At 40.0% G+C, this 120,672-nt stretch overlaps 9 protein-coding genes across 12 annotated transcripts; 3 read left to right on the top strand and 6 right to left on the bottom strand.

Moving 5' to 3' along the window:
- Window positions 1–6,272: 6,272 nt before the first annotated feature.
- On the bottom strand, window positions 6,273–65,055 carry tyw1 (tRNA-yW synthesizing protein 1 homolog (S. cerevisiae)). Its single transcript, XM_042414294.1, has 16 exons — window positions 64,890–65,055; window positions 64,461–64,588; window positions 64,120–64,251; window positions 63,700–63,801; window positions 62,527–62,721; window positions 62,078–62,356; window positions 59,544–59,663; window positions 52,295–52,427; window positions 48,774–48,826; window positions 48,563–48,681; window positions 46,786–46,895; window positions 40,941–41,118; window positions 37,619–37,754; window positions 31,696–31,806; window positions 15,892–16,059; window positions 6,273–8,647 (listed from the first exon to the last, which is right to left on the bottom strand). The coding sequence occupies exons 1-16, from the start codon at window positions 64,978–64,980 to the stop codon at window positions 8,426–8,428; spliced, it is 2,277 nt and encodes a 758-aa protein (XP_042270228.1). The 5' UTR covers window positions 64,981–65,055; the 3' UTR covers window positions 6,273–8,425.
- An 8,319-nt stretch (window positions 65,056–73,374) lies between these two features.
- On the bottom strand, window positions 73,375–76,339 carry LOC121898657 (tubulin alpha chain-like). The gene is made up of 4 exons (XM_042413949.1): window positions 76,227–76,339; window positions 74,891–75,113; window positions 74,648–74,796; window positions 73,375–74,551 (listed from the first exon to the last, which is right to left on the bottom strand). The coding sequence occupies exons 1-4, from the start codon at window positions 76,227–76,229 to the stop codon at window positions 73,571–73,573; spliced, it is 1,356 nt and encodes a 451-aa protein (XP_042269883.1). The 5' UTR covers window positions 76,230–76,339; the 3' UTR covers window positions 73,375–73,570.
- Window positions 76,340–78,930: 2,591 nt separating this feature from the next.
- On the top strand, window positions 78,931–81,448 carry sbds (SBDS ribosome maturation factor). Its single transcript, XM_042413950.1, has 5 exons — window positions 78,931–79,166; window positions 79,378–79,507; window positions 79,643–79,843; window positions 80,506–80,670; window positions 80,859–81,448. Exons 1-5 carry the CDS (start codon window positions 79,039–79,041, stop codon window positions 80,982–80,984), a joined length of 750 nt encoding a protein of 249 aa, XP_042269884.1. The 5' UTR covers window positions 78,931–79,038; the 3' UTR covers window positions 80,985–81,448.
- A 92-nt stretch (window positions 81,449–81,540) lies between these two features.
- On the bottom strand, window positions 81,541–85,624 carry LOC121899017. Its single transcript, XM_042414561.1, has 2 exons — window positions 84,625–85,624; window positions 81,541–83,245 (listed from the first exon to the last, which is right to left on the bottom strand). Exons 1-2 carry the CDS (start codon window positions 85,318–85,320, stop codon window positions 82,526–82,528), a joined length of 1,416 nt encoding a protein of 471 aa, XP_042270495.1. The 5' UTR covers window positions 85,321–85,624; the 3' UTR covers window positions 81,541–82,525.
- A 1,389-nt stretch (window positions 85,625–87,013) lies between these two features.
- Window positions 87,014–91,377, bottom strand: LOC121899373 (claudin-4-like). The gene is made up of 2 exons (XM_042415143.1): window positions 90,840–91,377; window positions 87,014–87,685 (listed from the first exon to the last, which is right to left on the bottom strand). The coding sequence occupies exons 1-2, from the start codon at window positions 91,320–91,322 to the stop codon at window positions 87,014–87,016; spliced, it is 1,155 nt and encodes a 384-aa protein (XP_042271077.1). The 5' UTR covers window positions 91,323–91,377.
- Window positions 91,378–92,831: 1,454 nt separating this feature from the next.
- Window positions 92,832–93,593, bottom strand: cldnf (claudin f). The gene has a single exon (XM_042414515.1). The coding sequence runs from the start codon at window positions 93,582–93,584 to the stop codon at window positions 92,832–92,834; it is 753 nt and encodes a 250-aa protein (XP_042270449.1). The 5' UTR covers window positions 93,585–93,593.
- A 2,497-nt stretch (window positions 93,594–96,090) lies between these two features.
- On the bottom strand, window positions 96,091–99,130 carry LOC121899397 (claudin-4-like). The gene is made up of 2 exons (XM_042415178.1): window positions 98,517–99,130; window positions 96,091–96,732 (listed from the first exon to the last, which is right to left on the bottom strand). The coding sequence occupies exons 1-2, from the start codon at window positions 99,000–99,002 to the stop codon at window positions 96,091–96,093; spliced, it is 1,128 nt and encodes a 375-aa protein (XP_042271112.1). The 5' UTR covers window positions 99,003–99,130.
- Window positions 99,131–101,112: 1,982 nt separating this feature from the next.
- LOC121898231 (claudin-4-like) lies at window positions 101,113–107,353 on the top strand. 4 transcript variants are annotated; one of them, XM_042413162.1, is made up of 5 exons: window positions 101,154–101,249; window positions 102,071–102,167; window positions 105,673–105,744; window positions 106,125–106,182; window positions 106,285–107,353. In XM_042413162.1, the coding sequence occupies exon 5, from the start codon at window positions 106,428–106,430 to the stop codon at window positions 107,094–107,096; it is 669 nt and encodes a 222-aa protein (XP_042269096.1). In that variant the 5' UTR covers window positions 101,154–101,249; window positions 102,071–102,167; window positions 105,673–105,744; window positions 106,125–106,182; window positions 106,285–106,427; the 3' UTR covers window positions 107,097–107,353. The 4 variants fall into 4 exon arrangements, with proteins under 4 accessions (XP_042269095.1, XP_042269096.1, XP_042269094.1 ...); XM_042413161.1 differs by lacking the exon at window positions 106,125–106,182 and having other exon boundaries at window positions 101,113–101,183; XM_042413160.1 differs by lacking the exon at window positions 106,125–106,182.
- A 3,351-nt stretch (window positions 107,354–110,704) lies between these two features.
- On the top strand, window positions 110,705–115,125 carry LOC121898960 (claudin-3-like). The gene is made up of 3 exons (XM_042414504.1): window positions 110,705–111,234; window positions 111,843–111,855; window positions 113,719–115,125. Exons 1-3 carry the CDS (start codon window positions 110,784–110,786, stop codon window positions 114,386–114,388), a joined length of 1,134 nt encoding a protein of 377 aa, XP_042270438.1. The 5' UTR covers window positions 110,705–110,783; the 3' UTR covers window positions 114,389–115,125.
- The last annotated feature ends 5,547 nt before the right edge of the window (window positions 115,126–120,672 follow it).

Below are 120,672 nucleotides of genomic sequence, written 5' to 3'. Positions count from 1 at the left end.
CGTTACGCTAGTGCTGCTGCAAAAAGATAACAGGCTCCACCGTAACATCAGATAAATGTTTCTAACTGCTATTAGCGTATATAGCGCTGAGGTGATCAATGCATTGAAAAGCACCACTGAACCTATTTATCATTTCTATATTTCAACCGTTTAGCTGAAGCGCTCGGTGATTTACACTGAATGCATCAGTTAAATGAGCCTAAACCGCGATAGCACTGGAACATTACAAACAGTGCAGACATCAGTCACTGGACTACAATCATTTTGAATCATATGCACTTATATTCATTATTCTGCTGTGAACAGAACAACAAACAACACAGCAGACTGAATATTAAATGTAAGACTGATCTAAACCCAGTAGATCTAAGAAGGAGTTAAAAGTTAACTGATGTACTCCGGCCCTGATCGTATAAATCCTTCTACATAATGAGTAGGATTTTAAAATGATTCTAAAATAAGTCAGTAATGAGTATAAGGAGGCTAAAACTGGGGGTGTTGAGAGAAATATCCTCGGTCTCAGTTATGAGCCTGGCAGCAGAGTTCTGCACAGTCTGAATCTGAGCTGCAGCTCAAGCATTTAACGGACGCTGTGTGTAGCTACATCTCTTTTCCTAGAGACAATGTTGTCATGATTTTCCATAACAACAAGCCACGGGACTTATCAGCCCTTAAGGGTATGATTTTTAAAAGGAAAAACGTTTTTAATGAGGGTTATAAGACTTATAATGTTATTAAAGTTAAGGAAACAAAGACGGAGATCAGGTCATAAATCAAAAAGCCTAAACTCAGGTACAGAGATTAAACTGGGCAGCCTGGAGCGATATGAAATCTATGACTGGGTCAGGCGATAGGAAGATTACCTTGACTGGTTTTAATTCAGATAACAGTCGGCTGATGAGTTAAACGCTCTTTACTTTAGATTTGATAATCGTGACTTCACTGATACACTGAATGCATTAAAGGACAACACTAGAGCTCCTCAAGCTTTGGCTGTTCATATCAGAAGTGTGGAAAAACACTTCAGACTCCACCGAGTCTAGTAGGAGTCCTGGGCCTGATAATATCTGCAGCCAGGTCCTTAAAACCTGGGCTAAACAGCGCATCTTTTATTTTTACACTATCTCTTCAGCAACAGAGGGTCCCTAAATTATGGAAACATTCCACAATTGTCCCAGTTGCTGAGACTAAAACCCCTGCGACATTAAATGACTTCAGGCCAGGAGAGCTGACATCTTTAATTATGAAGACACGAGAGAAGCTCATTAAAATGTAGAGAAATCCCTTCATCTCCTGCAATCTGTATACAGGTCTGGCAGAGGTGAGGAGGACGCTATTATCACACTACTACATTTTCTATATCGCCACCTTGAGGGGACTAAAGCTCACGCCAGGCTGTTGTTTATAGATTCTTCTCTTCGGCTTTTAACACTATCCAGCCGCATCTGTCAGCAGAAAAGCTAATTCATCTTTTTAAACTGGATTTTAATCTAGTTGGCTGGGTACTGGACTTCTTGACTGATAGGTCCCAGTGTGTGAGGGTAAATGGCTTTTTCCAATCACTCTGCACTCTTCCACTGGTTCTTTCCAAGGCTGCTGTTTCTCTATACTGCTCTATATCTCGTACACCAATGACACCACACACGATGATTCTGTAAGTCTTCTTGAAAGGGAGGAGCAACATCACGGACCAGTGATTAATGATATTGTATCTTGGTGTGATGAGTCCTTTCTCCAACTAAATGTGTCTAAAACAAAAGACATGATAATCAGCTTTGGATAGACTCCTCCTAATCAAAGATGCTGATATTGAGCTGGTGGACAGTTATTTATATCTGGGCATTGTTCTTGACAAACTGTGTTTCGAATCTCATGTTGCTTCCACGACAAAAAAGGTCCAACAACGACTTTTCCTCTTGAGGAAAATGTTCTTTTAATGTCTCCTCTGAGATGATGACTCTCTTTTTTTATTGAATCAGTTTTAATGTTCTGAATTGTTGCTTGCTAGGCTGTAGGCAGGTGTTCAGAAAGGCTACTTCCTCCCTGTTATGTTAAGACAGGAGAAGGCTGATTTGAGTTGTTTGTCTAAAAGACTTCCTAGCATGATATTAGGGTGCCCACTATGAGGACCAAGAGATAGAAGGTTTCCTTTGTACCTGCTGCCATTCAATTCTTAAATGGTAGATAGTATTTTACTGTTGTCTGGAGATTGCTTATATGCACAGACTGCTTACTTGACTTCTTCACTCTGCCCACTACGTCCTGTTGTTTGTTGTTGTCCATCAGTGTTTTGTGTGTTTGTGTGCATTTTGTATATTCTGACTGCAAACCAATTTTCCTGTAAAGGACAATAAAGATATTTTGAACTTTGTGTATTCGTCTCTAAATCTATTTTTAACATCCCATGTTTTGTCAGTCGCTTATGAAGCACTGAGTTGTTTGAAAAGTGCTATATAAATGAAGTTTGATTGATTGATTGATATACAGAACTGGTCCAAGAGTTGATCCTTGAAGGTGTTAAACATGTTGCAGTTAAAGATGTGAATGAATCAGTTGAAACATGAATTTTTCTGTTTGACAGAAAGGATTAAGACCAGTCCAGGGCTGTTCCAGTAATCCCCACCCACTTCTTTAGTTTATTGAGCAATATCCAGAATGTGCAGCCATCAATGGGTCTTTTGAAGCAACGGTTTCAGTGTAGCCTCTGGAATCCAGATTGATTTTTTTCTTTATAGAAAAACGCACACCTCCACAAGTTATTCCAAAAGCAGATCCTGTTATTTTTGTCGGACAAGTGGACCCGAGCGCAGAGAACAGCAGGCACAGGAACTGAAGTATATCTTTTATTCCACAAGTGTGCAAACAAAGCAAAACTGGCAGCTCAGCACTAACAGGATAGAATAACACAGAACAAACTGAAAAATCGATCCAACAAAACCGAACTGAGAACCAGGACTTCAATACAAACTAATCTGACGAGGGGATGAGGTGCAGGTGGAACAGGAGAGCAGGCAGGGAGCCGATCGGCTGGGGGGGAACACAGGGAGCAGGGCAGGACTAACGAGGCTGATAAGAGGGCAGGTGTGAAGGGAAGGGCAGGCTGGGGAAGAAAAAACACTGAGAGCAGGGCAGGACTAACGAGCTCGATGCAGGGCAAGTGTGGAGGGAAAACCGGCAGGGGAGGAGTGCAGGAACAGAGAAGGGAAACACAGAGCAAACAAAAACCTCTTAATAACTAAGACTGTGAGTAAGCTGTGTGAGTACAGACTGAAATAAAACACAAAGACAGACTGACAAATAAAGGCAACTTAATATCATGCCAGAAAGTCTTTTAGACAAATAACATAACAGGGAGAAAAGGCTGAGGTCTCTGGTGGAACGGAGGAGAAATAGCAACCAAGAGACATTCTGTGACATAAAACTTAACAAGCTCAATAACCATAAAGAAGAACTGGAGTTAAACAGACACACAGACTGAACACAGGAACCCAAAAAGAACAAAAAACACAAAGAGTCCAAAAACCATGAGTCCATGACAGAAGCATTTCTGCAGTGGCTGAATACAGGCTGGTTTCATATAATCTGGGACACATTCAGGGCAAAGAGAAGAAGCATCACTTCTCTGAACAATTTAACTGGAATATCAATACGTCAGGTTGAGGGTTTAATATGGGACACGATGTCAGCGAGGGTTTCCAAATCTACTGAAGTTATCTAACAAATGTGGAGACGACTAAAACATATTTTAAATCCCAAAGTCCCATATTAACATTTAAGAAAACACATGTCCATGTACATGTAAAACCAAGATGATTTCCTGAAACTGTGTCGCAACTGTATATCTTAAAAGGTAGTTTCACATTTTCAAGTGTAACTTAATACAATACTATTCAATATATCGATGGCCAAAGTGCAAAACCTCCTATCTGCAGAATTTTCTGATTGGCGGATTTCACTTTGGATGATGAGAACAAGGAAGGCTGCTCATATTCAGTCTGTCTGCAAGATAATCCCACCCTTCGTTGGGATAGAAAAGTCACATATAACATTCACTACACTGGCCCATCTTTTTACCTGAAAACAAACTTAATTTTATTTTTAATTTAATTTGAATTATTAACTTAATTTAGAGCATCGTTTTGTTGAACCTCTTCCAACTTGCACCAAGTGCAAAAGCTCCTGTCTGCAAAATGATCCAGGTAAAGTGGGGAAAAACCTCCTATCTGCACTTTGCTAGGTACTAATATCTAGTCTGTATTGTTAACACATAATATATTAAGAGTATCCTTAACAAATAGCATTCTGGGAGAAAACAACAAAAGAAGTGCATTTTTCAGAGAGGAGGTTTTGCTCTTCGGCCATCGATATATACTTTGCTGACAACAAAATACATAGTTATCGTCAGGTGAAAGGATTAAATCTATAACTTTTCATTTTGATACTTTAAGATTTTAGTCCTTTCTGGGAATTCTCCAAATTCTTAAGCTCATGAGTACCCTCTAAACCCATTTTGGATAATACATCCATTGTGGTTTAGCTAAAATAAACCTTTTCATGTTTAGTCTCTGAAAAGCTCACATCTTAGAGAAAGAAGGATTTCCAATTTGTGGTCATTGTGATGCAATCCAAAACCAATATTTGGAATAAATACTCCACAAAATAAACATGTTCAAATCACCTAATTTTCTTTTTCCTTTTGGTGGCTAGACATAGTCCAGGAAAATTAGCTGAACGTGAAACGTGTCCAGGGCCTCGCTCTTCCAATCTCAGTGGTTCCTAAAAACCTGCTGCAGAGACTCCTCGATGTGCTGGAAGGAGCTCCAGATGAGAAAGTTCAGTGAACAGAAGAAACCTAAATGAAATCAATACTCGCTGTGAGCACGCTTTGCCTTTAAAACAGCAGCAGTTCCTCCTCGGTACACCTGCTCGCAGTTTTTCGAGGAACTTTCAGTTGTTCCTGAATCTTGCAGAAGTTGTCACAGTCCTTCTGTGGATTTTAAGCGTCTCAGCTGCTTCTGTCTCTTCATGTAATCCCAGACTTACTCGAAGTTGAGATCAGGACTCTTTTGGGGGACATACCATCTGTTGCAGGACTCATTTTTCCTTCTTGCCGCTCAATATAGTTCATTATGACTCCAGCTGTATGTTTGGGCTGGTTGTCATGCTGCAGAATGAATTTGGGACCAATCAGAGGCCTCCCTGATGGTACTGCATTATGGATAACAACATCTAAAGTGCCTAAACCCACAGTACTGTGTATTTGTATATATATTATATAGAAGAGTGACTATCCATTGAATTAACAACCATAGTTTTAGGTGACTACTGAAACATCATGTTTTTTAAATGTGACCTTAAAGTCTAAGGAGGCAGAAGACCAAACAAACTGTTTTCATATTCATAACTAGAAATACCACCTCACAGTTGTATGAGTCTGTCAACCAGTCAAGTTGCAGTTTACATCCAGACTCATATAATATTTGTAGTGAAGACTTTGAAGGAATTTAATAAAAGGTATTAAGTGTATTTTCCTTGTATGTGTTTGGTCAATAAAGCTGATTCTGATAGAACACAAAGTTGTATTCATGACAGTAGACGAAGCTTCAGATATGGATGTTGCTGCAAAGAAGCTACAAATTCTAAAACGTGGACGCTTCACACACATCTTCAACCCGGCAGCACGGAGGATCTAAACAATCACCAAAGTTTCAAGGTGGGAAACCAAGATTAGTGTCACCAGTTCAATATCCAACCAAATCCTCTTCTGTTCCTGAGTTATGGTGTTGAATAACAGCCAGAAAAGTGTTTTTGCAGAACATTATGATGTCACAGTGAAGCTGACCTTTGACCTTTCGGATATAAAATGTCATCACTTCACCATTTTATCCTGTTAGACATTTGTGTGAAACTTTGTCATAATTAGCGTATGAATTCTTGAGTTATGGCTAAAAATGTGTTTTGTGAGGTCACAGTCACCTTTGACCTTTGACCACCAAATTCTAAACAGTTCATTCAGTCCAACTGGACATTTATGCCAAATTTGAAGAAATTCCCTCAAAGGGTTTCTGAGATATTGCGTCCAGAAGAATGGGATGGACGTAAAAAGAGATGTAAAAATGTAATAGTATGCACACCTCTGCACCCCCCCTCCCTCCCCGTGACCTTTCACCATCTCCAGGTAGGTTTTCTCTCCTTAGACGTGCGATCTGCTCGTGTCATTTATCTCATGACACAAGCTGGGACGTGTATAGTGAAACAAACACAGCTGGAAATGTAATGAAATAACCTTTATTTATTCAAGGACGGTTTTCATGCTAATTTTTTTTGGCAATTTCTTGCTTCACAGTCATTGTTACACATTGTTGCTCCTGGGAGCCACACAGCACAGCTCAGCAGTCGGAGGATGAGTTTTATCCATTTTTTCCCCCCTCATCCTTGTTTACTCATAATACAAACAGTGCATCGCCTGATACATATTCATAGTTACACGACTTCACACACGGCAGCCTCAATCATCTGTGGGGTCGCCCAATAAAGAGCGAGTTCTCTATCATGCTTTGTGTAAGCTCACATCACTAAAATCTAAAGTATCATAATTTAAGAAAACTCAATGAGTCACAATCTGTATCTGTAGATATGCTCAGGTGTTACTGTATAATTGTATACATCTTACATTACATTAAAGGCAATGTAAGTCTTCAGTACAATGTGTCAAATAGTACTATTACTTATTTTTTTGCCGTTTCATTTTTGTTTAAATTACAACAGCAGCAACAAATTCAATCTTAGCTTCAAACTGTCGGCTGTTGTACCACTTGTGAACTTCACCTCTGGCTCCATCCTTGTTCAATTAAAGCTCTTCTTTTGGCCTCTAAGTGCAGCCCAGCAAGCTTTGACCAGACCTATTGTAGTCTGAAAATGTCAACCTCCCATTTGCCAGTATAAAGGGAGAAAAAATGAATAATAACAGTAATAACAATAGAGCGCCTGCCAGAAATACAGTTTACCACATGTGCCTTAATGCACCTGTGTGTCTCTGTGTGTGTGTGTGTGTGTGTGTGTGTGTGTGTGTGTGTGTGTGTGAGCTGTACATGTAATCCACAAATAACAAAGCAGATTATTCCAAAAACATTTATTACAGTGATAAATTCACACACCTGCTGCTCTGGACGTTCCTCCCAACAGGGAGACACTGCAACAACAAAAAAAACCTTACAAAACAAATCAAAATTGACTTAATAATTGTTTACATCTGGATTTACATACGAATAAAAAAAAAACTAATTAAAATGGACTTGATTTATACATCTGGATTCAATCACACATCAGTAAAGGCTTTGTTCTGGCACGTTGGACTTGGGGAGGGGGGAGGTGTACATGAGTTAGACCCATATGGAAGCCACATCACCACCCATGATGACTCGCACCTGGTCCTGAATGGTGGCTAAATTAAACATTTTAAAGTGCTGTACATTAACGGTTTATCTTTGTATCTAGGTATGTGTCAATTTAGCTGTAAGATTTAGTGTTATAATGATTGATATTGTCTAGATTATGTTAAATGCACTACAGAAATCTAGATTTTATATCTTGCATGTCATACTCATCTCTCTCTCTCCCCATGTTTCCTGTTTGCCTCTTCGCTGCCCACTAAGGATTAATGCTAAAAAAAAATAGTCTTAAAAAAAGAAAGTAAAAGAAACCAAGACCTCACACTGCTGGGAATGTGCAGCAATTCAACCGTTACACTCAAAAAAAAACCAAAAGGGAGCAAATAAAAAGCCTGTGCTGTAAAGCAAGTTTCACCCAGTAGAGATGCAGCCTTGATGCTCTCATCTCGCTGCTCGAGTCTCTCAGTGCAAAAGTACATACGACCGCTGTCCTAATGAGTAGGTGGAAGAGTAAAGGTGTCTGGGGAAGATGTGCGGCTCCCGCAGATGACATGAGGAGAGGTAAAAGGAGCTTTTCCCATCAGCTAATCACGTCCTGTGCAGTACAGCCGCCTCTCAAAAAAAAAACACGTCAGAAACGAGGCCGGTGATGAAGACGCTGCCAGGTCCGACTTAAACGATGTAAACCTTCCCAAGCGCTGCCAATGATGGTTATAAAGATCAAAGCCATTAACATTTACAGTATAATAATGACTCCTTCAACAAAAGAGGGAATATCTATGTATAGAAACAAAGCAAAAGAAGCACTTACAGTCGACGTAAAGAGGAATTTCTAGGAAATAAGTGAATGAATTGATTCTGGCAGTCTGGGTTGATCTTAGAGGTCAAACCAATACATTTAAAAATTCAATGAAGAGAAAAGAGGGAGTAAGCTTACAGGAAAATTAGGGCATCCAACCCCTCTTTCCTTCTAACTAGAAAGATCAGCACGGATCAGATTGTTCTACTCGTCCTACCTCTCCCTCTCTCATTCATCAGCATCCTGAGATGTCTTTGGTTTTGTTGCGCCGTTGGTAGCGCGTGTCGGCGGGGTCGAAACCTTGCTCGTTGGCTCCGAACAGAGCCCAGCTGGGAGTCTTGGCTATGTAGTCCAAGGCTGAGAAGCTCTGCTTTCCCCCGCTGTCCTCGTGAGCCTGGACCAGCTCCTGGAAACGATCGTAGTCGATCCATGTCCACCACTCGCCGTCCACCTTGAACTGAAAGCACACATGACAACATAGAGGGGAGAGTGAGAGAGGCAGTGTTTTCTGAAATCTATCTAAAACAGTTGTTATGATATCAATTTAACAACCTAAATAAAGAAACCAAGGAAAATTGTGTTATCAATAACTAGGGATGCACGATATTATCGGCACGTCATCGGTATCGGCTGATAAAAGCTCTAAAATGAAATATCGCCATCGGCCATTTCTGCCGATTATGAGGCGGCCTTCTCCTCCGCCGCCTGCCTGCGCTTCCCTCCACGGACTGTTCCACCTCGACGGTCCCGATGCTTCCTCTGCAGGCTCCACTTCACTCAAGCTGTCCGTCAGACCTGCTGCTTCTTCCCACTTTAACTTGAATAACAAACCGGGGCTCGGTGCTCTGGTTGGATCCACATGAATAACCGGGGGCTAACGTTAGCTGGGAGGCTAGCAGAGGCTAGCTGGCTGCGGCTAACGCTCCGCTAGCCTCTCAGCTAACGTTAGCCCCGGCCCTCCATGTAGATCCAACCAGAGCACCTTGATCTTCTTGATCATACTTAGTACAATCTATGCTTGCGTGCATAATAGTCTCCTCAGCCATCTGGAAAAAATATGTGCATATATCGGTATCGGCCACAATGTGTTGGAAATATCTGCATATCGGATATCGGCAAAAAATCCAATATTGTGCATCCCTATCAATAACCATAAGTAATCCAACTGGAGGTGCCAGTAATGAAACACAAGATAGAAGATGCCATTGCTACTCCTATTCACCGGTTCACCTTACTTTCCAAAATCTGCATCAGCTGGAGGTCCGCAGGTAGAGGGCTGCAACTAACTAACAATTGTTTTCAGTGCTGATTAATCAAATGACTTGCTTTTGATACATTTTTGATCAATGAAATGTCACAAACAGTGAAACATGGCCCTAAACGTTAGCATCTGTGAAGCTAGTAGCGCTGTTATTGCCATCAAATGTCATGCAACAAGTAAAGCTGTTCTGAAATCATGAGAAAATTAGTTAAGACTGTATTTTGAAACATCATGATCATTTTAAAGCCTGATATCTGAATAATTTACATGTAAGCTGACAAATTTTTGAAGGATCTGCACATAAAATATCTACTGAAATAATCTTCAACTTGATGATTACTGCACATTTAATATAAATGGGTATAATGTGCTCGGATACAGAGAGACAGATAAATGGAGAGAGTGTTGCAAATTGTCGATTTAAACAACTCAGAATTTACAGATGTGACCAAAAAGACCATCAATGATTAAAGAGTTTCTTGCTCCCTATGAGCCACTTGCTTGTTTGTTTAGCCTTTCTTTAAATGGCTTTGGACTCAAAACCTCCACCTCCTCCCTTCTCCCCCCATCTCTCCTTTTATCAATCACTGCTTCTTACTCCCTCACCCAAGTCGCCATCCATCACACTAAAGAGAAAAAAAAAAAAAAAAAAAAAAAAGAGGGAGATAAATGGACAGAAGGAGAGTGAGGAGCCAAAAAGTGTGTACGTGTGTGTTTATATGTGGGAGAGCAGCTTTTGTGTTTGAAAGTCCGACATCATTGCGCCTCTCTGATCCTGCTTGTTTTCCCAAACCGGCGCCGAGGGTGAGGAGCGCATGACCTTTGCTTTCCCAGCATGCAAAAAGTGCTCTCCAGCTGATATGATACCATGTTTCCCTTGTTGTTCTGTTAAAGGTGACTGAGAGGAAACAAGCAAAGCAGGTATTACAAACAATACAATCTTTCCTCTGAAGTAGTAGCAAAGTTTGATCTTTAAAATAGTCCTAGATGACGTAAACTCACTTCTAGGTATTTTTGGAAGGTTTTTGATAAGCTATAACTACATGCTAGTAGGTTGTCACCGGGGACGACTGTTGCGCTTTTAGCCTCAGCGTTTAAAATCTATTTCAGGTTCATGGCTGCTTTGTCCAGACACCCGTGAGCACACTGGGACTTTTTTTTTTAAATTCCTTCCACCACTATAATTCACACAACAGGAGGGAGCTACCATTACGTCACTGACTCACTTAAAAAAGCAACTCAAAATGACATAAAATGCACTCAAGAAGAACCGACACTTATTTTCCAAGTGTGAGACCTTCCTGCTGGAGAATCACTGAAGGAGTAACGGCATTAAGTGTTTCGAGAGCTAGCCTTCAGATGCTTAGCGCCTGCCTCAGTCATTAGAGAAAAGCTACCTGCTGCATTGCTAATGAGGCCTGAGAAAGGAGGGGGTGGGGGTGGGGTGGGGGGAATGCTACGCCTATTGGGAGTTAATGTTTCTGGTAATGAGAAGAGCTGATATTTGTTCAGCCGGCATCTCGGCAAACAATTTCAGTCTCTAAGCAACAAAGCAAAGCTGTGCTATCTGGGAAGAGAACAAGACAGTCTGTTGTTTTTACTAACAGTGTCTTTGCTTGAGGATCACTGAGGATATTGAGGACAGGCTTCGGCTTCATGTGTGAGCGCCATGCCGTTGAACTGTACGGTACTTCCATACATACATTCACAGAAAACAAGCATCACATACCACCTGAAATTGTATGTTTATTCTAGTAAATTAGATGTCCTATCCTCTTTTTAAAAGCAACAAGATGAAGAGTCTACATACGTGCTAGGGGGGAATCTGTGAGCTAAATGCTAACATTGATAAAACAATGTTGTACAATTTGTTCAACATTGTGTCTCTCAGCCGGCGAGGTTGTCAGTCAAAGGTACACCGGTCCAGCTGGATGCTAAAGGAGCATTTCAAGTATCTGATGTTAAGACATTTTGTTCCTTGTAGTAATAAATATAATATAAGGGATGACTTCAGTTTGAAAACACACAAACAGATCTAATAGCATTGATCTGTCAGCGACCGGGATGGTCTTTCTCTGAGAGGTTTGTGTCTTAAGGGTGCCATTTTCATTTACACCGTCCTCAGAGAAATGGGGCTAGAGGAGGATAGAAGAGGATGGGGTATAAGAGGGGGGGAAAAAGGAGTGGGGGGAGGGAAGGAGAGATGAAAGAGGGGGAGATGAAAGAGAGAAAAGGTTGGGGGAGGCAAAGATGCAGAGAGAGAAAGAGGAATGCCTATCAATGGGAAAATCCCTGGGGTTGAAAAGGAACTAATGATGATGATGTGTCAGTGCAGGGAGGATCTATCACTACTCACTGCTAAAGAGTGATCATGTACATGTACGCACACACACACACACACATACACACACACATGCACACACACAGAGCTCTGATGTCTTTTAAAGGACTACATCAAATAGTGGTATCGTCCAACTGGAACTGGAAGTTCTGAGGACTGTGAAGTAAGCAGGAAGACACACACACACACACACACACACACACACACACACACACACACACACACACACACACACACACACACACACACACGAAATGAGCCTGATGTGCTTTCCTGTGATACGTTTTAAACTCTCTCGTTATGTAAGTTAACATTAAAACCTGGTAGACGTCACTTTCTACATCCTCTTCTTGCACACAAACACATTCAGGATACAGAAGTCGTTGTTCCCAGGAGAAGCCTTAAAATGTCTCCAGGTCCCAAATGATTATTGATTATTGATGACAGCCAAAAGACAGCAGTGTACCTGCATGCATATGTTAACATTTACAATGAAAGCACAGGGAGACTCTCACACTCAAGGTTCTAGCTTTGATTTTCATTTTATTCTCAATTAAACTTTCTACATGAGTGTGTCTGTTTTCTATTTTAGCAGCTATGCATCTGCCCCAAGTTCAACTTAACATATATATTGTCATATACATGTTAGTGATGTTTGTTCACGCTTTACAGCTGTGTTTTTCCCTCCCAATGTTCTCAACAATCAAGTATTTTGACTTGTAAGTCAAATCTGTAGACTTGAATTAACCATAAACTCACACATACTCAGCAGTTGTACTGAGCGAACCTGAGGAAGCTACAGGCTCTTAATAAAGTCACAGTAAAGTCATTACAGTGTGCGGTGGTTAATTTTAACCTCAAACTCTGTCTGCATGCTCTTCCCAGACAAGATTATAACTATTCTTGATAGAATAAAACAGCTTTCGAGTGGACAGTTGTCAATTATAATGTATATGTACATTTATAATATAAATGTCATGTTAAAAGTAATCAATATCTTGGTTGGCCAAAATAATCAGGACAAGCAACATCTAAAGATAATAATCTATGGTCAATTTTAATTATTTTCTGCATTAGTGTCATTTTTTAATAATAGGTTTTTATTCATTATAATTTTTGCTTCAGTTTCACTTTACAATAATAACCTTGATACTTTCTGCCTGTACTAAACACTAAACACACACATGCATTCAGCTGATAAGACAAACACCCACCAACTTGTTCGACTGCATGTGATTCACACTTGGATATGAAACAAACACTCAGTGGGGGAACGAGTATAACTGGATGTACAGTACGTGTGTTTGAAAGCTCAGCTGCTGCTCTGATTCTTCCTGAAAAAGCATCTAAAAGACGCAGCGAGTGCAACGAGTGCTCGTTCTGGTCACACAGATCCTGCTTCAGAGCATCGAGCACTAATGCTGCAATCTGCTTGACTGATAGCGGGAAGTGGCGAGAGATGGAGAAGAGTGTGTGCGCGAGAGTATATTAAGAAATACTGACGGTTGTAGGCGAGGAGGTGCAAATTAATTAAGGTGTCTGGAGCGGTCGCGCACAAATGGCCGCCGTTATAGACCGAGGGATTAGTGTTGGTGAGACGGGAGACAGAAACAGAGGAAGTAGAGGAACAAGAGGAGAGAGAGAGAGAAGGGCGATGAAGAGAGGAAGGTGGAAATCAATTCGGTGAAATATTGATTGGGTCCTTGCTGGTGTGTTAAAATGGAGAGGAATTAAGTGAACGACTTTTTAACACCTCTTTTAGTCTCAGGCGAGCGTGTGTGTGTGTGTGTGTGTGTGTGTGTGTGTGTGTGGAGTCTGTTTTTACATCCAAGTTTGCAACCTGGAGGACCTCCTCCTCATCATCATCATCATCATCATCATCATCGTCATCGTGCAGTAGGCATCAATAAAATTAATATGACTTCAACTTTCCTCTCACGTCTTAATCCAAAAAGCCTCGGTTAAGGTCACAAAGTCAAATTTTCAACATGCAACATACATCTATTTAATAAATAATAATAATAAAATATATACTGTAGCTAAAGCAAAAAGCAAAATGAAAATTCTCATCAGATTTTTTATACACCTGCAATTTCCTACAATTTCAGAGACAAAAGAAGCAACGTGACATGTGACGGTGCATTTCTGTGAGGTCACACATGGAAATAAAACTGTTTAAAAAATGTTGAAACAATTTGAATAAACATTTTTTAGCACTCCCTCCCTGTGATACGTGCTGCAAACATCTTGTTTGAACTGGAAAAACCCAATAAATTACAGAAGCAGGACACAACTGAACTGTTTCCTGAGACATTTTTGTTTCTTAGAAAGTTGCATTGTGAAGTTGAGCATCGTCCTGGTTCTGACAGAAAGACACTACTGATCGCAGCCTTTGTTTCTCTGTTTCTCGTATTTATGTTTCTCTCTTCCTCGAGGCATCGAGGGCCCACAAAGGGGTTTACAGACACCACAGAGCTAAATAATACTGTAGGCAGTCCCATGAAAACAAAGCTCCAGTAAATAACTGGAAATATCACCTTGCGGTTGTATTCCTCCAACAACCAGTAAAGTTGCAGTTTATATCCATCTGGACTCATGTAATATCTGTAGCAAAGACTCTGAAGGAATTCAATAAAATGTATTAAGTGTATTTTCCTTGTATGTGTTCACGTTCGGCCAATAAAGCTGATTCTGAAGTTGTTTCCATGACGATAGACGATGCTTCAGATATGGATGTTGCAGCAAAGAAGCATCACACACATCTTCAACCCGGCAGCACAGTTTCAAGATGGGAACCCAAGATAAGTGTCACCAGTTCAATATCTGACCAAATGTGAAATATGGTCACGATCTCCCCTTCCGTTCCTGAGTTATGGTGTTGAATAATGGCCAGAAAGGGGTTTTTTGCAGTCAGACAGTGAAGTTGACCTTTGACCTTTTGGATATAAAATGCCATCATTTTATCCTATTAGACATTTGTGAATGAATTCTTGAGTTATGGCCCAAAAAAAAGTATTGTGTGAGGTCACAGTGACCTTTGACCAGCAAATTCTAATCTGTTCATTCTTGAGTCCAAGTGGACGTTTGTACCAAATTTGAAGAAATTCCCTCCAGGCGTTCCTGAGATATCGCGTTCACGAGAGAACGGGACGGACCGGAAAACATAACGCCTCCGACCACGGCTGTCGCCGGCGCGGAGGCATAAAAACAAATGAGGATTTAGAGTTTGGGGCACATAAATAAAGTGAGATAACACATCAAGAGTGCACTGTGTTTATGTTTTATGCATATGTGTGTTTCCTGTGTGTGTGTGTGATAGGGAGGTGTGGGTGCCCGGCTGGCTGGAGTGAATTTCTGCTCTGTCAGAAAGAGCCAAGACCACAATTAATCATCCATTAATTATTGACGGACATTTGCCTGGCGTTCTAGGGGCGGGTAAGCCTCTGCCAGAATAAACCACTCTGATGGTTGCATATTTCTAAAAGGAAGGCAGACAGGAGAGTACATTATATAAATAATAAAACAAGACAAAATCCAAAACAACAATTTAAATAACTAGGAAGCTGCTTTAAGTTGCTGTCTGGGAAAGGTACTTAAAAAGAAAACGGATATGAAGAATCTGCGTGTTTGTGTCTGAGGAGAACTGATAAAGAATCACAATAAGTGCAGTGATGACCAGGTGCACATTCATCATTACTATGTGTGAAGGGGTGTTTATGCACTATCCGCTGTCTGCGTCTTCTGATAACTTAGAAATTCTATTATGCAGAACACAGCAGGAGAAGTTAAGTTGCACCTATGTGTCAGAAAACTGTATAGTGTGTATAGTTTACAATTAATTATACATTGAAACAAGTTTGACACTTAAACTCTTTGTTGATTGAGTTCTGTTGTAAGATTTCTGACACACATTAACAAGCTAAAGAGACAACTAACATACATATGAGCCCTGAAAGTATGAAATAACTCAAAAGTTTGTCTCCTGAACGTAACACAATCACTACATGTGTGTCACTTTCAAGCAAAATCGGTTCTTCGTTGGCTCGGCGTTCGACATTTAACGCTGCTGATGTAAGATGTGCTGCAGGTGAGTTCTTACCTTGGTGTGTGCGATGAGCAGGCAGTTAGAGTGCTCGTGCTCGCAAGCGATCTCATACTGAGGCAACATGTCAGTCAGCTGCTGGACGAAGGCGACCACTTCCTGGTGCCAAGGGACGTTGGCCATCGTCAGGCTGCTGGCAGAACTTTCCCCGCAGTACGTCACTCCCTGGAAACACATGAGTACGCGATCAGAAATAAAAGACAGGAGCACTTTACAGTGTAGGCCCGTCGCAAACTAGCTCAGGCTAGAAATGCTGTGTTATGTGGCAGCGGTTCATGCTAAATACTATTTCTACCCTGTAGAAATAAACATTAAATAAATAAACAGTACCAAAAGAGCAAGTACAAGGTGAAAATCGCGTCTTAGTCTCCACACACACACAAGTGAGGACACACTGACCTGTACTTGATTTTTGAGTGTTTTTTTTTTTCCTAGCACAGAAAAATAACCACAATTTTTGACATAAAACACTTTTTCAAGAAACCTCTAGATCTGGCTGTTCAATAATTGTGACATATTTCTGCTGAAGCAGGATAATTTACACTTTTTAGCCTGATTTTGTCAATTAACTTTTAGTATCAATGGTGACAGTCAGTAATAAACAGCACTTGTTTTTTTTTATTAAAATTTAAAATAACAAAAATGCATCACTGATGTAGCAGTCTTGATTCAAGAAACATAATAATCAAACATTCATGATTCAATGCAATAATTATGAACAGCAATTTCTTTGGATATCTGCCAACATATACCCGGATACCAATAAACATGTGATGTTTTTAAGTATTCAAATAAATGTACAACATCTAGAATTCAATCTAAAATATTAGATTACTATTTGATATCATCATGACTCGTACTAGTGTAGATGCACTGTGTGTCACGGGTGTATTTAATCATGGGGGTTTGTATGTTCATGCATACAGTTTTGGCAGCTGGATGCATTCGATCTTAAAAGTTTACAAGGTGCCTGAAATAAAAAAGTTCCATTGTCCTGTTGTTCCGGCGGTAAAGTGAAGAAGTGCAGCGGAAAAACTGAATCGCGTGAATCATTTCACTCATTCCAGTGAGACTATGTGCAGGTTCACGCCAACATACGGACAAATATCTGAGTCATCGGACATTTTGGGGACGTTTGGGGGACATTTGTGGGGTCATCTGACATCACAACGTTTAGTCTGGTGATTGACAGCAAGTCATTTTGTACTTTAACGCACTTAAAGCCTCTCAAGTGGTCAGAAATGGTGATTATTTTATTTTATATATATATATATATATGTTAGTCTGGAGAGTGTGACTGACAAAAGGCTCCATACATAGCTGCTGATTATCATGGATAAACTTGGGAGCTTACATATAATTTTCCTGTCAACGGGTGAGAAAAATGGAATAACGTAAGAAAAACCATCTGGTTTTATCCACAAAAATCAATCAAAACAGCAGGCTGGACACTGATTGTTTCCAGATCAATAGCGGCAGACCTGTGCTGTGGTTATAAGTGATGAAGAGGAGGGAGGGAGGGAGGGAGGGAGGGGGAACGAGAGGAGAACAACAGCTTCCTGTAGCAGAGAATCTATTGAAGAGTTGGGCTGAGGTGTTAGGGGGGGCTGAGAGGGGAGGGCGACTGAAACTGAGGGAATCTGCAGCAGCCTCATAGACTCTAATACAAGACCTGCATCAGGAATCAGATTATTGATTACTTTTTAAACAGGGACTAGATTCAATAATCATATGGGTCAATTTTTTGTGCATATCAGCAGTTAAACCTGGACTGTCCTTTCTGTTAATGAATCGCTCTCACTGGTGGAGCCTGACGGTACAGGTATAACTGATCTAGAATCTGCAGAAGATGTATTCCTTTATTTTTTTATTTTTCTTGTATATTACAGTGGGTGTCAACTCTCAATCAGCCTCTCAGTCCTAAGACCCGGGCGCAAAGGAGAGGACGAGAGCAGAGCAGCTCAGAGGGAGAGGAGATCAGGGGAGTAATTAAGATTTCAGGAGTGTTTAGAGTAATAATTAATCAAATGTAGGCTGCAGGCACACCTTTTTGTAATAATAGCTCTATATAATAGCTGAAAAGGGTTCCTGCAGCTGCTTCACAGCAGTAGCTCTTTTCCAAGATTTTATTTATATCTTCAGACAGTTCAGTAATGAGAGAGACTGTAAAGTTGGATTGGATTCAAACTCTGAATTACACCTTTTCAAGTAAAAATGTTCCTATATGGAATGTACTGTGCACTGGCAATTTGCAACAACAAATTGTTGAATGGGCATATCACCGGTAATGTTGCTACAAAGAACTCTTAAATTCAACAAAATGTACAAGAATGAACCACAAGTAGGTAAACACGTTTGTAAGAATCAAACTGAAGTGTCCCTGTGGGTGAGAGTTTATTCATTCATGTGTAATGCTGTTTGCGTTTTGCATTATGTACTGCTTGGGAGAAATCTAGTGTTTGTTATTTAGGCTGAGCAAATGATTGATGAAGGACCTCTGTGTATTTCCAACAAAAAGGTTTAATCTTCATGCACTGTGTGGGTGGAAAGGATCACAGATGACAAGAAGCATGTACATACGCTCGTGTGATTACATACGCTCGTGTGATACTCTAAACACGAGCTATGTACATGCGTCTTGTCCTCCATGACCCTTTCCACCTCCCATAACACACACACATACACACGCACCCATGCACGTGCACACACACACCCGGTGTGCCAGCATGCTGTAGTGGTGGAGCCGAGGCAGCAGCTGTGCTACCGTAATTCTCTGATCTGTTGGCCAGGGACGCTGTCTGATCCTCACCCAGGTAACTCATGGAGGAATAACAAGAGTAACCATCTGTGTGTGTGTTTATGTGAGTCTGTGTGTGTGTATGTGTGTGTGTGTGTGTGTGTGTGTGTGTTTACGTGTGTCTACATTTGTGGGGACGGAAATGACAGCGAGCATGTTGCTTGTATGTAAAGCATCAAGCCATTTTCACATTCTGTCTTTCTGGTAACTGTACACTTGCTAAAAAACAGCAGTTAACAAAAAGTTTTGTACTGTAAATGTAAAGATACATGCATGAGCCAATTGTTCCTGCCAGCAACTGATCATCACCACCTGCTGTACAGCTTTAAGTCTCACATATTGTATCATATTCCTGTGATGACTAGATACTAGGGGTGTGCCAGAATACAAATACGTTATACGGCAAAGCACAAATAGTGGGTTTTTTACGAATATTTGTTTCATAGAAATATTTTTAAAATTATTTGCTTCAAATACCAGCATGCAGGTCAGTTACATCGCACATATCTCAGTCTCTGTCTTTTACTCCACTGTTACGTCTATCAGCAGGTCTTAACGAGGGGAGTCACATCCACCTGCTGCATGACGCACATTTCCTTATTTGGACATCACTCCCGGAGATAAAGCTGAGCTACTGACATGCGAGAAGTGCTCCCAAGGGAACACTTCAGGAACAACACTTATTGTTCCAGCGTTCCAATGCAAATACAGATAATTTTGCTGCCTCAACAAATACAAATACTGGGCCCTCTGCACATCCCTACTAGATACTTTCAAAAACTTTGTGTTTGCTTAAAAAAGAATCTATTCATGATGTTAAGAAAGTCCTTTTTACTGTTGATACATGAAACAATAAGCTTTGGTGATAACCTGTGAGACTAGTGATAGATCCCGCCTGAGGAATAAGTATCTTTAGTCACAATGATTTGTTTAAACTTGGCTCAAATATTCTGGTAATTGGACAGTATGTCTACTGCACAGAGAAACCCACTCCATCATTACTGGGAGAGGATTGTGCCAGTCGGTAAGAAGACACACTGAGCAGATTTACAGCGCAGTTTCCTGTCTTTAAATATTTGAATATGCATTACAAATTTAAAATGATTTTTCATTAACATTTAGTGGTGCTAAATTATAGAAATCTAGATCAGTTAAAACCAAAGATGTTTAATGATGTTTTATGATTTAGTTGTCATTGCATATCTTTTATTTACCGTATTTTTTGATAGTTAAAATAGTTTCATATTATTCATGTATAAATATTCATGTAAAAGCCCACATGGCCTTCCTGTCTCTGCTTGACCACTATTCTGACTTGAGCAAATAATCTCTATGATTCTGAACTCTGGGAACTTAACCAGTAATGACCAGTGAAAAAAAAATGACATTCCCAGGAAAGATGAAATACCAGATGTTTCATCATTTCATAGCAGTCAAGACATCAAAATTCCACCAATGTGATGACTGAGGCCAATCTCCTAAAACTAATAAGGAGGATTTATACCCATGAAATAAGTGGTTTGTCCAAGGAAACAGAAAACTTACTCTTCCTCTGGGGTATTTACTCGCTTACCTCTGTGGCAGACTACACAAGAAACATTCTTGAAACTGATCTCTCTCTCTCTCTCCGGCTGGCCCGGCTGTTTAAAGAGCGCCATTCACATCAATTTGATCCTGTCCACTCAACAGCCGTAGGGGATCTTTGACTCCGGTTGTAAACTGCAGCCATTCCCTCAGTAATTTAACCACATATGTCTTTCTTTCTAGGGGCTGCTTGAGAATTTACTCCACAAAAGAAAACTAATGCAAACAGAACTGTATCTATAGGGATTGAGTTTGGAGAGAGGGAGAAAGGGTGCGGCTGTGGGCGAAGCAGGGCTGGGACGCTGGACAGAATTGATGGGGGGGACCTTGGTGTTATCAGCCTTGCCTGGAGGGCCCGCTGAATAAAGATCAGCTACCCAGGACTCAGTATAAATCACAAGGAATGGGCCACGCCGGAGGAGAGAGCGATAGGAGGAGATGGAAAAGATGTCTGAGGTATATGGAGGGAATGAATGTACTGTATCATTGAGGAAGTTATGAGAGTGTGTGTGGCGGGGTGGTGGGGGGGGGGAAGAGTGAGAGCCCTTCACAAATAATTTATGTCTCTCGTCTTTAATGGAAATCATAAATGCTGATCCTCAAGCTCCCCCCTCACTGTCCGCAACACACAGCTGTGTGCGTTTGATCAAATTTATCTTGCTACATTTACGCCCTTGCTCTCTCTCTCTCTCTCTCTCTCTCTCTCTCTCTCTCTCTCTCTCTCTCTGTAATCCATTTCCCTCCTGGGTGAGTGAAGACCAGTGGCAGGTAAGTGGTATTGATGCAACAGTCGGACGATAAATCACACGTCGGACAACAATCGGACAACGGCGGTAAATTGCGCGGGCAGAATGTGTTGTGCCACGTAAGATGATGGACTAATAATTAATGGGTCAGTAACAAAGGTCTTGCTGCTGGCGACGGTGGACACCACACATACACACACACCAATGCAATACATCATTCTTACAGATCCACACTTAATCTTGATCCACTGCATGTGCAACACTCATATGTCTATATACAGTGGGGTCTGAGAGTGGTCTCAGACTTTTGGACCCTATTGTATATACTGATGGGTGACAAATTAAAGGAAAAACCTGAATAAATGAGTGGAAAAACATAAGTACAGAAGCTTTCATATAGGTGGGAGACATTTTCCTGGTGTAGTTGGGGTCCTGGTTGGGAATCCTGATAGGAAAGGTCTCTTCCACAGGGCGAGAGTACACACTGAATGGCTTGAGTACAAATTTGAGTATGAAAATAATGTGAATCATAGGCTAAATGTCTCTCTCGGTCACCAGATGTCGACCTAATTGGGAGTGTTTTGGGTCGTTAGATAGCGTCGTCCACCACATCATTAAAACACCAAATAAGAGAATTTAAATGGTGTTCAAGCCTTTCAGCAGAGCTACAGAGACGTATTGAATCTATAATAAGTAGCACTGAAGCGGCTCTGGTGGCCTAACACCTCACTAAGACACTTTATGTTGTTTGTCAGCCGTGCAAATGTAGAGTTAGTAGGAAAAAAAAAACACACAACATGGTGAAAATAAGCTTCCCATGCCCAAAAAAAACCCCTCCTGAGGATCTTAAATCTTTTTGATATTGTTGTATTTTCAAATGTTTTAATTTTCCCAACAAATGATTATTGTAATTCCACAGTTATAAAGCTCACTTTCATCTGCAGCAGCAGGACTTTTAACTACAATAACTCCATGTCAGCGTTTCTGCACCAGCTCCCAGGAGATATTAGAAAAAAAAAAAAATCTTACTAATTATTTTAGAAGCATCTAATTGCCCCTTCTCCTACTTAGTTTACTCAGCTTCTATGTACATAATTTCCAATGTGTCATCTTTCACAAAAACAAAAAAATCTCTCTCTTTTGTTCCCAGAGTTAGACTTAAGACTAACGGTGTCGCTGAATTTGCAGTTTTGCCTCAAATTTGAGCTTAAACTCCTACCAGATGAGATTCATATTTATACGAGTGACTTTCCTAATTGTTAAGTGTATTGTTTATTAAAGAAAATAAGATACAACGCACTCAACTTGCAATAATACCATGAAAACTGGGGGCTACAATAAAATGTCCTCGTCTTTTTTTCATTATTGTGTTGTTTGCCTGATTATGTTAATCATTCTCTTGTGCCTTTGAAGATCTTGGTTACTTCCTGATATATAGTATACTGTAAATATAAAACATTATTACTTCTACTAAACCCTTCCACAGACCTGATGCCATCAGTCAGCAGTGAGGACTAATCTGAGAGCTGGTGATATGACAGAACAGCTCGCTCTATCATACTGTCACCAGGCTATCCCGGGAAGCACTAATTACTGGGCTCATGATGCCGAGGTCGATAGCTTGCCCGAAGCTCGGCAGCCTGAGGGGTTCATCTGTTCGGTAAATGACCGTATACTGCTGGTAGGCAGCAGGGCGGAGAGATAAGAGAGAGAGAGAGACAGAGGAGATGATTTAGGAACGAGAGACGAGAAAGAGATAAGAGTCACCTTGATGATGACCTTTTACTTGTGTCGGTGACTCTACTTAAATAATTGATTGTCAGGATAAAGGTGGAAGATTTTACTGAGATTTTCACAGGAGGAAATGAATAATTAATACAGTTTATTAAGATTAGTGGTGGGAATCAGGGATGAAATCACGATAAGATGCTATAACAATATTCGTCCCATAGTAACGATGTATCGCGACAATTCGGCGATAAACGATATATCAGGAAATCTGTAACTGACGAAGAGAGAAAACATTATTTCAAAGAGCAGGAAAGTCTGATCATGTACAAAGTTTACTGACTGTACCTTAGTTTCACAGAAAAGAAATGTTGCCAAGTATAAATATCACAACACTGATAACTGTAGCTTCAGTTTGTGCTGCTGGCAAGGTTAGTAAACCTGATAAGAGACGGCAGAGAGGCGACGTGGTGCCTCATAAACCAAAGATTTATTCCTTTTCTGTGGCAGTAAACACAACACACGACTAACTGTGCTGAGCTTTACAAGATATTAAAAGTTGACGAGTGACGACGGTAACAGTAGGGCTACGTACTGACACTGGAGAGCCTCTTGTAGTAGAGCCGCTAGCTCGGCTACGACACAGAAACTTTCATAAAGGTCATGAATGTGCTTCTAGTGACTGTCAAAGCTCTGGTGGACTCTGTTTCCAGTGTAGACACGGAGTCCGACAGCAGCTGCTTATTTTGCTTGCATTTCTTCTTTGTTGTCACCTACAATTGTCGTCTATCTGACCGTCACTAGTCTGTTCAGCGGAGGGTAGTGGTGCTCAGGTAGCGCTAATCTATTCTTAGCGGTCCTATGTTTAAAAAAGATGTATACGATACTACGGCAAGTGGAAATATCGCGATATGTTGCAATATCAATTTTTTGTCTAATAAAGACTGGGATATTAATCATTACCTGGTGTAGATCTGGATATTGAACAAATATAAAAATAGTGACTTAGTGATTTTCTTCTCTTCAAAATTGTTTTGTCTAATAAACTCCAGAGATTCACTTCACAATGACGTAAAACAAAAGAGGAGCAGCAGATCTTTACACTGGAGAGAAACTGTCTGATATTGATAAATGACTTGCAATCAGATGATTCTAAGTGTTGTTGGTTGTGTTAATCAACTGCAGAGGTGCTTATGTGACATTCATAGCAAGTTTTGTGTGTGTGTGTGTGTGCTTATCGCTCTTCATCTTCGTCCCCTCGAGAGTAAAAGAAAAACACTGAGAATTGATGATTGCTCTGCTTTTGTTCTTTTGCTTCTCTCATTGTGTGATAAAAGGAAGCAGCACATGAACAAACTGGAAATTGTGAGTCAAGCTTAATTATATTAACATCTCACTTCCTGTGTAAAGTCTGTGTCTGATCACCACATATTCGCTATTTGATGAGTATCTCTGATTGCCCGTCCAGCCCGACGCTCCCTGCTGTCTTGTTAGTGTTGTGCTCTCTTGATATAATGAAATGCCATGTAGCGGAGGATCAATACACACTCTTGCGAGAAATCTTTAACAGAAAAGCCAGCCAAGTCTAAAGGAAGAAACTTCAAGAGATTGTGTTTTTCACCCATTTACACCACATAATAAACTCCATCATAAAGCCCAGACTTGAAGCAAGTTGTTGATTTTTTAATAAGCAGTAAAACACATCATTTAAGTTTGAAAGAGCTTAATGTATATGAAAGATAAAGAGGACATAGAAATCAGGATCCTATAATTGTTCATTTTTTGCACAGATGGTTAAATATTGCTTTGATGTTTACAACACATGACAAACTTCAGTGGAACAGCAGATTTGAAGAGAGATGGACAGAATCAAAAGAGAGACCGAGACAAGACACAGAGAAGAAAAAGGAGGGCGCGTCTCTACACAACAGTGTCAGCAGACGGATGTAACGGTAAATTAAAGAATAAAGGACAGGTGTGTGTGTGAGTGAACTGGCGTTTAAGTGTGCATTACAACTAGGGCCTGACCGATACTGGACTTTTGGAAGCCGATGCCGATATTAGTGACTAAAACAATTCTGATATCGATATATCAGCCGATAATCTTATTTATACAGAATATATACATAAACACATTTTTTTTGTAATGATCCCTCAAATGTGGTTATCAAACATTTGTGACAAAGATATGTAATGGAGGCATGATATTTAACAGATTAACAATAAACTTTATTGTATAAAATGACATCAGTGCACAAACAACTTTACTGGGAATTTAATAATTATAAATAACTATAAATGAAAAAAAACAAAAAACAAACACATACAGAGAAACCATATGTACATATATATTAAACGTGCATTAAGAAAAAGGATCAAATATGCATAAAATGCTGCCTATGTAACGTTAAGAAATATATTGTTGCATATCGGACAACATATATGCTGATACCCATATATCTGTGATATGCCAATGTCAGCCGATATCAGCTGAGCGATATATCAGTCGGGCTTTAATTACAACACTACAGTCTTTCTATGTTATGGTAATTAATTTTAGGTTACCCCTTCGTGCTCTCAACAGGCTCTTAACCAACCTGTGTCACTCAACCAGTTCCTAAATATTAACTAACAGTTAATCAGTTTCTGTTAACCCATCCCAACTGCAAAATCACACACAAAAAAAAACCAAACAAACCAAAAACACATCAGGACATGCTTTTAAATCTTATTTCAATTGCCTCTCACTTGCCAAAACTCATTGCAACATCATCCAGCAACAGACTGCATTAGGCAGTCAAACAGAATCAGGATATTTATATATATACGTCTTGAATCATCTGTGTTTGCCAGAACCTCATCTGACAGTTGATTTTCGTCTGAGCCCCCAAATCTCACCGGAAAAGAAAACTTCACCCCTCAACTGTTACATACTGCCTTCTATTTTGTGTCTCACAGCTGATAAATGATATTTAACTGGATGGACACTGGAAGGAAAACACACTCTGTATGTACACAGCCTGTGCACCAGGAGGATGACTGATGGGAGGAGTGGGAGCTTGTTAGTTTTAATATGGGAGCAAACTGCCAGGCCGACAAGACTCCCCCAAAACACTTCATTATGGGGGAGAAATGAAAACACCTTCTCACACAACCCAAACACACACACACACATACACACACACATACACACGCATAATTTCGCTGCCTGTTGGCCCTTCAGAAAGGTTTCATTTGGTTTCCCCCCCGACCACATGCTTTGACCCTCTGACTGCAGGAATTTCTCATTATAGCACTGGCTCCCTCATCTCATTATTTAGAGTGGAAAACTTGAATACTGCTGCATTTTTTCTGACAGCGCTGAAAGTTTAATAGTGTTTTATAAGTATAACTTTAATGGATGTTAGTATGAATGTGGTTGTCAGTCTGTGTTTGACCTCTGATGTGTCTGGTGGCCAAACTTTTGTATTGAAATCAGCCAAATAAAGGATGAAGGATTTTTTTTTTATTGCTTTAATAATAGAAACTATTTGGAAATTTGTAAACTGCATGTGAAGCTGGGATAAATGTGAGATTTGTTATTCAAGAAATTGCAAAGGTTTATGATGAAATTGTGAAAATGTTAAAACAGATTTATTATGCAACGTTAAGCAATCCTTAAAACATTCCTGGCTCTGCACAAAAACCTTTCTCGGCCCATGAAGGTCTAAATTTTCATCAGATTTTTATTAAAATATGTGATTTGCAGGTTTTGTTTTTGGTTGTTCATACAGCTAGCGTCCAAACAAAATCACATCTCTTCTCACTCTGATGAAAAGTAAACAATAATGTGTTTAAACGCATGTTTCTAATCTTCATCAGTGTGAACTGTGAGCTTGAGGTGAGTGTGCTTTATCTTTACTGCTTTGCCTTTCTGTTTCCGGCGCTGCGACGTTGGCTAAACCCTGCAGACACAGATACATCTACGGGGTCTGGTGTGAACAGCTTAAAATCAATAAGCTGCTCCAGCCTACGACATTGTTACTTCCTGTCACAGCCGGTCTTTGTATGTGCCTGCACATTTTCAACAAAATAAGGATCATAACTAAGTCTGGTGTGTGCGGTTGGTTTGCTGTTATTTCTGCACTGTCAGCACCACCATGTAACACCAGAGGAACTGAACATAAAAAGGGAGAGGACATAAAGTGCTGCTTAACAGAAAAAAAACTTGTCTCCTCTGATTAAATTCATATTTTCAATGAAACATGAATGAATCATTTTTTCTCTCTCAAAGATGATGGCACTTCACTCGATACAGATGTCGAGAATGCAAATGGAGACAATAATACAGACACGTTTTACTGTAAGATAAGCAACAGTCCTGCCTGAGCTCCTGCTTAATATGCAGTACGTACCTAGCCATGTGGGAAGAGGGTTTAACAAGGTGTAGTCGGGTGGTTTACTAAGAAAGACTTAAAGAGTAGCACTGCTCACCACATTCAAACCATTACTGGATTTGTTAAACTTATATCTATGTTTAAGAGTTTAAAAAATCCTGATAATGATATGTTTAAGTTAAACAAACGTAAAATTTGGTTATTTAAGATTTGTGACCAGGACGTTTACTGAGAGGGACATTTTAAAAGTTGAGTGTTAGAGCGCTCTCCACCACTATCACCAGTATCCAAATAAGAAAATATCTTTTGTAACTCTAAGTAGAGTTTTAAGAGACTTGGAGAATCAATGTTTTGCAGTCTCATAGTGATCAAACACCTAAAATCGTGTTGCTGTATCATGTAAATTGTGCTCTGCTGCATTACGATGCCCTTGATTAAAGGTATCTAACCGCTCCTATCTGCTGCTGACCGCCAGATGAGACTGTACCGGCTGGTTCCCAGGTGTGATTCTGTGTAGCTGTGAACACTCAGCTTAATAAACCAAGCGTGGATAAATGAAGGTTAAAGAAAGTAATAGCTCGGAGCGGCGGGATCCCAGCGGAGGCTGTCCAGAGGTGGAACTGTGTTCCCAGGTAGAGCAGGAATGAGAAGTGCTCTGGATTATGAATGAGAGTATAGGGGGGGAAGGTATTCCCTCGAGGGGGGCTCGGTGTGGGAAGAGGTGCTTCATGAATACTAACTGTGACTGTGGGAAGCCTTTCACTTGTACTTTCGCCTTTGCAACACGATGCTTAGGATGAGGGAAGCATGTAATGGGAGACACGCGAGGGGATGTATGATGTGTCTGCGTGTGTCATCATGTGTGTGTGTGTGTGGGGGGGGGAGCAGGATGAAGCCTGACAAACGAGCAGATTATTGTTCAGACCAATTAGCTCGCACCCCTGCAGCTGAATGAGAACAGAATACAACTGAATCTCAACTTTACTTGACTTCAAAGGTCACGGCTCGCTCTCATCTCTGCTATCTGAAGGGGCGACAGTTAATTGCGTTGGCCTTATTTTTTTTACAGAGCCTCGGCACTGTTTAAAAGGAAGTGAGGATAAACTGCACCGGACAGCAAATTTGAGTCCAGTTTTTACTGTCAGGAGGCAGAATACATTATCAAAACAAAAGCTGATTATTTCCCTACAGTAGAGTAGAAAGATTTATGATCATCATAAACTCAAAGAGGGACTTTATAAGTCTGCTATATGCATTAACAAAGGACAGCACCCTAAACAAAGAGCTTTTAAAAGAATTACTGCTAATAAGCTCATTTAGACAAGCTCACTATAATAGACAAAACATGTTGGACTCATCACAACTAAATTAATAATTATACCACAACATGAACACAGGACAGACAGAAACAATGAAATCAATTCAACTGCTATAATTAGATGTTTTTTTTTGTTTTTTGGACAATCTGGTTCATGCAACATATCCAGAAACACATGTGAAGTAAGTGAAGCGAGGGCAGCTACAGCGGGGTGACGGGTCTGATGCAATTCAATATAAAAATCGTATTTTAAAATCACTTTGCTGTTACAACAACCAGTTAAAAAGCTTGCAGCATGGCTATAAAAGACCTGCCGACCTTGAAGAAAGTCTTGGACTATCGTTTTATGCCAAAAAAATAAATAAAAACTCAGCTCATGTACGTTTGAGACCAAAAACCAGACATAACACGGTATATTTTTGATAGCCGACTCATTTATTAATGTCAGAAATCTAAATTCAAACCGAGTACGTACCTGAAAACAAAAACTGAATCATTCACAGTAGATCAATATAACCTCTAGCGAGAAAAAGTTCAATGAATTAAAGTCTGACTGTAAGCATGACCTTGAGAGGAAAAAAATAAAAAAAAGTTCTGACTGAGCATGCAGCTGAAAATAAAGTGACCCATTTCTAGTAGCTTAATATAAAGTCTGGTAGTAAAAGGTCACCTGTGTCTGTGCTACCATCAGTTGTAATACTGTTTGGGGAACGGCTCATGAGATCACAGCTGCTCTGTTCACCGTTCAGGGAAAGTCTTCTTACTGTTGGCTATTAGGGGACTTTTTTGAAATAATGGTCCAACATGGTCGGCTACAGATAACGATGAAGTTTGTGAACAGTGTCTCTGTTTTCTTATGTTTAGTCCCTTCAACCGAAGGAGGTGGTGGGGGTATTTATTATATTTTTACTTCTTACTATCCATTACTATCATATTCCTATTGTCAAATAACATGAATTAACACATCCCTCCCTCATAACATCTTATGCCAACATGAGCACTTATCACTCTGGGGATTTACCTGAATATATAGCTGGTGCTGCCATTCTTTGTTGTAATTTTATCCCTTTTAATTCACAACACTTCTTGCCATAAACATAAACATTGCTCTGAAAATGCATATCATTCGATGTTCAATTACCACCTGCTGATCCTTGATGACTGATTTCAGTATCAGTATTACAGACTGTGCAGAATGCATGATGGGAAGTCCGGAGATGCGGAGGCATGGCCATCTCTCCTGGTAACTTTCTAGGAATTTCTGCGGCATGTGCACAGTTCGTCATGATCTGCTCCTCTCATTACGATTACAGGTTTGGCTGCAACAATTATTATGATCAATATTATGAAAAGTCACATTTAACCATCTGTGACACACAGACAATATAACTTACTTTACCAACTTAAATGGCTGGAGAACAAGAAAGCTAGCTTGCAAATACATATGTAACATTGGGCTAATGTCGATTCACTGGGCAGACCAGACACCTGTTGGTGTATTTCTGCTGCTGCCCCTTGATGTTAGACTTCAGTACAGCACAACTGGTCAAACTTACAAAGCGTCACCAGCTCTTTGCATACTTTTATGTCAAATTGCGTATCTGCTATGCAAAATGCGTACAGGTTGGCGGGTCTGCTAGAATGTCACTCTATACTACTTTGGACAGTTAAGTCAGGTCTAGTCAGCGTCAATTAAAGAGCTTTTTAAACACAAAACAGATCTGTTAGTATGTGTTAAAACATACAAAAGTACATTAAAAACTACACGTTTAGACAGACATGAAAGAAACGTTTAAACTAAGAATAGACAGTGTTATTGCCAAACCTCTCCCTGTCATTAAACTAAGTAAATTTAATTTGAAAATGGCCTTAAACTGCCACTGATGTTTTCTATCCATTTTGAACTTGTTTCCCTTTTAATTCCTTGTCATGTCAGGCGTGCCGTTGGCTTGCATTACAATCAAGTAATCCCCCAAAACCTTTCATACCTCTTAAAAGAGAAAACGGCAGGTTCTGAACCCTCTGGTTCTGGTATAACTATTAAGACTGAACCAAGACAAAGTTGGGAGAGGTGCAGCCCATAAAATTATATGATCAAATTCTGGTGAAGATGGTTCCTCACGGGCAGGAAGAGAAAGGGCTGAATCTAGTTTTAATGACATGTTTTGACTACTGCTGCGAGTGATACTTCTGCTATTATTACTTGGATCGTACCTTTATCTGATGCAATGAATTACGAACACAGATACAGGCGAGTTTGTCACTATGACAACCATAGCTCACAATGTATCCAGGTGTATCTTCCCATACTATTAATACCGTGTCCGCTAAATGACCGCAATAAGGTTGACGTGCCCACCGTTCCAGTCAATTATTCCACTTATCGAGTGACATATTTACAGACAAAGGTGTACAAAAACAAGTCATGAAGTTCTCTCAGGTGTTCACAGTCCAAACTGCTCAGTGGCAAACTCACAATGTCTCCCCAACAACGAAGGCACCCAGACACAGTCACTGACAAAAGCCAATAAATCATAAACATATATTTGATTGCACTCAAGGGACCCTGAAGTTCTTAAAATAATAAATGCTTTAAAAAGTTTATTTGGCTTTTGGCGAGAGGGATCATGATATTTTGTTTTGACTTTTATATTTTAAATATATAGTATGAATATCAGGTTGTTTGTTCAGCCTGTTCCCTTGATGTATAAGTTGGTGCGGCGCCGGCAGGATGCTGATTATTAGCTTTCATTTGAAATATTTAGGTATGTCTGGGGCCTATAAACTAATTAAATACAAATATTTTCCTTTGAATCGTTATTTAATTCTGCATGTTTCCTTTCAGTTGGGAATACAGGACACGTGTATTCCCGTTGCCGCCTTTATATAATGTCATAATTTGTTAGACCTTTAGGGAATTGCAGATGATGTGTATGTGAAAGGAGATATCATGTGCCAAGTGTTCCTCTTAAATGAATTACTGCTGTATAACCAGCCTGGTGGCCGGTACTCTTGGCTCATTTGCATTAAAAAAAAAAATCCATTAATGAGGAGCAAATGAGACGGGCTTTGCTATTAGGAAGCTTCTCTCCAGACACACATCAAAGCTCAGTGCAGGAAAATATTGGTAAAAAACGGTGACTCGGATAGAAATAAAGAAAGAGAAAGCTGGTGTAACTAGAAAACAGTGATAATTACTGATATATATGACAATAACTACAAACATATAAAGCACATACTGCTGTATCCTACCTTGACCTCAATGAAGTCCGGTTGGCCCATAGCTATGAGCTCCGAGTACGCCTGCATCTCCTCCACGTTCCAGGCCTTCACCAGCGTCAGTCTGTACACCGTCCTCTGCCTCTGGATGGACAGACAGAGGTCGAGTAATGATGCACAGTGTCAAGTAATGATGCACAGATGCACAAACAACAGAGCTGAATGTGCTATTAATTCAAATCAGGGTAGACAAGCATAAGTTCTGGCATTATATATGTATAAAACGTTGCCTCAAAGAATGTTATTGTGCTATTCTGATCGTTTATATAAAGTTCAAACTCAAATTTCTGCATTAGTTTTTTATTCAAGAGCCATGGCACGTTGTCGTCGCCGACATCTGTCCTCTAGAGGCAACACAGTGGCTCCCAGATGTCCTGTCAACCGGCTACCTTTTGTCTGAACCGTAACAGAGCTGTTAAGAGAAGGCTCGCATGTTGCCAGATGCTCTAACAACTGCTGCGTTGCGACACATGTGCATACTTAAAGGATTTCCCAAGCTGATCTGAAGGATCGAGATCAGGGCTCATCCAGGTATTTTTCAGAAATGGTATCTGCTTTACAACAACCTTTCTAAATTTATTGTCAATATTTTGTTTACTCCAGATACATAGCTGTCAAAAATGTCCCTTTGTGCATCAGTAAAACACTGAAACTCCACAGCATTATAAGCCAGTGAGCAGAGAGGGAACAATGGAGTAAATACTGAATAAGTAGAGAGCGGCCAGCGTATTTAAGTTACACCAAAGGATTTAAATCGAGGACCAAAAGCATCTCTCTCATACTTAAATACAAGTACTGAAAACAGCACTGATCAATAGTGTAGGCTATTGTTGTAGCTGTATATCAGGAGAGAGGATTATCTAGAATTTAATGGAGGAAGACAGGACAGGAAAGGAAAGACAAGCAGGGAGAGGGTGACGCCAGAGGACATGAGGAACTGATAATAAAAAATAAAAAAAAGCAAGATGACAATGGGAGAGGAGAGTGCGCTCTTTCCCTCATTTACTCACTCTCTCCCTCTCTCTCACTGGAAGGTTATCTATAATACTAGGTCCTTTCTGTTCAGTGGGGAAGGGGATAATTGGCCAGTAGAAGCAGGGAGGTATTTTCGAGCTGCGTCTTTTCCAAATCCCCGACACTGAGGCACAACTCTATCAGTCCCCAAGCGCACCGGCAGGGAGGCCAGGTGGAGGAGAGGAGGAGGAGAAGCTGTCAAACGGATAACAGAGAGGGATAAGCGCTCAGGAAGGATGGAGATAGAGCCCACCGTGAAACAGAGACTTAGGGATCGGGAGTTGAGACACAGAGAGGAGGAGGAGGGGTGGTGGTGGTGGTGGTGATGATGGGAAGCAGAGAAAGAAAGAGTTTATTTTAGGAAACTGGGAAGTCGCACAAAGAAAAGCCATATTGTCACAGCGAGGTGTATGCACAGACACACACGAGTACATGTGCAACCCTCTGGGGTAATCATGCTAATCTATAACGCTAAATCACCATGTATGTGAGTTTACATAATGTCTCTGGTGTTGTGTGGATCATAAAACGTAATTGATTAAAGGGTTTACTATGCATTCAGTTGATCAATAGCTAAATATGACAAGGGCCAAACCCGACTGCATGACTGCTTTTGATTTATCTCAATCATATCACACAAATCATCACCGCTGTGAATTTAAGTGTGATATTAGAAAGTAAAAATACAGAAAAGTAAAAACGCACATTTTGTTGACTTCTGCACTAAGCTACTGCCCCACTGAAGGATTGTAACTGATTTTCAAGTTCATTTTCTTTCACTTTTACAAAAAACAAATTTTTCATGCTAGTAATTTGGAAGAAAAGAAGCCACATAAATACATCCATATAGTATCTGACTGTCCTGTTATCACATCACTTTGCAAAGAATTGTGCATATTATTGTTGTTGCTAAAATTTGCACAACACTCAGTGTGAACCTGCATAGAATAGATTTGGTGTGTCTGATGCTGTTTTTCCATTACATGGTACCTGCTCGACTCGACTCTACTCGCTTTCGTTTTCCATTACAGATAATACTCCCTCAGAGGAGGGTTCGCATGGATGACCGTCACCGATTGGTCAAACACACACAGCACGGATACTTTGTGTGTCTGTGCTGCTTCATTTATAAAACAAGGAAGTACTCTTGTATCGATTTAGGGACCAGTTAAGGACAGAGGGAGGACATTTCTCTTTGTTTGTTAATGTTAAAAGTTAGGCTTGATTGTTTTAAAGAAGATGAGAGAGAAAAAGAGAGACAGTGAGTCAGCTAAGAGAGAAAGAGACAGCCTGGTGGTGATCCAGCAAGGAGAAGCAGCGACGTTAAAGAGAATAAAACCCATGAATGAGAGGAATAAAACATTATTTTCTGACTGTTTCATGGCAGTTACGTTCTAAAGCAGAAATAAATAACCATCAAACATTCAACAGATGATTTACTGTGGAAACAGACCTCTTAGTTTCAGTTTAATTTTCCTCCTCTGCATTTCTGCTTTTCATTCATTCATTACATCCAACTAACGCTGTGATAAATACAAAGAACAAGACAAATCAGTACTGTTTTTTCCTCGTGTGAATAATACATTTCATACATTTCTGTCATTTTTTAGTTGAGCAAGAGAGAGAGAGAGAAGGACTGACCAATCAGTGGTCTGCAGTGTTTTCACGTCATCTTCTAGTATCAGCTCAGCCCGCTTGGATACCAAAAAGAAGTAGGTACCGGATACCAGATACTATACGCAACTTTTGCCAGATGGAAAACCAAAAAGGGCGAGAAGAGTAGAGTAGAGTAGAGTAGAGTAGAGTTGAGCCGGTACTGTGTAGTGGAAAAGTGGCTTAACATGTGGTATGCTGGGCCAGAAAAAACCCTGATATCATTAGACATTTGTTGGACACTGAGTTTAAAAGGTAATTCTTTAGATTGATGGCTCCACTGACTGTCAAACTACAGAGCAGTATTCAAAATAATGAGATTCCAGCGAGTGTGCCAGCAGGCAAAAGTGTCAGTCTCTCTGGTCCAGCAGCACTCTGCCCTGAACTGAACCCTGGATAAAACTTTACTCACTTAAAGGGTAGAAAACCAGTGACGCTAACATCCCCATAAAGTCAATATTCTGCATATATGTAATATGTTTGATGTCTAAAGCTTGTTTGAATGTAGATTTTACAAAAAAATGGTCATTTAGAGAACTTCTCCAAGTTAAAAGAACGCTTAGCACTACAAGATGTTTGCTTTGCATTAATTTAAATGTTAAAAAATGTCACTGCGTATCACATACAGTAATCATAGTCCAGATTGAAGACACACAATGCTGTCATCTTAACTTCACATAAGTAGTATTTATTGCGAGGCTGTGTGATGCACTTAATTTTGATGATGTTGTTAATGATGATGTTCCTCTTTTATATGGCTCAAACCCCTGCAGTTACTGATATTTGCTTGTTGGTGTGTGTGTGGTGAAAATGGTGAGATGCAATTAGAGTGCAATGATCCATCACTGGTGATTTGCTTCGAGCTGCGCAGTTACCAACACCTCAAGCTGAGCGGTAATGAATTTGTCCAGTGTTTGCTAAAGCATTAAGCGAGAGGAAGCCGGGTTATCACGGGGAGAGAGAGGTGTAAAGACTTCACGGCCCACATCTTTTTCAAGGTCGTTTTGCCGGCTCACCTTAGCGACTCTTTTTTTTTTTTTTCTCTCTGACTTTGGCTTTTTTGGAAAAGCACTAAAAGAATCGATTTACACAAGCGTCTAAGCGGCTAGATGCAGGTTGTGATAATGGACTTTCCTTATGCTCAGGAATGATGAAAAGGCCTGCAAGGTTATTGGATGCAGGGGTAGTTGTGGACACAGATCACATACATGGTTTCATTCTTGCGGTGGCGGCGATGACATTATCAACTGATGGAGCCAAAATGTGAAAAGGTTTGTTTCGAAGGAATCGATAAAAAGCCGCTCTTACTCACTTGATTGAAGTGTTAAAGGCTTAAAGTGCTTTCTATCAATTGTTGTTATCTTGCTGTCATCGCATAGGAATTTGGTAAATACAGAGGACATTGCAATCTGCGGTTGCCAAGAGGACTCGATCAGGGCTGCAGCAGCTTTCCTCGGCTGCTCTGATTCACTCGAAACATTAAAAAAAAACGGTTGTTGTGGAGATTCAGTGCATTTTCAGGGCAAGGGAGAGACAGAACAATTCAAAAGTTTAACCACATCAAGAACATTACTTGTAACAAATCCCTCAAATCTAAGGATGCAGAGAAAAATGAAACAATGAAATTTGAATGTCTCACCTTAGTCTGAATATTTCATTTTTATCAGAGCTAAAAGATATTTCCTCACAAATAAGATACTCTGGCGGTGAGCAGCATCCCTCATCTGTTTGTCAACAACCGTATCAGATGCGATCTCTCAAACAAATCCAGTGCCTAGAATAAGCTCGATCGTTTCTGTGTGGAGCGAGAGAGCGAGGAAACCCTGACGAATACAGAACATCAGTGAGAAGAAAAGATACAAAAAGATCAAGATGATGCTTTCCTGTTACGGCTGATAAGAGGAACTTATTGCCTTATAAAAAGGAGTGTACCAGAAACTGTCTTGTTTTCTCACTCTGTGCCACTGAGAGGTCACCACCATTACAACCCAAACCCTCCATCACATCATATCATTTGGGTGTCAAGATAATAATCATGACAAAAATTGCAGGCTTTTGCTCTCTACTCATGATATGGCTAGATAAATGCAGTGCAGGTGAATATGAATTAGGGTTGCAGCGTTTGCATTCCTCTCAGTTAGAAGTAAAGCAAACGACACATGAAAGAAAATGGTTTGGATTAAGAACTGGCAGTCCAGCGCCACTTTTGATTGGCTGGGAAACTTCCAGGATGCCATATGGCTAACAATTTCCAAGGGAGAATTAGTTCTACACTTAATCACCGACTCAAAAAAAATCATTGCAAGTAGGGCTCTGTGATATGACGATATATCATCTATCATTTATTTCATTGTGACACAAATCACACTCTTTACGGCAATGTTTTTTCGTCTCTCCTCCGCTGCGTTGCGCACACACACACACACACGGAGGGCTCAGCCTCGTCCCTGCTGAGAGAGACAAGAGAAGCAGCGAGACGGCGACTATAAATGACAACGAAACGCAGCGGAGACCGTCTTTATTTATGTTATTTACCAAATTTATGTGCTCTCGTTTAATTTCAGCTCAGTGTGTGAGAGAGTCTCTGCTGCGTTTTGCTGTCATTTATGGTCGCGCTACTCTCCTCTGCTGGTTCACCGCGGCGCGGCTGAGCCCTCCGTGTGCGTGCTGCACACACACAGGAGAGACAGTGAAGCAGGTGTGGTACTCGAGCTGATGACAGTTGTTACATTACTACAAGTGCAATCAAAGCTTTGGGGGTCATATATTTATCCATTGAATCAAAATGTGCTATATCAGGTTAGGTATTGTTATCAGGATATGAGATGTTGGTCATATCTCCCAGCCCTAATTGCAAGTATCATCATCTACTGTAATTTATGTACTTGTGATAATTAATAATTCAATAGACTTGATCAAGCTTGAGGTAATAACAAGTTATCGTGACCTGTAGGAGTGCTTTACGTGCACAAAAACAGTTCTTGTTTACAGTGACATTGATCCTACTTTGATTGTACCGTCTATAAAAGTGTCATAACTTTTAACATAGTTAGCTGACACAGTGTACTGCCAACTGCCAATTATGATCACAGGTGAGCTTGACATTGAAATACAGCAATTGTTTCACCTCATCTATCTATCTTACCTTACTTCACAGTAGCATACAGGATTTAACCATCACCCTCTCTGATCTCTTGGCTGAAAAACCCGTACTTAGTGGGCAGCTTACCTTCTCTCCCAGGGCTTTAAGGCTGTCTAGGAATCGTGGCCAGAAGTCCTTAAAAAGCGGCCGGTCAATCTTCTTTAGACTATCTTTGGTGCTCGCGTCCACGCTGACGTACAACTGGGTAACTGGCACCAGACTCCTGGAAATGACAGAAAATATGGAGGAGGAGGATAAGAATGATCCAGTTTGAGAGAGAAAGAGTCTGAGAAGAAAAGCGGCACAAAACTTAAGGAACCTTTGAAAAAAACTGAGAACAAAAAGGAAAACAAAAAGAGTAAATCCCTCTTAAATTCTCCTTCAATATCATCATCAATACTTTACACTCTTCTAAGCAAACATCAGTGTATTTCTGTCAGATCTCTGAAGCAGGAAGTCGTGTTTCTTCGATCTAAGACAAAGACAACACAGTGGAAACTGCTTATAGTGATCATGATTATTATAACCAATTTTTTTCTTTTTCTTTATTTCTCATGCAGATCACCATCTAATTGAAATTTGTATATTCATTACATGAAAATAAAGTAATGAAACGGAAAGCTTTGCTATTTACTGAATTTTATCGACTCTTTCAAAATACAGTACAGCTGTTTCAAACGCTCGGCAGTTTGTCATAAGCTTCAGGGAGAAAATTACTTTTTTCCCCATCATGATTTCAATGTGCACGCAGCAGCAGCTTCTGGTAACCAGCTGGAAGCAGACGGGTTACCATGAGGCAGTAATGGCGCCACAGCCGCTAAGTACATGTCAAACGTTTTTCACGGCAGTAAAGTATAAAAAACAGAATAAGTTTTTTTTTTCATATGTTGTCATGTATGAAAAGACCCGAAACGCACACTGTAAGCAGACTACTTGATTACTAGAAGCAAACTGCATTTGTATAGGAACAGCAACAGACTCATTGCAGAGGCAGGTGAAGGAAAAACGAGGGGGCAGTGAAGGAGGAAGCTGTGAAAAACTCGAGAGTGGTTCTCATCAATATTAAATAAGGAAAGACATTAACTTATGTGTGTAGCTGCGCTCTGGGACGATCTGTAAGAGCAGAGAGAGACACACACCGGAGAAGTAAACAGAACCAGAAATGTATAAAAGATTCACACGACTGAAACAAGAGGAGCACTACCCTTTTATGTGCCTGAGATACAAATATTTGCAAGAGAGGCGATTGTGTAAAGATGCAAAAAAATAACCAATTAGCCGAGTTAGGAATGAGACAGAACGTCAGGGAGTTCAGCTCTTTGTACTTCTGGTGAATCATCTTTCAAAAGAAGAAAACGTTCCCCCCCCTTTATCAAAGCAAACTGCGACGGCTCATCTCGAACCAGGTGGCTCTGACAGACAGGAAAATAAGGGCTGATGGCTGCTGTTCTTGCCTTCAACACGCTCGATGAGTATATGATAAGTCAGCCTGTGACGGGCAAGTTAGCCGACATACCGGGTGTGTCAGTGGATGTCTTGATGACGGCTTGAAAGGCATCTGGATGGACAGACATGGCGTGTAGGGTCTGGACATTAAAACTCAGGGTGAGATTCACTGAGGCTTTGGTGCCTGTTTTTCAGACGTAGATGCAGTATTGATCAAACTGAATAATGCACAGGGAGTTTTGGTTCGTGTTCATCAAACTTGACTATCATTGAACTGTAAAATCACTACAAGCTACGACAAAACAATTTCTTTCTTTTTGTCAAGACATTTAAGTGAGCGTTTGGCTGCAATTATCTCAGTATTTTTTTGCCCATTTTTTTTGTTTTTTCTTCTTTTTGTCATTTAATCTCCTTTTCCTTCCCCTTGAACGTGTTTAATGCTTCCTCATGTAATAATAATAAGAAATAGTCATGTGCTAAATATTTTAATATAATCTTATTAGTTATATGGAGTTGGCCAAAGCAAATATTTTGAGGTCAAGATCATACGTTGTCAGTTCTTTTCTGACCTTAGCGATCTCATAGAAATCCCACCTTTGAACTGCACCTGTGAGCTTCCCTTCACTCATAAAATTCACCTGGAAGGCAGAACGAGGCGCAGATCAGGTGCTGAATACGTGATGAGCTGCTGTCATGGTAAAGAAAATCAGATGCTAACGATGTGAGCAGATTGTGGCTCCAAACTGAATAAAAATGAAGCTATCATAGTAGATGTCTGCTTTAACATGCTGTCTGTCTAACTGCTCTTCTTGTACTTCACTATATACTGTATATGTGATGCAAGAAAGACTTTGATTTATTTTTGTACATAAAGGGATGTCAGGAGAGTATATAGCCGCAGTGACTGACTGCTCATCAGAAGCTAATAATGACATTGTGAGGTCACCTCAGTGTTTTTCAGCACCTCATTAAACGTTTTTATAGTGATGCTCACAAACCCTCCTGCATCTAAAGTGTCTTTAATTCATTTTTCAAACAGTTGCTGTAGGTGCATAAAGTACATGCCTCCAGGAACATGTACCTGTGGTGAAAACTACTGTCAAGGAAACATGGATGCAGAAAGAGGAGACCTGAACTCTTGTAGCGTTCCAGAGAAGTCATGTTTAACCCAAAGACTACGGAAAAAAACACTGGTGTTGCATCTGTGGCATGACCTAAAAGTTAACTATCGATGCCCTTTTCATCACTACAGGAAATTAGTTTTCCAAATCACTTCACTACAATGAGTTTTTTTTGAGGAGCCAGCGGCTAGTGGCCTTTTTAGAGATTGCATGTTTAGCACTGTCTGCGAAGATCCTCAGTACTCCAGGTCATGGTTATCCAAGTAGGGTTGAATCAGGGGCAACTGGACTTTCAAGTATCTATAACCAGGTCAAATTGCCCTCGATTCAACCGTCCTTGGACATGATTAGCGCTCAAGCACAGGACTCAGCATATACAGCCGTGGTGGATGCCATTTGTTTTGAAAGGTCAGTTCACCCGAATTACATGAAAACATATTTTCTGACTTGTCCTTATTGGTATCTGGTCAGACAGACGTGCTGAGGTTATGACATATCCACCTCTGAAAAAACATTTTGAGCACCATTTAACTCCGTTGTATTGGATCCTTCTTGTTAAAGGACACACAGTGCTGGTAATTGTGGAGAATAAACCTTTGATCCTTCCTGCAAGGGAACAATCTAACTGCTAGGGCACACTGATGCTCCCTACTTTCTAATAGACCTGCCCAAGCTTTAAAGGAAAGAGCTGGTGAAAGGAAGGGAATAAAAAAACACTATAGAAATATACTAAGACACAACAGATTGGCTGGAGTGGAGATTTTGAGAGTAAGAGAGAAATATACTGACAGACACATCCACACACACAAAAAAAAACATGTTTGTGTCAGTTTAGCCCCTACCTGATTTCTTTGGGGAACTGTGCATTGGTAACCAGGAAACTGGAGATGTGGTGGGAGTGGAGGAGGCGGACGAAGGCGTTGATTTCAGGATACATGATTGGCTCACCCACAAGAGAGAGGGCGCAGTGCTTGACAGCCAAGCCTTCCTCGTACCGGTCAGGCTTCACTCCGGGAACACCTGGAGGGAGAGAGGTCAGCGGCTGAATAAAGGTAGTTTAGAAGTCAATTCCACCTTTGACTTAGTGTCTCCTAACAGTAAAACGAATGGACTCACATGTGGAAGCATGCTTTAAAAGCACCGCCGATGCAGATTGAAGAAAACGAGGGAGGTCAAGCTTTGAGAGGGTAGGAGAGGAGAAGAGAAGAGAAGAGAAGAGAAGAGAAGAGAAGAGAAGAGAGGAGAGGAGAGGAGAGGAGAGGAGAGGAGAGGAGAGGAGAGGAGATAGGAGAGGAGAAGAGAGGAGAGGAAAGGAGAGGAGAGGAGAGAAGAAGAGAAGAGAAGAGAAGAGAAGAGAAGAGAAGAGAAGAGAAGAGAAGAGAAGAGAAGAGAAGAGAAGAGAAGAGAAGAGAAGAGAAGAGAAGAGAAGAGAAGATAGGAGAGGAGAGGAGAAGAGAGGAGAGGAAAGGAGAGTAGAGGACAAGAGAGGAGAGGAGAGGAGAGGAGAGGAGAGGAGAGGAGAGGAGAGAAGAGAAGAGAGGAGAGGAGAGGAGAGGGGAGGGGAGGGGAGGGGAGGGGAGGGGAGGGGAGAGGAGAGGAGAGGAGAGGAGAGGAGAGGAGAGGAGAGAAGAGAAGAGAAGAGAAGAGAAGAGAAGAGAAGAGAAGAGAAGAGAAGAGAAGAGAAGAGAGGAGAGGAGAGGAGAGGAGAGGAGAGGAGAGAAGAGAAGAGAAGAGAAGAGAAGAGAAGAGAAGAGAAGAGAAGAGAAGAGAAGAGAAGAGAAGAGAAGAGTAGAGTAGAGAAGAGAAGAGAAGAGAAGAGAGGAGAGGAGAGGAGAGGAGACAGATTGGACTTTCTCACTGTTCGGTGGATCCACAAGATTAATTGACTATTAAATTTTTGATCACTGAATAAGAGATACGTTTGATTGATTTTCTGACCCAATAAAAACTCTATTAGACTGAGGAATCGAGTTTGGGTTTTCATTAGTTTATGGCAAACAATATTATGATTGTCTAATCATTGAAAGCCCATATTTGGATCAGGACCACAGGCCACCAAATTCACATAGACTTTTATTGGTTACCAAGGACGAGCAAAAATTACAGTAATGAACGAAACCGGCTGGAACATCAAACAGAAGAAGAGCAGCCAGAGATATCTGTGATTTTATGAAGTCTGCTTTTGGGATTTCGGGAGGGGGGTGGCAAGTAAAGGGACATAAATACAAGCCTTAATGAAGATCGCCAGGCTTTGAAGCCAATTTAACATAGTGGCCAAAAACTTGGAATTACAGCTTTCGGGTCCAACAGCGGCCCAAACACACAATCATAAAAAAAGAAGCTGCTGTAAAACAGTGGATACATATATTTAAGCATCACAGCCCCCATGAAATGACTCGTTTCATTTACAGAATATGATCCATTCGGTCCGATAACATTTGGAAAGTTTAAAAAAGCTGCACAATTAAATTATTCTAACCACCTTCAAGTTAGCCGGAGGGCTAAACCGGAAGTCTCTGGTGTGCAGTATGCAATTATCCAGGTAATTTCTTTACAGCAGCGCTTTGGCTTCATGCACCACTGAGCAACTTTCAAGGGAATGAACGGGACCCCGCCTCCAACGCTGTATCCATTTCTCTTTATACATCCATGCATAAATGCAGCAGCATCATTTAAGCCGGACAGTATTATGTATTAAATGCTGTTTGACGTGGTGGTAAGAATTTAATGGATACAGGTAATAAACAAACTGTGAGAGGTTAAGAAAAAAGTTTCATAGACTGTCATTTAATGTTATATTACTGTAGCTACAGCAGATGCCATGCAGTAATTCTAAACTTTGGACCGTTGCCTTTACAGTATATGCTTCATAAGTTTGTAACATTTTCTATAGTTGAATCACAGAAAGTAACTTACTGTGCTACCTCAAGGACAAATTGCATCTCACAACAGCTGCAGAGACATCAAAACAGCAAAGTGTCCCCCCGCGAGAAAACTCACTTAACTCTGTTCATAACAGCCGGCTGAGGAAGATAGCGCAAGAGTGTGTAAGACAAGTGTGTGAAACCTCATTAAATGTATATATATTCTAGTATTAGCGATGTGAAATTCCATTATATTCTCACATAGTTAGTCCCCTTGAGGTTCTTTAGAAGGACTCTATTTTTTTGAAGTGGATCACTCAGATAAAACTCAAATCTATAAGCGAGAGAGTCCGGCTCTATTATGAGCACAGCGTAACTATGGTGACTGAATTAGAAGCCGCAGAACTGATTGAAGGGAAGAAAACTATTATCAAAAGACCTTTAATGTCCTCTGGACTTAACCTGCGTTATATTTGCTTCAGCACCAAGACTCAAAGATAGTAAAGAAGTAATTATTGTCGAGTTTTATCGTCTCCCTGGTTTCATTGGATGATGTGTGATTAAAGAAACACACTGAGCTCTTCAGGTGGTAGTATTTGGTGTGTACTCGTGCGGTGTGAAAGTACAGTATGCATGACTGGAGTGTTGTTGTTAAGAGAATCACAGAACAAAATATTTAATTCTTGATATGTGAATGTAATGCACAGCAACATAAACCAGGCTCATGTTCATGTGAATTCTCCATAATGTCCAGAGCTCACACTCATGCAGGACAGTTAGAGCTAAGTGCTAACAAAAGAGCACTTACTGTATTTATCCTGTGTACCGATAACTGCAAAATGCATGATCTAACAAACAAAACACTGGCCAAGAACTCAAGAGCTTCTACAAAAGGTGCATCCAAGCACCAAAACCATATTTGGCCTGTTTCACCTGCTCGTCATGACCCAATGAAATAAACAGTTTCACTTCCTGGAAAACAGTCAAACTCTTAACCAGTGTTTATAGTTTAAAATGATCCCTCACTGCGTTATTATGTCCCACCACAAACATCCTGTTTCAACAGTTTTCAATTCACTAGAGTAATATACTATCACAGAATATCATTTCACAGAGTCTTTCACATTAATAATCAACAGACGAGAGTATCACACACTCACACAACACTCCTCTATGCAGCCCAAAACTCACTAGTGGCCTCTGAGCCTCAGGTAGCAGGAAGCAGATGTTTATTCCTATTTTGGTCGTCAATATCACACTATAGTCTTTACGAGGAGAGGAGCGTGGCTTTAAACTGCATTTCCCCCCCTGTTTAATGACAGTCTCATATAATACGCTCTCTACAGTATGGTGAAGTGACTAATAATGTCTCCTTATAAACTGTTGCATGACATTTAAAACTGCTATTTGATGAGTCATTTTAGCGAGAAGATCATCGCACTAGACACTGTAAAATGTGTCACTGTCAACGGTAAATGGAGTTGAAGGCTGTCTGATGTGATTTTACAACTGGGAAGAAAATTACAGATGATAATGACAATAAAGACTTTGGCTAAGACTATGTTCAAGTATATTTCTAATAAGAATATGCTTAGTGAAAGCATCTGAAAATGTGCTTTCTCTTATTTTCTACACAAAACCTCATAACTGTAATCTCATTTTGTAACAAATGTTTTGTTTTTTTATTACTGTAAATGATAGAAGAAGCAGCTTATTGTCAACATAATATTACGTGCGCCGTTATTCCACTACGATCGCATCATAAAATTACATTTTCTTTAATGACATGCGTTGTAATATATCACCAATGACTGCTCTGAGAATGATATTATCCATTAAGTAGCCCTTTGAAGAAGATATGTCTCTGAAGCTTTTAGCATTTGGCATCTATATCATTTCCTGAGTACAATGGCTTCACTGTTTCATAATGGGATCAGCAGCAGGTTTGAGGTTAGAGAGGAAGACTTCTGACTTCAAGGTCACAGGATCGAGCCGGTTCTTCAGATTACTTTGGCCGGAGGAGCAGTCATGCATATCGACTAAGCAAGCTTTGATGTCAACGTACATTTTGTTTGTTAAATTGAACAGTTGGTACCGTGGATGAAACTTTCAAAGTAGGCCAACGGTGCCAGTGGCGATGGATCTCAAAGAAAAGTGTTGGTACTGAACACAAACAGAAAATAAATCAACAATGAGATGAAGAGGAAAGAAGGAAGTTTGGCAAACTGAGTTTGGGCTTGATGGGAATGGGTTTTGGGTGTATGTGTGTGTGTGTGTGTGTGTGTGTGTGTGTGTGTGTGTGTGTGAGTGTGTGTGTGTGTGTGTGTGTGAGTGTGTGTGAGTGTGTGTGAGTGTGTGTGAGTGTATCTGGACTGACAGGAGTCTGCAGGCCAAATTAGTTTTAAGTCTCAATGGCTGCTCAGTCACAGTCTTGTCACAAATCCAAGAGTTATCTTTGCAGCAAACCAGGATGCAGTTTGGACCGGGGGAAATGAAAGAGCTGATTTGCTGCAACATAGAAGACTTTCAAGTGAAAGCAGTTGAAAAATAAAGCATTGTTGAGAAGGAGAGATCTATTTATGCTGTGTGTGTGTGTGTGTTATGTGGTTGTTAATTCTGTCTCTGAAAATATGGTGATAAAACATCAGTGACCATTTGTGCAGGTCAAAACAAAACAACAACATAATGCAACGCTAACGAGAAAAGCAAACCATTCAACACTGAAATAATTAGTAAATTAGTTGATCAGCAAAGTATTTTGATAATCAATCGTTCAATCATTTAAGTTATTCATCAGGGAATAATGAAACCTTTGATGATTCTTTGTTTTCTCTGCTTTATATCATTATCAAGTTCAATATTTTTGTATTTTGGACTTAAAGTCAGACAAAACAAGTGATTTGAAGACATTACCTCAGACTCCAGGAAGTTTTTGAGATTTCATAGAGTAGATTACTTACTGATAGAGTAAACGACTTACTGGTAATTACTGCTTACTGATTTTTCTTTAAGAAGAATGAAAACGATTACCATAACAAGTACTACACTGCACAAGTACTGATTTCAAACCAGTGTTTAAAACCTTTAAAACCAAGTGGAATCAAACCAATTTTCCGTAATCAGCACTTGTTTTGCTTTAATGAAATTCTGATAAAAATGTGTCACCACCGTGTTTTGACAACATTTCTCAAAACCTCTTATAGACAAATCTGCTTTGGGGAATACTCATCTAGTGATCGCTAAAATTTTGTTTTGGCTGAGCTTTGGGCACCCAATCAGCCGTCCTCAGCCAATGATGGTAGCAGCCAGAGAAAATAAGTCCCCAATGCCAGCAGTTTTAGTACAAAGCAGTACAAACGGAGCCCGAAAAAATGTGATTAAAGGGCTAATTCTCCCATTAGAAACCATTACAACACTGTGATTCCGATACAATTAGTATTCTGTGGAACTTTATGTGTAAAAAAAAAAAAAGCTTGAAAATAAAGAGCGTGAAGTTTTGACAAAGAAGACACAGTGGAGGTGCCAGACACTGGAATTAAACGATGTGTGTTTTGAGAAGTGATTGAAGTAGCACAGAAGGGGTGTGATGAAAGCAGACGAAACATCAGCATTTTGATCTTCAGTGTGCGTCATTACACAAAGAGTTACAAGAGGTCACAAGGAGTGAATTGAGGAAAGCAGGGAGAAATATATTGCTGCATTGTGTGTGCTATTGTGTCAGTGATTATTATCTATAAGGACTAAACTTTATGATGTGCAGATAGCCAGACAGACCGCTAGAGAAACAGATATGTAACGAGACATGTTCGCATATGTCACTGACCTCTAAACTGTCGAATCATGTTCTGATGCTTCTCCAGGGCGTCCTGCAGGATTTTCTCAGCGGGGTCCATCTTCCAGCGCCACTCTGTGCCCACGGGGTTGGTGTGATGTCTTGTAGTGGGGGCACACACATACACAGAGAAGGGGAACAGAAGACATACTGTAACCATTCAGTTCATTTCATTCATTCGTTTGTTGTTGAAGCACTAAACCTGAAGTATGAACTTGACACCCAGCATCACATTTAGGCAATTAGACTGAGGTCATTTAACACATATAAAAACATATTTCACTAGATTTAGAGGAGCATCTTTCTAACAAGGTGACAAATACTAAGACTGAAGAAGTTTACCTCACTGTTATAAAAAAAAAAAAGTAAACAATGCATCCTATTTTAAAGGATTTCACCTCCTTCTGGTTGTCTCTGTGTGACGTCTAGGTGCAACAACAAAATCCAGAGGCATCACAGATTTCAGGCTGGTCTTTTCTCATGCATATGCACACGCTCACGCTCCACATACTGTCCTTGCCCATCAAATCTAATTCCACCTGTTGCATATAGAGAGGTGGACGGTGAGGGCAGCTGCAACAATAAATCTGAAGCCCTGAAAATTGCTTACTTCCTGTCATCCCGTATCGCCGCCTTAAGAGAGACTAGCATATCTGCGGTGACAGTGAAGCAGTTCGCCGCAGCGGATTCTGACAGCGACCTTTCAGCGCTCAACACAGTCGCCTTTTCAAATGGAAAATTGAGGGAGAGCGAAAGACCTCGTCTCTCGCCGGTCGTCACGATGAATCAGTGTCCACCTCTGGGCCTCGCCGGCCATTAGTCTTCCACATGAAAATTATTAGTTTGTTTGCCACGGCTGGAGATCATTGCTCAATTACATGGAGTGGTCTTGACTAACGAGGTAAACAATTTGGGTTTAGACAAGCGTGCGGGCAATAATCCCTAAATGCTATGAAAAGAGGTTCCCTGCCTACTTGTGGTAGATTCTACTATGGTTTAATTAGCCATAAGACTGTTGAAATATCATTTTAAACAACTAATTAAAGCTCCAACTAATTAATGTGACAGCTGTACACTTTGCATTATTTAAAAAGTTAATTAAATCAGTACAGGAAAGTAGCAGAAGTAAATAAATACCAAAATATTGGAGGGGGAAGAGCCAGATTTCAGGTTTTGATTTATAGATCAACATCAGATTTCACCTGTTCACCGCAGAGCAAGATGCATGTATATTGTGCATAATCAGGCCTTTTCATGCTTTAATTATATTTCCCCTGCAATAACTGTGTTTACATTCAGGGTGACAGGGGGTCTACCCACAAACTAACAGAGCCGGCGTCACATCCAGGTAATTATAATGTTATTTCCCCTTGTTCCATTACTGAAAATAAGACACGATGCCATGCAATCACCATGTTTAATTTATTTATAGAGAACTGGCAATTTCAGGGGAGAGCGGGTTTGCAGTAAAAGTGGCTTTGCCTCATGTTGTCCTCTCTATCAACTGTCTCTACAAGCGAAGGAATCTTGTAGAACACAAATGCAGCCCGAGCTTGTTTTAAAATGTTTTAACGCAGGGCTGTTTTCTGTCTGAATCCCAGCAGGTGATCATTTGCAGACAATGGACAACTGGCCATTGTTTGCAAAATAGCTCGGTCTCCTGAGGGCCTTGACAGCTAGCCTCTGTGACAGAGCAGGACCAAAAAAACAACAAACAAGTCTTCTAGGAAGTTACTTAAGATGTGGACTTTATTCTACAGTTACATACCTCCAGCAGAAGACACACTTGTTAGCACAGGCGAGGCTGGGGGTTGTCTCCATGCACCGGTGGGACTCAATACCATAGAAGGTGTGCTTGTAACAGCCTCCTCTCCCTCGTAACATAGACTAACCAACACAAACGAACACCTTTAATGTGGTGCATGCATTCAGTTTCTCCAAAAAAAACAAAAAATGCTCTGTTGAGTTCATTTCAGTACCTTGGTCCATCGACAAAGCTTTACTCCTGAGTGACTTCCAATTAGTTTGTAGCCTGCGCAGAAACAGAAAAGAACAAAATGTGAGGGGGGAGAAAAACAAGGCTCTCAATCAGCGAACACAAGGGGCCAAACTCAGCAGATACTTAATACACAGTGGTACATTTTATTTGAGTGGTACGTCAATAAAGTCATGCTCAACATTCATAAAGTCATATTCGTTCACGGTCTTTTGCTAAAGGCTACCGAACAGCCCCGATAAAGAGACGAGTGGCTGCTCAAGGACGGCTGGAACAGTAGAGTGAAGGCGGGGATAGTGAGTCAAATTTACTTTCTGCACAAAAGGAGGATAAAGTGCTCCAAATTCACTTTTCTTCACAAGTCTGCCTCTCTGTCCTCTTATATTACCACTGACCACATCTGGTTGAGTCCCCACAGGCTTCTCTGTTTTTTTTACACATGCTCCTCTGTGATGTCTGCCTATCAAAGAGAATATTTTAATCTTCATCACTTAATCTGCTTAAGAAATACCAGAACATGACATCTGGATTGCTTCTAGGGTAATCAAGAAGACCTCACTTTTAAAGTCCCGACATTTAAAGAGACTTTTTAGTTCAGCCATACACTAGATTACAGTAGATTTTTGATGGTAAAATTGAATTTCGGGACCCTATTTGTGTTTTATCTGCTATTAAACCCTTGTAGCTAACATATCTAATTAAAATACAGCAGGACTGTGTCTGGGTGTGTGTCGGTTCTCATTGCATCCACATCTCAGGTTTGATGCTACATGAGTCAAACACGAATGTTATTCATCAAGGTTGTTTATGAGTATATTTATAGGAAAGGCTGAACGGTGAAACTACTCATTATTGATTTGCCATCTAAATGAAACAGCTCGCCATCGATCAAGGATGTTCTTCTGATGTAGAAAAATCACTCTACCTACAAATGCACAAAAACAAAAGCACACATAGAGAATTCATTCCTTTTTTTTTTTTCTCTTGAGGCCTTTGACCTCGACTGCTCCAGTGAAGCAGTTGCTAAAGGGCACCTCAGTGGTGGTAATAAGGGGAGGGGGTGGGGCGAGTGCTTCTTCTTCTTCACTTTCCCCCACCCAGATTTATCCTGCCGGTCACAAACTCGCTACTCTAACCTTTAGGCCACCACGTTCTCACGGATGCCATTATCTGTGAGAAATGGCACCTGCCAAAAAAGGACAATATGTGCTAAGAATAACGGTACTTTGAAAATGACAACAACAACAATGAAACCTGAACGCCGAGTTTATGAGCGCATGCAGAGGTATTAATCAAAATGCATGTATAGAAACAAGTCCTTACCCATAAGGCTTTTAGTCAGTATAGCACAAAATCTGTGGTGCTCTCTCTAGTGGGCCAATTATGGACTTAAGTTTTTTTTTTTTTTTACTTTGAGTTGTGATACTCTGTCCTACACTCTGAGTAGTCTCAGGGAAATTAAACACGCAGGTAGAGGATGTATTTAAAGAAAGACTTCAGCTTAATCTGTTTGATGAGGTCTGCAGATCCTTCTCTCAGGGTCTCATAGGTACTAGCTTTCCAAGACGGATGTGCTTCATTAAAAGACACTGGACGACACCTTTTTAACTGCACCTCTACCTAAATAACATCTGTCAAATGTTTACTACACTAGTCTCTTGTGACAGCTTGTGACGCCACTGAAAACTCAGCAACTATGCTAAAGATATGAGTTGTCTTGTAGCAGTATTACACAAAGTCTGAGAGCTGTACAGTCAACAAAGTACTGTTGTAGACATCGTGTCTCTTGTTGCAGACTACAATGCAACAACAAATATGTGATGTTAATACAGCAGATGTGCCAGTTCTTATGTAAAACATCTCTTTTACTATTTTCAACAGGTCATATTTCAAAGTTCTAGTCTCTTGAGCCTTGTTGACGACTAATTTTCTCAAATGTGCAGCATTAAAACTTTAAATGTTAAAACTTTCTTACATTACATTACACAAGAGTTTCAAATAGACGTGTGACTTTTGCATCCATGTTACGCCAGAAAAAAAAAAAAGGTCTCTAAAGGAAACACAGGCCTTCCAAGACTAAATATCATTAAAACGATGCCAAATCTTTCATCCTTCCTTCTTTTATTCCAAACTAAACAAACTGTCCACCGGGACTGACTGTTGCCAACATAAACACTATGAAATAGGTCAACATTTGGTCAAACCAAGTGAAGTCTTGCTTGCAGAGTAACTATTTATAGAGTATTGTGTAAGCTAACAGTGGGGGGGTTATTGGCTGCAAATGACTGGCTGGTGCAGTAGTAGTGAATGAACTTAACAGAAAAGAAATAGTAAACTGTCAACAATACCTACACGTAGAATATATTAATATACTACAAGCTGCTTCATTTACCAAAACACAAGGTGCAATATCATTAATAGTGAGCTAAACCTTCAGATTTGACTTTAAGCAAGAGTGAATGCTAAATATATGATGTTCTTGCATACAAACGGAGCAATTTAGGGGCACTGAACAAGTTGTATTAATCAGGCTAAAACGAGCGATTTTCGAAGTTTGTGCAGTTAAGAGAGTTTAGTGAATTCGACTTGGAACGCTCGTACAAGCAAACCTCACAAGAAGTAGCTCAACGTCTTACATTTGGAGTAGAAGAATAAAATGAACATGAAGGATAATTTCAATTCATTTCAATGTAGTTATTAAGTTGAACCACATGGTCTGGATGCTGAATTAATTACTGCCATGTTGACACCAGCTAGGAGTAGTTTTGTGGGAGGAGAGAGGAGTAACACTCCCTGAGGACAGGAGGAGTAACCGGACTTCACTGCATCATTAAGTGCCATTCCCCGTCTCCACACTTGTTTTTCTGTAGCGTCTCTGACCAGCTTTAACTAGACAATTTCTCTGTCAGTGTGTCAGAAAAAAAAAAAAGGCTGGAACACAGGATGCGATTTCAGCGGCTGATTAAAGATGACAAATTACAAAAAAACCTTTTTCGGTGAAGTAAATTGAGTTTGAGAACATGGACACCTCCTGTCAGCGACTTTGATCATGGGTTAATACTTTTCTGCAAAAAAAAAGTCTAAATTGATTTCTCCACTGGCAACTTGTGTATGTTTGGTAGATTTACTGCTGCATGATTCATGATTCATGTTTTTAAAGTGAAATACAACTTTGCTGCCCTTGTGGAAACGGCAAGGTTAAGGATATGCTGATAAGCAGCTGGTGGTTAGGTCTATAATGTGATTTTTTTATTGCAAATCAATGCAGCTAGATAATATGAATATATTATACAGAGTCACCAGTGACACCAAGCAGATGTTCTATTGGAAATAGCTGTATAGTTTTATACAAGTGAGCCAAATATTCATAAAATTCTACCACTGCCTGAAGCAGAGTCATCACAGGTCAAACTGAGGTTTGTTTCTATATTGTTGAAGTTTGTGTTAACTCTCTAATCTGTAAGTTTCTTTTTTCACCGAAATCCAATCCCCTTTTCCCCTCACCTTGCTTAGTCAGCGCTTCTCTAAGGGAAGGAGTGATCATCTCTCTTCGTTCCCCTTCATCTTCAGTCTTCTTCACGCCGTTCAGCTTGGATAGCTTCACCATCTGGCCGTCTGCTTGGCCCTCTTCTTTGCTCTGTAGCAGACACAAAAAGTCAGTTATTGCTTATAACTGTGACGGTTTCTGTGAGGAATCAGGGTCTGCTGTTGTGTCGTGGCTGGAAACTGTAACATCTATAAAATAATAGACTATAATGTTATACATTTTATGCTGAGGGGGGAAAAAATAACTGAAAAATGTACTAAAATACAGCATTTCAGCTGAAAATAAAGACTATTTTTTCAACACAATCAGAAGCAAACTAGATGCCGATATTTTAAAAAGACAAAAAACTGATATCACTTCATGAGGACGCCACCTAAAGACTTTTAAAGTACATTTAACGAGAGCAGAATACAAATAGACAGAGTAAAGCTTGCAGGGCTTGAAACTGAAGATGAGAAATTACACCAGTTCTGAACATTACTTCACTGACACGCATCGATAGTTACTGTCTTTCTCCTACGTCGTCAAGCGTAAGAAACACATTTAAGAGTCAAATTGTGAGTCAGCGTTCTCTCACCGCATACAAACACGAAGACGGTACGAGTATGAAGTTCCACACTGCAATAATACACTGAGGTAACTATCAAGAGAACCATCAAGGTTTGTAACAATGATTCAAGAGTCTTCATGTTACGTAATAGAGAAACGTGTTAGGATGCTGCACTGAAACCTGCCTGTTAATCACACCAGACTCTGCAATACACTTAAAAGTCCTGAAATGCTGATATCAGGTAAACTGCAGCAGGATGCAGGATCAAAGCTGTTGAAATGTTATAACAACAAGCAACAGAGAAGGTGAGAGGAACATAAAAATAGTCCAATGCAAGAGGAGGAGGAGGAGGAGGGGGGGGGGTGTGGAGGCAAAGTATTCAGACAGAAACTGAACTGTATGTTGTGTTTTTTTTTATTTCCCACCAGTCTTCAACAGTAGGAAACCTTAACAAGACTGTTTGAATGTTCAGAACCTGCTTGCAACATGATTTTGATGTTCACCGTTTTAAAGTTAAAAAGCGAGAAATTCCAAAGAGCTCCTCTAAAAAGTGTTTGATGTTCGACGGGACGGAAGATCAAGGGTTGTGATTCTGTCATCCTCGAATGACTTTGTGTGTGACATAACCATTAACCACTACATGACACGATGGTTTTGAGTAAGGGGGGCATCGACCTGTCTGGACAGTAAAGGCCCTGCAGGGAGGGCGGGGGGGCAGTAATACGCAACAGAGGGTTTATGGCACAACAGGACTGTTGGACTTTTTACCACAACAGCTGTCTTTTATGATAGCAAAGCTACTGCAGCCTTCAGGCCAGGATTAGTGCTGCAGTGTTTGTATGTAAATCTACATATTTTAGAGATATGCTGTTTACAGATATAAAGATTGATTCCTGCAATCACAAGGCATGATGGACAAGTCGCCTTTGAGATTAACCATGTTTAGTAACACCTTCATCCAATTACTGTACTGCTGCCACCTCTTCGGCTTGTCTATAGGGATCTTTATGTCAACTTCTCAGCACAGCAGCAGATATTCTGTCAGCATAAGTTGTATGCATGTGTGCATTCCTGAGGGACTGAGATGCTCCTGGTTCCTGTGCAGCTTGCTGTAAGGCACTGTCCTCGTTCACTGGTCAAACAGCTCTAAATGCTTGTGACATTTGCTGCTGAGTCTTTATAAAGGCTTTGACAACAATGAGGTCTTCAGCTTCAGTTTGATCGCCACCTGACTTAGGGTCTTATTTTTGTGGTGGTGAGCAAACAGGCCCTCTGACTGTTTTGGCATTTCTTGACTTTGAAATTTGCTTTGTCTGTCTGTCTGTGTGGTATTTTGTCGTCCAAACGCAGAGCACATGGTGCACAGGCGGGAGGGAGAGGTGCCAACACGTGGGAGGTTCATTCAAACTATTGGTGCCATTTTGGTAGAAAACTGGGTCCAAGACATTGTGCTGAGAATAGACGTCTCAGAACCGCATCTGTTTCTAGTGAAATATCACAAAAACAACTAAGTACTTGGAGCAAATGCACAGCAAAAATGAAATAACGCTCAACTTAGACATACTACTGGTCCATTTTATCAAAAAAGATGATGTAATAAACTGAAAAACACACAATGAGGACACTAAACTGTAACCTACTTTTGACATCCCACAAACTTTGTAAAAAAGGAGACAGCACATCACCTTGAAGAGACCGGACTATGACATCATAATAATCACATGGAGCCCGCCATGTTGCACCACCATGTTTCTACAGCAGCCCAGAATGGCCAAACCAAACACCTGCTCTGAAGAGGGCCTTTCGTGTTTTTCATGACTGCTATTGTAGCTTCTCCTGCACGCCTGGAAGGGGAGGGGTATTCAGTTGGTTGCAATCTGCCACCCTATAAGTTCACCAGATTAAACTGGCAGCAAAAACTTTGTACCTCAGGTAAAAAACCAAGCAATTTAAACCTCAGAACGGCTGAGGACAACACTGGTGTTCAACTCTCAGCCAGTATAAAACGTCCAGTCTCACTTACTGCATCCGTAAGGTACAAAATTCTGACAAGCATACATAACATGTAGCCAACAGTGCAACAATCTGTCCCTGCGGTGTTTTGCGTGCAGCCCTGGCAATTCATCTGGCCCCCGGTCTCTTGTCCCCACCGCTCAGCTTTCACTCTCGCTTGAGAGCTCTCAGACGTTCCGGTCATGCCCGGGCCTGTCTGGACTAACGTAACTGGGACATCTCACAGCAACATGTTGTGCTCTGGAACCGATGGCGCAACATGGTGCTGATGCAGGCAGACAGACAGACAGTGCAGCGAAAAAAAACACACAGAGCAAGCAGGTGATTCGAGGGATAAACACAAAAGGCATATGTGGGAGAGAGAAGCACCGATGAGAGGAATCATGTAGAAAGAAAGAAAGAAAACTGCAATTATAAACAAGCACACACACACACGTTACTGCATCAAAACATCAAAGTTTATAGCTGTTTATAGCCATTTTATGCTACATACTAATTGCATACGGTAGTCTTAATAGTGGGACAGGAAGTGATGCAATATGTGTGTGTAAAGGCAAACAAACTACAACTTTAAATGCCACTGCCAATTAAATTTAACAGAATAATTTCACCATCATCCACAATTGTGAGAAGATCAACAGCATACTCAAAAATCATGCATAGTGAATATACTTTTCATATTATTTGAGTGTAGTTTTTTACTATGAAGTCAATTTTTCGAGCGTGAACACATCACAGACTCCAAAAAAACAGTATGCAACAGCCTTTTTAGTCCTCGTAGCATCTTCCTCCCTCCAGACACTGAGCTGAAAACATCAAAGAAAGCCGTGTGACCACTCAGGTTAATTATCCGCTCCACATTAAATCTTATCTGGCTATAGTCCATAACGTTTAGATACCAACACAATGAACATCTGAGGATACAATCAGGAATACTAGCCAAAGACTGATATAGACTGAGGTTGGACAATATGAGCTCTACAGTCTGGCAGCCGATCACAGCCTGCCTGCCAGTCTACCATCGGGTACATTTGAAAAAAAAAAAAACTGTTGTGGGAAATGTGTACTCACATCATTTAGTTCAGCAGTAATCCAATCATCTTCACTCTGGCCGGGCTACAAGCATCACTGACATCAATATGGACAAAATCCATCTGTGCCATATTTAGCTCAACAGTCCTCTACATTTTTATGTGTTGTTGGCCTCCGTCGACCGACAGGCGTGACGGCCAAAAAGCATTTCGGATCAGATGGGGTAACTTTCTTATCCAAGTGAGAGATGATTTGAGCAGAAAGTAGACGGCTACCGACGCTATATTTCAGTCAACGTGAGATAAAAATCCACTACAGATAGATGTTTGTTTTAGTGTAATGGGTTGAAAGCATGAAATGTCACAACCAATGAAACTCATTAGTGAGTGTAAACAGCCCCGAATCTCTGCACAGCCCAGTTAAAAATGGATTGACTGCCATATAAATCTCCTGAAATCATTCCTTTTTAGGCTGAATTTTGCAAGAATATGTTTTAAGATCTGTTCAGCCATGATCAAAGACTGGATAAACCAGTAACCAGTAAGGAAAGAGAGCCTCAAGATATGATACAAATTATTACAAGTGGATGGAAAGATAATGTTTTGAGTAAAGACATGTGATCTATCATTAACATCATCAGTAGGAAACTATGAAAACATGTAAATTTACTGTATCTCATCTTACCAACAGTACAAGTACAGTGAAAGCTGGTAATCTACACCATGATGATGAATATAATTAGTTTATTAAGGTTAGTTAATTTAAGGTTAGTGGATTTGTTTGATGTTATATGGAGTATACAACTAAAAGAATCCCAGAGAGGATATCCTGAATACAGACTAAGGCAGTCAATTAGGATTGGCCTAAATATGGTTGTAAACAGGCTGCAGAGTGTGAAAGAATCTGTGAAGTGTCCGTCCGTCTGATCTGTCCAAATAGCTTTAGTGAAGTGAAATGACAGTCTGGTGTTAAATGTCACTGCCAGAGACTGAATACTGGTTCAACGGTGGTGGTGGTGCATTCAGCTGCCTGCAACTGAGAGTCTTTGCCATCACCTAGTGGTCAAACACAGCCGAACTGAGTTTCCACCTGCAGTTATGATGAGAGATTAAAAAAAAACAATCTGGGAACATGATTTATCTCCAGCTCTCTTTTCTGAGACTGCGACACTGAGAGTACTTTTTTTTTTTTGACGTGAGATAAATGTTGAAAAATCCTACAATTCCACAACACAGAGCGGTCGTTAAACTTTCGGCACCTCAGCTGACTCTACACTGTAAATTAGCTAACAAACATATTGCAGTCAGGGGAATTTCCTTGTTAACACTTAGTTTGCAGCTCGGCTAAATACAAGTTGTCTCTTGGCGATACCGAGTGTTTTATGTACAAACTAATTACATCTCACACTGCCTGCTCTGTGTGATCAAATTATGCCAAAACAACACAAATTTGACACCACAGACACACAGCAACATTGTCATACTGACATCCAAGTGAGATGATTATATTATATTATACTTAACTGTTACAAGTTAAATTATATATTTGCAGCGAGTGAAATAGAAGTTAATGTCCATGTTTGTGTTTCACAAGCAAATACTGTATTTATTCATATATATATGGGAATATCCTGAGGGAAAAGAATAATAAAAATGTAATAATACAAAAATTAAAGTCTGGCTCCTTCCACTGTGGCGCACCAGGCTCCTCAATCATCAGCTGATGTCTTTTCAACGCTCCCCAACATGATATATAAACACATTCGAGTAGAGATTACAAAAGGGGCCAAACGTCACAGAGCTTAGACGCATTACAATGTAATATTAACGTCACAAGAGAAAAGACAAATCTAGAACAATCTGTCATTAAGAGTCGTGTTCTCCGTCTGTTTAACATGTCGCCCCTTCTCCTGCAAATCCAGCACTGTTGTCGGCGCCAAACATTAACTTTATCATGAAGCATTATACATTCATGAGAACAAAGGCTCCCATCAGCTGCGGTTAAATGAAATGTTCCGTCTTCCCTTGAGCTACTGAAAAACACATAAAAACTATTTCACAGAACCGAATACATTCACTCACTTGTTTCTTTGTGGGCAAAAAAAAAAAAAAAAAGGCCCTTTGAGGCAGAACATCCTCCTGAAAAGTTTAATGTGGGGTCAAAAGCTGCAGTGTAAAGTCTACCTTAGATTGAAGTCAAGTTTTAGGTGCAGTCACATGAAATATGATTGTATGAGCGTTGTTTCTGTTATATTCATCAGTGATAAATAAATAGACTTAATAAATACTATTTGAACCATTTTGTTATTGTGTTTTCCCCAATGTAAGGTTTGGTCCCCTCCTCTTCATCAACCAGTATAGACCTATCATTGAGATTGACAGACTTGAGATGCAGTGACAGACATTTACATTTACAAGCAAATAATTATTCCTTTTCAAATTAGTGAGCTCTGTTATAGCTGTGTGATAAAAGCCTTGTGAACACCCATTTACATCGAATGTAATGTTATCTAATAAAACCTGGTGGAGATAATTTTTAGTTATTGTAACTGTGGTTTTGAGTTCACCCAGTTATACAAATAAAGCAAAAGACCATAGAAATGCCTAAGGACTCATTTTTGACCATAGAAAATAACAGGGAGGGTCTATATACAGTATATACATAAATATAGATATATACCTCAAATATAAAATAGACGGAAAAATCTCTTTAGACATCTAAAATAAAAAATTGGGCATCTTTTATGACGACTGGGTGGATCTGAGGCTCTGACTGAGCTACTTGATGTCAATCAAATCAATCAACACTGTTCTGTGAAGGCTGGGAGCCTTTTTCTCACCTGTGGATGTTTTCTTTGATTTGTTTGTGCTCACTTTCTACCTTTCCCGATGCAAAATACAACTAGTAGACAGCTTTTCACTCTACAAGATGACCTTTCTCCAATAAACTGCCACTCAAAAGCGCAGCTACATCACCGGGTTGGATACCTACATTTCTTTTCCTGCCATTTCCTCTCACAGCTCACTTCTTTGCCCAGAACCTTACACAACGGCCTATAAAAAGGGGGGGGGGGGGACTGATAATGTCTCTTCCTTCCCTCATATTTTTCTGCTGCTTTTCTTGAGTCACTCGTTCCTCACAAGTCTGTGAAGTGGGCGTCCTCCGCTATTACGCAAGCCTCTGCTTCTCGCCTGCCGGGGTCTGGTGTCTATCAACCCATCTGCCACTTCTCCTTCAGTGACACCACTTTTCTCTTTATTCTGAGCGGTTAGATTGGACCACGGGGATGGTGGAAGCTTAACGCCATGACGATGCCCGCTTATAGACCATAACAAGGAAACGCTGAGAATAGATCTGCTTGATATGAGACTCCTATTTAAAATGATTCAACAACTGTTTAACTGTAATGTTGTAAAGCAGCCTGTTAGATACTGTATATCTAACCCATATTGATACATGTTGAATAGTTATTTTAATTCTTTCTGTGGGATTGTGGTAGGAAAAGGTGGAATGAAGTACCTAAGTACCTACCTGTGACTCAGCTAGTGTTTGAAAAAGATGCAGATACATCGCTAAAGGTCGTGTCATTGCACTAGTGGACAGAGTCTGACCTTTGCTTTTTTGACGCTGTTCATGATGTTGCCCAGATCCTCCATGTCAACCACTGCACCGGATTTTTTTTCATCTTTTTCATCTTCCTCATCATCACTGCTGGACTCCATCAGATCCTCCTGAAACAAGAAGAAGAGAAGTGAGACTCTGACTGCAGAGAGAGGAGTGGGGACAGATGACTGAGTGGGAAAACGATCCTCTCAAGTAAAGAGATTCACATATGTTCCAACCTATAACCAATTAACAACTTGTCTATGATTAAGAGGGGGAGCCCACATGGAACGCATTTATTCTACATCTCTCGGGCCGCCTGATTAAATACGAACAACACGCATGTTAATGGTGTTTCTGAGGATTTATCACAATGACTGCCCCGTGCTGAAGCATCTAACACACATGTGCGGCAGCAGGATAAAATACACGAGCGGTACGACAGGTAGATAAATCACCACGACGACGACAGTCCCCTCCCCGCCGCCACAGTTCTCAGCTACTCTCAGTTCCGGTTGAATGTCACCTCTGCTGAGTGCACCGAGTGTTGCGGATAGAGGGGAAGAAGTCTCAGCTAGAGTTGGCTCTGAGGTGCCCGCTACCATGACAACTGGTCATCTGTGTGCCGTGACGAGTATGAAAGCTGTTAATGCGTGCGTGTGTACATACATTAATGCTAATAATAGCCTTATTTATATAGCGCTTTTCAAAACAAGTCACAAAGCAAATAGTTGATAAAATATTATGATAAAATACATTAAAAGATTTTGAATCAGTTGAAGTTTATTGAGGTTTTTGTTGTGTGAGACATGAGAAGAGGATGAAGTGAAAGCATGAGTTACTGTTTCTAAGTTTCAGTGCTGCTAAATGAGGACATGATAAAGTGAGAGCAACACTCCTCTTTCTGAGACATTCAGAGTCTCCGTCTGCTTTTAATCACGTTGTCGGATGGCGACGTGAAGGCCGTTAGCCCAGCTAGTCAACCTCAGACAGCTGAGACGAGAGCTGCTTTGTTATTTAAAGTGCCCCTGTAACGTTGAAAGACATCATCATAAGCCAGAGGACAGTCTCCTAATTAGACATCAGCTGCACTCTTGCTCCGTCTTTCTTGTACTCGCTAATTGTCTTTAGCTGCTTACTTGTTTTCTGGGTCAGGACGTCAAGCCTGGTGTCTGTCTAACGGCGCACACACACAGCTATATGTGCTGTATCCTTCAGAAGAGCTGATGAGAAACCACTCAAACTGAGTTTCTATTATTATCTTTATAATATAATGGAAACATTCTGAGGGGCTTCTTATTGAATAGAAAATACTGTCTTATTAAAATGTCACAGATCCCACATCACTCCTGTTTTAGCCTCACTGCATTGGCTGCCAGTGAAGTTCAGGATTGATTTCAAGATTCTCTTAATCACTTATAAGGCCTTACACGGTTTAGCTCCTGCATATATATCCCAGCTACTAAGCCCGTATACTACCACGCCGTCACTTAGGTCTTCCAACCAAAACCTGTTGGCCGTACCACGTGCCAAACTAAAAACCGAGGGCGACTTTGGAACAATCTCCCCTCTTCCATCAGATCAGCTGAATCTGTTGACTGTTTCAAAAAACATCTAAAAAACTACTTTTTTTTTTAGAGTGGCTTTCTCATAACATTTCATAAATTCAAGTGTGTGTTCTGGTGATGACTGTGTGCTTGCTGTGTTCGTATGTGTGAGATGTCTGTGTGTGTTCTTGAATGTGATGTCACTGTAAAGCACTTTGTAATCGGTGTTAAAAAAGGTGCTATATGAATAAAGTTTTACTTACTTACTTACAAATAATAACAGCTGTAACAATAGGTCAATAAACTGATCAGTTGATCACTAGAAAATTAATCTGCAACTATTCTTATAATCGAATAATTATTTTAGTCATTTTTTAAATAAGAATGCCAAACATTTGCTGGTTTCATCTTCTTAAATGTGAGGATTTGATGCTTTTTTTGGTTGCACATGATAGTAAATATATTTTTGGGGTTTTGAACTGTTGGTCGGACAAAACTCTTTCGACTGTGGGAAATTATCATTGTCATTTTTCTGGCATTTTTTAGACAAAATGATTAGTCAAGAAAATAATGGGCAGATTCATCGATAATGATAATAATCGTTAGTTGTGGCCCTAATTACAATCTTAAGAAGAAACCAAGAGAAGACTTTTACAGTTCTTTGTCCATCACCAAAGTAACACGGACAGAAAACACACCATCATCCTCGTATTCACGTGTGTGTCCTCATCAGGTTGGTCAGAACACTGTGTCTAAGCTGAATTAGGTCAGCAATGCCTAATCCATCACTGAGACATGATGTGTGATAGGAAAACACCAGATCAATAGTCCTCCATCATGAAATAATCATCATCGGCTAAAACACTGATCCAGAAGCGGGTAGAGATTCAGTTTTTTGCTCGAAGCAGGACGAATGCTTGTAAACAACTTAACAAAATTAAGAGTGTTCACAGTGTTTCATACAATACATCATAGTGAGATCGACTCTGCTTTACCTCAGAGCTGTTATTCTGCAGAGCTGCCTTCTCTTCCTCCTCCTGTCCGTCTTTCTTCTTGTTCTTACAGGAGCCTCCAGTCTTACAGTTCCCACTGCAGCTCTTCTTCTCGCCTTTGGACAGGGCCTGTAAGCGGTTCAAGAACTTGACCTTCCAGGCCAGGAAGTCTGCCTGGACGCTGCCGTTACGGCTCTTCACCACGTTGCAGTCGCCTTCTCCCCTGGTCATGATACGCATGCCACTCAGCATCCACAGCCACTTGTCCACGTTTTTACCAACCTGGAGAGAGGGGAAAGGAAAGTGGTTTGAATAAGGTAAGCATGGAAAGTAGAGTTTGGATCTGGATTATGTTTCCCACTCCTGTTGTCAAACTTGTAGCTTTGACTGTTCTTTGATTAAATGATAGTTGAGCATATGACAAAGCAGTATTAACAGTCTACTAGTCTCACCGTGTTGTAGTGGCCGACGTAGACAGAGTCTCCGAGACCGAACACCGCATATCTGAGGCCTTTTAGGTAGGTCTTCCCGTATCTGAAGTCAGTGGACGCCTCCTCCAGCCACTTGCAGAACCACTCAGCGTTCTCTGTTGGCTGTCCGTCAGTGTAGGAGGCCACAAGAAACACACAGACTGACTTGTTGGTGCACTGCATGGAAAGATGAACACAAAAAAATAAGACACTCAAACACAACGGTAGTGCTTTTCAACAAACATACAACACTAAAATTCCACGCAAAGGACATCAGAGAAAAATTGATCTAGATAAAATGTAAAAGTGGGACACATGTCTCCTCGGCCCTGTAACAGGAAACTGCCAGAGTGAGGCGGCCACCTTGTCACATAGTCAGCCATCACTCAAGATGACTGATGGCTGGTCAGTGAGACTCAATGTACTGAGGATCAGCTGCTTCTGTGGAGCAACTGGTGCCTGCTCTCATTTCTCTTGAGGACATTTTCCATCACTGAAAAACTGTATCGCTATCCTATTGAATAAATTGCTCCTGCTGTGTACCAGCCAAGCAATCTCCTATTCATCTCTCAATGCACTACAGGGTGTCCACAAAATGAAAAGGCAACACTGATAAAAATAATCCATCTTTCTTCAGCTGAGCAGGATTTGTGTAACACATTTTTTTCCTCCGCGCCAGCCGTCTGAAGAATCATATCTGTGAGAAATGAAGGAAAGGCTGAGCTGGAACATAACAGAACTCGGGGCTTATTGTATTGTTTGTTGTCAAGCTTATAATTAAAAAAAAAAAAAAAAAAAAACAGTTCCGATTCATTTTACTTTGATTAATTTTGTTCTAATTACACCTCGCCTGAAAGTGCCTCGTAGCTAAATATTATGTGCTTGAAGTTTCATTTCAGACATTTAATTAACACCCCTGAGCAACTACCTGGAAAATACAGCGTTATTATCCTCTTAACAGAGCTGCATCAGTTAATTGATACAAAATTTATTCACTTACTTTATATAATGTCAAAAAGAAGGGTCAAGTACAAAGCAGCAGCCCTGAAGTTGGCAGCGGTTTAGGTTCTTATGTGAGGACTCAACTGATTATCCTCGATATGAGATGCACATGTCTGAAAGCATGAAAGCATCCTCTTATTTAGACTTTGTTACCTCATCAGCAAGCTGATCATCTGGATCGTAGTCTTTCATGTCAATCACCTCAGCTGGTATGCCCAAAGTCTTCACCTCCTCTGATAGCTCTTTTGCAAAACTCTGCACAACAAAAAGAGTCCCGGTTAGCTTATCAGACATCTCTAAATGTTACATTAATTACAAAGAATAATCACAATAGTTTGCACATGCTTATAGTTGACTAGGTCCTCAAAAACACCTCAGTTTGTGAGGCCTGTAGTGAGTTTGTTGACATTTTATAAACAGTGTATTAATTCAACTATATGTTCATGCAGTGGTGACATTACACTGAATAATGTTTCATACTGAAAGATGTTTGTGTCCTTAGATTTCACACCATTGTGTCTATATTTTAACATCATGGGTTAATGAGGAGCTTTCGGTGAACAATATCTGTACTTTTGCTGTTCCCGTCTGTGAGCCGTAGAAGATTTTAACCCTTGACACGTGAACCACAGGGTCTCTGCCAGAGCAGTCGTTCTTCTTCACAGCTTTGTAGACCCAGGAGCCGACGTCCCTGGAGAGGCTTTGCTAAAAGCATACAGAGGAAGACAATAACATGACAAGTGGTGCTGCAAATTAAGCTTTCTATTCATAAATAGGACAAAGAGCTTAAATGTTTTGGAAATATGAAACACAAACCAACAGCATTTTTACAAAAGTAAGGATTTTTAGAAAGGCCTATAGGGCAATAGATAAGTCTCAGATAACACATAGCTGATAAGCAAGTGAAAATTCACCTTCTTCAGTGCCATCTTCAGGGAGAACCAGACCCCAAACACTAGCGCAGCAGCTGAATACAAGTACAGCCTGTTGTGCCATATCGACATGAAATAGCTCTGACTGGGACTGTGGGGAGTCTGTGAGACTGCAGGGAGAAAAGATCAAACTGGGACGTCAAACAAGATATGTGAATAATACAGTTTAGCTTTAACATGGCTACGTTTCAGTTATAAATGCAACGCGGCAATGCACTTTGACAGACAATGGTTAACCTTAAAGCAACAAGTCAACAGGTTAAAATCCCCCTTTTAAGGTCACCTGCCGTAAATAAATAAAAGGCGGGTGTCTGGCTAACAATAACTTACAAGCTAGTTATGTTTCCAACGTTCGCTGAAACATAGCTTTAAGTTCGTCTCCGGTTCGGTTAAATTGTTAAATAAACTCACCTTTAGTATCCGCTGCAGACGCATGACTCACGAAAATAAAGATAATTACGACGAAACTGTGCATCATTGCGAAATAAATGTTGGAATACATGTTTGTAAGTCTTCAGTGTCTGTGTGGAACCATGTTGTTTAGCCGAGAAGCATGCTGGGAAGTGTAGTTAGTAGTGATGTGAACAAATGAGACCACTTTACTTTCAAAGCGGTAGTATTGCGATGAAATATATAGATTGTTCGGCTTGTTTCGTCTGCCTCATTCAATAAAGAAATATTTACACAGTCGCTGATGTAATTCGTGATTTTGGGAAACATAAACATAACTGACTTGACACCGGAAGTATGACTATGACATTTGTGTCTTCCCTGACGTTCACAGAGTGTGAATTTATTTGTCATGAATAAGGCCTCGTCATCAGATCTGTGAGTGCTGTCAACAATATATTAAAATACGAACCATATCCTGTGTTTGCCTTATCACCCCTTAAAGATTTAAAGATTCTGAATGAGAAATACCCTTGCAATGAATTACTACGTAAATGTTTCAAATTTAGATTGTAATTTATGGGTGTGTTGCAAAAATTATATTGAATCAGCCCTACTTGAGTGATTTATTGGATGTTAAATTGTAATAGATTGTTAAAATCGGCATTACAAAGGGATGTTTTCGTCCTCTAGTTAAGAAAAAGTCATAACAAAGATTGATTTTAAGATGGATAATGACATAACTTTGGTTTTGGAGAATAAGATTTAATTTGGATTTAATTTGAAATGGGTATCTCTGGTTTAATATATAAAAATGCATAGTATTTTAAAAGCTTAGCTTATACTGTATGTTGTTGTATGTAAAGTCTGAACATGAAAAGTAACTAATTATAGCTGTCAGATAAATGTAGTTGAGTAAAAAGAACAATTTCCTACTGAAATATAGTGGAGCTCAAATAATTAGTTTATTACATTACTTGAGGCCATGCTACATAAATATCATCTGTCTGTGTCTCCAGTCTGTGATAAATGTAAATCAAATGATGCATCGTTGAATTTATTTTGGTACTGTCTGTAGTTTGAACTACTTTACATACTTGGCCAATAAAGCTGATTCTGATTCAGATGTCCATGAGTTGTTAACAGCTCCACCAAATAATGATTTTTCCCTCTAAACTTCTCACATGGTTTCATTTCAATAAATGTTCAAATGATCCAATATTTCACCAAACATCAATTAGAGAAAAAGTCCAAAAACTGAAAACAGATTTGTGTATCTGAACTTTGTTTTTTCTTCTTTCCTCTCCCATTAATCATCTCATGACCCCTCAGATTTATCTGGTGACCTTTTGGAGGGGCCCGACCCCTAGGTTGGGAACCACTGGACTAAACTAGCTAACTGTATATAAAGTAGTTGAAACTAGCTCCACCTCCAGCAGCTACAACAGTAACATGCTGCTCTAACACTGATGCTTCACTATTAATAATCTAATGATGTCATATATAATAATATATCAGTCAGAGGGACCAAACCACTACTTTTACTGCAATACTTTAACTACATCAAGCTCATAATAATTATGTACTTTTACTGTAGTAGAATTTTTCATGCAGGACTTTTACTTGTAATGGAGTATTTTTACATTCCTGTATAGGTACTTTTACTTAAATAAAGGATCTGAATACTTCTTCCGCCGCTGGTTATGAATATAATCATTAGTGTTTGCTTCCCTCCAGTGGTCACAGTGAGTAACTACAACTCTGCCTATTAAAAGTTTTGTTTTGATGATGTGAACAGAAAATGTTGTGTCAGCATTAATACTTTGTAGAACTGATGATTGCCATGAGAACGTTTATTATACAAACATAATTATAAAACAAGTTTAAAGCACTGACAGCAGTGTGCCGGGAAGTTAATACCATTTAAACAGAAAATTAGATTTCTGTTTTGTTTTGTATTGAATCTACACATCAATATCTTTGCAAAATTACTACATGTGGCAGTTTAAGAGTAAATGTTTCTTGTGTGTTTATTAACACCAGTTTGTTTCTTCTTTATGACCAACAAATGGTAATGGAAGAAGTATTCAAGAGGTTTTAAACGTCCTGAATACTTCTTCCCATTTATGTTGACTTTTTAAGTTATTAAAATGCAGTTTCTCCATGTGGATAACCAAAACAAGTTAATGCAACCAGCCTCTGAAGCACGGTGGAGTTGGTGTCATCCAGTCTTAGAGACTGCATGTTTTAGCTGGCACCAGAACCATCAACAGGGCTGTTTGTATGTGTGAGGGGAGAGTTAAAGAGCCTCTGAGCATCCAAATAGAGCCAAGTCTCTGTTAGGAGAGAGTTCTGTGGTAAACAGCAGGACTAGTAGGATTAGTAGACAGTACCAAAATAAACTCATTACATTTATCACAGACTGGAGACACAGAAGGATAAAAATTTATGTAACATGGCCTCGAGTAAAGTAGTAAACTGATTATTTGAGCTGTGGGAAATTATTCTTTTTACTCAACTACATTTATCTAACAGCTATAATTACTTACTTTTCATGTTCAGACTTTACATACAACAATATATGCTAAGCTTTTAAAATACAATGCATTTTTATATATTAAACTAGTGGTCCCCAGTCATTTCTCTGAGATTTTGGATGACAGGTGTTCCTGTTCCTGTTTTTTTTTTTTTTTTTACAAAATGTACATTAGTGCACTCAAAAGTAAACCTAATTCTCCAAAATCAATTACAGATGTATATTTCATTATCCATCTTAAAATCAATCTTTGTTATGATGTTCGTTTTAACTAGAAGAGGAAAACATCCCTTTGTGATGCCAGTTTTAATAATCTATTACAATTTAACATCCAATAAATCACTCAAGTAGGGCTGATTCAATATTTCTTTTGCAACACACAAATCCAAATTGAAACATTTACATAGGAATTCATTTCAAGAGACAAACATAGGACATGGTTCATATTATTTTAATATCTTGTTGACAGCACTCATAAATCTTTAGCCACTGCACCTCTGATGATTTGATTATCATATCTCTTGTCAGTGGATTTGAAGGTATCTGTTGTGAGAAGTGTCAGTAGCTGCAACGCTTGAGTTTTACAAGAAGGGACGCCTTTTCAACTGAGTGAAAAGCTCAAATCATATTTCCGAAACTGTCATATTATGAAACAGAACCAGTATCATCCATCAATGAGTGTGTTTACATGCACACGAGTATCCTGGTTTTGATCATATTGGGATTTGGTATTTACATGGAACATGAGAAACCCTTCACATCCCTGTTTACATGATTTTAACAGTCTCAAGTTTCTAATAATCTGTTGTGTCTCAATTCCTCAACATCTCAGCCGCTCATTTCTTTACCAACGGAGAATGTTGAGAAACCTGGATCAGGTGTTTACATGGTTTCTACTGGACTGCTTCAGGTTTCTCATTACCGGGATAAGGATTTATCCAGGTTTCTGAAACCAGGAAATGATATTTGTGTGCATGTAAACACACTCAATGTTTCTTCCTATCATTGTGCAGAGAAACCATTTTAAAAAATATATACCTGTTGCTCCAAATTTGGAGTACAATATGGAATATAATCATGTTTTCAAATAAACTTCCAATATTGCAGGACTTAGATGAAAATAAGACAGTTTGAATAGATGAATGGGAATCATAATGCTGTTTAAAATCATCCAGGAATATGAAACCAAAAACTTTGTTCATTAAGTATTATTTTTAACCATATAAGTTTCAGTACTGTAAATTTAGCAATAACCCCTTTTCTTATATAACAGCATCAACAACACCAGGACCCTGAAACTGAAGTGACTAAATGGAATTCCACCATCATTCATTTTATTATTTTCATCTTCAAAATATCTGGAAAAAAATCAATTAAGAGGGAGCTGATATACTTATATACAGTGCTGTGCAAATGTTTTAGACTCTTTAGATGTTTAGATACTTATTTGTCTTGCGAGACCATCAAGGAAGCGTCTGTGACGAGAGGAACAAGGAGTCCTGCAACAGATGGTCTGACCCCCACCGAGCCCTGACCTCAACATCATGGAGTCAGTCTGGGATTAACATGAAGAGACAGAAACAACAGAGACACTTAAATCCTTATAATTAAAGATGCAGGAACAACCGACCTGCCGAGTACCTTGAAAAACTGTGTGCAGGTGTACCGAGAAGATCTGCTGCTGTATTAAAGGCGAAGCTGCTCACAGCAAAGTTAACTGATAAATAAAAACTGTTTTTTATTATTATTATTTTTGCAAGCATCCTCACTTTACTTTTAGTGCCTAAAACTTTTGCACAGCACTGTACTCTATGTGCCTATTAGATTAGATATACTGCCTGATTTGTGTTAACAGGAACCAGCCTTTCATCTTGTGCACAGGCGCTCACATATCAACAAACAACAGTATTTGAATATTTGTCGTCACAACTGTTGTCGGGCGTATGAAAACTGTTATGGTCACAACCACAGTTTTGACTTGGTTTCAACCCTTTTATGTCAACCATCACTACCACCAGAGGTCTCCAAGAATTAGAAATGGCTCAATTTTTCCATTTTGTTTGTATTTTAATGAGATTAACACAAACTGGCGTCACTGGTTGGTTCACCCATCTTGAATTGCAGACCCTGCAACGTGTCATGGAACACAAACAGTGTTGTAGTGATGTTTCTCACTAAATGGGGTCACTGTGTGTATGTGAGGGACCATTAGAGTGCCTTTGTTTCTACAATAGCTACTTTCATCAGTTTGTCCATATTCATTTAATCCGTTTCCTCAGGAAATCTTAAATTAATTCAGCCATTATTGCTTCACTGTCATGTTTTCTAATTTTAATTAGGCCTCCGATCTTTCCAAGATTTATTTACAGCCCATAAACATTCAGATTATTGTTTACAACTACATATTAAATGAAACATTTAGAGCACAATCACAATATTACACATCTACATACAGGTGCAAGATAATTGTGCTTGTATAGATTGTTTAGGACTTTTAAGACACCTTATTTATATTTGTAATCAGAATTAAGAATGAAGCCTCGGTGCCAATTTCACCTTTAAATAAACTGCAAAAAACACAAGTCATCATTGAATTATGTGCACAAGTTTCACATTAGACTCAAATTATTGTGTTTGTCACCTTTTCACAAATGCAAAGTGATACTTCACATCATCACAAACTGTTTAAATGTATTGTCGCCACCTTTGCATGGAAAGTTTTTACTATTATAGTGTATTATAGTCTGTTTTCTTTGATGGCATGTCTGGCTGCAGGTTCAGTCTATTCTTTATTTTACTGGAACCTGAGTATTTTCTGCTGGTCTCTGCTGCAACATAAGCACACGTCTGTTGCACCAGGGATTAATGTAGAGAGACAGGATTATCTAGGTCAGACATGTTGCACTGGGTCTCTCTAAAACGCCACATTCACACTCTCCACCGGGAACGGTGTTTTCCCGTGATTTATTTTGTTTGTTTACAGTAAATAGTAAAAAGAGATATTTTAGGTGGCTTAGTTTGATGCAACATATGCAGACAGACAGTGAGATGCATAATTTTCACATAATGATCTGTAGAGCAACGAGCACAGGATTGATGTAAAGTACATTTATATAAAAGCTACAAAAACGGCCAAAAAATCAGCTTGACAAAGTCATAACAAAGTTAGTGTGAAGCCAGTGGTTTTCTAAGCTGGTGAGTAGGAAGAGGATTAGGTGTTTGAAGTATTAAAAGTATTAAAAAGTATTAAAATCTACAAGACTTTCAAACAATTACTTTGAATCTAAATAACATTTAAAATCCTGCTTATTGTGATGGTTTGTCGATATTATGCAACGTAATGAGACGAGTCTGAGGAGTGTGTTGGTCTTCTTCTGCAGTAACTGTTTCACATCCAGAACCAGAACTACTAAGATACTGTAGGTGAGATATGACTGACTTAGACCCCAAAACTTTTTGTACAAATTCTGATGATTTAAGAGAGTTAATTTTCTGTGAAATGAAAAATAGGAACAGTTTAATTCTGATGTGATTAATTGCTAAATTTATCTCAAAAGCCTGAAAAATAAGACAAGATGGATTATTTAAATAGAGCCCTTCCTTATTTCTACAGTACTATATAGCAGTGGTTCCCAACCTGGAGGTTGTGAGATGAATCTGGTGGGTCACAAGATAATTACCCAGGCAGGAAATAAGAAAAAATTCAATTCTGATACATGAAACTGTGTCTGTTTTCCAGTCTTTTCTCTTTCTTGCAAACACTGAATCTTTACCTCCTGAGGCTTCTGAGAGTATTCAAATGAAATAATCTGAGAATGAAAATCCGTCCTCAATGAAAATGCTCACAACTTGCAGTCATGCATGTTGGCGTGATGAGACATTACTTTATATTAAAGGGTCACAAGCCAAAAAAATATTGGGAACCACCGCTATATAGAGCATGTGTTTGCCAGTGATTTAAGAATTTTTTCCATGATTGTCTGAAGACTATTTTTGAACTTCCTCTGTTGTTTGGGTTCAGAAATATATCTATACGCAGCACTCTGATCCTGTATGAACCTTGTTGAACTTTTGTTATAAGCTCATGCAAACTGATCATAGTTGTATCATGACGCAACAATTACATCATTCCTCATGTGGCACATGTGTAGATGATCTGTTCCGGGGCGATACACGTGCAACAAAGTGGGAGAAGTGGGTGATGAAAACAGTCTTTGTCATAATATTGAACTCTGTTGTCCAAATTACAGGAAGTTCACACTATCTTACCTCATTTCCCTCAGGATCTGGGATCAGGAGGTGTCCACTTTTTGCTGAATGTTTTAAACAGCTTGTTGGTTGAGTCGAGGTAACCCTGATTTAATCTTAAAAAGTCTCAGATGTGGAATCACAGAGACACATATATATAATTCTAATAATAATAATAAACTTTATTTATATAGCACTTTTCTTAACAATGTTACAAAGTGCAAAAGGAAATTAAGCCAATTAATTTTGTCACACCGATTAATCGACAAATCATTGCAGCTCTACATCATTATTGTGCTTTTTTACCTTTAGCTTGTTGCTACGTTATACCATATTTCTCAGAGGTGTGAGGGAAGAAATCACATGGTTGGTTCAACTGAAACTGAAAGTTGAGTTTACTGATGCACTGTGAAAAAGGAACGTATAACAACAACAAAACATTTACTAACCAGTGCTGGTGGTTCTATGTGCTTTTCTGGCTGCTGTTTTTACTGGTTTTAGCAGGGCAGAGATGGTCTGATGATGGTTAAGGTGGTAAATGTCAGCTGAAAACAACATACATAATCTAACCTGCTAAACCAGAACCAAAACCGGCTGACCTTTAAGTTCATACTTGTCTTCTCTGAAATCCAAGTTTAATTATCAGTGAAAGGTTTTCCTCATTGTAATCATTCCTCCTGTTCATACTGGCTGTTAAAACATCATCTTCAAATGTGCTTTCAATGTAAGTGATGGGGGTGAAAATCCACAGTGTGTCCACGCAGTCATTTAAAAGTTGATGATAAGCTTCAGCAGTCTGAGTTAGTCATATCAAGTGGATATCTGACACATTCAGTCTTTTTAGCATCAGATTCCCTCTTTGTGTTTCTCTGTTGAGCTGCAGTGGAAGTATAGTAACAAAAAGAGGGACTTTGGTGCTGTAAGGTTGAAAGATATCTACTTGATTTGACTCATTTGGACACTGAAGCTTCATATTAGTTTCAGATAAACTTTTAAATACATTTTTGCACAGAAGGACTGTGGATTTTGTCCCCCATCGCTTACATTGCAAGTGCATTATGAAGGGATCATCTAATGGTCAATATAAACAGGAAGAATGATTACAGCAAGAAAAACCTGTTTCAATGTTCATTTGGGCTCCTGATTGTTGTTTTAAGACATACTTGAAAACTCATCCTCTAACATACGTGCACACACAGATTTAGTTGTTTTGACATTTCTCTGAATAGTTATTTCTGTCACCAGAGCAGTTTTTCCTTTCAAGTAATGTTTGAAAATTCTGCATTTACAAAGCAAACTGTGTTCATATGCATGTCCGGGGGGATTAAAAGTATTTCCTTTATGAGGAAAACAGAAACCACATGGATGACGTGTTGCTGATCAGTGACTGAATCACTCTGGTTATAACCAGACTGATATAGTGGAGAATAAACCCTGTAAGGTCTCCCCCGTGTCATTTTATTACTGATTAACACTGAAGCTGCAGTAAGCTTAGAAAAAAATCATGCAAGCAAAATAGCGTTGTAAAGGAAACACTTTCTGAACATATTAATTCTCATTTTTCAACTAAAGCTCATATTTAAATCATTAATGTTCCTTTTATCTTAGAGTAAGACATGTTACTATAAGAATTTCTGTTTGTTCAGTTGTTCCAGTTTTTTTTGAAGACAGCAATCTCTTCTGATTAGCAACAACCATTCAAGTTATATAAAGAACACAGAAAACTGTCACAAGACATTTATTCAGAACAGAGACACATTTTGTGACCCATCCCATCACAGGAACTTGACATTCAAACTGACATTTTCAGGATTTTTATTCTGAACAACCAAAGAGCTCTTCAAATACAGTCCAAACACACATTTGTTTAAAAAGGGAATCATTTGTTTCCTGTTTAACTAGTGCCTTTATGTCCCTTTTAATATTCCTCTCCTTCCTCATCTCCCTCACCCTCAAGAGAGTCGACTCCAACCTCCTCATAATCCTTCTCCAGAGCTGCCATGTCCTCTCTGGCCTCAGAGAACTCTCCCTCCTCCATACCCTCACCCACATACCAGTGAACAAAGGCACGCTTAGCGTACATCAGATCAAACTTGTGGTCAAGCCGAGCCCAGGCCTCTGCAATAGCAGTGGTGTTGCTCAGCATGCACACAGCCCTCTGGACCTTGGCCAGGTCTCCACCAGGAACCACAGTGGGAGGCTGGTAGTTGATGCCAACCTTGAAACCAGTCGGACACCAGTCCACAAACTGAATGGTGCGCTTGGTTTTGATGGTGGCGATGGCAGCATTGACATCTTTGGGCACCACATCGCCACGATACAGAAGGCAGCAAGCCATGTACTTGCCGTGGCGAGGGTCACATTTCACCATCTGATTGGCTGGCTCGAAGCAGGCGTTGGTGATTTCAGACACCGTTAACTGCTCGTGGTAAGCCTTCTCAGCAGAGATGACGGGGGCGTAGGTGGCCAGAGGGAAGTGGATACGTGGATATGGCACCAAGTTGGTCTGGAACTCTGTCAGATCAACATTGAGGGCACCATCGAAACGAAGGGAAGCAGTGATGGAGGACACAATCTGACTGATTAGTCTGTTCAGGTTGGTGTAGGTAGGACGCTCGATATCGAGGTTCCTACGGCAGATATCGTAGATGGCCTCATTGTCTACCATGAAGGCACAGTCAGAGTGCTCTAGGGTGGTGTGGGTGGTCAGGATGGAGTTGTAGGGCTCCACCACAGCAGTGGACACCTGGGGAGCTGGGTAGATGGAGAACTCCAGCTTGGACTTCTTGCCGTAGTCGACAGACAGACGCTCCATCAGCAGGGAGGTGAAACCAGAGCCGGTGCCACCTCCGAAACTGTGGAACACCAGGAAGCCCTGAAGGCCGGTGCACTGGTCAGCCTGAGGACAGAGAGGGAGAGACATGAGCAAATATGGATATAACAATGTGATCTTAATTATAATTAGGAATCATTTCCTCCTGATCATGTTACCCACCAGTTTGCGGATCCTGTCCAGCACCAGGTCAATGATCTCTTTGCCGATGGTGTAATGCCCACGAGCGTAGTTGTTGGCGGCATCCTCCTTGCCAGTGATCAGCTGCTCAGGGTGGAACAGCTGGCGGTAGGTCCCAGTACGCACCTCATCTATGAAAAATTATATATTATAGGAGGGTTTGACTGACACGAAAATAAATAAATGGACCAACTACAGTATCTATAATTTTTAATGAGCATTTACCGATGACAGTGGGCTCCAGGTCCACAAAAACAGCTCTGGGGACGTGCTTTCCAGCTCCAGTCTCACTGAAGAAGGTGTTGAAGGAATCATCTCCTCCTCCAATTGTCTTGTCACTTGGCATCTGTCCGTCCGGCTGGATCCCATGTTCCAGGCAGTAAAGCTCCCAGCAGGCATTTCCAATCTGGACACCAGCCTGACCAACGTGCACTGAGATACACTCACGCTGTGGAAATAAAGATAGGTCATTTAACTGTGTACATTTATTTTGATACAATCAAGAAGTAAGTTCGGTTGACTTAAAGTGTCTTAAACAGTTCTTGCGCTATAACTAATGCAAAGCTGAAGGCGACTCATCACGTGTTGAAAACTGCTCTAGGGCTAATGCCAGATCAAGAATGAGGAAAAAGGCTCCTTTGTAAAGAACCAGATAGCAGAAAATCATGATTTAAGTCACACAGCACATGTTGCACAGTCATTTACACTGAATAGAAAACCCTGTGGAGACAGAAACACCACATAGAGGCTGATTCAGACACATAATGTGCTTATGGGAGAAATAAGATCTTGTGTTGAGAGTAAATCTAAAAAGTTCTGTGGTGAAATATTTTAAAAACCAAAACACAGGGGTATCATCAGTTAAGTTTTTCATAGTATAGTAGAGGTCTACACAACGTCCAACATTAAAGATTAGACACATAAGCCCCCATAAGGCTTTTAGTGAATAGGTTTTGTTTGGAAAAACCTGTGGCTGCAGTTTCATAAAAGCCAGGCCTCTTTAAACAGGCGGTAAAACAAGAGGAATGTTTCAGGATGAAAGCACACAGACCTTGGCCAACTGGGTCAGTGAGCAGACAGGAAAAGCCGGTGTTAGACCGTATTTGGTGACCCATCAGATTCTGTGATGTGCCCTGATATTTTTTTACCCTAATCATCTCACTCCTCATGCCTAAACCCCAAACATCACCAACACTGCGGGTCACAGAATCTGATGGGTCAAATACGGTGCATCACCAGAAACTGGTAGCCACGACAAGCTGGGTTGAGCCGTGCCCTGTCCAGCAACACTCAGATGTACCAACAAAAAAAAAAGAAGTTTAAAGTTACAGTTAAACGTCCCATCAATGCAGGTTTGATGAGTCATCCTAAACCCAAACTTTTATTTCGGATTAAAGCTCAAAATGTGACACTTCACGCTAAAGCTGCTTCATTAGCCGAGTTAATAAGGGTTAAATTATGCTGCTACGTGACGTCATACTTTAAAGCTTTAAATTTGATCAAATTAATAAACACTTAAGATAGTAAGGTTAGTGATGATAAACTGTCTTTTCATACGCACCATGATTCCTGGAGGAGTGAAGTGTGTTGGGAATCAGGTTAAAAAAAAGAGAAAGAGACTAAGGTTAGTTCTCACAGCGAAGCCTTTATGCGTCCTGTGTAAGAAGTAACTGAACTGAATCAGCCGGGAGGGGCTTTTTATACTTTCTGACCCGGGCGGGAAAGATCTGCTGGTTCCGATTGGCTGGTGCGGTCACGAGAGTCCCTTTTCTATTGGTTAAAACATAAACAGTCAAGTTCTTTGACATGCCACGAGCTTTACTCATGGATGTAGCTTCACTGGAAAAGTAGGGCAATCATACTGGGCCCGTAACCATGGTTACAGACTGACGGCAGGTTCCCTGCAGCGTCCCGGGAAGCTAATACTATTTAATAATAATAATAATAAAATAAATAAACGATAATAATATTAATAATAATACAGTTTGAAAATAAATTAGATTCCCGTTTTGTTTTGTATTGAATCAACTGAAAGCAATTTAAGAGTTTTTATTAATACAAGCTTTTTTTCCCCTTCTCTTTGATAGCGACAGACAGTAGTGGAAAAAATAAAAATACAAATACAACAATGTAAAAAATACTCAACTACAAGTAAAAGTCCTTCATTTGAAAAGCCTACTAAAGCACATTAGTGGAGCTCTCTCTCTCTCAATTACATGTGATTGTTACTTACAACCCATCAAAAATAAGATTATTAAAAAAAATTAAAAACCCAATCTGTTTATTATGGATACAAATACGGTCAAATCGAAGAAAATTGTCACTCAGTCATCGCAGCATTAAGATTTCAATCTGCATTAAATTGCAAAAAGTTGCATTTTTGTGTTTGGCAGTGATTTAATCATGAATCTACACTGTCCTCCAGCGGCCACAGTGCGTAACTACACAATTATCTCATTCGCTCAACTCAGAAGATCATCGGCTACAACCTCCCACCCATTGATCAGCTGCACTTCTCCAAGGCCGGGCGGTGTGCAGGCAAGATCACCTCTGACCCTCACCCCACCCTGGCCTGGACACAGACTCTTGAACTTCCATAAAAACCTCCACCAGCAGACAACAGGAGCTTTTCTAGGAGCTGTAGCCCTACTAAATAACTAAACTGTCCTGTTATCAAACTGGACTTTTACATTTCACATCCCTCTTTTAATCCCTGGCTGCATTTGTCACTTTCATATATTTCACCAAACTGGATTTTACATTGTACATTGCATTCAACCTCCACTGTTGCAAAAAATTATTAGGCTATTTATTGCACATGTCACATTTAATGTTTGCACTTGTCACAATTTCTTGGTCCGTAGCGTAGTCCATATTTCCTTTTCACAGTCAATATTTCATTTCTAGTTTTATATCCCATTTCAAAACTATTGTTATTCCATTCTGCGAATAGTTAATCTGTAAATCTTGTTCCTACCATTGGATGTTTGAGCATCACTGAGCAGAATGATGTATGTGCAGAGTCTGACACTGGAAGGTTGTTTTCATATTCATCTGCTGGAAGTGGAAAGTTTCTCTGTGCTCATTGAAACATGTTAATTTTTTAATTAATTTGAAATATTTAAGATGTTAAAAAATGAACATGATTAATGCATTACTGTCTTTCAGAGGCTGTAGCAGGATCCTTTCTAAAACTAGAGTAAATATTCTAGTATCATATGAAACTAGATGACATAAGACATCAATGGCACCAACCATGTCATAGCTTGTAGGGGGCTAAATAATGCTCCAGAGTTAGGTTAAATTTTGAACTCTCGCTCTCTCTGTGTCTTCCATGTGTGAATCAGAATCTTTCCTTGTTCTTTTTTCATATTTGCTGCACTATTGGAATTCAACTGGCACTTGAACATAACATTTATTATTGTTAATTATCAATTATATTAGTGCATATAAGAAATTATTGCCATCCAAGCTGATATCTGATTTTAATGGCCTTGATGGTTTTGAAATTCAGCTGCCATTTTAACATATAGGCCGGGGTTTTGTTTTATTTCTGTTGGTACATATAAGAAATATCCTCATTTTGAAGATTTTGTGGAAAGATTGTACTTGGGATAAAAGCTGCAATTTTTATTAAAGAATATGCAAATTAACTGTTATTTTCCTAGAATAAAAAATAATCTGGGTTTTTTTTTAGATGACATTAATGACATTACTAATACTGTCTTGAGAAGAAATAAGTTAACATTTTGCTATGATGGTTGTTTCCTATAGTAGTTTATTCTTGGGGTCCCCTAGGATGGCAAAGTTGTGGCCCACAATTCTCGCGAGATTTACACGCTACCCTTGACTTTAACTGTAACTCTAACCAACCAATCCATGGATGTATTATAAGAGCTCTTATAATACATCCATGAATTATTCATGCCTAAAACTAACCAACTCAACCATAGAAGGCAACGAGTACCAGCCAATCAGAGACAGAGTAGGGCGGGTTGCCATCCTAGGAAAAAAAAAATTAACTTGCCAAATTTACCAAAAGTTGTAGTTAGGCACTGTGACCACCGGAGGGCGCTGAACATTTAACAACTGTTATTTCTGTAACTTTTAAAACTTTAAATGTTTGTTTAAATGTCAGGACAGTGAGTATTATTTTGACTTATCATTTTTTATTTATATTTACCACAGGTTATTACATTATTGACGTCGACAGATAATCTAAAACGAGAACGGAGCGGAACCGTTGTTCAACGTCGATGTTTCTCAGCGGACTGTCATTAGGAACACACGCAGAGAATATTGACGACGCTGTATTTTGACAGCGTATTTTTTTTTCTTCTCACCAGCAGCCTGAACAGAATTTGAATACAAACATGTCTATATTTACGCCAACAAATCAAATACGGCTGACTAATGTGGCGGTGGTGAGGATGAAGAAAGGAGGGAAGCGGTTTGAAATCGCCTGCTACAAGAATAAAGTTATGAGCTGGAGATCAGGAGCGTGAGTAACGTCAAATGTTAACACAACGTTTGAACTACTTTACTAAATAGTTATTAATACATCTTGTTTATTACCTGTTACAGTCAACGGACATTTACGGTTTGCTGTCTAATTAAATTCACCAGTCTGTCAGTTCGCCTTCAGCTAAATATTAGTGAAAACAAACATAACGTTACGTGTATCTGAATGTCTATTGTGTTTTTTCTTCCAGAGAGAAAGACCTGGATGAAGTTATGCAGACACATACAGTTTTCGTGAATGTGTCCAAAGGTCAGGTGGCTAAGAAAGATGACTTGTGCAAAGCTTTTGGGACAGATGATCTGACAGAAATCTGTAAACAGGTAAGAAACTACCTACATACAATATTCCCCTGCCTACCTCTTATTCACATTATCCACCGTCACTTCCTGACTTTTTATCCTAACTCTCCTTTTAATTGTTCTTATTTTCTCCTCTGCTTCCTATTTGTGGTACAGATTTTGGCCAAAGGAGAGCTCCAAGTGTCAGACAAGGAAAGGCAGAGTCAGCTGGAGACAATGTTCAGGGACATTGCGACTATTGTGGCAGAAAAGTGTGTGAACCCAGAGACCAAGAGGCCGTACACAGTCAACCTCATTGAGCGGGCGATGAAGGACATCCACTACTCTGTCAAGGCCAACAAGAGCACCAAGCAGCAGGTGAGGAGGAGTCACGTATCACTGTTATTAACAACACAAAGCAGCGTTTCCCATCATAATAGAATTTATCTGAGCTGCTGTCCCGCTAAGACTATTATTGTATTTATCATTGCATCCTTTCAAAAGCATGAGTGGAAATGTACTGAAAAGTGTCGCCGTTTCAACTGAAATGGTGCGTTTAGCTGTAATTGTGTATACTGGAAAAAAAGGTTCCCTAATTGGGAGGCTATCGTGTTAGCAGTGATGTTTTGCTCTGAAAATGCAACCAATATTTCCGTTTTAAAACTCAAATTATTCCCCAATATGACAGATATTCCCTTATTCAAATTGTGACTGAATCCTTTCTGTTGGTGACATGGTTTCATCTGAGTTTTTGAAAGAAAAAATTTGATCGTGTACTTCAAAATATAATAAAAAAAGACATCAAAAGGGCAGCTAAATGGTATCTTCCAGATTTCTGGAGTGACTGCTGTGTGCTGTCGCTGTTACAGTTGTCAGACACATTTATTACAACATTTTTGTGATAGGTTTTATTATTGTTGAAGTGGTCAGGTTTTAGCAAAGGCAGCACAGAACTTGAGAAATGTGGCCACCTTCAGTACAGGGAGCGGTTACTCTCGTGTATGACCTTGACATATTGATCCATCCTGTTGTTTTGTCAGGCTCTGGAAGTGATCCGGCAGCTGAAAGAGACCATGGAGATCCAGAGAGCCCACATGAGACTGCGGTTGGTGCTGCCAGCCAAGGAGAGCAAGAGGCTGAAGGAGAAGCTGAAACCGCTCCTGCAGGTCGTGGAGAGCGAAGACTTTGACGAGGAGCTGGAAATGGTGAGGAGTGCGAAGGTTATTTTATATACAGTAGCAGTCAAAAGTTTGGACACCTTCCCATTCACTTGAATGAGAAAGTGTGTCTGTATATAGACATCTATAACTAAATGCTCCAGTGCTCCTAAATGTTTTATTTTCAATTTTTAAAGTTGTGGTTTTTTGCCCTCTTTCTCTCTCCTCACTCTCAGGTGTGTCTGGTGGATCCTGGCTGCTACCGGGAGATTGATGAGCTGATCCGCTGCGAGACCAAAGGCCGAGGCTCCCTGGAAGTACTAAATCTGAAGGATGTGGAGGAGGGAGATGAGAAGCTATAGTAACCCAGCCATTCAGGACTCTGCACCTTATCCACACTAACATGCTCTGCTGTGGCTCGCAACCTGCAAACTCATTAAAGAGACTATATTTAAGATCAAATTCAGCCATTCCCGATTCCCAGTTTCTATGTTTAAAAAGATTAATTTCACTAACAAAAATCTGCAACATATTTTTACTTTTGCGCAGTATACATACTGGGAGGGAATGTATTTTGAAAATATGTTAGGTCAGTAAATACTTCTGGCCTGATTTCATTTATTTATTCAGTTTTTTTTATGTTGGTACCTCTGGACCATCAGCAGCTCTTCTGGACAGTCATTCATTTCTGCCTTCCATCAGACTCTGTATGCCATGCAGTCATACTCAGTATCCAAATATTATGGATAATTACTTTAACTCAATGATTTATATTTTGTCATAATGAATGAGTTTGCTCTGTAGCAAATAAATATCTAACAGTATATTTTCTTTTCCTTCTATACACAGTCACTGAAAACATAGTTTCACAGAGTGGCTGAGGCTCATTATTCTGCAGCTTTAAGACGTTCATTTTCAGCTCGATTATACCACTATTTATGAAAAGAGCTGCACAGAACACATCAAATTATATAGATATTGTACCACAATTCATATTCACATCGTGCATAAAAGGTTATAAAACGTTACAGAACCAGCATATTGCCCTTTTACAATTGAAACTTGAAAATGCAGAAGAGTTTCACATAGTTTTTTTTGTCGTTGAAACAGAGAAAAAGTTTAGCATTACGTGAGCCGTAGGCTGTGATACATCAAAAAATGATGGTGGAGTTTTTGTAGTAGGAAAACAGAACAATAGGGTCATATATGTCTCAAAATGACTGTGTACATCTCAAGTGCTCTTTGGCATAAGGAGTGAAAACCACCGTAATGCAAAAATAAGGTCAAATAACTATAAACAAATATTTCTGAATCATTTATTCCACAGTGTCCTTTGAGCAGAATTCATCACAGATGTAAACTTTTTTTTGCCACTCTCAACAAACCAAACAAATATGAAATAGCATAATGTAATCTAATCTATTGCAAGGCAATATATGTGCAACACAGGAACAATATTTAGTTTTACTTTAAATATTCACTCATTCACATTTAAGGCAGCACGATTTATCAAAAGTGTCAGAAGATAGTGGATAGTGTTATGGTAAACAGTTCAGTTTTCATGTTTGCATTAAGTAAAGCAAACAGATATTTACAGTGCTTGTTAATCAGGGAAATGAGGACCGAAGGGTTAAATAATCCTATACCATATATACAGTGTGTTAGCTTCAATAGAAATGGAAGAAACACAGCAAAACAAGATGCAAATGCTGCTAGTCCAATAAAACCAGTTATATGACACATCACTGTGCTTCTGCTTTCTAATGATGAGTTCATGTTTAGTTAAACCAGTGCATCATTACTCAACATTAACTACTTTACCATTAAATCCACAGTTATTTCACATATTATTGATTTTCCAGTTAATCACTCACACTCAGTTAAATATTACATCACAGTCCCCTCACATAGGTTCTGCTCTGCGCTCATACTGGCTGTGTGTGAACGTAGTCCTGTTGATCCTGCTCAGCGGGTGATTAGCGTCCTCTTCTGCATTTGGGTACATGTTCTCCTCATTCTGCTGTGCCTGCCTGTCAAAAGCGGGGCATCTGGTGGTGAGAAACACCCCTCCAGTCAGCATCAAGGCAAAGGAGATCCATCCGAGATACAGCGCCGGTCCCCAGTCTCGTCTCAGCAGCACAGCTCCCTCCAGTGGCTGACTGGTGTGATGGCATGTCCAGGCTGTGGGAACAAGCAGCAGGATCCCAGACCAAACAAAGAGAGTACCAGTAAACACTTTGATCTGGCCGCGCCTAGGGAACCACACAGCCCCCGCCGCTCCGATCGCCGAAGCAAAAGCCCCGGCTCCGATGGCTGCCATGATGAGGGCTCGCCACGTTCGAAAACTTCCAGAAAGAGACATGAGAGACTGGTAAAAGGAGCAGTGTAGGCTGCCATCGTGGGCCAAGTCCCAGTGATCCCATTCCAGCCACACCCCATCCCAGTAGGCAGGGAGAGTAGCCGTGGTGTTGTCCACAGTGCCGCTCACTTTCCACAGGGCCAGGCAGCGTGTCAGAATGGCACAAAGCCACCCTGCGAAGGCCAGACCCAGGGCAGCGAGCTCCAGCTGCCTGTACATGACTCCGGCCTGCCTGCTCCTCTCCTCACTTGCAGGCCCGACTGCCTAACCAGAAACAGCTGGCAGCAGAGTGCAGCGGGGTGGGGTGGGGTGTTATTTTAACGCGTGTGTGCATGTGCGAGGCAGAGACAATGTGCGTGTGTGTGTATGTGTGTAGATGTGCACGTCTGTTTGCTTTGCATGTCTGTTCAGAAAAGGGGAAACCAGTTCTTTGGTATTCACTGAAAGAAGGCACAGCACGACTGCAGCTGGGTGGAGGAGGGAAATCCCTATGTTTGCTCTGCCATGGTTTCAAAACAACTCCTTTCTCCCAGTTTCTGCTGAAAGGGGAAAACAAAGGTTCTACTGTGCTCTGATTTTTCAGCCACTGAGACACATTTCTGAGGGAAAACTTCATTTAAAGAGCCACAGAATCTGTATTCTCACATTAGTAGTGTAGCTGACTCCCTCTGTGGAGCTACTGGGTGGAGAACAACACTGATACTTAATGGAATTACTGTTGCTGAATAATGATTCAACCGGCACGTGTTTGCAGTGTTTATTTAGAATTTTAATATGCAAATCACAAGCTCACAAGCTGTTTGTATGGAGCATGTACTCTCTTTATAATCTGACTAAACATGGCAACTTACACAGTGAATGTCATTTTCTACTGGATAAAAATACATGCACATTCAGCTACACACTTACAAATCTATTCTCTGGCTTTCTGTGTGAAAGTAATTCACAACAAATTAATTCTTCATAAGACCAGTAAAATACATACAATGATTCATTTACACAGCTTACAGCCATTTCAGAAGTTGAGATGTGAGTTATTTTTTTGTTGTTGTGTTGTATCTATTGGGACAATGTACAGTTTTAAACATAAATGTTAACATTTGATGTACTGCACCAGAGTTAGCTTGAAGCTGCAGTCCCTTACAATTAAAACATATAACAGCACAATAACAAACAGTGTAAAGCAAAAAACACACACAATAGCACATCACATACACCCACAATATCAACTAGATATATAGATATGAGATTATTTACTGTTGTATCAGACAGACTAACATTTTTTTTTTCTTATAGGCTACAAAGATCTGACAATTCAACAGAGCTGCACGTCTTATGACAAGACTAATGGCTGATATTGACACTATAGTGGATAGAATTTAAGTAACTGTATTGATTATGGTCTTCAAATTCATCTGTTTCACCCCGAGGAAAAATAACAACATAACAGAATGTACTGCAAAGCATATCTTTAGAGTCCTTTCATATATTTAAACATGTTGATATATTGCTAGATTTGTTTTTAATTATAGCACAGCTCATTACATTTAATCCTTAAGTAGTATCTTGTGTGTGACACATGTTGCCAGCGCACAAGAACCTGACTTCATCTGTGTGTTCGGCCCTCTGTCTTCACTTCACACATAGTTCTTGATGGCGTAGCTGCTGTGTGTGTGTGTCCTGGCCAGTGTGTATCCACTGGAGGGGAACCTGGCCCTCTGTGGTGGGCAGCTTGTGCACAGAATAGCTCCCCCACAGAACAGCAGCCCAGAGGTCACAAAGCCTATATAAATAGCTGCCCCAAGCTCTCTCTTCAGCACCTCAGGGACACGTGGGTTGTGGAAGTCACTGATAATGGAGTTGGCAGTCCAGGAAACAGCAACTATGGCGGTGAGGGCCGCCAGGCAGAAGATGATCCCAGAGCTCAGCACCACACGAGCCTTGATCCGCGGGTGGATCAGGCAGTTGGTGCAGCGTGCTCCCAGGAGGAAGATGAGGAATCCTAGACATCCTAGCACCAGGCTGATGCAGATGAGGCCACGGGCTGCCTGGAGGTCTGGCGACAGGTCCAACAGGGCATCATAGAGCTTACACTGCAGCTGACCTGTGTATTCACTGACACAAGTCATCCACAGACCTTCCCAGAACACCTGCATGACCACCAGATGTGTGCCGATGAATGCCGTCACCTTCCACATGGGCAGGGCACAGATCAGGATGGTCCCAGCAACTCCTATCATGGACAGGCTGATGCCCAGCTCCTGCAGAGCCATGGGACGCTGTGCAGCCTCTCTCAGACCCTGGAAACACAGAAAGCAGATAGTCAGGCACAAATACATTATAATTTTTATTAAGTCAACAGGTCTAATATCCCTTTTCTATCAAAAATATGTTCCATAAACAGAAACTGTGGTGTAAAACTCCAGCATAGTTGTAATATTATGTGCAAGTTGTTTCCTGTAACTGCTGTCATGAGGGAAATATTTAGGGATTTTCCAGCGATGAAGGCAAAGTGCCACTAGGTAGCAGCAAAGGCTGAAGACCAAAACTACCACAGTATCAGTGTATCAGTATCAGAGTATTTAGCTCTGAATTACAAATACAAAATACAAAAGTAATCAGGTCTTAAACTGCTGATGACTGGAGCCCACAAATTAAGGTGAAGAATCTGGTTTTAATTCTAAAATATGTGTTCCCAATTAAGATGTTTAAGGAAAATAAATGAAAAGAAAGCGTCATCTGCAGTTTGGTGTCATCTTTAGACCTGCACTGACAAATAGCAATGATTTTCAGCAGTCAGTGTTGAACTGATAGTAACCTTTTTGATCAGAATTTTTATGTAGTGTTGCAACATTATCTTATAATATTTCAAAGGATATATGACTCTTTTAGATTTTTTACTAATCTTTTAGATTAAAAAATGACGATTATCAGTTTAATTGGCCCTTTTATTGTATGTGTTATTTTTCTTTTGAATAATGAATAGTCTTGCAAATGTATTATTAATGTTATTATTGTTTCTTGTTCGAAGAATCAGTGTAAACTTTAATAATCCTAATCAACAGCTATATTTATTTCCTTGTTCCACTCACAATACAGAAAGTTACTCTAGAGAAGAATGTGAAAGTAAATCATTGGGAAAACACTTAGTGGAAAAAGTTGTCATTTTGAACATTTTGTCCGTCTTCAGACACTTACTGTAATTTGACCCTTTCTTCCCGCTCATAACTGGAGAAAACACAACACTGTGAGGTTTATGGGACAGTGAACTGACAACATCAACACTTCAAATCAAAACCATCTTTAAAAACCATTTAATTTGAGATTCTCAGGGAAAAAAGAACATTAACAATATTTTTAACTTTTGTTACACATTTACATCATCTTTACATAACCCACTTTTAATGATCTCATCACAGTTTTCTATTTCTTTCCTGTAAAGCAACATATTTATTCAGCAAACACTGACGTATTGGATGAAACTTTAAAAAAATAGGTCATGTTTTAAACAGATCTGCCAACAACATTGTAAGTCCCTGAGTCACCATGTTTGTTCTCTGGATAGTGATCTCTGTGGCAAGTACCTGACAAACAGGTTCTCCCAGTGTTCAGTTCAAATAACCACTGGTGCATTTTTCAAATGTATACAAACAAGAAGCACGAGAGACGAAGAAGAAAAATGTACAATACAAGGTTGTTTACTGGGAAAAAATATAATCACAAATATCAAAGAACAAAAAGATGCTCAGTGCAAAAAAGTTAAGTTTTAAATTGGAATCAACCAAACATTTAAAACACAGAGTTTCTATGATTTAAACTACCCCCATATACATGTTCAGTACCAAGAGTAACATCAATATTTATCAGACAGAAAACATCTTCATACATCCAAAGAGTGATTCTCTTATAAAGACAAAGTGCATATTTCCTTCATTGTGGGTCCTTGTTCTTGACGTTTCACAGCGACCGATTAAAGTTTCTATTCTTGAAGACAAAATCATTAACAGACTTCCATTTGTACCTTCAGAAATGTCAAATGTAAGTCTTTGTCGGTGTAACAGATCGGCCTGACTCCTCTTTGCTGTGTCCTCCTGAAGACTTGTTTATGAGGTACTTCACAGAGGGGGTCTTGTCCTCCTTGGGGGGGCAGTTGGCGCACAAAAGCCCCCCTCCCAGGATCAGCAGTGCCGCAGCCCCCCAGCCGATGTAAAGAGAGGCTCCCAGCTCTCTTTTCTGGGCGTCTACCAGCAGAGGGTTGTAGAAGTCCCTTATAATAATGCTGGCGGTCCAGGATACAGGAATGAGGCAGAGAATCCCACTGATGATCAGCACCACGCCTGCTGCCACCGAAGCCCTCGCCTTGGCCCTCTCCTCTGGAATGAAGTTTGTGCATTTTCCACCAGCGAAGGCAATGAGGAGCCCTGCAATACCTGTGATGATAGAAACCACCACTAGTGCCCGAGCCCCCTGGAGGTCAGTGCTCAGAGCCAGCATGGAGTCGTACACCTTACACTGCATCTGGCCTGTACTCTGGACCACACAGCTCATCCAGATGCCCTCCCACATGGTCTGAGAGGTCACTATGTTGTTGCCAATGAAGGCGGTGACCCGCCACATGGGTGAGCCGCACGCAACGAGCACCCCGATCCAGCCGAAAAGGGCCAAGGCGCTGCCTACCATCTGCATCCCCATGGAGCCCATCGTCTTCTCTCTCTCAGAGTGTTTCTGAGGAACAATTAAGAGCTGATCAGGTGTTTATGTGCATCTGAAGCAGGTGAAGAATGGGAGGTGTGAAAGCCAAGACCTTGCCAAGAACACCTGCCATGCAAGATTCTTTTTGTCGAGGAACAATAGCGCTTTGGTTTTCAATTATTCTTCTGGTGGAGATGAGGATTGTGTTACATGAGGTTTTGTTGATACTCCCGACAAGGAAGATTCACAGAAAATGCACTAGCTTGTGAATGTACACAACTTTGAATGCACAGTAGAGGGTTTAACAAAAGAAAAAGGTCAGAAAGTCTGCAAACACTGAGAATGAAAATGAATCCATCCTTCCATTCACCAGACAGTCTCAAGCCAAACAGTGATTTGTGGCCATCTGTATACAGATACATCAGAGTGTGCATTCACGTTTTTTCTCACACTGACTGAAGTTGAAATAAATCATTGCAAAATATGAATGAAACATCATGTGATGAAACCTCAAAAAAAAGGAAATATAATCTGAAAACAGGAAATGGTGTTGGTATGGTATTTCAGAAGATGCCTACACATGTATATTACATCTACTGAAATCTTCTCATTGTTGGGACATCATTTTAAAAATAAAACATGCGTGAGTGACCATTTTTCTTTGCTCATGTAGATATGCTTTAGTAAACTGCAGCATATTTTGGGCATCTCTTTGTTTGACATCTTGGACACCTTCGTGCTGTGTTTGAGATTAGATTAGTTCAGTTCAAGTCCACACGCATGAATTAAAGAAGACACTAAACACTTAGGTAATTTTGTTACTTTTTGTTCTGAACTCAGTGTTCTTTCTTGTTTGACATCAATCTGGTGGCTCAGATCCATGATCTCAGCAGTCGCATCGTAGCCGCAGCAAACAGATAGTAAAGCAGATGGTAAAGCAGGCCTACATATGTTATACTACTCCCAATTTACACTTATATTACTCCAGATTACTCACAAACCTTTGGACACAACCTTTTTTCCAATAATCTATAGGAAAACACTAATAGATAGATAGATACCTTTATTTACTCAGGGGAAACCAATTGAGAGCAATGCTTTCATTTACAATGGTGCCTTGCATATACACAATAATGCTGACAGAAAAAAGTCATCCAATTGAATATCTGAGTATTTCAGTCAAATTTCCATCACCCAATTTTGCTTTCGTTGTAAACAAACAGGATTCTTTTAGTGTGGTTAGTCTAATTTTTATTTTTAAAGATAGGTGCAACATAATACAACATAATTATAGTGTTCATATGCATAAAAGCATAGAGTGTTACTGATCATAACTATATGATCAGGTATAACCTACTTTATAGAAAAGGCATATTTGTATATACACAAAAAATATTTTTTTTCATTTCAATGATTAATTTACTGGAACTTTTTTCTTTTTTCAACCATTGCTTATTTAGTGGTTTGATTAGTGGTGCATCTGTTCCTTTAATATATTCATAACAGTCCATTTGGCACACAATCATCAGTCCATAACAGGTTCAGGTAGATTCTTTTCACTAATGGCAAAGGGCAAAGTAGGAATGTGATACTAAGTAAAATGCAACAGGACAGGGTGTGTTCACCCTGATGAAACACCCTGTAATACTGCGCTGACATCATGTGTGTTTGAGATGATTTTGGAGCATAATAGGAATTCATTTCCTGAGTGTGAGACAGCGGGGAACATAAGTATTTGGACAGTTACACATTTACTGTGTAACTCTGTACTTTGGCACGTTTGATCGGAAATGAAACAAAGACTATGAGGTTAAAGTGCCGACCTTCAGTCTCGGACCAGTGGCCCGTGAAATGTTTTAACTATTCAGGTCAATTTGTAGGGTTTTGTTTTCACTTTCACATTTAAGTCTTCACTTTTTCTCCCGCCTGTACTTATATTGGACAATTTAAATGAAATAACCCTGCTACTAACCCTCCCATCTCAGTGTTTATGGGAGAAATAGATGTTGCACAATATCAGTCACTGAATATCTGTGAAACTTTTGAATTCATGTTGTTTAAATGCTGGTGGTTTATGAGTATGACTCTTTATATGTGTTGAAACTAACATACTTTAGTTTATTCTAGGACAAAGATTTTAACTTCACACTGTGAAACTGGCTGAACTGGTTTAACGTCTGTGTGAACAACTCAAGCAAACTGCTGGGTGTTTTTGAATATATTTTTTTTTTTCAGTTGTACTCTTTTCTCCGTAACCTCTTTATTTAAACAATTTACAAAGTTAAAAACATGCAGCTCATTTTCCTTTCTGACAGCCAGCGTGATGAAGCCGGATCTTCACTGTATCCTTCAACCCCTCCAACAAGATTAAGTTGAAAGATTTGCTTTCAGTCTGGTTTAACCAACTATTTAAAAAGCGATGCTGACAATAACTGAACAAACATACAAACAATTTTCAATTCTGGGTTAAAAGTTTAACTAAAAATAAGCACTTTGACAAAAGAATATCAATTGTGTAAATGTTTTATTAAATATCTGTGATATCGTAAACAAAAAAAACAGTCTTATGATATTTCTAATTGCAAAGATTTGTAAAATATTTTATACAATAAATTCACAATATGTCATTGGTACTGTACAGATTTCCTTCCATAGCTCTTGTTGACTATTAACATCCTTATAGCACAGCTTCAATTTGCAAAACATTCAGAGGAAAATTGGTTTGATACAAGCTTAACATAAAATATCTCTCATTCAGTCCAGTCATCATGCCATTGGAAGACTTTCTTGCCGGTAACGCAGTTTCACATCCTTCCTTTTACTGCTATTCTTCGAGAAATACTCTCTCTTGCCTCCACCGAAGGATTCAGAGTTCATCAGAAAAGCTGTTCTCACTGTGTGTCACTTTCAAAAAAGGTGAGACACAACTTGCACTCTTGGAAACTCACAATAAAGGAGACTTAATCAAGAAATTATGAATTAATTTACAGTCTTTCTCAGGAAAACGGGGCTCTCATACGTAGGCTCGGCTGGTGGCTGTGGATCTGGCCCCGGCGTACTTGACTGGATACTCTGGACTGTCTTCTTTGCGTGGGCAAGAGCTGCAGAGGAGAGCACCACCCAGGATGAGAAGCGCAGCGGTGCCCCAGCCGATGTACAGCGCAGCCCCCAGCTCCCTCCTCTGAGCATTGGTCAGGATGGGATTGTAGAAATCTCTAATGATGGTGTTGGCAGACCAGCAGACGGGGATGAGGATCAGAACGCCGGCACAGATGAAAACAATTCCAGCAGCGATGGCCACCCTGCTTTTGGCACGTTCGTCCTCAACAAAGTTGGTGCACTTACCCCCGGCGATGCCGAGGATGATTCCAAAGGCAGAGACGATGATGGCGATGACCACAAGAGCTCTGGCGGCCTGAAGGTCCTGGGGCAAAGCCAGTAGAGAATCATAGATCTTACACTGCATCTGGCCCGTACTCTGCGTCACACAGTTCATCCACAGCCCTTCCCAGATGACCTGTGCTGTCACAATGTTGGCTCCGATGAAGGCTGTGACCTTCCACATCGGCAGGGCACAAACAATGATGGTCCCCAGGAAGCCGATGATGGCCAAGGCAAAGCCCAGCATCTGTCGTCCCATTGACACCATGTTGAGGTCTTGTTTGAGTCACTTGTAGCTGAACAGAAGCAGAAAAAATTCAAGAGTTGATCAGCTCGGCTCAGTTGTGAGGTTGAATAAAGGCTGTGGCATACTTCCTTCGGTTATAAGCATGTCTTCCTCGAAGGTGGAGTCAGAACGTCCTTCCCCTCTGACCTGAAACCAGCACAATGGTGATTTACCAGCCCAACCAGATTCTTTACATTATCTGTATGTGGACCGGGGAGTAGTTTCGATGAGATGAGCATCAGTCTTAAATGACTCTATGTAAATTAGGTCCGTAAAGAGGCACCGCATTCCTCATTCAAACAATGCTCTGCCGCTGGCTGGCCTTTGATTGGACCGTTTACAGGAACATCAGGTCCAGTCACAAGTTTCAGGTTTAAAAAAAAACACCAACACAGGAGGAAGTATCACCGGATGTCACCCATTTATGGTTTCTATCACTGCTTTTTCATCACCGCTTTGAATGGATGAATTTATTGGGGGTTTTTAAAAAAAATCTTCAGAATGAAAGTGCTCTCACACTGATCAATGTCTCAGCTGATTGGATCACTACAAAAATCTCTTTTTTTGTGTTTCCTTTTTATTTTCACAAGGTTTATTTATTTATTTATTTATTTGTTATATTAACCCCTTTATGTCTCCTCTTATATTTAAGAGATTTTTAGTGAGCTCCAGTTTACAGTGAAATGTTGCGCATTAAATGGAAATAAAATGTTATAATTCTTATGGATTAAATTGTTGATTTCTTTTATAAGAAATCATTCATTTTTTTCATCTCTGCATCTCTCACTCACTCTCACACACAGAAGTGCTCTGAATGTGTCACAGGTCAGAGCTCTAGTCCTCAAAGATAATTTTTTTAACATTGCAAACAAATATTGGAACAATATTTTATGATAATTGACTCCACAAACAGATCAAGTTTATATTCTTCAAATATTTTTTATTGAAATTCTTTTGAGTATTCTCAAAAATAAAGTGGGATTTACACAAAGCAAACACATCACAGTTCATATTTACAAAATCAACTCAGTATGACAAGGAAATAAATATATTTACACTGACTTCCTTATGAAAAAGCAAAGCAGCTTTAGGTGCACACAACCATGACGACATGATATTCCTCCTATATAAAGACTCTTTGCATGAATTTACATGGATATTTCTACTTTAAAGCACACAATCAACTCAAAAGATACATAATAATAATAATCAAAGGTCACAGTGATTTATATAATTTCTGTTTTTGTGAGTAGCATTAAGGGACTACAAACTACATTTTGTTATACAATCTTGTGTTGTAAAATTATAATAAATGAATCTTGACTCTTGATTACTTGAGTGAATGAATTTTACATCCTATCAATGTTTTGGAATACATACCATCCTCTAGAAATAAAGTGTGCACTTTGGTGCATTGTTACTTTGCAGTAGCAAGTTCCTAAAACCATCATGTCAGTAATCTTAGTCTCTCTTTTTCTGTCCATTCAGTTTTCAGAGGTACTGTCCACCGGCGTATACGGGTGGTGCCACATATGGTTTGCCGGGTACATATGTCCCCGTCCCTGTGTATGATCGGCTGGATGGGGGAGCGTACACAGGACCATAGTTTGCTGGACTTACTGGTGTTGCATAAGGATACATGGGTGCTGGTGGGTAGCCTGGATATCCATACATGGATTTTCGAGTAGGGCAGGAAGTGGTTAGGATGATCCCACCGACCAGAAGAATTGCAGCAGAGGCCCAGCCGATGTAAATGGCGGCTCCGAGTTCCCTCTTCTGTGTCTCGATGACTATGGGGCTCCGGAAGTCTGCGATGGTGATGGCTGCAGACCAGCACACAGGAATCAGGACCAGGATGGCGGAAATAATGATGAGACAGCCACATATGATCACCACCTTGGCCTTAGATGAATCTTTCTTCAGGCAGCCGGTGCATCTGGCTCCAATGAAGGTGATGATGAAGCCGATGAAGCCGAAGATGAGGGAGATGATGACCAGGGCTCGGGCGGCCTGCAGATCGGGGGAAAGCCTCATCACTGAATCATTCAGCTTGCACTGCATCTGCCCGGTGCTCTGCATCACACAGTTCATCCACAGACCGTCCCACACTACCTGGCCTGTCACAATGTTGGCTCCGATGTAGGAGGTCACTCTCCACATGGGGATCCCGCATGTCACCGACACTCCGACCAGGCCGATGAAGGTGATGACCTGACCTGCCACTTCCTTGCCAATCCTCCCCATCGTGAAGAGGCTTTGTGAGCAGCAAGAGAGGAAAAGTGTTTCAGCGTGCAGGTCTGGTTCTCCGTCAGAATGTCACAGCTCTCTCAAGGGTTGTTTGTCAGCGAATGTGCAGGAGGAGGGCCGTCCTGTCGTCAGGTGAGTTCTTCTGGGCAAACAAGATTCCTCTTCCTAGATCTGGGAGTGGCACCCATTTTTAAACAATGCTTTGTTTTTGTTCTTAGAAGACAGACTTTCATATGCAGATGATTCTGAAGTAAAGATGGGGTCACTGGATGAAATTACAACCACTTAGTGAATTCAAAGGTCCTGAAACCAGCTCACAGTGAATGATGGCAAATGATCAAATTATACCTGTTGTTGTTTTCACAAATTGGCTTTTTGTTGTCATAATTTTAAATCAGGGTAGTGGTGGGGTGTTGTGTTGTGCGGAGGAGTTGAACTCCAACACACATCTGATAAGCTAGCACAATAAAAAGCTAATGATATGATCTCTTTTTATTATGAAGTTCTGTTTTATTTTTGTGTAAAAGTCTAAAGAGACTTTGCATTTCTCTATGATGAACATAGACTTTTAAGACTTTTGATATGTGCTTTATAACTTTGTTTTTGTTATCACACCAAGACATCTTTAAAGCAAAGGGTGGAGGGAAATTGTGAGCATGAGTCACAGCTTGTGTTTTTTTTCCATTTTTTCCCCTTGTTTTGTCACTAACACCCTCCCGATCAGATAACTCACATATGTTATCAATCTACTGTATCTATAATGTTGTCATCCTGATTTTCCATATTGTAATTTTGCTGTTTTCTTTGTAATCTGCACATCTATTGCATGTCTAAGGACAGAGGGTTACTGAACTTCTACTGAGCTTTATCAGTCAACCACAGAGTATCAACAGACACAATCCACACAGAGTGAACTGGTCTTTCCTGCAGCATGGACTCCACCATTTGCTTGTATCCCTGATATAGACGACATGGCAGTCTGGCAGTTTATAGGTAATAAAAGGCATTGAACTGCAAGCAGACCTGAAATGGCCCATACCATGTTAAGATTGATGTGACCCAGTTTTGGCAGGTAAGTAGCCCCGAGCCGAGCAGAAGAGATTCAGATCATTCTCAGCAATGATAACAATCACCTTGATGGAGTAATGACAGGAAGCCAGTCACATAAATGAAACTGATGCTGCATTTAAAAAAAAAAACAAAAAAACCCTACAACATCCTACCGTGTGACAATACAGATACCTGTGTTGGGTAAACAGACTCTTAACACTCTGTCACACATGACTCAGCAACCCGATACTGCACTAACAATCATTTCCTCGATGATCCAGTGAAGGAAAAGTTTTATGAAAGCTTATCAGAGCGAAGATAAAACCCGTGATGAATACTTGGTGCTTTTCCACAACGCACCATTTTAAATCACTAAAAAAACCTCAAGAAATGTTTTCAGTTTTTATCTTAATATAAACCAACTCAACTTTGAAATATTAAGTTATTCACCTATACTTTACTACAACATCTTTCACTTCTAGAGTATATTTAGATTGTCGTTTCCTTCAGAAAACAGATGCCAGAAAACAGGGTAAATAACAATAATCATATTTTTATTCCTTCATTTAATTGGTGGAAATTCAACTAAACTACTTACTAAACTAATAATACTAAACTGCTGCTTATATAGTTATATTATGTCTTCTGCATTGCCACATAATCATCTCCTGTCTTTACCTTGTGATGTTGATATCTGAGGTTGAATCTCTATGACGCCATGATATGCTTTCGGTTTCTTAGAAACGAGGCAACAGTGATCATTCAGTAAGAATCTGGTTTATTTACAGTAACAGATCATTAAAAGCTTTTGAAACACAGAAATTTAAAGCATTTAGAGGTTTGTTGAACTAAATGTGGAATTTGTAGGTCAACAGATAAAAATACACAGATAAAATAAAAAAAAACTCCTTTTTGCTATTTAAAGAGATATATTTGAAGGGATTTTAACATGAAAATATCTCTGAATGAGAATAAAGATAATGACGAGACATCCTTACAACAACCCAACAAAATATTTACACAAATTAATTATACTTAATCATAGATGATGCTGGTTTTTCAACAGCTGGCCACATGGATCTAATGTTTCAAAGACCACTTTCATTTTTAAGTTTCGACTGATTACAGAAGAGAATATAGCAGAACAGAAGCCAAGTTCCTCTTTATGTTTACTTTAGTCACAGCAGACATTTTGACCCGCCATAGCAGGAAAAGTCTAACATTTGCATTCAGGTGTGACAGCGAGCCAGCATCCACGTTCCCAGATCCCTGCTGGCACAACTAAATGGAGTGCAGCCACAAAATGTCCATTCTGAGGAAGGTCAATGTGACATAAACCGCAATCAAAACGCCGTATTTACATTGCCAGTGAATATATGTTAAAGCAAACTATCATTTCTCTCTGTAGAACGTTCTGTGACTTTACGAGACCATGAAGGTGGTGTGAACCGTCTTATACGTATTCTCTTGATGTGGAGGTTGACTTCACTGGTGTGAATTTGGGTATGTAGTGGGGATGTCCATGTTCATGTTTGGGCGGGCAGTTCCAACACAGTAGCCCCCCTCCCATTAACAGCAGCGCAGAAGCCGCCCAGCCGATATACAGCGCTGCTCCTAACTCGTATCTCTGGGCTTCGATCAACAGCGGGTTGTAGAAGTTGGTGATGATGGTGTTTGCAGACCAGGAGACTGGAATGAGACAGAGCAACCCAGAGATGATGAACAAACTCCCAGCCAGGATGCAAGCCTTCGCCTTGGACCTATCATCCTCGATGCAGTTAGTGCATTTCCCGCCAGCGATTGCCAAGACCAGTCCGAAGACCCCGGTCAGGATGGAGATGACGATCATAGCGCGAGCGGCCTGCAGGTCTTGGGGCAGAGCCAGCATGGAGTCGTACACCTTGCACTGCATCTGGCCTGTACTCTGCACCACACAGTTCATCCACATGCCCTGCCATATGGTTTGAGCCGTGATGATGTTGGCTCCGATGAAAGCCGTGACCTTCCACATGGGCAAAGCGCACACCACGATGACCTTGAGCCAGCCGATCACAGCCATTATTATGCCAATGAGCTGAATCCCCTGAGAAACCATCTCGCCGGCTTTGTTCCTTCCTCGCACGTTAAAATCCAAAAAAGAAAGACGAGCAGAACGATGTGAGCTCGTATTTATAGTTTGTCGTGTGAGAAGAAGGGACAAAGACATGAGGGTATGTGAAACCACAGTCTTCATCTCCTATTGGCTAGAAGGAGTTTACACACAAACAGAGACCCAGTGACCTTTTTATTAGTGCTGACCTGCCAGAAATGTAAAGCTTCAAGGTCAAATGGCTCAGCCTTTTATTCGTTAATGCACAAAGATTTCACAGAAAAAAATGTTTAATGGTAAATGAAGTAAATATCCAACTTGCTCAAGAGGAAAACTGGATAAATCTGCTGTATTATGGATTTAAGTTTGAGGAATAATTAAGGATACAAACTCAAGACACTAGTTCTATCATTTGAAAATGAAAACATGTGCTGTATATTTATGAGATTTGAACTCTATTACAACATTACAAGAGTTAAGCTTTGTTAAAAACTATTACCTGTCAGTTCTGGGCAGGTGTGAGAGAAACTACAGGATGTTGTCCTCTTGTTTACAGCGAGGGGCAGTGTTGGACAGGTGATGATTCAGACAGCGAGCACTTCACTGAATGACTCATAACACAATGTTTTTAAAATTCACATTTTGGAGAAGATTAGAACAATTTTTTTCTTTTAAGATGCAACTTCTGACTTTATTCTGAAAATATAACTTCAGAATAAAGTCTGAAAAAAAAACAACCTACATGTGTCTCATAATTCATGAGGACTATACAAAAAGGTCTTGCCTGGATCTGGACCTTTGAATCTGCCCACTCTACTAGGTTGAGTTGACTGAAGATGGAAATGGAGGGAAACAAGCTGACAATTCTGTCTGATATCAGGCAACATAATCTGGGATGTATTTTATTGATTTTTTTAAGCGATTATGTTGTATTATAAAGTAATTATTCATATAAAGTCAATTAACTTCAGTCCTTTTTATATGTTTGTACATTAAAAGCATTAAAAAGACAATTTTGGTGGATGGTAAGTGAATTAGGAGTATTTTACACTATAATGAGGTTTTATATTTAGGACAAGCTGATTTTGCATTACCATTAAAATCATTGTTTTTATTTATCCATCTGGGTTGTAAGAGCTGAGCCACACCTCATGTCTTCTTTCTAAAGGCTCCATTTTAGTTTAACATCAAACTGTTTTAATAACATGTTATTTATATAATCTATAAGAACACACACAACACAATAATTCAATGTTGATAAAAAAAAAGGTTTATTTACAGCTTCAGACAGTCGAGAGTAATACACATTTTGCAATGAAATGATATGTAAAAAGGCACAAATGGCAGAAATTAACAGGACAAAAAATACAATACATCAAAGTTAAATGTTAGATTTTGTTCAAAAATGTACGCCAACTTTTTTCACTTGCACAGATCAATTCTGTTCGTCACTCAGTCCACATAAGCTGTTGTTTGGGTGTGGTCTCTTTATCTTGGCACTGATGAAACAAGTCCTGAAGTGCTGCAACTCCACATGAAAGTATCAGACTGAACCGTTAGCACAGTTAAAATCACCATGAAGTTCAAAACATACTTAATGTGAAATGTTTTTTTTTTCAGTCTCTCTGCCTTCTCATCTGGCTTTTGAATCCTCAGACGTAGTCCTTGGGTGCAGTTGAACGGGCAGCTGAGTACTTGGCAGAGTAGTTATCCTTCCGAGGGCAGTTGGCAGAGAGGAGTCCACCACCCAGAATGAGAAGGGCGGAGGCCCCCCAGCCGATGAAGAGCGCAGGTCCCAGCTCCCTCTTCCGAGAGCCCGCCAGGAGAGGGTTGTAGAAGTTTCTTATGATGCTGTGTGCCGTCCAGCACACGGGTATGAGGCACAAAACACCAGCAATGATGAAGATCACACCAGCTGCCACACCGATTTTGGCTTTGGAGGTCTCATCCTCCACGCAGTTGGTGCACTTGCCGCCTGCGATGGACAGGAGGATGCCGAAGATGCCGATCAGGATAGAGATGATGAGGAGGGCGCGGGCAGCCTGGAGGTCCTGGGAAAGGGCCAGCATGGAGTCATAAACCTTACACTGCATCTGGCCTGTGCTCTGCGTCACACAGGTCATCCAGATGCCTTCCCAAGTGGTTTGAGCAGTGACAATGTTCTGGCCGACGAAGGCTGTCACTTTCCACTGGGGTAAAGCACACGTAATGATGGCTCCAATCCAGCCAATGATGCACAGGGCAATGCCCAATATCTGAAAGCCGGCTGACACCATGTCTCCTCAGAAAGCTTCTTGCAAAAAAAAAAGGTCCAAAAGTTGTGTCTCTGAAAGTCAGTTGAGTCTTGCTTGAGAGATCCCCAAGAGTAAATGTTTGGTTAGGGTTGGAGCGGGTCTTTTATACACTTAACTCGGGAGGGGCTTGACATACGTACAAACTGTCACACAGACCTGTGACGTGATAACTACCCCCACTCCCAGCAACAGGCATGTGTCATCATGTCAGTTTTTTTTTGTCTCAGTCAGGTAATCATTGCATGTAAAAAAGCCACATGTGACTCAGAGTCACTACTGAGACTTTAAAAAAATACCATCAGCCACTCCCTCAAAATGATGGTATGTGGCCACTGGGCAGCTTCTTTGATCCTGTTTTTCTTTTTTTTTTACTTATTTTTTTCTGTTATGTGCTGTGGTGTCAGTGAAAATCATGCATGTTCAGAAACCACGAAGAGCAGTTTTGTTTACAGATGCTTCTTTTATATTTGTGAGTTTATCTATGAAGCTTTGAGCTGGTTTTCCAGATCTCAAAAAATAGTCTTTCAGCCTGTAAAGGAGCACGTAATATTCCATATTGTGGTTAAACATTTCTCATAGAGTTTCACAATTTCCATCAAACATTGACCAATTGTTTGCAGTGACAAGGAAATCTCTAGTTTTGATTTTATAAGAAAACGTAGTTGTCAGGGTGTTCTGTTTCTGCTGTTTTATTTTAACCTTTGACCTTCGGCCCTTGATCTTTTCAGCCGTGGTAGTTTCAGGTTCTTGAGACAAAGGTAGAATACACAAAGTACATTTGTCGAGAGCTGCCTGAGCGTATCATAGAGCGGAAAAGAATACGTCAGAATAGCTTTGCTAGTGCATAAATTACTGTTGCCTTTCTTACTTACCTTAACTTTGTGTTAGAATTAAATACTTAGCACACAGAATCTGATAAAGTTGACTTTTAAGAACATTTGCATGACTGGTAAAAGGAACATTCTTGGTTTCTATTGAAGCTATTAAAAAATAGTAAGTGTTAATGTCAAGTGAAAGACAGTATTTTGTTAGAATGACTGTGATTTGAAAGTATAAACTACAGAAAGCAGCTGCAGCTAATCAGTACATTTTACATTTCATCCTACACTGATTACACAGATTTATGATATGAAAACAAAAAAAAGATCTTTAAAAAAAATAATTTTAATCATGATGCCATTAAAAAGAATTTCGTTTGAACCCCTTTTATCTAATCGCAAAGAATTATGAGCATCTACATGATGTATGAACAGAAAAGATGTACTGTAGGTGAGAAAAAAGAAAAAAAAAAAAGATCAAAGCTGACCTTGCAGTGATGTCAGTCTGTTAAAGGCTGAAGGGCTGCTACAGGTTCTCCTACAGGTTGTCTTGGGAGAAAAATGTGTGCTCTGAAGTCCGGGGGTCCCGCTTGATTTATCGAAAGTTTTCCACAGCAGTGAGAGAACATCAGGAGGGAGATGTTGGAGAAATGGCAAACACCATGCCAAGTGATTCCAGTTGACAGACTGTGGCAAAAAAAGAGGGAATAGTGAGAGGGGGCAAAGAGAGGTAGAGAGAGAGAATCAGATTGTTTCAGAAATGAATAGAGGCAGTGTTTTAGAGCCAAAACTGCCGTTAGGACTATAATGCCTCTATTTTATCCAAGGTAGGATCATTAAAGCTACTGCAGCCTGGATATGGAGATTGGGTTCCACACACACAAGGAGGCACGGAGGAATTTCCACAATTAAAACTGAGGAGAGATGGTTTCAGGGTGAGATTATGTCCTGGTGCGCTCAGAGAGACCACAATCACATGTCTCATGCTTTTGAAAAATGCAGATACACACACATGTTTGCAGCAACCTCAGTACCCTTACAGTGCACTATATCGAATACTGAATAATCTCAAAATGTAGCTGGGTGTGTGAATCATTTCATGCATAAATAGGATCAACATTTCAGAATGCTCAGTTGTCGCTGCGTCCATTTTGCCAGATGAATTAATGGGGAACAGTTTGCTGCACAATTTCTGCAGCGACAGGTGATAGATTTGAATAAAGCAGCCGTGAGAAAATGCCAGAGGGAGCCGGACCGACAAGTGTCAGCAGGTAGTTGCGAGGCAAGCCCAGACTTCCCAGTAACGGCTTTTCTTTGGCTTTCACTCAAGTGTTCAACCCTTCAGGTATCATGGATGGGTCATTATGCATATCAAAGCAATATCCACCTGCAGTACAGACAAGAGTAACAGGTGTTTAGCTTTTTCTGTTGCAGCTATTTTAAATGTTCAGGAGAGGAAAGACTAAAATTAGATTGCAAATTTGTGAACAATAACTAGCATGACTGTTTGAATTTAGCAGCGAAGAGTTAAATATTAGCTTGATAGAGCTAGTTAGCTACTTTATTTAAGCCAATATCTATTCAGTTTATTTGTCCAACAAGTTTGATTTGTTTCTAATATTTGTAAACATAAGTCAAGTTAATGTTATTTATATAACCAAAATTCAAAACAGAAATTTTTCCTCAAAAGGTTTTACAATCAAGGAAAAACACTTGATAAGAAAAAACTCAACCAAGAAGAATGGAGGGGAAAAAAGAGGAGAAATAACATTTTTTTGCTAATATTCCAAATTGGACATCAGTGTTGTGCATCTTGGTGAACAATAGTACGATACTGCTGGTCTGTACTTTTCCAAAAGGAACTCATGAGTCATATTTTTGTCATTATGTCAGAAACAATAATCTTCAACCAGCACAGTGAAAAAAAATGATATCAGCCAGTTCAAGAGTGGATACTTATTTAACTTGGAATCTGGAAAGAAATCTTGCATTTTATTGTTTATTTATTCAGAAAGACTAATGAAAGAAGCCATTTATTACAACATCCAGTGTTGAGCAGAGTGAGACATAAAGGGAAGTTACTCTGGCTCTCTATAATGTTTTGTGATGCAAAAGTCTCGTGATGACAATTGTCCTGTGTTACATTGTTTGGGTTTCTAAAGAGATTAAAAAAAAAAAACTACGTGCGGTTTCATGTATCAGAGTAGGAAGTATGTGTTTCTATCTGTGCAGGTGTATCATGTCTATATTTGGCATGTGATGTCACCACAGTGAGCCCTGCAGCCATCGTCGTGGAACAGTCACAGTTTCAGTGGGTAATCAAAGCATGGTAAGTACCATCTTTGTGAGGTCTGGCGGTGAGTCATGCGTGTTCAGACATGACACATTATCACATGACACAAACATTAACCTGAAGTCTTCAGGGGTCTGCAGGTGATGAAGTCTAGTGGTACATAGCATCAACAGTGTTAAATATCTCTACATATCAAACAATATACTGCCATTTTTTTTATTTCTGTTCACAAAACACCATGACTATAAGTTGGTTTTTTGTTATGTTGGTGATGTAGGACTCATTCTACGGCAGATCTTGTTGGATTTTTGTCTAAATGAGATTGTCAAGGTAAATGTGTGAAAGTCAGGTTGTGTAGATGTAATACTGGGCTACTAGAATCCACAATAGCTGCTATGAAAATCAGGATATAAGCCAGTTTAGTTGTGAAATAGGGAGTGACTGTGTTTATAAAAGCTTTTGTATTTTGGCATGGAGGAACTTTCAGTTCCTTCTTTTGTATGTGGCATTAGAGATGAGGATTTAGGCTTTTTTTTTTAGCGTTAAAACAAAACACAATGACAACTTTAGTTCCTTGTAAACTTTAGTTTATTGTTTAACTTCCTACTACATGCATTTATCATCCATCATTAGACTTCACACATTGAGCAACTCTATGGGTGTTAATAATTCATACTGTAATTTTTTTTAACATTAGCGCACATCAGTGATGAAAAGAACACCATAACAGATAAAATCCAAAGAAATAAAGGTTTGAATTAAATGTACATGTAAAGGTCACAAAGAATATTCTAACAGTAATAGGTAGTCTGTTATTATGGCTAGTGTATCTACAGTAGACACCAATACCTCACAGGAACCGGTCAGACTTGTTCCCGCGCCCCTGACAGGTGGATGTTTAACAAGGTGCTCTGCAAGTTGCCTCATGCATATTTGCAGGAAATGGTCGAGAGTGTAGCTGCGCCTCCTGGTGAAAACCCTAAATAGTGTCCATGTTTGATGTGGATAAAAACAAAGCAGGAAACATTACAGAATGTCCTGTTATTCAGAGCTAAGATCTAGTGAGAGATATAGATCTGTTGCCTGCAGGAAAAAACAGGCATGAGCATAAAATAAAAGGTTAAGAGACTGTATGACTCTCAGTGATCATAATATGAGAGTCAGTGGGCTGAAACTAACTGTGGTTTATTAAGTTCAAATACATTTTTGCATAAATATAAGTCTAATATGTTAATTTTAATAAAGAAAATAAACAATTATACTTGTGCAGCATATTCAATAACATGGAGCTTCTCACATTAAATCATAAGAAAGATTGTACAGATTTACATTAAAGAAAGAAAAAGTCAATGAAACAATTCGACATGCTGTTCCTGAATTTTGGTACATAATAATAATAATAATAATAATAATAATAATAATAATAATAATAATAATAACAAGAAGGAGAAGAAGAAGAATAGAAAGGCAGCTTCATACACAACTGGCAGTATGTGAAGGTTCAAATTATTAACCCCTGCAGAGCCAAATCCAAAGATGGAAAACAGGCAACAAGTCGTGTTGTTTAGAGATTCCTTGGAAAGGCAGCTGAAAAAAATATAACAACAATCTAAACAAGACAGAACTCGTTTCTTTGCATCAGCTTGATCTTTAGTGACCTCTTTAGTCTCACGATACCAGACAATCAGCGATCTTCCCGCCTGTGTTTAGACACTGACTTGTGAGTCTAGTGAAAATACAACACCCAACGTTTTTGCCTCAGGCTGAATCTGTGTTGCCAAAGTTACGAGTCTAAGTACAACAACGCCTCCATCATGGAGCGGTTCACTTGCACTGCTGACAGTGTAACTTAAAATGCATGTGTGGTTTAAGGGTCAGTGATTGCCTTACATATCTTACCACTTCAAGCAGCACATTTACAGTCTTGTTTTTCTATGTTTTATGGATTTGCAGTAAGATGGAAAAAAAAAGGCAGGCATGTTTAATCAACCGTTGTTACATAAAGGTTAAAAATCAGACCCCAGCTAACAGAGACACTGCCTCATCCTCCACCAAATGTCAGAGGTTAACAGATTAAAAAATCATTACAGCTGTTATGATTCAGTCTGTATCTGGTTTTATCTGACTTTATCTGGCAATACACAGAGTTACTCATGGCACAGCAGCACCGTACCAGGAGTACGGGGGAATGGGAGGTAGAGTAAGGGAGGAAAAAAAACAAGATTTGATTAATATTTTGGCATATTTTGTGTTGTGCTACTTTAAATTAAGTATCAGTTGGGCCATCAGAAGGCTACCGTGTGTGATTTTCCTTTAAAAATCACACAAAATCGTCCCTTTAAGCAGCAATGCTTTTGTAAAAACTTTCACAACTTTAATATCTGCTATCAGAAAAGCACATAAAGTAATCAGCTGTTATGAATCAGTTCATTGCTCTTGGTTACATATAACACATATACATATGGGATTTGGGTATATATGTACTGTATATATTGTAAACTGACTCTTATTCTGCAGCAGAGGTTATAAGTAGTTTTGTACATGGTGTATGGAAGTGTTTGGAAGTTGGATTTCCAGAAATATAACTCAAATGGAGATAAATAGTTTGGAAAATGTATGGGTTTTATGGATTTAAAAGCTGTGGATTGAAAAAGCCACACTTTTTGAACTGAATGAAAATATTCGAGTTGATGTAAGATGTCAGGAAACATGTTTATGAGAGGAAAAAGCTGATTGTTCTCATCAGTGAACAGTGACAACAATACAAAGATCTTTTATTTCCCAGATGCTAAAGTTCCCATCAAGTGTATATTAGTGTTTGTGTGGGAGTGTGAGAAGGTGTGTGTGTGTGTGTGTGTGTGTGTGTGTGTGTGTGTGTGTGGAGGGGGTTAACCACAAAATAGCGGAGATGCTCAACCTGACCACTGACCCCTGATGACCTCTGTTAATGAGAGAAAAGTCTGTAATGACACAGAGCTCGCCTGTCAGCCACCCTCAACGGCCCTATTGTCTATCAAAGAAGGTATGCTAGATATTTTAGAAGATGTCTCTGCCCACTGAGTTATTCTTGGATGATCAAGTGTTCAACATAATAAAAGGATGATGTTAAAAGACAAATACGATACAGTATTTTCTGACTGCTGACTGGAGACGTTGCTCATTCATTTTAGAGAGAACTGGATATTTCTGGACCTTTTTGACCTAGTTTTTGCCTTTTTTGTTTTGTTTGGCGGTTTCTGTCATACCAGGTTTTGTTATAACAGTAATGAGTGAAATGAGCAATGAAATATGAAATGTGAGATCACTGTAGTAGGAGTTTTTTTGTTAAAATGTTTTGCCTGTCAGTATTAATGTCAGGAAGGGAATGCTACAGTCTAAAACTTGCTCTCTGATGACCCACCATTAGTTCCCTGGCATGTATTTATGGTAACTCATGGAAATTCACCAGACTTTATCTGTTTAGGCCAAGACATAGACCAGTCTGATACTCTCAGTGCATTTTGTTTATTTGAATATTTAACCGTATATCCTTCATTTTAAGGAAAACACATCTGGCAAGTCTACTGACAATGAGGCCTGTAAACCCAGAACTTCTTCTCCCAGGAGGAATTATGTAGGTGACCAACGTAAAACAAGGCCTGTCATTGTTACTCTTTTTTAGAAAGGAGATCTTATTCAGAGGGTGACTCTGCATTTTTCTTCGAGGTTATCAAATGTCACAGATATACAGATACTGTACGCTTTCTCAAAACCAAAAGTCTTAAAAGGAGCACTGGTGCATTAACATCTTAGTATAATCATAACTGAGCTGTATGCATTTCATCTATGTAAATGTGGTTTGGATCTAAGACAACAGTATCCTCCAGAATCTATATGTATTTTTCTATATGTATATTTTTTTACTTATATTTAAGGTTGCATAGGAACTGAACAAAAGAAGTCTTTAAAAAGAATACTGATTTTGATGGTTTTCTCTTGTGATACCGATTTCAGCTGAACACAGTGTTGTAAAAACGTCTAAAGTATCCCTGAATGCAAGTGTAGTTTGAAGGTAAACATGATGCCACTTTAAGCTGACTCCACCTTCAGTCGTCTAAGCTGTATAAAGAAGGTAGAATCTGTTTCTCCCTCTCTCTTTCTCTCTCACTAAAAGTCTTACGCAGGACTTTGAGCCAGCGAGATCCGATATCGCCTTCATCTCAAGAGGGTTGAGCCTGCGGACACAGAGGGCCTTCTATCCCGCAGAGCCCTGGAAGAGAGTCTTGTTCTGGTCCTTCTTCATCTCCAGACCCAACAATGTACTCTGCAGGCTTGGAGATCCTTGGGATGATCCTGGCCGTGGCCGGCTGGCTCGGGGTGATGGTGGCTTGCGGCCTCCCCATGTGGCGGGTGGCTGCCTACATCGGTCAGAACATCGTCATCTCCCAGGTGATCTGGGAAGGCTTGTGGATGAACTGTTCGGTGCAGAGTACAGGCCAGATGCACTGCAAGGTGCACGACTCCATGCTGGGGCTGCCAGCGGACCTACAGGCGGCTCGTGCCTTGGTCATCGTCTCCATGGTGCTCTGCATTGTGGGCATCGGTCTGTCAGTGGCTGGTGCCAAGTGCACCAACTGTAGCCGGGATGTGAGCAGTAAACCACGACTCGTGGTGGCTGCTGGAGTAATCTTCATGGTAGCCGGACTGCTGCTATTGGTGGCTGTTTCGTGGACAGCCCACGCCATCGTCCTGGGCTTCTATGACCCAATGCTGGAGGAGACGGGGAAGAGGGACTTTGGTAACGCTCTGTACTTTGGCTGGGCTGCCTCCTGCTTGCTCATCCTAGGGGGTGCACTGCTCTGTTGCTCCTGCCCCCCCAGAGCAGCCACAGCACGAAGCGGTGGTGGCTCCGCACCTCCCCGGGTGGACTATTCAGCTGTCAAGACCCTGTCAGTCAATGGCTACACCAGAAGAGACTATGTATGAATATGTGACATCTGGGCACTGGTGATCATACGATGACCAGTGTTAGCAAATTTGTGCCCAGTAGATGCATGCTGGATGTTATGGATGCAGCATGCAGCACATTGGGCACGGACATTAGAATGACAGATAAATGTTTAATATGTTGTTTTGACCTTTATTCTGTAGTAGAGGGTGTCTTATGTTGCTTTTTATATTTTATTTTAAAAATCAATACATTTACTTGTAGATTTTGGCTTTTTTTTCTAAAAAAAAAACCAAACGTTGCAATGTGTCGGATCTTTATATTTTTAAGATAATTTTTGGCACTTTTTGTCTTTATTTGACAATATGGTAGACAGGAAACGAGGGGAGAGAGGGGGGTGAAGGGGGGGATTATGAGGAGTTGCAACACATGCAACATGTCCCCAGAGGGAACCAAACCAGGGACCTTGAGGTGACAGTATGTGATATGCAGCTTGATAATTCAGTTATCAGGACCCATATGTGATCTTAAATGTCTGAAATATACAAAATCTATGCAAATTATTTTGATTAAAGCACATTTTACCAGATTATAAATAAAAGAAAAAATTATATGTCTCTATTCAAGCATGCTTTCTTTTATACAATTATATTTTGTTTCTGCTAAAGTGGATATACAGTTTTAATGCTACAATTTCATGCCACAGAGCCAGAAGTTATGTATGTTATGTTGGTATGCTAAAATTGAGTCTAATTTATAATCTATTGCTGTAAAATCCTTTGTTATGCAGAAACAGGGGCACATGCCAGCTGTAGAGTTCAGCAGAGTCTGACCAATAAGACCCCGTACTAGTGCACACTGAAAGGTATTTTATTTCAGTAGAAATAGATGAAACACACAATGGGTGGCTTGTCTCAGCACCTTATGCTTACCTTCCATTGTAACCTGTCCTCTATTTGCGAGAGTGAAACTGAGTCTGAGATAATAGTCTCCATGTGCAAGGGGATGTAACCTGCACTGTAACAGAGACCCTCAGAGCCACAAAGACCCCATTGATCAGTCGGTTTGCAACTGTTTACCTTAATCCCCGAGCGAGACTCAACAGAATAAAACTGCGTCTGAAAGAGTCACTTGAAATGCAAAGATTTTAAAATATCTATGTCAAATTGGGGATGCTAATTTACTCATCAAGCCTTGTTTTAATGTCATACAACATGTTTGCACGTCAATCTGCTGGAATTATCAGCAGCTTGAGAAAAGCAATATAGTGCATGTTTAACAGTGGATGAAACCAACAGGATATGACCTACTTTTGAGAATTCTTCCAAACTATTTAGACACTTTAAAAGTGTTTAATATCATATTCTTACAACAGCACACAAAAGTTTAAAAGATACAGAATACTGACTTACATGGTAATTCATTGTATTTCTGGCTGATTTGTTCAAGCAATACTAAAAAAAAAACATCAGCAAAGGAAACAAAGTAAGTTTTTGGCTTTTTAAATGTGCTTTTGGCTTGAGCAGTGAGGTTAATGATCTGAAGGATAGACTTCTAAATATTCTGAAAACTCCCTTTGAGTAACTGTAGACCCTGCTGGCAGGATTGTGAACTGAAGCCAACTGTGCAGTCATGTGTTGATGGGAAAGTGCAACAGTCCACTCAAAGTCGATGACAAATCCCGATTCATTGTGTAACACTCTAATTTACTGTACAAGTAAGGTGTGTACAAGTCCGAACACCTCAAGCCACAGAGAGTGACATCAAATATAAAGACCCACATGTTTTGTTCATGGCCTCGAGTAACCGTTCGAAACATCTGAATTAAGGTTTGTTTGCACAATCATTACGTTAGCTTTGCAAGGTTCAAAAGCAAGATACTGTAATGCTTTTGATGACAGCCCCCATATGACATCAGTAAAGCAGCCTCGCTCTCTTTTCCTATGAAGTGAGTGACATAGATGCAGTGCAGATTCAACGCAGCGCAGGTAAAACTACTGACTACTGAGTGTATGTTTACGGGGGTCTTGTGGCACGTGCAGAAGGTAAACTGAGGTTGAGATCCTTTGATGCACTATGACCTTCAAAACAAGGAAACTGATAAGACCCCCATCATTGTGCACACGCACACACAGACAATGTTTAAGCCTCCAACACAATGGACCACTCTCTCTTTGTATCACTGGTCCCTGGAATAGAAACCCTTATACAGTATATTGTGAAAGAAACTCATGTTATTCATATTGGTTTTCATCAGAGTCCTGTGTATCTTCCACATGCAGATAACAATGTTTAGAGGAGTTTAGTGTTGTTTGTGTTGCAGTTCAAGCACGTGTTCTCAGTTGTTAACTTCCCACGGTGACCAGTGACATGCATGAGTCAAAAGACTGTCGTGGCTGTTGGCAAAAGCTGTTTTTAGCATCATATACTGTAGCAGCACACACCTCAACATCATTACGGAGTATTTCATCATCTTGTGGTTTTTTAAAAGTGTTCTGAGGTCTGCAGATCTATTTTGTTGGCCATTATGACTCTTTGCACATACCAGCTTTCTTTGTAGAGATTTAGGGAAAACAAGGAGTTGTGCAAAACAACGTATATCGGGGCAAGCTGCGCAAGCCTCCGAAAGCTTTCCAGATAAACATGATTTCTACATGAATTATTTCAAACACTTGTCTCAAAGTGTAACCGAAAGTAAACACAGAAAGTAGCTGCCTGGGATCAATCAAAAGTATTTCAGGGCAATGTGTCAGAAAAGTTACTTAGAAATTAAGAAGGGCAGGCACCGTTGCTGGGAAGATGATGGACATCATCTTTTGATACGTTTCCATGGATATTTGAAAGCACTTCCCAAAACATCCTCCCCTACTCTCAGCAATATTTGGAGTGATTTGACATAACTTGACCTGCAGACCTTCCTTAGAACCTGAGATGGTGGTTTCATCGAATTTCAGATTCAAAGATACCCGTCAGATCATCAGAGCACTCCCACTGCTTTCTTAAGAATTATCCCAACACACTTAACCTTTATTAACCAGTGTTATCATGCCTCTCCTCTCCTCCTTCTCTCTTTTTCCTGTAGTGTCTGTTTCCAGAGAACTATGCTCTGTGAATTCCCTGATTGGCCAATTTTCTCACTGAAAGCTGCAAATGACCAGATTATCTTGTTCATTAGGCATCTGTATTATATTTCACCCTGTTACATTCAATAAAAAGGCATAATTTAAGTAAAGTAGAATTCCCAACCCATAAATGTACAATTTGCAGTCTTAATAATACAAAAAAATGATGGAATACCTTTGTCAAGATCTAATTCAAAATAATAAAACGGCAGGCTCATCTGTCAGGGGGGAGCACAGCAGTAAACCAGCATTTTGCTGTCTTTCAATCATGCATTGACAAATCTTTACCATGTCTGTTATCCTTTAACTACTCCAAACCTGAGATATGGGCCGTCTGTGTACTCTCCCCTCACCCAAACAGGTGGGAGAGCTACCGGGGCTGACAAAGATGAATGATTAAGCTGAGGCCGTTTTCATGCCAAGGCTGGATTTTTTGGACATTCAAACAGGGTGGGATACAATTTGAAATCTTCCCTGGCCAGTACTCGAGTGACTCCTCCTTCTGCTATAAAGAAATCTGCTTATATGAGCAAACGGCATTCCATGTCTGACTACTCAGATAGAGAAGACATCTGTGCGCTTTGAATCATACAGGTTTAAGACATGATTTCATTGGGGCTGGAAATACTTGGAGTGACTCTGGCTGTCCTGGGATGGATCTTAGCCATTGTATCCTGTGTCTTGCCCATGTGGAGAGTATCAGCTTACATTGGGGTAAACATCATCACAGCTCAGACCACCTGGGAGGGCATCTGGATGAGCTGCGTGGTCCAGAGCACAGGTCACATGCAGTGTAAAATCTTTGACTCCATGTTGGCTCTAAGTGGCGATCTTCAGGCTGCCCGCGCCCTCACTATTATATCCCTCGTGGTGGGCACTGTGGGAATCCTGGTTGCCATGATGGGGGCGAAATGCACCAACTGCGTGGAGGAAGAGACGGCCAAAGCTCGGGTGATGATAGTCGCCGGGTTGGCCTTCATCCTGGCTTCTCTGACCCAGCTGATCCCTGTGTCATGGTCAGCCCATACCATCATTATGGAGTTCTATAATCCAAGTATATCTGAGGAAAAGAAGAGGGAGATAGGTGCAGCTCTGTACCTGGGCTGGGCTGCAGCCGCCTTTCTGCTCATTGGAGGGGCCATCCTCTGCTGCAGTTGCCCCCCGCAACCTGAGAAAAGGTACGGGCCTCCGCCACAGATGGTGTACTCCCAAACCAGATCGATCGCCCCGAGTAGCTATGATAAACGAAACTATGTGTGAACCTACACCTGCTTTTTTCTCACACTTTTCCATCATGTAAGCGACTAAACCAGAGAACCAGAGAGTACGGTCAATTTTAAATGACTTATCTACACACACACACACACCATCTTTATGTGGAGATGGACAAGACTCTGGTATTCATATCACCATGTATGCCTTGTTGAACAGAGCCTACATCAAACTTGCTTTCCTTTTTTAATTTTTTTGTGTGTAACTTTGTGACTGTTGGAAGCTTTGAGGCTAACAACTATATGTCAGTGATGTGGTGTGCCCTGTATTTTATACTGTGTAAAAATCACTGTGTAATTTGTGATCTGAATTTAGAGAATAGTTGAATCTGTAAATGTAGTTTTTTTTATAGTACTGTCTGTTTGTATGTGTTTTGTAAAGAACCTTCAGTTTTGATAAAGAGGTTGATGGAAGTATGTATGTAAAGCCAAAGGATGCAGATTTTGGTTGTTTTGTTTGTTTCTATACTTCCGATTCAGTTTATCTGAAATGTTTTGATGTTATTTGTTACTTTTTTAATTAAAGGCCTTGTTTTTTTTTACTTAAATTGCCTTAATCGGTTTGACTACTTGAAATAAAGCAATGCAAACTGATGTGACAGCCCACCCTCTTCCTCCAATCACTAGAAGATGGATATGCAGATGCAGCACATTCAAAATAGATTTCGTTGCACCCGTGCATACCTAGCTATTAGGCTGACGACTGGGAGTCTATCACAGCACCTATCCACCTGGCTGCCTACCATATGTCTGTTGGCTCCATGATAACAAGAACCGCTACTTTGTCAGCTTCCACACACTATCTGAACTGCCCTCTTGAACAATGGACCTGTTTCATGCCTGAAGGGGGAGACTAGTGGGGGAGGGGGAGGGGGGGTTGTTGTCAACACTGGGTTTCAGAAGCTGAAGTAGGTGGGGGTATTTCTAGGGACACAGCCCCGGCCCCGAAGAATTTCAAGGGCATTCTGGAGACAGACAGAGACATTAAGGCCCATCAAACATAAACCTGTTGTCAGGTGAAAGCCCCATAACTCTAACACTTAGGATTATTTATGCTTTGGCTTCAACTCAAGGAGTTTGTGCTCATTTAAGTCAGAAAGCTCCACCATCCTCGGTCGTATAAAATCTTCAAAAACTTAGCAGCAGTTAAGCCGAACTTGCAAGATCTTTAACTCCTTAAAATGCTGGCAAATGATAAAAAAGGTGAGGAGGCTTTTACTGAGAAACGGAGGTCAGGCACTCTTCATTTACGAGCCTTTTAAAAAACCAACATCCTTGGTGTTGGAAAAAGTCGCCTGGGCTTATTCTGAAGAGGTGATATACAAGTTATTAGACTAAAACAGAAGTTTTTCAGCTTCCTATTTAGCCATTAATATGAAACACAGGTTCTGAAAAAGTATAATTCTACTAACAACGTGTTTCATTAATATGACAAAGAAAATAGACAAAACTGACAAAAATAAATCAGTGAAGTTAAATTAAGTTAAATACCTTCATAGTCAATCATACAATAAGCCTTAAAACCCCTGAAAACCTTGTTTTAGATCTTTTTCTCTATAACATTACCAACTTAACTAGTTAAAAAGATCCTTAGGTATAGTTATTAAGAGTTTTACACTCAAAAACCCAACTAATGTACCTCATTAGGACTGTGTAGTTGTGGGTTGATCAGATTTGACAACACAAACACACAACAATTATCACATTTTGATTAAAATCTTGCTAAATTGTGATTGGTACACGGAAGTACGTGACATCAACGGTGCCTCCAACACTTCAAACCAGTGAAAAGAGAAATACGTACATATATCTGTATATATATGTTCTATATAAACTGTTCTAACCCTGGCAGAAACTTGCGTGTTCATGTAGTTGATCTTTAGGACCTTTAATCCACCTTAGAATTGTTATTTTACGTTATAACAACACATGCAACACTTGCGTGCCCTTTCAGCTGTAAAAGGCGTCTTTGTGGCCAGGCCCATTGTGAAGCAGGCCGTGTAAGCTGATAGCAGAGAGTCTCCAATCCTGAGAGTGTCCAGATCCTTCCTGCCCATTTGGTGATGTCAGCTCCTTCAAGGACTCCTCCCATCCACCTGATCTGCCTTATAAAGGATACAGGTGAAGTCGAGGCAACAGATCACCACACAGTCACAGGTGCAAAGCCTGAAATTAAATTAATCATTAGTTGGGTCTCTGGTTGACTCTTCCCCTTGGCTGATTTTTTTTACTGTGATCCCGTCTCAGGTGTGACACACATTCAGCAGCAGAAGAAGAAGACTTTTCAGTATGTCTATAGGGCTGGAGTTGATAGGCATTTCCCTGTGCATTTTGGGATGGATTATTTCCATCGTGGCATGCGCCCTCCCCATGTGGAGGGTGACGGCCTTCATCGGCAGCAACATCGTGACGGCTCAGATCATCTGGGAGGGCCTGTGGATGACTTGCGTGGTCCAGAGCACGGGCCAGATGCAGTGTAAGGTCTACGACTCCATGCTCGCCCTCTCCCAGGACCTGCAAGCCGCCCGCGCCCTCACCGTCATCTCCATCCTGTTAGCCATCCTGGCCATACTCATCGCCATCGCCGGAGCCAAGTGCACCAACTGCATTGACGATGAGGCATCAAAGGCCAAGGTGATGATCATCTCTGGGGTCTTCTTCATCGTTTCAGGGGTCATGCAGCTCATTCCTGTCTCCTGGTCGGCCAACAGCATAATCAGGAACTTCTACAACCCTTTACTTCCTGATGCTCAACGGAGGGAGCTGGGGTCCGCGCTGTACATCGGCTTTGCAGCCGCCGCCCTCCTGGTTCTCGGTGGCGGACTCCTCTGCTGTTCCTGTCCGCCACGCGAGACCAGATACAACCCTTCACGGATGGCTTATTCTGCCCCGCGGTCCGCAGGTGGGCCAGGGTTAGAACGGAAAGACTATGTATGAGTGAATTTCAAAAAAAAAAAAAAAAAAAAAAGACATTGTTGAATCTCTAACCTGCCTCTCCACACCAAACGGAGGGTGTACTGAGGAAAAAAGCTGAAGAAAACAAGGAGACTCCGCGATGAAGGATGTGTTGAATTTTGCCTTTAATGTCAAGTATCTCTGAAATAGGGTCTTTTTTCCTCAGAGACTGAAATGACATGCAAAGGTCATATGAGTGGAAATTTTCTTTAATCAAAACAAAAGGCATTGAATTTATGGTCTTAGTGCTCTGTTTTTAAAGTCAGCATGTTAAATATTATTGATTATATGATCATATACTTTTTTATACAGTCCTGGCTTCTTAATGTTTACCACTGAATTTTTTTTTTTTTATAAAAACGCCATGATGTCATCTCCATAATAGGGCACTACTGTGTAAAACGTTGAAGAATGGAATGTGTTTCACATTTATGCTGTTTGTTTAAAATGTCAAAACAGGATTATCAACGGGATTATGTTTGTAAATACTGTATTAAGAGCATCATTAATCACTCGTAACAGTCACAACAGATGATAACTGTATAGAGCTTATAGTGCAGTGTGGTACTGGTGGAGTTGGGGTGGTGGGAGGACTGGGAGAGGACTGTGTGAACTGAGCACCTGGTTTTATCGACAACAGTAATTATCTATACACCATTGCTGTACATGTATCTTACAAGTGTTTTTTTTTTTAAATAAACATGACTATTTTTAAGGTACTGCACATCTTGTCTTGTTTTATTTCAAACATACAGTAAATTACCATTTAATTGTATTTTACTTAAGTGAAATAATGCCCCCATTTCAGATGTTGTAACAGCATGAGTCAGGAGAACTAGCAGAAATGACGGAGTGCGAGCTATCCAGATGCCTTTGTAAAAGATCCCTGATATTTGATCCTCTGGGCTTCGTTACACACCAACTCGCAACTTAACCACACGCGCTCTAAACAATTAGCCACAGGATCAGTTAACGGGTAGAGGTGAGAAGAGTTAGCACAGAGGAGTCGAGTCATTCCGGGCAAGTTACATGATTTATTTCAAGGTCAAGGAAATCTTTTATTATCCCCGAACGGCAATTTGTTGTGCAGCCAGCAGAGCCACACAACCATCAGACAAAACTCGCTGAATATTAAAGGCAATAAATACAACATAACATACAACATGATATTACAACACATTGTTTAAAAGGCTAACGGTAGCCGGAACAAAAGAATTAGGGTGAGTGACTCATACCAGCTGATGAAGGAGAAAGTCAAGACTGATTCAATAAAACAAGAATAAAACATTTTCATAACAGTGTTTTCCACATTGATTTAATTTTTTTTACTCTTTAGAGCTTGATATTTCCAACACCCTGCCACATATTTATACAAAAACACATATTCATTCATGGAAGTTGCCCTGTATCACCACACACGCTTCTTCTGTTGGCCACTGACAAGGATATATTGGTAAAATTAAAGGAGCATTTTTCGCTGAAAGTTTTTCCAGTCCACGAGCTTAGATTGTTCCAGCTTCAAGTATATTAGCAGCTTCCTGGTACATAACGTAACTGCTGTCTAGTCTTCCCTTGTCCTGTTTTACACGCTCATCTCTGTGATCTTTATTTAATGATGAGATGCAGCAAAGCGGCACATGGTTATCTAGACTCTGGCACATTTAAAAGACATATCAGACAGAGTTTCCATAATAGACGTGAGTTCGGGCCTTTCAGTCTAGTTTCAAGAACACATGCGGTCACACCTGACAAAGGCAGCGACATGAAAAATAAATGAACTTGTAATAGTAAATATGAGAGAGGTCCGTTGGTGCGATATCACGTTGCTCTCCAACTGTTGTCTCTATCTCCCATATCAGTGTCGCCTCTAACAACGGAAGAGAAACTGCTTGACATCTGGTCATGATTATCGTAACTACAGATTAGAGCTGTTTTAAATTGTAATCAGTATGTGGGAAATTTACCTTTGAGGGTTTTTAAACAGATACTTATTTCCAGGAAATAAAAACTGTGGGCTTGGTGTAATGTTCAAGCAAAATTCGGCAGAACAATTGAAGACAAATGTGTGATTTTTAAGGTCTTAACAAAAAGATTTTATGTTGCAAAGAGATTTTTTAGCAGCAGCTGAAGGCAGATGGTCTAATGATGAACCATTTTCTGTTTTAATTTTAAGGGTGTGTGTATGTGTGTGTGTGTCTTTTAAATACATTTTTTCTCCTAAATAATGAAAAACACAGTTTCTTCTTAAGCAATCAAGTCTCTTTTAACTCATTCGATTTTTTTATTTGCTAGAAAAGACACCAATCAAAACATAACTCCACACAAACCGAAAAGGCGTAGAGAGAGTAAGCTGAACTCTTTCCACTAAGTCATGACAGAATAATCATGACGGCAGAGCGTGTTGACCAGTAGCACTTCTTGTGTGCTGCTCCAGTGACTCGTCTAAGACCTTCAGGCATATTTGGCCGTCGTTAAGCTAATCATTGATTCTCACGCTGGTGTATTTCACAGCCATCCAGAAACACGTTTCTTTTTCCAAATAGTAGGTAGCAGGTCAGAAAACAAAAATACTTTTTCATTTGAAATATTCAAGTAGGTCATACTTCTTAAAGTTCTGACAACATTCATGAGTTTAGATGTAGTTAAAAAATATACCTATAAAACAAATAGCGGTCTAGTAAAGTTCCTGAGGCTATGATGAAACTGAATCTCATTAAATACCTAAACCTGGCTGACTGAGAAGAAAGAAGAAAGGAAGGGAAAAAAAGGCATTTTGTGAGTCTCTCTCTGGTCATGCTCCGCTGGCTCCGTCCAACCCAAAGGGCTAAACGCTGGTCACATGACCGATACTGGGGAATGTGAAGGGCAGAGAGGTTGCCTGGCACCTGAAGTCAGAAACAAAAAGCAACCCCCTCCCCTCCTCACCTCCTCCTTCCCTCCCCCCGAAAATAACACAGGCCCACTGTTTCCACTCAGTGGGAACGTCAACTCACTGAAGTTTCTTACCTGCAACGGCAAGAAATTCAAATCTAAACCACAACAGAGCCACAAAGTTATTTATTGAACAAGAATGATCCTATAAAAGTTACTGAACCATAAGACATTTTTGTTGCTTGAGGAAATTTAAGTGTGAAAAGCTGAACATATTTGTCCAAGCTAGTCATCTGTATGAAACCCTATCAGGAGCTTATGTTAAAACCCTGACGTTCGCTGTCATCGACATACACACATACCTGAAATACTCACATTTTTCTTGTCATGAAGAGACCCTTTTTCATCCCTCTCTCATCTCTCATCTTGTGTTCTTAACATTTTGCTCTCAGTTGTTTTGTGATGCCGGTGCCTTGCATGTTAGTATGTGTGACATTTACTCAACTGTTACATAATTTATAAAGCAGGATGTAAAAAAACATGACCAACACCGCAGATAGTTCCAGTGAATGTGGGAACAAAGGAAGTGGTAGAAATCTTATTCTCTGCTGAAGAAGAATTATGCAAAGTTTGGTCTTGATTGCATATAATATCGATGATTATAGGAGTTTTTAGGTCCTATAACACCACTTATACATTAGGTGAATGTATGCAGCAGCTGGAACAAGATACAGTATGCTGCTTGGTGTGAAGGCATGCCAGGAACAGGTATCATCAGATAACTCATCTATAAGGGTAGTGAAACAAGACATTTAAGACAAAATCAAAACCACAGGAAGTCTTTGGCATCTGTACATAGTGGCATCAGCCACTCACATCAAGGTTTTAACCATTTATTGCAGCGATATGTTTTTTTTTTGCGGTGTGGTGATGCTCATGTGACGCTCTGGAACAAGCATGCTCAGCAAGCTTGCGACAGACTCTGTCCCTGATTTCACAAACCGTGATGGATGAGAAAAACAACATTTAAGGAACTTATTAAAAACCATTCAAAATTATGTTACGTACAACCAGATGCTAACACATGAAGAGGCACGCGAGGTGCATGAGCAAACATTCTGTGTTAAGTTTTTTATGCTGTTTAAAATTGCTGACTGTCTGCTACAAGAAGCACGTTAGCTATTGATCTAAAAGGTCTTTATTATATTGTGCAAAAAAAAAAAAAAGCTGCAGGACCTTGAGAAGATTGGTGGCCATTGAAAGTTAATATTTCACAAGCACTTTTGCAACTTTGCTTTCGTTTTACAAAACGATTTTAAAACTGGAGTTAACAACATTTACACGTTTAGTAATGTGGTTTTGAATACGTAAAGGCCTATAACTTTACTGTGATGGTATATTTGAATATACTTACTGCTTTATTTCCCGAGGCAATATGGACAATTTATTTATTTATAACTTGTGGCACAATACACATGATGTGTTGTTGTTGTTGTAGTTGTTACTGTTTTGGATTTAAATATCATTCAAATGCACAACTGCAGCGCAAAATTAAAAAATTAAAAAGAAAGGTTAATTGACTAACATTTTTGTTGTTGAATGAATTCATTTCTTAAAAATTCCTTTTAAAGAACTTGGAAAAACTAGTTGGAACAACTTAATTTTATGAGTAATTATGCTTTATGCTTTCAATTACTAAGTAAGTAATAATTAAAAATACCTTTGATTGTAGAGGAAAAGCTAATTCCCCTAACTTAGTGTAGTTTGTTGGTTCAACATAATTTAATTAGAAATTGTCATAACTCAAAAAGATTGATGCAAAGTGTTGCATTATTATTTTTTTGTTGTTGAGCCAGAACATTAGTTTTTAGAGTGATGGGGGGAGTTAAGTTTCTGACAGCAGGCAGTAGTGTAGCAACGAGGATAAACAGCTCAACATTGAATGCAGACTGAATGAGCGCAAAATGTTTATTGACCACCTTTTGTGAGAGAGAGAGGTCATGGACATGTGATCGGATTGGTATGTGGGACACGTGACTATAAAACGATGCCTGTGTCTGCCTGAACTACACACCTGAACATCACGGTAGCAAACACTAGCTGATTATGGTTTTATCAAAAAGTAAATATTGTGTGGACCACAGGAGGAGTAACTACTACCGTGGTAGTAGCTGACGGGGACCCAAAGAAAAAAAGAAAGAAAGAAAGAAAGAAAGTTTTATTGTAATAAAAAAAGTATGATAAAAAACTATTAAAATTAACAAAAGTAAACATGCTTTCAACACACTGCTTTATATGTTGTGCTCCTGTTCAAGTCACGGATTACTTTTGTAGTTTAGATTCTTTAAATTTCTCACCAAATCTCAAAAAAATGTGCTTAAATGCAGGACATGTTCTGTGCCAGTTCTCAAGGATCACTGGCACCATTTACAGGACAATAAAATACTGACCCATCCAGTACAACAGAACAGCCCTGCAACTAAAACAGTCCTGTAGTGTTTACTGTAAGACAAATGACTCTCTGCAGTGATACAAACTCTGCATTTATCACACTGTCTCTGCACAACTTACTGATGAAAAATATGTGTTTTTGGTATTTGTTCTACTAACTGATATTTGTCTTCTGACTTATTTTAAGACAAATAGAATAATAATGTAAATGAGGATTTGTACATAAAATATAAAAATGTTTGACATCACTGATCAATATTAAGAAATCCTGCAAAGGAGGCCGAGCAGCTAAATGGCATCGAGGTGATAAATTAACATTTTGTCCTTTCCAAAATGTTATGAAGTTAAGGAAGCGTCGCTAAGCAAAAAGATACACAGTGTGTTTACTTTAAACCACAGGATTGGTCAGGTCAGATTTTGTTAAGTCTGAGTGAATTTTTGGTGGAACATTCATCCCATTAGCTCATTGCTGAGGCAGAAACCAGTTAACGTACCTGCTGATAAAGGTTCCAGTCAGATGAGAAGAGCAAGAGCCCTCCCTTACATTCCAGGAGTGTGTCTCCCAGCCAAGCACAGATAAGAAACCACCTCGCTCTCATCTCATTTACACAGCCAATGCCTTTGTGAAAGAAATAATCTGGTTAGCAGGCATGGCGAACATAAGGCTGCTGGTTCAAAAAGCATCAACATTTGGAAAAATGTGCAAAAATGAGCAACATTCTCCTCTCTCTGAACTGCTTAACCACTGTTTAACCATCACACCATAAGATAAACTTTATGCAAACATCAGACACATTGATGAGAGACATGAAAAGTCCTTCTCAGTCATATTTTATCTTCTTCTAACTCTACAGTTGAAAGGATAAGTGTGAGATTAACACACTATTTGTTCAAAGTATAATATCCTTCCTAATTCTAAGGTGATGTCAGACAAGACAATTTGT

This window comes from Thunnus maccoyii, chromosome 6, assembly GCF_910596095.1.
Source record: "Thunnus maccoyii chromosome 6, fThuMac1.1, whole genome shotgun sequence".
NCBI classification, from domain to species: Eukaryota; Metazoa; Chordata; class Actinopteri; order Scombriformes; family Scombridae; genus Thunnus; species Thunnus maccoyii.
The sequence above is the reverse complement of the archived record's forward strand: the minus strand, read 5'-3'. Positions and strand labels throughout refer to the sequence as shown.

Coding starts and splice junctions, on each gene's coding strand:
- tyw1 (XM_042414294.1), bottom strand. CDS start 64,980: ATGTATTCCAACATTTATTTCGCAATGATGCACAGTTTCGTCGTAATT. Junction 63,802..64,119: donor CACAGACGGGAACAGCAAAA/GTACAGATATTG, acceptor TTTGTTGTGCAG/AGTTTTGCAAAAGAGCTATC. Junction 62,722..63,699: donor ATGATCAGCTTGCTGATGAG/GTAACAAAGTCT, acceptor CTTTCCATGCAG/TGCACCAACAAGTCAGTCTG.
- LOC121898657 (XM_042413949.1), bottom strand. Junction 74,797..74,890: donor CCTGGAGCCCACTGTCATCG/GTAAATGCTCAT, acceptor AATTTTTCATAG/ATGAGGTGCGTACTGGGACC. Junction 74,552..74,647: donor TGGACAGGATCCGCAAACTG/GTGGGTAACATG, acceptor CTCTGTCCTCAG/GCTGACCAGTGCACCGGCCT.
- sbds (XM_042413950.1), top strand. CDS start 79,039: ATGTCTATATTTACGCCAACAAATCAAATACGGCTGACTAATGTGGCG. Junction 79,508..79,642: donor TGACAGAAATCTGTAAACAG/GTAAGAAACTAC, acceptor TTTGTGGTACAG/ATTTTGGCCAAAGGAGAGCT. Junction 80,671..80,858: donor TTGACGAGGAGCTGGAAATG/GTGAGGAGTGCG, acceptor CCTCACTCTCAG/GTGTGTCTGGTGGATCCTGG.
- LOC121899017 (XM_042414561.1), bottom strand. CDS start 85,320: ATGTATTTGTGCCTGACTATCTGCTTTCTGTGTTTCCAGGGTCTGAGA. Junction 83,246..84,624: donor GCTACGCCATCAAGAACTAT/GTGTGAAGTGAA, acceptor GTTTCTGGTTAG/GCAGTCGGGCCTGCAAGTGA.
- LOC121899373 (XM_042415143.1), bottom strand. CDS start 91,322: ATGGTGTCAATGGGACGACAGATGCTGGGCTTTGCCTTGGCCATCATC. Junction 87,686..90,839: donor CTCAGAGGAGGGAGCTGGGG/GCTGCGCTGTAC, acceptor GAGAGAGAGAAG/ACGATGGGCTCCATGGGGAT.
- cldnf (XM_042414515.1), bottom strand. CDS start 93,584: ATGGGGAGGATTGGCAAGGAAGTGGCAGGTCAGGTCATCACCTTCATC.
- LOC121899397 (XM_042415178.1), bottom strand. CDS start 99,002: ATGGTGTCAGCCGGCTTTCAGATATTGGGCATTGCCCTGTGCATCATT. Junction 96,733..98,516: donor GGAAGAGGGAGCTGGGACCT/GCGCTCTTCATC, acceptor AAAGCCGGCGAG/ATGGTTTCTCAGGGGATTCA.
- LOC121898231 (XM_042413161.1), top strand. CDS start 106,428: ATGTACTCTGCAGGCTTGGAGATCCTTGGGATGATCCTGGCCGTGGCC.
- LOC121898960 (XM_042414504.1), top strand. CDS start 110,784: ATGATTTCATTGGGGCTGGAAATACTTGGAGTGACTCTGGCTGTCCTG.